Genomic DNA, 144179 nt, shown 5'->3' with positions numbered 1-144179 from the left:
TTCTGACTAAGTTATAAATTTTTTATGAACTTAATTGTTACTTAGCAAATACCTTAAACTACCTCAAGCTAAATCAGTTATTTATTTCAATAATTGTCAGATTATTCGATTGTAAAAATAGCCCTAATCTGCTGCAGCCTGAGAAGCTTAAAAATGAATAAAGGTTTTATTTTAATTGAAGTGTTTGTCATTACTAAACAGTATGACTATTACTCCACTGAGTGTCATTTTAGTAAGAGAAGGACATTAATATGTAATGTTTAATATCTCAAGCAAGTTTGTTTATGAACATTAAAGCACGTACATTTACTCATTTAACAAAATGAATAAATAGCCTTACTCTGCCTACAGGGCCAAATCATCTCCTTTCAGTCCAACTTGAGTGTCAAGTAAAATAATTAAAAACAAAGTTTTACTTTTACCACCGTTTACTTAAGTTTTTCAGATTCATGTCAATGTAAAATATATAAACAAATTCCTAAATAAAATAAAAAACTCAGATACAGACGAGCTCATTTGTGTTTATTTACATTTGTGTTTTAGGCTGTGGCCAATCTACTGTGGTGAGAAGCAGTTTGACCAATGGTTGCTGTAGACCCCTGTACATGTAGACTAATCGTGTCGGTGAGAAGGCGGGGCTTCAACAGGCGTGTTTAAAGCTGTACACTGGAAATCAAAATTAGAGAACAATGTATGAACACTTGATTTTTGCAGAAATAATGCAATCTTCATTGGTCAACATTTGAAGGATTTCAAATCCTTGTGAGTGTTTAACAAAACAGTGTTTAACAAAATAACCAAAGTATTCAACAACAAATCTTTATTTCACAAAAAACACAATAATCAAAATTAGAGAACAGCAATGACTGTAGCACAGAGAAAGATTACAACAAAATTTTCTGAAGGTTACAACAGTCACCAGTCAGTAGGAAGTGTACAGGCATGTGCTTTGAATGACTTCAGCACATCTGCGGCCACAGGACATCACTAGTCTCTCACACTGCTCTGGTGTGATTTTGGTCCACTCTTCATGCAGTTTCTTCCACAGTTTGGTTTCTTGGCCATAACTTTATCACCAAGGATTTTCCAGATGTTTTCTATTGGGTTTAGATCAGGATTCTGAGCTGGTCATTTCATTGTTTCAATGTTTTCAGTTTCAAGGAACTGCTTTACCCGTTTTGCTGTGTGACAGGGGGCATTGTCATGCATGAAAATTGCTGGCTGACTGAGTGACAAATGCAAGGAAGGAACCACGTGTTGTTGAAGAAGGTTCTGATACACACTTGCATTCACTCTGCTGTATGAGAGGCCCAACTCCTGCTGCTGAAAACATTCCCCAACCCATGACATTTCCTCCTCCACCTTTTACTGACTTCTTTACACACTTTGGGTTCAGTCTTTCCCCAGCTTGTCGACGGTTTCCTATCAGACCCAAATAAATGAAACTTGCTTTCATCACTTCTCCGCATGATCCTGTCCTCTCTTGTATTTGTCTTTCGTGGACGACCAGCCTTCTTGGGGGACTTGAATGAGTTTGTGGTGTTGTAAAGATGCAGTATTCTAGAAATCACAGACTTGGAACGACCAACTTCTCTTGCTATGGCTGATAGGGTCACCCTTTTGGCCTTCATCTTGACAACCTGCTGACGGAGGGTTTCAGTCACTTTGGAACGGCTTTCCATTTTGCAAAGTCAGTGAAAACAGGAAAGTTATGCTGCCAGTTAAATAGGGTTTGTCAGATAATTAAGGAAATTAGCACCACGTGCCAGATTAACACCAACAATTTGCAGGTGTCTGAGAGTGTTCTCTAATTTTGATCAGTGTTCTTTTTCCGTTTTTATACTGTGCATTAGAATATATGCAACTCATGAAGTATGTTTAAAATACTGCTCACTCCTGACCTTGACCTTTAGGAAATTGTGTGTTGTTCTCTAATATTAAACGCCAGTGTATAAATCCGCACACAGACTGAGTAGTGACTGTAGAAAGAGACACAGATGTGAAATAAATGCGCACACATTTTTCACATCCTAAAAAGAGAACATGTCCGGTAAAAAGAGGGCGTCTGGTCACCCTGCTTAACGAACCTCTTCGTCTGTCCTGATCATTTATATGATCATTAAATCAGGATTTCTACTGGAGCTTTCCAGCTGCTGGTCTTTTAACACAGGTTTAACTCAGTCTGATATTAAACTGGATATTTGCCATCTGCTGGTCACTTAACCACATTACATCAGCGCTGTATTTTCCCCTCACAGCGTTTATCATTTTTAACATTTTTAAATTATACTGATATTGAATTATTCAATCAATGATTTTACATGAATTTAAAAGTGTTAACAGTGGTGGCTTTTAACATATGTTTTTAAATTAAATTTAATTAAATGTAATTAAATTAAATTAAATTAAATTAAATTAAATTAAATTGGTGATTTTTTTCGTTGATTGTATCAGAAAAGTGCTGGACACCACCAGATAACATTATTAAATTATTAAATTATAATTATAAATTATTAAATGCTGGCACTGAATATACAGTTATAAATAACACGTTTACCAGAAACAGAGATGCTACGACAAACATATGTCTGCCCTTACTGGAGTAACACCCGTGTAATTGGCGCTTTGTCGCCGTCTAGCGGCCAGAATCTGTAACTGACTGTATCAATCATAAAAGAAATGACGAGGCTCGTTTCGTTTGACCCAGTGACTCTGCTGCTGCTGGAGGAACAAGAATTACCAGAGACCCAAAATTGTCATTTATAAATGATTCATCATTTTTATACAGATAACAGCTCTCACTGTAACACAGAACAGAGGAAAACAACTCAACACACTTTTAATCAACAATTATAAGACTTCAGTGGTTTCAGTGGTTAAAAATGTTTGAATGTTTTTTCTGGTCTTTCAGGCAGGAATCATCTTTAATCTTTAATTACTAAAGCAGAAGAAATCCTTACATAAATTAATAAGAAAAAAATGTAACAGCACACACGTCCTGCCCTACAGGAAACAGATGTAGAGCAGAAACCGCTCCCATTCTGGCTGCTGAGTGCTGATTGACTGGTGAACTGAACTGCTTATTGGCTGGTCAGACTCACTGACATCTTAAATGATGTCTTATAATTGATTAAAATGTGTGTTGAGTTGTTTTATGATGTATTGTGTGGAGAATGTGAGCAGTTATCTATATCAAAATCATTATTACTTTTGCACAAAAGCTCTGTATGGACCCATTCATTTTGGACTTGTGGTTGAGCGCCCTCTAGGGTCCGAACAAAACGGAAGGCATAATCAAGTGGTTCATCCATTTAGAATAATGTCTAATAGTATAGGTCATATAATGTCCTCAGTAGGGGGTCTCTGATATTTCTCGTCACTACAAGTTCTCTTGGATTGTATTAGCTAGCATGCTACTGCTTAGCCAGCCGAGTTGCCCCCCCTTCACAGTGTGTTTTATCTAGTGGTAGTTGTTTTTTATTGCTTTATTATTTTATTTGGATCCCAATTATCTGATGATCTTGCACAAGGTTAGCTCAATAGCAGATAGCAAGTGCACGATAACTAGTGTAAAATTATTGTGCATAAAAATGAGTAAAAATAAGACAGTGTCGTATTACAACCTCAAGTACCAATTATCCATTTAACTGGATATATAGGAAGTCAGGAGCACAACCATGAAACAAACACAATGAGATACAAGAACTTAAAGAGCGCAAATAAAATAAAATAAATTAATTAATTCAATAAATAAGTGAACACTACAAACTTCACTACAAAACCACCAAATTATAAATACATGTGAATTATACATTCCACAACGACCCAAAGCTTGTTACTCACTTCGATGTACGATGTTACAGTAAAGAAAAAAAGGAGTTACTACTTTTCATTTACTAATTGTTGTACATTGAAACAACTAATCTAAAGAGAACACTGGTCTAAAATATTGGCACTCAATAAAACAATGAGATTAAGACTCTTATTTATAAAAGCATGTAAAGGGGAAGGAAAGAGCAGTGATTCATTTAAACTAGCAGGGGATTCGACTCCTGTAAGGGGAAACACACTACATTAATGCTCTGCAGCTTCCACCAAAACCCCCAGTCAGTTACATACATTTACACACCTGTAACCAAAGGTTTAGTGCATCTGCCTTAGAGCTCTGCTCTCTGCTCACTAACCCAGACTCAGTCCCAAACCCCAGGCACTGCTACACGCTGCAGTCAGTAAGAGTTTGCTTTAAAGACAAGTGCATTAGCGAGCAGACTCTACATTTGCTACATGCTCACTTGGACACAAACAGTAGGGACCTGTATCTAGGCCTCACTGTTGCAGACCGGGTTCAATGCCACAAACACCATCCATTTTAAATGAAGCCCTCAAAGCCTCACTAAAACTGCAGTCCAAGCTGCTGCACACTAGAACCAACAGACACCTGCTTTCACACAAGCTGAACAGCAGCAGATACTGTGACTCCGTTACAGCATCAACTACTAAAACCAACACACAGCAAATACCTGCATCTGGCCTTCAGTGCTGCATACCGGACTCCCTGACCTGTACAGCAGTTCACTCCAAACCGTCCGAATGAAGAATTCCAAGCTGTGCTAAACTTTAAGGAGAGCTCTCCTCCTGCTACCTGCACATGTCCCTGGCAATGAACCAAATGATAACTGGAGCAAACAATTAGAAAGGTGTACTTGCTCTTCTCCTACTGTAATACCCTTAGTGTGGGTCACACTAGCTTTACCTGTTATTATCAGTTTTAAATGCCAGAGTAGCAACAACAGTATTACATCAGTTTAACATGCTAGTGTTTAACATTTGATTAATAAAGATAAATTTATATATAATATATACATATGTATGTATGTATATATATATAAAGATAAAAGCAAAACTTTATTCAGATAAAAACGTCTCAGTAATGATCAATAAATATCTTTCCATAAATTTTAATCTGGCATATAAGTATGACAACTGTGTGAAGATGTGCAATATTTTAACCAACGGGATAGTCGGGGGGGTAGATGTGTCACGGCACCGGCCTGTCTGACCTACTTACACCTAGAAGCGCTGAGTCTTTATACAAGGAAGCTGTTACTGACATAATAATAATCGCTACATGGTGCTTCTTCCACCTGTCATTCAGTTGGGTGTAGAGACTCTCGATATGTCAGGTAAGTATAGACTGTGCTTTAAAAATAATATTATAATTATGTTATATTACATAATGAAAATATATATTAGAATAATCCATTTATATTATAATACCAAAAGTATATTTAAATAATTGTTTACTGTTGACTACAGAATATTGGTTCCTCAAAATACCACTTCCCTTCTATTACCATAAAGGTAACACTAACAAGTGATTGTCATTTTAGTTCATTTAGACTTTCATTTATTGTATTTATTAATTATTATTGTATTTGGTGTATAAGAATGTACTGCTTGTTTTCTAGAAAGAATTCATAATCCTGTGTGAATAATTCATAAGAGTATTTTATGGACAATCAATTCTTTAACAGGCTTATTTACTATTTAAGTGGTGAAAAATGCACACAGACACATCAGTGGAACGCACCTTGCACCAGCAGGTGTTACAGTATAAGAGCATCACAAAGACTATAAACCTTTGAGAAACTGCCCTTCTAGAAAAAAACAGCATACCCCAGCAAACCAGACCAGCATAAACCAGTTTAAACCATTTTAGATGAAGATGTAATCCTCAGTTTGGAAAAGTAGAGATTTTTAACAGGTTTTGGGAGGCATCGTTGGCAGCTGATGATTAATAGCCTTTTATTAAAGATGAATGAAGATGACCTAGGCCCAAATATGTGATGTCCTCATACTTTATTAAAACTACTGTAATGAAAGAAGTTGGAATGTTACTTTTTACCTCTGGAAATAGATGAAAACAGACCACTTTACACAGTAAACCCCAAATTTCAGAATCTCTTTATTCCGCCAACTATGTTACAATTTTACTTGGTGAGAGCAACACAAGTATGACAAGTAACAAAAAAAACAGACCGTTAACAAGTATTATACTAAAAGAGAAAAATACACGAAACAATAAATCGAATAAATAATAAGTTAAAAAAAAGTAACAAAGAGCTGTAAAAAAATCTGTAGTCAGAAATCTGTACTTGTACAGGTATGAATACTGTACATCAATATGTAGCCCGAGTAGACATCTATATACAAACTATTATGTTCAGATATGATAAACATCTACAGAAACTTAACATATGTACAGCTGTGCAAATAATCATAGTGCAAATGGTAAGCATGTTATGTATCCATACTTTGTTGAAGTTAAATCCAGTTTGGTTCAGTGAAATTTAGAAGCTCAGTTCTAAAGAACTTTTCTTTAGAATAGGTTTATAGATTAGGGTGTGAACCCTAATGTAAAATTTACAGTTCTATTATTAAGCTTATATTTCACAATTGCACATTTCTGTGCCAAAGTTCATGACAGTACATCAGTTATGAGAGAAAAAAGTACATTTTAATAATAATAATAAGAAGAAGAAGAAGAAAAGTAGTTAAAATAGTAAAAATGAGTTAAAAGTCATGTTTGCTGCTTTTCCTGATCTCAGTGTCTTCGCCTCCTCCTTTTCCTCTTGGGATGCTTATGCAGTGGCTCTCTGCTTGTGTCCAGTTCAAAGTGAGGGGCGAAGCTTGTTCCAGTTGGTGAGCTGAAGACCTCTGCGATCTGGACCTCCATACTCCGAGCGGGACAGTGGCACTCCTCCCACAGGCGCTGCTTAATTTCTCTGTCTAGCTGCAGGCTGTAGGGATGGAGATGTCCTTATGGAGTTCTGAGCAGAGGGTCCACCACAGAACCAGAAGTGAGGTCTCTCTACCAGTGGAGCTCGTCACTGGGACTGAGTCAGGAGCAGTGGGTGGACTGACAACAGTCTGAATCAAGAAGCACAAAAAGAAAATTCAGATGGACAGAACCTTGTTGCCCAGAGCCACAATTACGAGGGGGGAGGGTCATGGGGTCCTATAAACCTGTAAGACATAAAAAAAGACAATACATATCTAGAAACTTTATGATCACCTATGTGTTACACAGAAGCAGACCGATATGAAGCAAAAAACACAGTTGCAGAAGGACAGACCCTTGTTGGCCATATCTACCATCAGGAAGGGGTCCTGAAAACCTATAAGACAAAAAAAGGAAAGCCGACAAGTTTTGAAATGGAATGGTCACTAACCTTTCACACTTGCAGAAAGATAGACAGTGAGCCATACACAGATGCAGATGGATGGACCCTTGATGGACAGATCCACCATCAGGCAGGGAGGGGATAAGGACATCCTCAGAACCTGTAAGACAACAAATAAAGTCAATACAGGTTTTGAAACTGAAAGATCACTTACCTTTAACACAGTTGCAAAACAATAGACAGCAAGCAAAGACAGCTATAGATGGACAGACTGTGGTGGCTGGATGCATGGTCAGGGAGGGAGGGGCTCATGGGGTCATGAACCTGTAAGACAAAAAAAGAAAATACATGTATAGAAACTGAATGATCACCTACCTCTTACACACTTGAAGACAGATAGATAGCGAGCCACACACAGGTGACTTGAAGGAAACATCCACCATCAGGAATGGGGGAGCATTGGGTCCTGAAAGCCTGTAAGACAACAAAAAGGCAATACATGTATATAAACTGAATGATCACTTACCTGTTACAGAGTTGCAAAATGATGGACAGCAAACCACATACAGTTGCAGATGAAAATATATTTGTTAGAAGGATACACCTTCAGGGAGAAGAAGAGGTTGATGGACTTCTTGAGATCCTGTAACACAAAAAAGAAGGCCAATACATGTATAGAAACTGAATGATCACCTACCTGTTACACACTTGCAGACAGAGATAGCGAGCCACACACACAGTTGCAATAGAAAGACCCTTGTTGGCAGTATGCACCATCAGGAAGGTGGGGAGCCATTGGTCCTTAAAGCCTGTAAGACAACAAAAAGGCAATACATGTATAGAAACTGAATGATCACCAACCTGTTACACACTTGCAGACAGATAGTAGCGAACCACACACAGTTGCAGATGAAAATATATTTGTCAGAAGGATATACCTTCAGGTAGAAGAAGAGGTTGATGGACTTCTTGAGAACCTGTAACACAAAAAAGAAAGTCAATACATTTATAGAAAGTGAATGAATCACTTACCTGTTACAGAATTGCAGAATGCGTCAGTGCTTCCCCTCAATGCTCTGTCCTCCACTTATGAACAACACTTGAAGCTCATCTGAAGACTCAATAGGACTCTTTTTAGGTCCTTGGAGGAATCACTGTCTCCGTGTTTAGCTTGTTCTTTCTACTTTCTATCACTTTCTAGCGCTTTTCGTCGTAACTGCTTTTAGATAGTGTTTACAGTCCACAGGTTTATCAAAAAGACAAAACAAAAAGCGGAGTACCCCTACAACAACCTTTATTTCGGTGCCTAAATCAGCTGAAAGCGGTAAGTTTGTATTTTATTATGGCTGTTGCTGGACTTTTTGAGTGTGAGAAGTGTGGCATGTTTAGTCTAGACTCTTTTCCCACCGCTACTGATAATGATAGTGTTTGTACTAAATGTGAGCTAGTTTGCTCTCTGGTGGAAAAGGTGGACCAGTTAGAGGTGTGCATTATGGGGTTACTGAAAGATAGAGAGCAAGAGTCACTGGTAGCAGGCCCTGTTGCCTCAGGGAGCCCCCGTTGCACCCCCCCCCACACTCTGGCGTTAGAGCCCTCACAGCGGGGCAAATGGGTGACGTCTCGGCGGCATAGCCGGAAATCTAAGGCTAAAGCTAGCGCTAAGGCCGAAGCTAGCCCACCGGAACACCACGCTCCCCCCGATTTGCGTGTCAAACAGGTTTGCCCCACTCAGCGAAACACCTGCTGAGGAGCCTGTTCAAAGTACTCTGGTCAGAGGAGACTCTACTGCTCCACACGTGAAGAGAGCTCGTCCTTAAGGGACTCCAGCAGTAACCGTTAGCTGTTTACCGGGAGCCAGAGCGCCGGTCATTAGTGGCAACCTTAAGCGGCTAGCAAACAGGAGATATTCGAGGATAGTGATTCATGTAGGGGCCAACGATATTCGTCTGCGGCAGTCAGAAGTTACGAAGGATAATATTAAAGAGGTGGTTAAACTGGCCCAGACGATGTCCGATGCCGTAATTTCCTCTGGTCCCATCCCAATGAGGCGCGGCGCTGAGTCCTACAGCCGGCTCAGAGCGCTGAACCGCTGGATGTCCAAGTGGTGTTCCGAAAATCATGTGGGCTTCATAGATAATTGGTTAAAGTTTGAGGGCAAGCCTGTTTTTTTAGGTAGGGATGGTGTCCACCCCACGCGGGAGGGTGCCGCTTTACTTTCGTGCAGCATAGCTCATAGTCTGCTAGTTAGTCGGCAGAAGAGTCTAAAAAACTGCTGACAATCCAGAGCTGGGACCAGGGCGCAGACAGACCGGGTAAACCGACCGTCTGCGAGCTGCTTTGAGGCGTCACCCAGGTTTCACTGTATTAAGACTGTGTCTGTGCCCCGAATTAAACCCAAATTCAGATCAGCCCGTTTTAATAATTTAATCAGTGTTAAAATCTCTCATTTCAACGATAACAGCAGCACCTCAGACCTAAAGCTTGGTCTACTTAACATTAGATCACTATCCTCAAAAGCAGTGATCGTAAATGAAATGATATGTGATCAGAAACTAGATGTTTTCTGCCTAACTGAAACCTGGATTAGACCTGATCAATATTTAGCACTAAATGAAGCCACCCCCCACAGGCTATAAATATGTACATATCCCTAGATTATCAGGCAGAGGAGGTGGAGTATGTATAATCTATCAGAATACACTAGAGATTATTCAAAAACACTGTAACACCTTCACTTCTTTTCAGCTTATCTACATTAATATATCAAATCCAGCCACAAATAAAAATGTTTTCTCACTGATTAATATTTATAGGCCTCCAGGGCCCTACTTTGAATTTTTAAAAGAATTTAGTGATTTTGCTGCAGACTTGGCAGTGTGCTGCAACAAAGTTATAATAGTAGGAGATTTTAATATTCACTTTGAAAAAGCAGACGATCCATTAACAAAGGCGTTTGTATCAATTTTACAATTAATTTTTGATTCTATTGGCATTATACAAAACGTAACTGGACCCACACATTACTGTAATCATACCCTAGATTTAGTCCTGACCCTGGGTGTCAGCATTGATCAGCTAAATATTCTACCTCAAAGCTCAGTAATATTGGATCATTATCTAATCTCCTTTGAGCTACATCTAAGGCAAAATGTTAATTTGTCTTCCCAACACTGTCTAAAGCGCACAATAACCACAATGACAGCTGTACAGTTTACTAAAAATCTCCCACCCCTATCCACCTTAGCTTACACTCCGTCAGATCAAACGAAGCTTGTTAAATTAACAAACGATCTAGAAAATACCCTTCGATCAACCTTAGACAAAGTAGCACCGTTTAAAAATAAAATGATGAAGCAAAAAAGGCTCGCACCGAGGTACAGTGATCATACTCGTACCTTAAAACAAACAGTGCGGAAACTAGAGCGTAAATGGCGGACGACCAAACTAGAGGTGTTCCACTCTGCGTGGAAGGACAGCCTTAGTCAATATAGAAAGGCACTCATTAAAGCTCGCTCAGTGTATTTGGCCTCGCTGATCGAGAAAAACAAAAACAATCCCAGAATTCTTTTTAATGAGATCTCTAAACTTACTAAAAGCCAGGCAGATTCTCAACCCCAGATCCCAACATCTTTAACCAGTCATTTATGGACTATTTTAATAATAAAATAGAAAATATTAGACAACAAATCCAACCCTGCTTATTAAATCAAACATGGCCGTCACCTGATGTAGTTGCTTTAGAACATAACTTAGTTGTAGAACAAAGGCTGGAAGCCTTCTACCCACTTCCACAGCCTGAACTAGAAAAAATTATTTCCTCAGCTAATTGTACAACCTGTACACTCGACCCAATTCCCTCTAAATTGCTAAAAGAAATTCTCCCAATTATAATCAGACCTCTTTTAACAATTGTAAATTCATCCCTTAGCCTTGGGCATGTACCCCAAACCCTTAAAATAGCAGTTATAAAACCTTTAATCAAAAAACCAAATCTTGATCCTCCTTATCTAATTATAGACCCATCTCAAACTTAACATTTGTATCTAAGATATTAGAAAAAGCTGTGGCCCAACAACTCTGCTTATACCTGAGTAAAAATTACATGTATGAGAAATTCCAGTCTGGATTTAGACCCAATCACAGCACAGAGACAGCCCTAGTGAAGATTACGAATTATCTCCTTCTTGCCTCTGATCAAGGCTATGTATCTTTATTAGTCCTACTAGACCTTAGTGCAGCCTTTGATACAATAGATCATACTATATTACTAGAAAGATTAGAGAAAATGGTTGGAATCACAGGGACAGCCCTATCATGGTTCCAATCATATCTAACAGGACGCTATCAATTTGTAAAGATAAAAGATTTATCTTCAAACTACGCAGAAGTAAGATATGGAGTTCCGCAAGGCTCAATTTTAGGGCCGCTATTATTTACATTATATATGTTACCACTGGGCTCAGTTATAAGCAGACATGGCGTTAATTTCCATTTCTATGCAGATGACACACAGCTCTATATATCAGCCAAACCTGACGATAAATTTAGACTACAGAAAATGGAGGACTGTGTAAAGGATATAAAACTCTGGATGTCACATAACTTCCTTCTCCTCAACAGTGACAAAACCGAAGTTCTCCTTTTAGGTCCAAAAGACTCTAGAAATAAACTATCAGACTTAATGTTAGACTTGGCCGATGCTTCCATCATTCCTGGTTTAGCAGCTAAAAATCTTGGCGTCACATTCGACTCAGATTTATCATTTGAGCAACATATAGCTAATATTAGTAGAACAGCCTTTATGCAGCTTAGGAACATCTCCAAACTAAGAAACTCCTTATCACTACAAGACACAGAAAAGCTAGTACATGCTTTTATTACCTCAAGGCTAGATTACTGTAATGCACTACTGTCAGGTTGTTCCAGCAGGAACCTCAATAAACTTCAGCTGGGGCAAAATGCTGCAGCCAGGGTCCTTACTAAAACTAGAAAATTTGACCATATCAGTCCAGTTCTATCAGCACTTCATTGGCTCCCAGTTAAATTCCGTATCGAATACAAAATTCTTCTATTAACATATAAGGCCCTACATGGCCTCGCTCCTGAGTACCTGCAGGATCTTATTGTATATTACAAACCATCAAGACTACTCAGGGTGCTGGCCTCTTACTCATTCCCAAAATTCAGAAAACCTCAGCAGGGGGAAGAGCCTTTTCTTATAAAACCCCCCAACTCTGAAATAACCTTCCAGATAATGTTTGTGACTCAGACACAGTCTCAATCTTTAAATCTAAGCTGAAAACTGAAAATATGTTTAGTTTAGCTTTTGGTAATTAATGTTTCTTAAATAAGGGCTGCAGGTCCAGGGGTTCGCGGACCCAGGGAATTGTAGTACACTGAGATGCTGGAGCTGTCGTCTCGCTGCTTACACGCGATCACTCAGGTTTGTTGAGGGTGGAGCAGATAGATGCTGGTGTTCTCAGGGTGCGTCCGTGTCCGTGTTACCTTTTGGCTCTCTCCTTTTAATTATGCTGTGATAATCAGACCTGCCGGAGTCGTCAGACATGCCCTGATGCTGATGCTCAACATATAATACATGTATAGAAACTGAATGATCACCTACCTGTTACACACTTGCAGACAGATAGATAGCGAGCCACACACACAGTTGCAATGGACAGACCCTTGTTGGCTGTATGCACCATCAGGAAGGGGGGAGCCATTGGTCCTGAAAGCCTGTAAGACAACAAAAAGGCAATACATGTATACAAACTGAATGATCACCTACCTGTTACACACTTGCAGAAAGATAGTAGAGAGTCACACACAGTTGCAGATGCACAGACCCTTGAAGGACAGATCCACCATCAGGAAGCGAGGGAGGGGATCATGCTGTCTGAAAAACCTGTAAGACAAAAAAAGAAAGTCAATACATGTATAGAAACTGAATGATCACCTACCTGTTACACACTTGCAAACAGATAGTAGCGAGTCACACACAGTTGCAGATGCACAGACCCTTGGTTCATGCGGTCCGAAAAACCTGTAAGACAAAAAAAGAAAGTCAAAACATGAATAGAAACTGAATGATCACCTACCTGTTACACACTTGCAGACAGATAGTAGTGAGTCACACACAGTTGCAGATGTGCAGACCCTTGGTTCATGTGGTCCCAAAGACCTTTTAGACAAAAAAATAAAGTCAATACATGTATAGAAACTGAATGATCACCTACCTGTTACACACTTGCAGACAGATAGTAGCGAGCCACACACAGTTGCAGATGCACAGACCCTTGGTTCATGCGGTCCGAAAAACCTGTAAGACAAAAAAAGAAAGTAAATACATGTATAGAAACCGAATGATCACCTACCTGTTACACACTTGCAGACAGATAGTAGCGAGTCACACACAGTTGCAGATGCAATGACCCTCGGTTCATGCGGTCCGAAAAACCTGTAAGACAAAAAAAAGAAAGTCAATACATGTATAGAAACTGAATGATCACCTACCTGTTACACACTTGCAGACAGAGAGTAGCGAGTCACACACAGTTGCAGATGCACAGACCCTTGGTTCATGCAGTCCGAAAAACCTGTAAGACAAAAAAAGAAAGTAAATACATGTATAGAAACTGAATGATCACCTACCTGTTACACACTTGCAGACAGATTGATAGCGAGCCACACACACAGTGTAAATAGAAAGACCCTTGTTGTCTGTATACACTATCAGGAAGGGGGGAGCCATTGGTCCTGAAAGCCTGTAAGACAACGAAAAGGCAATACATGTATAGAAACTGAATGATCACCTACCTGTTACACATTTGCAGACAGATAGTAGCGAGTCACACACACAGTGGCAACAGAAAGACCCTTGGTTCATGCGGTCCGAAAAACCTGTAAGACAAAAAAAAAGAAAGTCAATACATGTATAGAAACTGAATGACCACTTACCTGTTACACACTTGCAGACAGATAGTAGCGAGCCACACACACAGTGGAAATGGAAAGACCCTTGGTTCATGCGGTCCGAAAAACCTGTAAGACAAAAAAAAGAAAGTCAATACATGTATAGAAACTGAATGATCACTTGCCTGTTACACACTTGCAGACAGATAGTAGTGAGTCACACACAGTTGCAGATGCACAGACCCTTGGTTCATGTGGTCCGAAAAACCTGTAAGACAAAAAAAGAAAGTCAAAACATGAATAGAAACTGAATGATCACCTACCTGTTACACACTTGCAAACAGATAGTAGCGAGCCAAACACAGTTGCAGATGTGCAGACCCTTGGTTCATGTGGTTCGAAAGACCTGTAAGACAAAAAAAGAAAGTCAATACATGTACAGAAACTGAAAGATGACTTACCTATTACACACTTGCAGACAGATAGTAGCGAATCAAACACAGTTGCAGATGCAGAGACCCTTGGTTCATGTGGTCCGACAGACCTTTAAGATAAAAAAAGAAAGTCAATAAATGCATGGAAACTGAATGATCACCTACCCGTTACACACTTGCAAACAGATAGTAGCGAGTCACATACACAGTGGCAACAGAAAGACCCTTGGTTCATGCGGTCCGAAAAACCTGTAAGACAAAAAAAAGAAAGTCAATACATGTATAGAAACTGAATGATCACTTACCTGTTACTCACTTGCAGACAGATAGTAGCGAGTCACACACAGTTGCAGATGCACAGACCCTTGGTTCATGCAGTACGAAAAACCTGTAAGACAAAAAAAGAAAGTCAATACATGTATAGAAACTGAATGATCACCTACCTATTACACACTTGCAGACAGATAGTAGCAAGTCAAACACAGTTGCAGATGCACAGAACGTTGGTTCATGTGGTCCAAAAGACCTTTAAGACAAAAAAAGAAAGTAAATACATGTATAGAAACTGAATGATCACTTACCTGTTACACACTTGCAAACAGATAGTAGCGAGTCACATACAGTTGCAATGGACAGACCTTTGTTGGATTTATGCACCATCAGGAAGGGGGGAGCCATTGGTCCCAAAAGCCGGTAAGACAACAAAAAGGCAATACATGTATACAAACTGAATGATCACCTACCTGTTACAGACTTGCAAACAGATAGTAGCGAGTCAAACACAGTTGCAGATGCACAGACCCTTGGTTCATGTGGTTCGAAAGACCTTTAAGACAAAAAAAGAAAGTCAATACATGTATAGAAAATTAATGATCACCTACCTGTTACACACTTGCAGACAGATAGTAGCGAGTCACACACACAGTGGCAACAGAAAGACCCTTGGTTCATGCGGTCCGAAAAACCTGTAAGACAAAAAAAGAAAGTCAATACATGTATAGAAACTGAATGATCACCTACCTGTTACACACTTGCAGACAGAGAGTAGCGAGTCACACACAGTTGCAGATGCACAGAGCCTTGGTTCATGTGGTCCGAAAAACCTGTAAGACAAAAAAAGAAAGTCAATACATGTAAAGAAACTGAATGATCACCTACCTGTTACACACTTGCAGACAGATTAATAGCGAGCCACACACACAGTGGCAATGGAAAGACCCTTGGTTCATGCGGTCCGAAAAACCTGTAAGAGAAAAAAAAAGAAAGTCAATACATGTATAGAAACTGAATGATCACTTACCTGTTACACACTTGCAGACAGATAGTAGCGAGTCACACACAGTTGCAGATGCACAGACACTTGGTTCATGCGGTCCGAAAAACCTGTAAGACAAAAAAAGAAAGTCAATACATGTATAGAAACTGAATGATCACCTGCCTGTTACACACTTGCAGACAGATAGTAGCGAGTCACACACAGTTGCAGATGCACAGAGCCTTGGTTCATGTGGTCCGAAAAACCTGTAAGACAAAAAAAGAAAGTCAATACATGTAAAGAAACTGAATGATCACCTACCTGTTACACACTTGCAGACAGATTAATAGCGAGCCACACACACAGTGGCAATGGAAAGACCCTTGGTTCATGCGGTCCGAAAAACCTTTACGACAAAAAAAGAAAGTCAATACATGTATAGAAACTGAATGATCACCTGCCTGTTACACACTTGCAGACAGATAGTAGTGAGTCAAACACAGTTGCAGATGCACAGACCCTTGGTTCATGTGGTCCGACAGACCTTTAAGACAAAAAAAGAAAGTCAATACATGCATAGAAACTGAATGATCACCTACCTGTTACACACTTGCAAACAGATAGTAGCGAGCCAAACACAGTTGCAGATGCGCAGACCCTTGGTTCATGTGGTTCGAAAGACCTGAAAGACAAAAAAAGAAAGTCAATACATGTACAGAAACTGAAAGATCACTTACCTGTTACACACTTGCAGACAGATAGTAGTGAGTCACACACAATTGCAGATGCAGAGACCCTTGGTTCATGTGGTCCGAAAGACCTTTAAGACAAAAAAAGAAAGTCAATACATGTTTAGAAACTGAATGATCACCAACCTGTTACATACTTGCAGACAGAGAGTAGCAAGTCACACACAGTTGCAGATGCACAGAACCTTGGTTCATGTGCTCCGAAAGACCTTTAAGACAAAAAAATAAAGTCAATACATGTATAGAAAATGAATGATCACCAACCTGTCACACACTAGCAGACAGAAAGTAGTGAGTCACACACAGTTGCAGATGCAATGACCCTTGGTTCATGCGATCCGAAAAACCTGTAGGACAAAAAAAAGAAAGTCAAGACATGTATAGAAACTGAATTATCACCTACCTGTTACACACTTGCAGACAGATAGTAGCAAGTCAAACACAGTTGCAGATGCACAGAACCTTGGTTCATGCGGTCCAAAAGACCTTTAAGACAAAAAAAGAAAGTCAATACATGTATAGAAACTGAATGATCACCAACCTGTTACACACTTGCAGACAGATAGTAGCGAGTCACACACAGTTGCAGATGCAAAGACCCTTGGTTCATGTGGTCCGAAACACCTTTAAGACAAAAAAAAGAAAGTCGATACATGTATAGAAACTGAATGATCACCTACCTGTTACACACTTACAGACAGAAAGTAGTGAGTCACACACAGTTGCAGATGCAATGACCCTTGGTTCATGCGGTCCGAAAAACCTGTAAGACAAAAAAAAGAAAGTCAATACATGTATAGAAACTGAATGATCACCTACCTGTTACACACTTGCAGACAGAGAGTAGCGAGTCACACACAGTTGCAGATGCACAGACCCTTGGTTCATGCAGTACGAAAAACCTGTAAGACAAAAAAAGAAAGTCAATACATGTATAGAAACTGAATGATCACCTACCTGTTACACACTTGCAAACAGACAATAGCGAGTCACACACAGTTGCAGATGCACAGACCCTTGGTTCATGCGGTCCGAAAAACCTGTAACACAAAAAAAGAAATTCAAAACATGAAAAGAAACTGAATGATCACCTACCTGTTACACACTTGCAGACAGATAGTAGCGAGTCACACACAGTTGCAGATGCACAGACCCTTGGTTCATGCAGTACGAAAAACCTGTAAGACAAAAAAAGAAAGTCAAGACATTTATAGAAACTGAATGATCACCTACCTGTTACACACTTGCAGACAGATAGTAGCGAGTCACACACAGTTGCAGATGCAAAGACCCTTGGTTCATGTGGACCGAAAGACCTTTAAGACAAAAAAAAGAAAGTAAATACATGTATAGAAACTGAATGATCACTTACCTGTTACACACTTGCAGACAGATAGTAGCGAGTCACACACACAGTGGCAACAGAAAGACCCTTGGTTCATGCGGTCCGAAAAACCTGTAAGACAAAAAAAAAAAAAGTCAATACATGTATAGAAACTGAATGATCACTTACCTGTTACTCACTTGCAGACAGATAGTAGCGAGTCACACACAGTTGAAGATGCACAGACCCTTGGTTCATGTGGTCCGAAAGACCTGTAAGACAAAAAAAGAAAGTCAATACATGCATAGAAACTGAATGATCACCTACCTGTTACACACTTGCAAACAGATAGTAGCGAGCCAAACACAGTTGCAGATGCGCAGACCCTTGGTTCATGTGGTCCGACAGACCTTTAAGACAAAAAAAGAAAGTCAATAAATGCATGGAAACTGAATGATCACCTACCCGTTACACACTTGCAAACAGATAGTAGCTAGTCACATACAGTTGCAATGGAAAGACCTTTGTTGGATTTATGCACCATCAGGAAGGGGGGAGCCATTGGTCCCGAAAGCCTGTAAGACAACAAAAAGGCAATACATGTATACAAACTGAATGATCACCTACCTGTTACACACTTGCAAACAGATAGTAGCGAGTCACACGCACAGTGGCAATAGAAAGACCCTTGGTTCATGCGGTCCAAAAGACCTTTAAGACAAAAAAAGAAAGTCAATACATGTATAGAAACTGAATGATCACCAACCTGTTACACACTTGCAGACAGATAGTAGCGAGTCACACACAGTTGCAGATGCAAAGACCCTTGGTTCATGTGGTCCGACAGACCTTTAAGACAAAAAAAGAAAGTCAATACATGCATAGAAACTGAATGATCACCTACCTGTTACACACTTGCAGACAGATTAATAGCGAGCCACACACACAGTGGCAATGGAAAGACCCTTGGTTCATGCAGTCCGAAAAACCTTTAAGACAAAAAAAGAAAGTCAATACATGTATAGAAACTGAATGATCACCTACCTGTTACACACTTGCAAACAGACAGTAGCGAGTCACACACAGTTGCAGATGCACAGACCCTTGGTTCATGCGGTCCGAAAAACCTATAACACAAAAAAAGAAATTCAAAACATGAAAAGAAACTGAATGATCACCTACCTGTTACACACTTGCAGACAGATAGTAGCGAGTCACACACAGTTGCAGATGCACAGACCCTTGGTTCATGTTGTCCGAAAGACCTTTTAGACAAAAAAAGAAAGTCAATACATGTATAGAAACTGAATGATCACCAACCTGTCACACACTTGCAGACAGAAAGTAGTGAGTCACACACAGTTGCAGATGCAATGACCCTTGGTTCATGCGGTCCGAAGAACCTGTAAAACAAAAAAAGAAAGTCAATACATGTATAGAAACTGAATGATCACCTACCTGTTACACACTTGCAGACAGAGAGTAGCGAGTCACACACAGTTGCAGATGCACAGACCCTTGGTTAATGCAGTACGAAAAACCTGTAAGACAAAAAAGAAAGTCAAGACATTTATAGAAACTGAATGATCACCTACCTGTTACACACTTGCAAACAGATAGTAGCGAGTCACATACAGTTGCAATGGACAGACCTTTGTTGGATTTATGCACCATCAGGAAGGGGGGAGCCATTGGTCCCGAAAGCCTGTAAGACAACAAAAAGGCAATACATGTATACAAACTGAATGATCACCTACCTGTTACACACTTGCAGACAGAGTAGCGAGTCAAACACAGTTGCAGATGCACAGACCCTTGGTTCATGTGGTTCGAAAGACCTTTAAGACAAAAAAGAAAGTCAATACATGTATAGAAAATTAATGATCACCTACCTATTACACACTTGCAGACAGATAGTAGCGAGTCACACACACAGTGGCAACAGAAAGACCCTTGGTTCATGCGGTCCGAAAAACCTGTAAGACAAAAAAAAGAAAGTCAATACATGTAAAGAAACTGAATGATCACCTACCTGTTACACACTTGCAGACAGAGAGTAGCGAGTCACACACAGTTGCAGATGCACAGACCCTTGGTTCATGCAGTACGAAAAACCTGTAAGACAAAAAAAGAAAGTCAATACATGCATAGAAACTGAATGATCACCTACCTATTACACACTTGCAGACAGATAGTAGCAAGTCAAACACAGTTGCAGATGCACAGAACGTTGGTTCATGCAGTACGAAAAACCTGTAAGACAAAAAAAGAAAGTCAAGACATGTATAGAAACTGAATGATCACCTACCTATTACACACTTGCAGACAGATAGTAGCAAGTCAAACACAGTTGCAGATGCACAGAACGTTGGTTCATGCAGTCCAAAAGACCTTTAAGACAAAAAAAGAAAGTAAATACATGTATAGAAACTGAATGATCACTTACCTGTTACACACTTGCAGACAGATAGTAGCGAGTCACACACACAGTGGCAACAGAAAGACCCTTGGTTCATGCGGTCCGAAAAACCTGTAAGACAAAAAAAAGAAAGTCAATACATGTATAGAAACTGAATGATCACTTACCTGTTACACACTTGCAGACAGATAGTAGCGAGTCACACACAGTTGCAGATGCACAGACACTTGGTTCATGCGGTCCGAAAAACCTGTAAGACAAAAAAAGAAAGTCAATACATGTATAAAAACTGAATGATCACCAACCTGTTACATACTTGCAGACAGAGAGTAGCGAGTCACACACAGTTGCAGATGCACAGACCCTTGGTTCATGTGGTCCGAAAGACCTTTAAGACAAAAAAAGAAAGTCAATACATGTATAGAAACTGAATGATCACCTGCCTGTTACACACTTGCAGACAGATAGTAGCGAGTCACACACAGTTGCAGATGCACAGAGCCTTGGTTCATGTGGTCCGAAAAACCTGAAAGACAAAAAAAGAAAGTCAATACATGTAAAGAAACTGAATGATCACCTACCTGTTACACACTTGCAGACAGATTAATAGCGAGCCAAACACACAGTGGCAATGGAAAGACCCTTGGTTCATGCGGTCCGAAAAACCTTTAAGACAAAAAAAGAAAGTCAATACATGTATAGAAACTGAATGATCACCTGCCTGTTACACACTTGCAGACAGATAGTAGTGAGTCAAACACAGTTGCAGATGCACAGACCCTTGGATCATGCGGTCCGACAGACCTTTAAGACAAAAAAAGAAAGTCAATAAATGCATGGAAACTGAATGATCACCTACCCGTTACACACTTGCAAAAAGATAGTAGCGAGTCACATACAGTTGCAATGGACAGACCTTTGTTGGATTTATGCACCATCAGGAAGGGGGGAGCCATTGGTCCCGAAAGCCTGTAAGACAACAAAAAGGCAATACATGTATACAAACTGAATGATCACCTACCTGTTACACACTTGCAAACAGATAGTAGCGAGTCAAAAACAGTTGCAGATGCACAGACCCTTGGTTCATGTGGTTCGAAAGACCTGAAAGACAAAAAAAGAAAGTCAATACATGTACAGAAACTGAATGATCACCAACCTGTCACACACTTGCAGACAGAAAGTAGTGAGTCACACACAGTTGCAGATACACAGACTCTTGGTTCATGTGGTCCGAAAGACCTTTTAGACAAAAAAATAAAGTCAATACATGTATAGAAACTGAATGATCACCTACCTATTACACACTTGCAGACAGATAGTTGCGAGTCACACACACAGTGGCAACAGAAAGACCCTTGGTTCATGGGGTCCGAAAATCCTATAAGACAAAAAAAAAAAGAGTCAATACATGTATAGAAACTGAATGATCACCAACCTGTCACACACTTGCAGACAGAAAGTAGTGAGTCACACACAGTTGCAGATGCACAGACCCTTGGTTCATGTGGTCCGAAAGACCTTTTAGACAAAAAAATAAAGTCAATACATGTATAGAAACTGAATGATCACTTACCTGTTACACACTTGCAGACAGATAGTTGCGAGTCACACACACAGTGGCAACAGAAAGACCCTTGGTTCATGGGGTCCGAAAATCCTATAAGACAAAAAAAAAAAAAAAAGAGTCAATACATGTATAGAAACTGAATGACCACTTACCTGTTACTCACTTGCAGACAGAGAGTAGCGAGTCACACACAGTTGCAGATGCACAGACCCTTGGTTCATGTGGTCCGAAAGACCTTTAAGACAAAAAAAGAAAGTCAATACATGTATAGAAACTGAATGATCACCTGCCTGTTACACACTTGCAGACAGATAGTAGTGAGTCACACACAGTTGCAGATGCACAGAGCCTTGGTTCATGTGGTCCGAAAAACCTGTAAGACAAAAAAAGAAAGTCAATACATGTAAAGAAACTGAATGATCACCTACCTGTTACACACTTGCAGACAGATTAATAGCGAGCCACACACACAGTGGCAATGGAAAGACCCTTGGTTCATGCGGTCCGAAAAACCTTTAAGACAAAAAAAGAAAGTCAATACATGTATAGAAATTGAATGATCACCTACCTGTTACACACTTGCAGACAGATAGTAGTGAGTCACACACAGTTGCAGATACACAGACCCTTGGTTCATGCGGTCCGAAAAACCTGTAAGACAAAAAAAGAAAGTCAAAACATGAATAGAAACTGAATGATCACCTACCTGTTACACACTTGCAGACAGATAGTAGTGAGTCACACACAGTTGCAGATACACAGACCCTTGGTTCATGCGGTCCGAAAAACCTGTAAGACAAAAAAAGAAAGTCAATACATGTATAAAAACTGAATGCTCAACTGCCTGTTACACACTTGCAGACAGATAGTAGCGAGTCACACACAGTTGAAGATGCACAGACCCTTGGTTCATGTGGTCCGAAAGACTTGTAAGACAAAAAAAGAAAGTCAAAACATGAATAGAAACTGAATGATCACCTACCTGTTACACACTTGCAGACAGATAGTAGTGAGTCACACACAGTTGCAGATACACAGACCCTTGGTTCATGCGGTCCGAAAAACCTGTAAGACAAAAAAAGAAAGTCAATACATGTATAGAAACTGAATGATCACCTGCCTGTTACACACTTGCAGACAGATAGTAGCGAGTCACACACAGTTGCAGATGCACAGAGCCTTGGTTCATGTGGTCCGAAAAACCTGAAAGACAAAAAAAGAAAGTCAATACATGTAAAGAAACTGAATGATCACCTACCTGTTACACACTTGCAGACAGATTAATAGCGAGCCAAACACACAGTGGCAATGGAAAGACCCTTGGTTCATGCGGTCCGAAAAACCTTTAAGACAAAAAAAGAAAGTCAATACATGTATAGAAACTGAATGATCACCTGCCTGTTACACACTTGCAGACAGATAGTAGTGAGTCAAACACAGTTGCAGATGCACAGACCCTTGGATCATGCGGTCCGACAGACCTTTAAGACAAAAAAAGAAAGTCAATAAATGCATGGAAACTGAATGATCACCTACCCGTTACACACTTGCAAAAAGATAGTAGCGAGTCACATACAGTTGCAATGGACAGACCTTTGTTGGATTTATGCACCATCAGGAAGGGGGGAGCCATTGGTCCCGAAAGCCTGTAAGACAACAAAAAGGCAATACATGTATACAAACTGAATGATCACCTACCTGTTACACACTTGCAAACAGATAGTAGCGAGTCAAAAACAGTTGCAGATGCACAGACCCTTGGTTCATGTGGTTCGAAAGACCTGAAAGACAAAAAAAGAAAGTCAATACATGTACAGAAACTGAAAGATCACTTACCTGTTACACACTTGCAGACAGATAGTAGTGAGTCACACATAGTTGCAGATACACAGACCCTTGGTTCATGCGGTCCGGAAAACCTGTAAGACAAAAAAAGAAAGTCAATACATGTATAGAAACTGAATGATCACCAACCTGTCACACACTTGCAGACAGAAAGTAGTGAGTCACACACAGTTGCAGATGCACAGACTCTTGGTTCATGTGGTCCGAAAGACCTTTTAGACAAAAAAATAAAGTCAATACATGTATAGAAACTGAATGATCACCTACCTATTACACACTTGCAGACAGATAGTTGCGAGTCACACACACAGTGGCAACAGAAAGACCCTTGGTTCATGGGGTCCGAAAATCCTATAAGACAAAAAAAAAAAAGAGTCAATACATGTATAGAAACTGAATGACCACTTACCTGTTACTCACTTGCAGACAGAGAGTAGCGAGTCACACACAGTTGCAGATGCACAGACCCTTGGTTCATGTGGTCCGAAAGACCTTTAAGACAAAAAAAGAAAGTCAATACATGTATAGAAACTGAATGATCACCTGCCTGTTACACACTTGCAGACAGATAGTAGTGAGTCACACACAGTTGCAGATGCACAGAGCCTTGGTTCATGTGGTCCGAAAAACCTGTAAGACAAAAAAAGAAAGTCAATACATGTAAAGAAACTGAATGATCACCTACCTGTTACACACTTGCAGACAGATTAATAGCGAGCCACACACACAGTGGCAATGGAAAGACCCTTGGTTCATGCGGTCCGAAAAACCTTTAAGACAAAAAAAGAAAGTCAATACATGTATAGAAATTGAATGATCACCTACCTGTTACACACTTGCAGACAGATAGTAGTGAGTCACACACAGTTGCAGATACACAGACCCTTGGTTCATGCGGTCCGAAAAACCTGTAAGACAAAAAAAGAAAGTCAAAACATGAATAGAAACTGAATGATCACCTACCTGTTACACACTTGCAGACAGATAGTAGTGAGTCACACACAGTTGCAGATACACAGACCCTTGGTTCATGCGGTCCGAAAAACCTGTAAGACAAAAAAAGAAAGTCAATACATGTATAAAAACTGAATGCTCAACTGCCTGTTACACACTTGCAGACAGATAGTAGCGAGTCACACACAGTTGAAGATGCACAGACCCTTGGTTCATGTGGTCCGAAAGACTTGTAAGACAAAAAAAGAAAGTCAAAACATGAATAGAAACTGAATGATCACCTACCTGTTACACACTTGCAGACAGATAGTAGTGAGTCACACACAGTTGCAGATACACAGACCCTTGGTTCATGCGGTCCGAAAAACCTGTAAGACAAAAAAAGAAAGTCAATACATGTATAAAAACTGAATGCTCAACTGCCTGTTACACACTTGCAGACAGAAAGTAGCGAATCAAACACAGTTGCAGATGCAGAGACCCTTGGTTCATGTGGTCCGAAAGACCTTTAAGACAAAAAAAGAAAGTCAATACATGTATAGAAACTGAATGATCACCAACCTGTTACACACTTGCAGACAGATAGTAGTGAGTCACACACAGTTGCAGATACACAGACCCTTGGTTCATGCGGTCCGAAAAACCTGTAAGACAAAAAAAGAAAGTCAAAACATGAATAGAAACTGAAAGATCACTTATCTGTTACACACTTGCAGACAGAAAGTAGCGAATCAAACACAGTTGCAGATGCAGAGACCCTTGGTTCATGTGGTCCGAAAGACCTTTAAGACAAAAAAAGAAAGTCAATAAATGCATGGAAACTGAATGATCACCTACCCGTTACACACTTGCAAACAGGTAGTAGCGAGTCACATACAGTTGCAATGGACAGAACTTTGTTGGATTTATGCACCATCAGGAAGGGGGGAGCCATTGGTCCCGAAAGCCGGTAAGACAACAAAAAGGCAATACATGTATAGAAACTGAATAATCACCTACCTGTTACACACTTGCAGACAGATAGTAGTGAGTCACACACAGTTGCAGATACACAGACCCTTGGTTCATGCGGTCCGAAAAACCTGTAAGACAAAAAAAGAAAGTCAATACATGTATAGAAACTGAATAATCACCTACCTGTTACACACTTGCAGACAGAGAGTAGCGAGTCACACACAGTTGCAGATGCACAGAGCCTTGGTTCATGTGGTCCGAAAAACCTGTAAGACAAAAAAAGAAAGTCAATACATGTAAAGAAACTGAATGATCACCTTCTTGTTACACACTTGCAGACAGATAGTAGCGAGTCACACACAGTTGCAGATGCACAGACACTTGGTTCATGCGGTCCGAAAAACCTGTAAGACAAAAAAAGAAAGTCAATACATGTATAGAAACTGAATGATCACCTACCTGTTACACACTTGCAGACAGATAGTAGCGAATCACACACAGTTGAAGATGCACAGACCCTTGGTTCATGTGGTCCGACAGACCTTTAAGACAAAAAAAGAAAGTCAATACATGTACAGAAACTGAAAGATCACTTATCTGTTACACACTTGCAGACAGATAGTAGTGAGTCACACACAGTTGCAGATACACAGACCCTTGGTTCATGCGGTCCGAAAAACCTGTAAGACAAAAAAAGAAAGTCAAAACATGAATAGAAACTGAAAGATCACTTATCTGTTACACACTTGCAGACAGAAAGTAGCGAATCAAACACAGTTGCAGATGCAGAGACCCTTGGTTCATGTGGTCCGAAAGACCTTTAAGACAAAAAAAGAAAGTCAATACATGTATAGAAACTGAATGATCACCAACCTGTTACACACTTGCAGACAGATAGTAGTGAGTCACACACAGTTGCAGATACACAGACCCTTGGTTCATGCGGTCCGAAAAACCTGTAAGACAAAAAAAGAAAGTCAAAACATGAATAGAAACTGAAAGATCACTTATCTGTTACACACTTGCAGACAGAAAGTAGCGAATCAAACACAGTTGCAGATGCAGAGACCCTTGGTTCATGTGGTCCGAAAGACCTTTAAGACAAAAAAAGAAAGTCAATAAATGCATGGAAACTGAATGATCACCTACCCGTTACACACTTGCAAACAGGTAGTAGCGAGTCACATACAGTTGCAATGGACAGAACTTTGTTGGATTTATGCACCATCAGGAAGGGGGGAGCCATTGGTCCCGAAAGCCGGTAAGACAACAAAAAGGCAATACATGTATAGAAACTGAATAATCACCTACCTGTTACACACTTGCAGACAGATAGTAGTGAGTCACACACAGTTGCAGATACACAGACCCTTGGTTCATGCGGTCCGAAAAACCTGTAAGACAAAAAAAGAAAGTCAAAACATGAATAGAAACTGAAAGATCACTTATCTGTTACACACTTGCAGACAGAAAGTAGCGAATCAAACACAGTTGCAGATGCAGAGACCCTTGGTTCATGTGGTCCGAAAGACCTTTAAGACAAAAAAAGAAAGTCAATAAATGCATGGAAACTGAATGATCACCTACCTGTTACAGATTTGCAAACAGATAGAAGCGAGTCACACACAGTTGCAGATGCACAGACCCTTGGTTCATGTTGTCCGAAAGACAAAAAAAGAAAGTCAATACATGTATAGAAACTGAATGTTCACCTACCTGTTACACATTTGCAGATAGATAGTAGCGAGTCACACACAGTTGCAGATGCACAGACCCTTCAAGGAGAGATCCACCATCAGGAAGGGAGGGAGGGGATCATGCTGTCCAAAAAACCTGTAAGACAAAAAAAGAAAGTCAGTACATGTATAGAAACTGAATGGTCACATACAGATAGATAGATAGCAAGCCACACACAAATTTGCAATTGACAGACCCTTGTTGGCTGTATGCACCATCAGGAAGGGGGGAGCCATTGGTCCTGAAAGCCTGTAAGACAATGAAAAGGCAATACATGTATAGAAACTGAATGATCACCTACCTGTTACACACTTGCAGACAGAAAGTAGCGAGTCACACACAGTTGCAGATACACAGACCCTTGGTTCATTCGGTCCGAAAAACCTGTAAGACAAAAAAAGAAAGTCAAAACATGTATAGAAACTGAATGATCACTTACCTGTTACACACTTGCAAACAGATAGTAGCGAGTCACACACCGTTGCAGATGCAAAGACCCTTGGTTCATGCGGTCTGAAAAACCTGTAAGACAAAAAAAGAAAGTCAATACATGTATAGAAACTGAATAATCACCTACCTGTTACACACTTGCAGACAGACAGTAGCGAGTCACACACAGTTGCAGATTCAGAGACCCTTGGTTCATGAGGTCCGAAAAACCTGTAAGAGAAAAAAAAGGAAGTCAATACATGTATAGAAACTGAATGATCACCTACCTGTTACACACTTGCAGACAGAGAGTAGCGAGTCACACACAGTTGCAGATGCACAGACCCTTGGTTCATGTGGTCCGAAAGACCTTTAAGACAAAAAAAGAAAGTCAATCTACGTATAAAAACTGAATGATCACCTACCTGTTACACACTTGCAGACAGATAGATAGCGAGCCACACACAGTTGCAATGGACAGACCCTTGTTGGTTGTATGCACCATCAGGAAGGGGGGAGCCATTGGTCCTGAAAGCCTGTAAGACAATGAAGAGGCAATACATGTATAGAAACTGAATGATCACCTACCTGTTACACACTTGCAGACAGATAGTAGCGAGTCACACAGTTGCAGATGCACAGACCCTTGGTTCATGCGGACCGAAAAACCTGCAAGACAAAAAAAGAAAGTCAATACATGTATAGAAACTGAATGATCACCTACCTGTTACACACTTGCAAACAGATAGTAGCGAGCCACACACAGTTGCAGTTGCACAGACCCTTGGTTCATGCAGTCCGAAAAACCTGTAAGACAAAAAAAGAAAGTCAATACATGTATAGAAACTGAATGATCACCTACCTGTTACACACTTGAAGACAGATAGATAGCAAGCCACACACACAGTTGCAATGGACAGACCCTTGTTGGCTGTATGCACCATTAGGAAGGGGGGAGCCATTGGTCCTGAAAGTCTGTAAGACAACAAAATGGTAATACATGTATACAAACTGAATGATCACTTACCTGTCACACACTTGCAGACAGATAGAACAGAACGACACACAGTTGTAGATGAAAATATATTTGTTAGAAGGATACACCTTCAGGGAGAAGAAGAGGTTGATGGACGTCTTGAGAACCTGTAACACAAAAAGCAAAGTCAAGACATGTATAGAAACTGAATGATCACCTACCTGTTACACACTTGCAGACAGATTGATAGCGAGCCACACACACAGTGGCAATGGAAAGACGCTTGGTTCATGTGGTCCGAAAAACCTGTAAGACAAAAAAAGAAAGTCAAAACATGTATAGAAACTCAATGATCACCTACCTGTTACACACTTGCAGAGAGATAGATAGCGAGCCACACACACAGTTGCAATGGACAGACCCTTGTTGGCTGTATGCACCATCAGGAAGGGGGGAGCCATTGGTCCTGAAAGTCTGTAAGAGAACAAAAAGGCAATACATGTATAGAAACTGAATGATCACTTACCTGTTACAGAGTTGCAGAAGGATGGACAGCGAACCACACACAGTTGCAGATGAAAATATATTTGTTCGACGGATACACCTTCAGGGAGAAGAAGAGGTTGACGGATTTCTTGAGAACCTGTAACACAAAAAAGAAAGTCAATACATGTATAGAAACTGAATGATCACTTACATGTTACAGAGTTGCAGAACACACAGTTCAGACAGTGAGCCACACAGTTGCCGATGAAAATACATTTGTTGGGTTGATGGGGTTCCTGAGAACCTGTAACACAAAAAAGAAAGTCAATACATGTATAGAAACTGAATATAGTGAGGCCCATGGGGTAGTCTTGGAAAGGAGATGGTGGGGGCTAATGATGATTCCTTATGGATGAAATGCAGACATCCTGCATATGAGAACAGTCCAACAACATACATGTAACCGGTGGATGATGATACCACTGTCACCAACAGACAAAGGGACTCTGCGTTGTTTCGTTGTGTGGCTTTTATTCTGATAACAGAAATAATATAGCTGTTTTAGTGTTGGGCAGCCCGTGCATCACTCTCTCCTCGCTCCTCATACAGACCGAAGTCAAAAGGGCGGAGGCAGGGGCTTAACAAATATAACAATACCACGTAATGTGTATGTAGAAAAAGCAGCACAGGAACAGCAGCTCATGAATGATATATCACAGCTTCTTTACAGACTAGACACTAGCATATAGCAACAACGTCGCCCTACGGTGCTACACAGTGCTAGCATAACCGTAACGCTTATGAAAATATCTCTAACTTGAATAACTTAATACATGAAATAGTCATACCTGATAACAGAAATAATATAGCTGTTTTAGTGTTGGGCAGCCCGTGCATCACTCTCTCCTCGCTCCTCATAGGAAAAGAATATAAAACCAATTAGCTCAGCCGACTGGTATACTGCATAGGCCATGCTGCACGATGCTAGCAATATGTGCAGCAGTATAACTCACTCTAACATTGACCATCAGCAAAATACAATACAATACAAGTGTTGATTATGAGCCCAGGAATATATATATACTTATGTTGAGATATTTATGAACTAAGAAAATTAAGATTAATAAGGATTAACCCTGAGGCACTCAGAGATACCTACCTCCTCATACAGACCGAAGTCAAAAGGGAGGAGGCAGGGGAAGAGGAGGAGAAGGGAAGGGGAGGTCCTAATTTAAACTGCCCAGCACCAATACGAGCCACCTTATAGAGAGGAATTTTGTGTAATTATAACATTAAAACCATATATAGCTTTTTTAACTTGGTTACACTCACCCCCCTAGAATTACACAAAATTTAGAACCATTTGGGGAACAATAATAAACATGGAAAGTCAAACAAGCAGATGCAAAAAAATAAATAAATAAAAAAAATAAACAAGAAAAACATCCAAACCAGCCAGCACCATACCCACTGAAAAACTGGTATGTTCAACAGCTTAGAAGCTACCTAGTTAAAGGTTATGAAGAGACAGAGAATGATCAGCTCTCTAGTCAGTCCACAAATACACAAGGTGCCTTTTACACCCATACAACAGCTGACTATACATGGAACTTAGAAAGAAAAGTGCTTACTCTGTAATCAGCTTAGACCTGAATAACTTTAGGGATAGGTACAGCTACACCAAATATAGCTTCCAGCTGGACCATCGACTCTATCAACCTGCGGACTGGCTTTATAGCTCTGCCAAATCTAGAAGTGAGATGGTCATGGCTTTGATCGGAACAATCTGTTGCTCTGGATAGTCTAGGGCTTGGGCTGGACAAATGGGAAATGTTGTCATGAGGGAGCTCTTCAGTAAGAATGCCCATCCGCGATTCACTGTGGCTCTGAATGTCAAATTCTTCCTCTGCCAGACCAGCGGCTCTGCTCGGTTCTGTAGAGTGCTCCTGAACCCAAGAGAGTGTCCAGCTGTCATCTAGGCTATCAACTGTGGACAAGGCCCTGGCCATGGAAGGTGAAGCTGTTGCATTGGGAAACACTGAATCGTAATCCCGTTCAGAACCCCCTGTACATAGAGATCGGCTTTCCACACTATCATTGACAAAACCAGAGACTTCACTCTGTGTCTTGTCTATGGGAAGAAAGTTGACTGGAAGAAGGAGATTTCTGTGCAGCACTCGTTCGTTTCCATCCCGACCCCGAACTTTGTAAATGTGTAGCGATGGCTTGGAAGACACAATTGTGTAGATACATGGCTCCCACTTGTCAGCAAGCTTGCGTTTCCCTTTGCACCCTTTGTTAGCTACTAGGACTTGGTCACCAACTGACAGAGAGAGACCTTTGACCTTCTTGTTGTATTGCTGGGCCTGGTGATCCTGTTTCGCAGCTGAATTTTTCTGTGCTAACAGCATGGCTGATTGAAGGTCACTCACCAGCGATTTGACATATGTGTGATAATCACAGACCCTCTCATCCTGAAGCACATTCCTAAACATCAGGTCGACAGGAAGTCTCGGCACCCTGCCAAACATCAAATAAAAGGGAGCAAAGCCAGAGGTCTCATGTACAGTACAGTTGTACACAAATGTTAATGTTTGAATCATCTGGGGCCACTTCTGCTTTGATTTTGGGGGCAAGGACCTTAACATGTTCCCCAGCGTCCTATTAAACCTCTCTGTGCCTCCATTACCCATAGGGTGGTAAGGAGAGGTCCTGGATTTCACAACGCCAGCCAACTCCAGAAGCTCAGCGATGAGCTCACTTTCGAAATTTGCTCCCTGGTCAGAATGGATACGTGCTGGGAATCCATATACACAGAAGAAGTTGTCCCAGAGCTTTTTTGCTACCTTCTTAGCTGTTTGATCTTGACAGGGAAAAGCATGTGCTAACTTAGTGAAGTGGTCTGTTAGTACCAAAACATCTACTGATTTGTTGTTGTTGTCTTCAGCCGACCAAAAATCTATACAGACCAGGTCCAGTGGAGCAGTAGTTTTAATGCTCTCCAGTGGGGCTCTAGCTGAAGGTTCTGGAGTCTTGCCGAAAACACACCTCTGACAGGACTTGACATAGTTCCTAATGTCTTTCTCCATGTTACACCAGAAAAAACGCTGTCGGGCAAGAGAAAGTGTACGTGGCTGACCCTGGTGTCCAGCCAGATCATGAATACCAGTCAGGGCATCCTTTTTCAGCGACTCAGGCAAAACAAACTGAAATCTCTTGTGCTTGGTCGCTGGATCTTTGGAAACTCTGTACAGAATGCCATTTATCAGTGTCAGCTTCTCCCAATGTTTTAGTACTTTTAAAGACTCTGGTGTTTCATTGAAGCGCTCACGTCTGGTTGGCCTACGCTTCCTTTCAACATAGAACAGTGCTCTTGCTATTGAAGTGTCTTGTAGTTGATGTGACCTCAGTTCCTCAATGGACCATGTTGGGAAAGTGTCTTGGCTACTAGGAATCAGTTCCTCTACATGGTCAACCATGGAAGCAGCTCTCTGCCTAGGCCCATCATCCCAAGAGTCATGAGATGTGAGGAGACAAGAGACATCATCCTTCGACATAGACACTGACTGCGGATCACAGGCAGGAAGGGTAGCCATCATTTGTGGCTGACATGACAGACGAAAAACTTCCTGAACACATTCGTCCTCCACTTTGCTTGTCTGCTCCACTAGTGCACTGTAAGATTCTGACAAGAGTCTCTCACTTATAGGCTTCACAAAAGGGTCTCGGCTCAGGGCATCAGCCACAATATTCTGTTTACCTGGAACATGCTTGATTTCAAAACTGTATGGAGCGAGTTTGGAAATCCACCGCTGCTCACATGCATCTAACTTTGGTTTGGTCATGATGTAAGTGAGAGGATTGTTGTCTGTCCAAACTGTGAATCTGTGACCTTTGAGCCAGTGACTAAACTTGTCACACACAGACCACTTAAGTGCCAAGAACTCAAGCCTATGCGCTGGATAATTGGCCTGACTTCTACTAAGAGATTTGCTAGCAAAGGCTATTGGCCTAGCTCTGTCTTCTCCATCTGGGACTTGTGATAAAACCGCACCAAGGCCATCAAGAGATGCATCAGTGGAAAGGAGAAAAGGCTTTTCAAAATTGGGGTGGGCCAGTACTACACTGTCTATAAGTGCTTTCTTCAGTCCCCCAAACGCTGCCTCACAAGCTGGTGTCCAATCCTCAGGTTTAAGCTCACGGAAGGTGCCAGGTCTCTTGCAGCCTCTGTCGCCTCTAACTTTCCGCTTTTGGCCAGCAGTTAGGGCAAACAAAGGTTTTGCAATAGATGAACAGCCAGGAATGAAATTCTGGTAGTACAACACCATTCCTAAAAAGGATCTGATCCGTTTCTGAGATGGGGTGATGCTGTCCTCCATCATTAGATCTCTAGTTGTGAAGTCAGAGATGACCTTCACTTTCTCTTGGTCAGCAGACACCCCTTCGCTGTTAATGATATGGCCAAGAAATCGCACAGACTGGCGCAGAAAATGACATTTCTTTGGAGAGAGCTTCAGGTTGTTTGCTCTAAGCCTACTCAGTACCACTTCAAGGCGTTTCAGTGCCTCCTCCTCTGAAGGTGCCATCAAAAGCAAGTCGTCCAAGTAGCACAAAATAGTAGAAAAATTCAGGTCCCCAAAGATGGAGAGCATCATTCTCATAAATGAAGCCGGGCTATTCGAAAGCCCTTGTGGGAGGCGATTGTACTCGTATAATCCTAAGGGCGTGGTAAAAGCGGTGTATTTCCTATCAGCCCCATGAAGAGGGATGTTGTAGAATCCTGATGTTAAATCCATGGTGCTGAAATATGTGTTTCCACCCAGTGCAGCAAGACAGTCTTCTTGATGTGGCAAGGGATGAGCATCTTTAACAGTTTTGGCATTGAGCCAACGAAAATCAGTGCAGATTCGTAGATCCCCATTCTTCTTCCAGACCATGACGAGTGGCGAGGCATATTCACTCACTGATTTGCTAATGATGTTTTTCTCCTCCATCTCACTCAGAACTTCCCTCAACTTGTGGTAGTGAGCAGGTGGAACCCTGCGGTATGGAAGCCTAAAGGGGCGTTCATCAGCCAGATGAATCCGATGTACAAAATCTTTCACCTCACCACAGTCCAGCTTGCCTTTAGAAAACACATCTTGGAATCTCACCAACAGCTCAGCCAGCTTAGCTTTCCATTTTTCTGAAACTTCACATGCATCAATGTCGATATCACCCAATCCACAATCTTTAAGCAGCTGCTTAGTGTCAGGTGATGACATCACTCTTGGAGATACAAGGTTACAATTGTCAGATTGACTTTGAGATAAGCCTTGAGTGACAGGTAGGTCTTCAACAGCAAGACAGTGGGATACGTCGGCTAGCTTGGTGTTGCGCCTCAGTGTAACAGGGCACAGGGATGCATTCATAACTCTCAGCGGCACCCAGCGATCTCCCCACATCGGTGTTATGATTCTTCCAACCAGAACATTCCTGGGACCTGCTCTAGAAGATGTAGGCTCAACTATGACAGTGGCTCCTGGTGAAACAGTAACATTGTTTGGAAGCTTTCCCCACACCAGATGCTCCTTTTGTGGGAGGAGAGTAACTGCTTGTCGTAGTTTTACTGTACCAACTTTGCTTGCCGTCTCTAGGCCTGTCCCCCGTGAAACACAGCTCAGTAACTCAAGCAGCTGCTCACATTCTGGATCTCTGGTTCTGGACGATATCAGTTGCCAGTACTTCTCATCAGACTTCATTGTTTGTATAACTGGTTTGATCACATTTGTACCAATGATGAACTCATCACGCTGGCCGGGAATGACAAGAGCTGGCACAATGAACCTGGCCTGACACACTTCAATGTTCAATTCATATATGCACTTTGGATGAGTAGTTAAACCCCCACAGCCAATGAGCACAATGTTACTGGGTGCTGGCTGTGAGCGAGGAAGAACGCCGGCATTTTTCAGTTTCCGTTCACCCTCTTCACTAATTGTACATGACATAGAACCTGAATCGAGCAGTCCTTTTAATGTAACTTGGCTACTGACTATCACTGGGGTATAGAACAGGTCACTGGCTCCTTCAAGTTTCTGTGAGCCCACAAAAATCGCAGTCTTCTCTGCTGGTAAGAATGCACAGCTGTTAACATAAACTGCCTCAAAGTCTGACTCAATGAGGGTAGCATCAACACTGCCCATGTTTCCCCTCTCACCACATGGGCTAGCTAGTTTAAAGGACTGCTAGAGGTCTGCACATTGCTCACTTGTGGTTTGGCAGTGTTTGGACATTCACTCTTGAAATGGCCAGGCTTTAGGCAGTGGCGACACAGCCGATGAAGTTTACAGTGATCATATGTGGAGTGTTCATGTTTCCCACACACTCTGCACGTCTGCCGTGTTTGTCCCTGGGAGCTATAGGCTTGCTTGTGCTGCTCTTGACATGGAGAGAGTGACGTTGTGCAAAGGGAAAGGACTTTGTCAAGCATACTGACCACCTCTTTAAAGCTAGGCTCAGCTGCTGTAGGGTTAGAAGATGGGGTTGATTGTATAGGTGAAGCACTGCTGTGCTGCAGATGACTAGGGGCTTGGACTGGTTGGTGAGACTCATCCTTTTTGATAACAGCTTGGGTGATGGGTGCAAAACCCATCCTGCGTGTTGTTACTGTTGCCTGTGGAGCATGCACTGTACCTTTTCTCATATCTCTCTGGTGGGCATCCAGTTTCTCTTGTACCTCAGCTGCAGTCCATTTTTCAGCGGACTTGAAAGAAAAAGACAAAGCGAGACCAGGATCTGGGCAGTGAGAGATAAACATCATGACAACTTCAGCACTTGGGTCCTCCACACTTTTACCTCGTCTCCTTAAACACTCATCTGCTACATCTATGGCTTTGTTGAGACGAATCCAATAATCCATAACACCCTCACCAACCATAGGAACAGTGTTATAGAAATCTCTCATTGGCATATTGGAGTATGTTAGCTCACTGAAATGCCTCTTCAGAATGTCGAACACAGAAGTAGGACTGCAGGAGCTTAGCTGTGAGTTGCTGCGCAGAGAAACTTTCACCATATCTCTTGCTTTACCTGTCAGTCTGCTGATAATGAAACTACCAATTTTTTCTTCTTCAAGGTTTACACGGTGGAGATAACTCATCATCATATCCTCCCACTCATGGACTGTAATGCTGTCTGTGCCATCCCCTCGAAAGAAGGGTGGAGGTTTAACATCTGACTGGACGGTTATGTTTAGTTTTGAAGCATCAATGGCAGACTGTGACTGATGGCTGTGATACTGCACTTGGGAATTGCTTTGCTGGTGTATGGTGTGGATACTGGCAGTAATGTTTTCACTTATCTGTTTAGCTAGATTAGCCATGACCTCACTTAAAACTTCAGTGCTAACCACTTGAGGTTGGGTCTGTGGAACTTCATGAGCAACAGGGGTAGAAACTGCTGCTGGGCCTCTATGACAGTCTAACACAAACTGATTAACTGTGTCATCCTGATTTACTATAAAGGTAGGTGCTACTGCTCTGCCCCTCCCATAACCTGGAACTGGCTGACCCCTCCCAAACGTAAGTCTCGTATCATGTGAAACAGGACTGTCACTACTTGCACCATCAAACTGTGACATACTGAACTCTTATTAAACCAATGTGCAAGATGATACACAAAAAGCTATCAACATATGATTGTCTTCACCACTGTAAACAGATGTAGCCTGCTCTGAAACATTGCTTAGTGAATAACCAAGCTATTGATATTAAGAGAACGTCAGATTCTGGTCACTTTAAGAAAAAAAACAACAACACATCACTATATAAATTCTAACTTTCACAAAGTGCTGTTTATACTAATATAAATATAAAACGTGGCTACTCGAATTAACTGCCCTGTTAACACGGAGCATAGGAGAGAGTGTCCGTCACCAGTGCAGATTCACGGGTGCACACGCTCACACACACAGCGCGCGAGCCGGGAGGGGAGGGGGTACGTTGTCTCCGTAGCGGGCGGGGGAAGGAGGCGCGAGGCGAGCGGGAGGAGAAACCCACGGCGACCAAACGAGCGATGGTCTCAGAATCCAGGACGGTCACGGCACCAAGTGTAACCGGTGGATGATGATACCACTGTCACCAACAGACAAAGGGACTCTGCGTTGTTTCGTTGTGTGGCTTTTATTCTGATAACAGAAATAATATAGCTGTTTTAGTGTTGGGCAGCCCGTGCATCACTCTCTCCTCGCTCCTCATACAGACCGAAGTCAAAAGGGCGGAGGCAGGGGCTTAACAAATATAACAATACCACGTAATGTGTATGTAGAAAAAGCAGCACAGGAACAGCAGCTCATGAATGATATATCACAGCTTCTTTACAGACTAGACACTAGCATATAGCAACAACGTCGCCCTACGGTGCTACACAGTGCTAGCATAACCGTAACGCTTATGAAAATATCTCTAACTTGAATAACTTAATACATGAAATAGTCATACCTGATAACAGAAATAATATAGCTGTTTTAGTGTTGGGCAGCCCGTGCATCACTCTCTCCTCGCTCCTCATAGGAAAAGAATATAAAACCAATTAGCTCAGCCGACTGGTATACTGCATAGGCCATGCTGCACGATGCTAGCAATATGTGCAGCAGTATAACTCACTCTAACATTGACCATCAGCAAAATACAATACAATACAAGTGTTGATTATGAGCCCAGGAATATATATATACTTATGTTGAGATATTTATGAACTAAGAAAATTAAGATTAATAAGGATTAACCCTGAGGCACTCAGAGATACCTACCTCCTCATACAGACCGAAGTCAAAAGGGAGGAGGCAGGGGAAGAGGAGGAGAAGGGAAGGGGAGGTCCTAATTTAAACTGCCCAGCACCAATACGAGCCACCTTATAGAGAGGAATTTTGTGTAATTATAACATTAAAACCATATATAGCTTTTTTAACTTGGTTACATACACACAGTCCTAAATTTTCTTTAATCTAGAGTTACTATCAGGTTTGGCTGATATATAGAGCATTGTCATCTGCATCTGTAAGTTAACTTAGTTATAAGCAGACAAGTTAACTTGTCTGCTTATAACTGCCCTGTGGTAACATCTATAATGAAAATAATAGATACCCTTAAATAGAGCATTGTGGAACTCCATATCGGACTTCTGTGTAATTTAGAAATACGGACTGATAGGGTTCGTTTAGATATGATTTGAACCACAATAGGGCTGTTTCTGTGATTCCAACCATGTTCTCTAATCTTTCAAAGAGAATAGTGTTATCTATAGTGTCAAAGGCTAAACTGAGGGCGAGTAGGGCTATGTAGCCTTGATCAGAGGCAAGAAAGAGATCGTTTGTAATCTTCACTTGGGCTGTCTGAATCCAGATTGGAATTTCTCATACATTTCATTTTTACTCTGGTATAAGCAGAGTTGTTGAAGCACAGCATTTTCTAATATCTTGGACAGAAATGTCAGGCTTGAGATGGGTCTGTAATTGACAGTACACCAGGACCAAGATTTAGTTTCTTAATTAAAGGTTTTATAACTGCAAATTAAAGGGATTTGGGTACATGGCCTTAGGTAAGGGATGAATTTACTATTGTTAAAAGAGGTCTGATTATAATTGGGAGTAATTCTGTCAGTATTTTAAAGGGAATTGGGTCGAGTGTACAGGCTGTATTATAGAAAATTTATAAAAAAATATTACTGGTTAAGGTAGTAGGGATCTGGGGTTGAGAATCTGCCTGGCATACCTGACTTAGGTTGTATATTTAACAGTCTAAATTTAAATTTATTTGTGGAAGTTACTGGTACTGGTAAAAATTGATACGTAGGTTTCCTTTTTTCCCCCCCCAAGACTGTTAAAACCAATTTTCTGTTCTCAATATATGCTCGATACTGCAGGGTTTGTTTAAATGTGAGCAAGTGATACTAATATTACTTTTTTAATACAAACAGAGAAAGGGAAGAACAAATGGTTTGAATATAGTAAATCATCACTTACCTGACAGATCTCAGGCAGCACAGGTGTAGCCTTTCTCGGTGGTAGAGGACAGAATGTCAAACCTGCAGTCAGCAGTGGAGCGCGAAGAGTCAGCTGAATGGCTTGCTTCCTCGATCCTGCCGTCTGTTTTCTTCCAAACGGTGTCTGGAATTTAGTGTACTAGAGGTCTTCCAGGCCACAGGTACCGCAGTATTACTCTTTGGGCCCGATATTTAATAGGGTCTTACAATAAAATCTCCAACAATAAGAACACCATCTGGAGTAGTTGCCCTCTCTGCTGGAGCATGCAGAGCCATAGACAATGTTTTTCTTTTTTCTGTCCTAGGGAGAAAAAGGAAATTGCGCAATATGCAGAGGTGGTCAGAGTTAGGGGACCGGTCAATAATAGGTGCCTTTCTCACACTTTTCTACATCTGTTGAAGGAAAAATTAAGAAAAATCTCATTAACTTGTTTACTGTAAATGCAGTGTCTTGTCTGCTAATGATACTGAACATGTATACATGACTCTGTATTTAAAAGTAAAAATTAATTAGAACATTTTTGTGTACGATGTAAGCTAATTACAAAAAATGCTAATGGGTACAATACACACAGTGCAGCATACGGAATGATGAAGCATCTGGTGCTAAGGTAGTGGTATGGGGGCCCAAATGAAAATCTGCTTAGGGCCCCATAAAGTCTTGGGCTGGCCCTGGTCACGCTGATGCTCCCAGTGCCTCTCCATGGCCACCATATTCCTCGAAAGTAAACACAGAAGTTAGTTAGTGAGATAATGTCTTAAAAGCTGTGAGGGAGAAAGGAGGTGTAGTGTGGAGTGGAAGCAACATTTCCTTGTTTCCATACATGTCGAAGAAGCTGGTTGAGAGGAGGAAAACGTTCTGATTGGCGAAACAGCTGCTGCGTGACAAGAAAGTGAGGTTTCCTTTAGTCTTTCCTGCAGCGCTCCAGTTTGCGTGGAAGAGGAGAAACAAAGTTTGACGTCACAACAGAAGCTGTCAAGTTCATCAAGAAGCAAGTTACTGATGAAGAATAAACTATAAAACATCCACTAGCACAAGGAGACTGAGAGGTATGATTGGTCTGGATAGCTTTGTGTAGCTTTTGTTTAGGCTATAACCTAGTAGACGTCTCAGACATTCCACTGACCTAAGTTAAGTTCTCTTCTTTTTTTTCTTCCTTGTTAGTTTTGTGGACATGAATTTAACAAGAAGAGAATCCTCAGCTGGCTACTGGAGACATTTTTCTGTTCATGTTCTCTCCTCTGCTGTGGAGAAAAGATTTTTGTTGGCCTGTTTGGCTATGCTGGTTCTATTTAGAATTACAGGTATCCTAATAATGTTCACTGGTACAAAAGCAGTAGCCTATATTTTGAAATTAGGAAGGTCAGATGGCATGGAACGATTGCTATGCCAATCTTTTATTTCAGTTTTGTTATCTTATCATATGAATGGCAAATAGTGCTAATGTTAATGTTCCTGGAATATTAATAGTTCTTATGGAGTTCTTATTTTGGGGGGGGGGGTTGGGGGTAAATAACACTGTGTAATATCTATGCTCCTAACATGGAGGACCCATCTTTCTTTCATGGAGTTAATAAATTGGGAAATGCCCAAGGACAAAGGCTTTTGGCAGGAGACTTCAATTAGGTCTTAAATGGGATATTAGATAAAAGTAAATAATCAGGTACCTCAACGCCGAAGGATAGAGCTGCCATTCACATGCTGATGGCGGACAATGACCTGATTCAATCCTAGAAACCAGAAATGCACATTTTACTACCACTGCCATAATTCCTACCCAAGACTTGACCTTGATTTTAATCTCCCAGAGTCTAACCAATAATATCACTGATAGCACTATCAACGCTATTTCCCTGTCGGACCATGCACCTGTTTAGCTTTGTGTGAATATACATTCAGACAGGCTTAGAAGAGGTAGATGGAGAATGAAGATTTAGTCTAGATTTAGTCCTGACCCTGGGTGTTAGCATTAAGCTTAGTAACATCAGACCATTATCTAATCTCCTATGAGCTACATCTTAGGCAAAATGTTAATTTGGCCCCTTGCCACTTTTTAAAGCATGCAATAACCCAATGACCACTGTACAGTTTACTGAAAACCTCCCAGACCTACCGACCTTAGCTTACACTCCGTTAGATTAAACATAGCTAGATAGATTAACAAACAGTCTTTAAAATACCCTTCAATTAACCGTAGACAAGGTGGCTCCACCCGCACAGTGGTACAGTGATCAAACTCGTACCTTAAAACAAACAGCGCAGAAACTAGAGCAAAAATGGCGGACGACCCAAGTGTCCCAAGATTCCAGCTTCTTTAACCAGTAATGTTTTTATGGACTATTTTAATAATAAAATAGAAAGCATTAAACAACAAATCCAACACTCCTTATTAAATCAAACATTTGACCTTAAATCAAAATTGCCTGGTACAGCTGCTTTAGAACATAACTTGGTTGTAGAATAAAGGCTGGAAGCCTTCTACCCACTTCCACAGCCAGAACTAAAAAAAGATTTCCTCAGCAAATTGCACAACCTGTACACTTGACCCAATTCCCTCTAAAATACTATACGAAATACTCCCAATTTTAATCAGACCTCTTTTAACAACAGTAAATTCATCCCTTAGCTTAGGGCATGTACCCAAAACCCTTAAATTAGCAGTCATGAAACCTTTAATTAAGAAACCAAATCTCCTAGTCCATCCATGAATAAGAAATTCCTATCTGGATTCAGACCCCATCATAGCACAGAGACAGCCCTAGTGAAGATTACAAAGATCTCTTTCTTCCCTTTGATCAAGGCTATGTATCTTTATTAGCCCTATTAGACCGCAGTGCAGTCTTTGATACAATAGTTCACACTATTCTACTAGAAAGATTAGAGAAAATGGTTGGAATCACAGGAACAGCCCTACCATGGTTCAAATCATATCTAACTGAACACCATCAGTTTATAAAGATAAAAGATTTATCATCAAATTACACAAGTAAGATATGGAGTTCCACAATACTCTATTTTAGGACTGCTATTATTTACATTATACATGTTACCACTGGGCAGTTATAATTTCCATTGCCATTGCAGATGACACACAGCTCTATATATCAGCCCAACATGTTGATACATTTAGATTAAAGAAAATGGAGGACTGTGTAAAGGATATAAAACTCTGGATGTCACATAACTTCTTTCTTCTTAACAGTAACAAAACAAAACTTCTCCTTTTAGGTCCAAAAGACACTAGAAATAAACTATTTTTATTTAGACTTAATGTTAGATCAGCTGATTTTTCCATTATCCCTGGTCCAGCAACTAAAAATCATTTGACTGAATAAAGATTTGAATAAAGTAAACCATCACTTACCTGACTGGTGTGACTGGGTAAGGCCTTGGTGTAGCACCTTCTCAATGTTTCCGGAGAGCACAACAGATTCCAGGCAGCAGAGGTGAAGCCTTTCTCTGTGATAGAGGACCGGACATCATACCCAATTTCATCACTTTAACTGGTGGTACTATTTCCACATATTTCTCAGACTAGGAGAAGCTGCATTTTCAAACACTAGTAAATGAAACTTCACAGAAATTAATCGGGCTTTCTTTCTAATGAGCTAAAAAAACACAGTCACTTAAAATCCAAGCACATTTGAGTTTGAGAACCTTGAGTTTGGAAAGCTCAGTCAACTTAGTTTGATATTGGATCATTAGATATTCACTTTGCCCCTCCTCTCACTCACAAACAAATCCCTTAAAACCTCAAACATGACTTAAAAAAAACGATGGAGAACAGAGAAACTACACTCATTATATTTCCTCAACATTTCCAGTCTTTCCATTTGGACAAGGATATTTAATCAGAATAGCCAGAATTCCTGCAACAGGTGCTGTTGATGGTAAAAGACAAAATGTGCGGAAATCAAAAACTCTCAGAGATAAAGAGCTGCTGGTGTTACTTTAAGACAAACAAACCTACTGAAGAACATAGAAGAAATTAAAATCAATGACAAACCTTAACTTCTTCAACAAACAGATTTTTTTTTGCACTTTAGAGGTTCTAAACATGCATGTAGCGCATTTTCATAATGAATAAATCACTACTGTGACACTGCCTATTTTAACCATTTTTAATGTAATATAGTTCCAGTTAAACATCCATAAAGCATATAAATCCAAAATCAGCTGTAGTGTAGATTGACATCTGAAATATACTACTACCCTTAGAATAGCCAGATCACAATTTACAAAACAAGTACTTAAGAGAGCCTGCAGATTTCTTGTGAACTGCTCACTAGTGCTTGAAGGTAGGTAAAATTTTGTCTGTACTCACCCTCTTATTAACGGTACTTACTTGAAGTCCATAGAACCAACCCAAAACATAGGAGTTGGAAAGCTCTCACAAAGTGGTTTGTATTCCAGACATCCTTCTTTCTGTTAACAGTTTATAATCCTGGATGTTTCCTTGTGAAAGGAAAGTCTGAACCATGGAAATCCCTGGTTTGAGTTACTGAGAGTCAATTCAGGAGTGATACATTTGTCTTCTGTGTGTAAGTTTATCCCAATGTCCATAAGAAGAGCAAGTTAGTTGTAAGGACTGCAAATAGAGAAACAAACAAACAGAAAACAAGACAAAAGTGAAGCTTTCTGCAAAAGCACAACAGAACAAAACCTCATGAAGCCACATCTAAACCACCTTGCTGCTTCATAGTTCCCTCCCTTTTGGCTTGTAACCTGACCTACTTCCAATATACTGCCACATAGTGGATGGAGTAGGAATTACCATGAAAAAAGGTCACAACACTGGAGTCAAACGAGTGTCAGCTATGGCTTCAAGTAGGCCTAAGTTTTAGGATTTTTTTTTATGCCAATATAGAAAATAGACAATAGGCAAGTGGTTTAAAGATCCAACCACAACAGGCCCAATGATACCTAAAGAACCAGCACAAGAGACCCAATGATAATGATAATTACAAATCAACACACATAACCAATCATCAAAATTATTGCATTTTCAACTAAAAAAAAAAAAACATTCTGTTAATAGACATCTCATATGAAGACTTTTGTATCCTTTGAAAAGAACAAAATCTGGCATGTGTGACTGTCTCCTATAAATAAATGAACACATTGTAAGGTGAATGCTGTGCCAAGCTCTCACAAAGTGGTTTGTATTCCAGACATCCTTCTTTCTGATAACAGTTTATAATCCTGGGTGTTTCCTTGTGAAAGGAAAGTCTAAACCATGGAAATCCCTGGTTTGAGTTGCTGAGAGTCAATTCAGGAGTGATACATTTGTCTTCTGTGTGTAAAGTTTATCCCAATGTCCATAAGAAGAGCAAGTTAGTTGTAAGGACTGCAAATAGAGAAACAAACAAACAGAAAACAAGACAAAAGTGAAGCTTTCTGCAAAAACAGAACAGCACAAAACCTCATGAATAAAACATACACAAAGCTTGACTGAATATAGAAAGAATTAAATGATAGCAAACTTACAGTGAGTGTTAGAACCTGTAGTTCCACCAGTAAGGATCTTCATTACAGTGAGGCCTGAAGTGAGCCACATCTAAACCACCTTGCTGCTTCATAGTTCCCTCCCTTTTGGCTTGTAACCTGGCCTACTTCCAATATACTGCCACATAGTGGATGGAGTAGGAATTACCATGAAAAAAAAGTCACAACACTGGAGTCACACGAGTGTCAGCTATGGCTTCAAGTAGGCCTAAGTTTTAGGATTTTTTTTTATGTTTTTAAGTTCCAACCACAACAGGCCCAATGAGACCTAAAGAACCAGCACAACAGGCCCAATGATAATGATAATTACAAATCAATACACATAACCAATCATCAAAATTATTGCATTTTCAACTAAAAAAACATTCTGTTAATAGTCATATCTCATATGAAGACTTTTGTATCCTTTGAAAATAACTAAATCTGGCATGTGATAGTGAGATAATGCTTACATCAATCCTGATGCTTTAAATCTCTCCCACATGGTGAGGTATACGGTTTATTTATTTAACAATGGTATCGGATCGGTACTGTGTATCGATCAGTAAGTTTATGTATTGGTATCGATTATGTATGGTGTATCTGTAAATGTAACATATAGGAAACAGCATATGACAGCATTATTGTAAGGCATTTCTGGCAACTTCACTGGTTAATAGAATATGCCTACATTGATAAATCCCCTTAAGTTGCACCCTGATTGGTGAATGTTTATCATGTCAAATGTATGCTTGAATGTGATTGGCTAATACCAACCACAATAATTGACATATCAAGTCCTCTGGTCAGACTATTATAGAACAGGCTAAAGATGCAGCATGTAAAATTGCAGGTTGACTGGATGAATGGTTTCTAAGAATTATGTACTATTGGCCTCGCTTTCTTGTGACAAATGTCCACCTAACTTGACATACCCCCTCAAAATAATGTGCTGAACAGATTTTGTTAAAATGGGCTTGTTCAAAGTCAAAGTGTTCAAAAGGTACAAGTTGACATTATTCATTATAATTATTATTAATTATAAATATTGCAGGTATTTTGCTACCAGATATGTGAGGATTCGTAAAAAAAAAAATCTTGAAGTAGGAAGGATCAAGAAATTACCAAAAAAAAAGAAGAATTTTGTGTGTAGGACACAGATGCTACAGACCAGATGCTTTTGAATAAAAACGCTTAATGCTTTCCTGTAACGCCACCATCAAACCAGTGAATGTCATTTGTCTTGAAGCTGCTGTAACTTCTTTAATGTTTCTGGGATTTACGGCTCTTTATGGCAGGAGTAAACAGACCCAAAGTGTCATTCACAGTGCTGAGGCAAGACTTTCGTAATATGGTATGTGGCAGTGGATGGCATTTTCAGATGATGCAGTGGCCACTTCCTAGTGCCAGATGTTGATTAGGAACTGAACCCCCTTACAAAATGTGCCTCAGCTCTTTACGTATTGGATAGGCTTGACTCTGGGCTTAAGTTTTCTCGCTAATCGGAGGAATCCTGCTTTGTGAAATGCCCCCCATTAGATGAACAGAATTACTGGATACATTTGATTCATTTTGTTGCTCTTGATGTGCAGGTATCCCACCAATGCAGAGTATGTCCAAGTTACCAAAGCTTTAATGGCGAAGAGCTCTTTTCTGAGGGATGATGAGGAGTTATGAACAGTTATGGAAGTTTGTTTAAGAACGATTTTATTATGGTTGATCACAGAAGAGTAGTTGGTGTAATATTGGTATTGGAGAGATTTGAGTAATTCTCTTTTTATGGTTGGGACTGATATTTTGCGTCTTTGATGAGGAAATCATGCGTTGTTGGAGAGGATACTATGTCTGAGGCCCACAATAAGGTGTTGCCTGAAAAACCTGATTTGATGATCGTGAAGGACCTTATGAAAGCCTTTGCATTGGCAGCATGGAGAACTAGCTGAGGGAATGACTATTGAAAAGCTCTTGGAAGATTCTTGGGGGTAAGTGGAATAATGTAATGGGGAAAAACAGCAGAGCCATCAAATGTGATGAACCAACTTTTATAGTCTATTATAAGATATTTCTGACTGTTCTAGGTTCTTTACTCTCCACTACTGCCTTCATCACTACACTTTTTTGCAACATCATAATGAAGCTTATGTGTATTTTAAGGTTAATGCCATCCATCCTGTGATGGTGTACATTGTCACCGCTTCATCTGAAACAGTGCTTGGAGTTTTCCTCTGAAGGACTCCTAGGTGATCTTCAGGAGATGCTCAGCAAAAGTGTAAGCACACCACTTTCATTTCCACCAGCAGACCTACAGAAGACTCTTAAATTCAGTGCTGCTCTCAGAGGTGTACAGGGTCAAGGGGAGGTGCATCAGTGTGTATCTAATATTACACTAAATTATTAAGTATTCCCTTGATGCTATTGGTGTGTGGCAGATGAAGGTGGTGAGAAATTCCCAGCACCTATTTCTCATTTCTATCCAATAGAAATGAGAAATTTATTTCAGTGGACTTTGTTTACCTTACAATTCATAAAGTAATGTGAAGGAAAGGACACTCTCCCTCTCTATGGAGTTCACTTTTTCTGTACTCAAGAGTCTAATACAATGTCTTTAATATTCAGCCTCTAATTCACTCACTATTAAGGGCACAGAAGCCATTCACTTGAATAGAAAAGTGCACACCTATAAAGAGAGAAGGAATCCGTTTGGAAGAAAAACAGACATCTTCACCTCTGGTGTGTAAAGGAGTGATACAGGAGGTCATTCCTGCTGGTACTATTATATTTTTTAGTTCATCTGCTTTTGCCAGGCCTGCTGGCAACTGAACTGTCAGTCAGTGTCCCCGCTGAACCAGGGGGGGACTGGTCCTAAGCTTGAAAGGCATGAAGACATATGCCTTCTTCTGCAGACATGGAAGGCCTGGCTGCTCACAACCATTGGAATGCTAATAAACCTGGCATGAGACGATGGGGAGAATACAGAGATAGAAAATGTCATGACATGAATGTAATAATGGAAATAATGCCATGAAACAAATACCACTGAAATCCTTCACTCGGTAGGGGTCATATCAGTGTCTGTAAAAAACATACAAAGCATGACATCCTGCCCTTCTATTACACAGAAATGAGGACAAATTTAGTTCAAATGAGAGCTGTCTTATGTTCAAACTGGGGCCAGGTTCTGTGCAGTAACTGCATCCATACGTTTGCATTCCTGAATTGACAGTCCTTCGTAGTGCTCATGTCAGTCATTTTTACACAAATAACACGTATGTGACAGAAGAGATTCAAAATAATCTTATTAGTTTAAATTAAAACCTATGTCTAGCTTAGACCTCAGCCTAGACAAGCCACTGACCATTGTAATAAATCGAATAAAATAGGACTATAATAAATGTAAAACAGAAGAGGCAGCGAGCTAGATGATGGGGGCTGTTAATGTTTTAATAGAACTAATTACACTCATTTATCCAGACATTACATGCTGCAAAATGCATTTTACATGAGACACCCACACATTGCTGGACCCCCTGACAGATATCTCCATTATGCGCACATGCACTCTTTCTCTAATGTTGTTGAACTGTGCAGGTTTAGGGTGAAGTGGTGTAAGGTGATTGAGTTTGGAAAAAAGTTGAGTCTACTGGCCTCCAAGTGGGTTGTCCTCACAACTGCACAACTATACGCTTTGACTTTGGCTATGTTTTATACTTTAGTTGGAGAAGCGGGCAGGGAAGAGGAGGAGTACTCAGTACAGCTGGTTATTCTAGTGGTCTACAGCTTTGTCTGACGTCACCACACCAAGGACTGGTACAGAGATATTCAGTTTCCCTGAATGGCTTTGTAGCATATTTCTGTTATAGAGGACCCTAACCCTCATATATAGGTATTGCAGTTACAGTTATTGCCACAGTCATAGCCACAGTTACTGTCACAGTTAATGTTACTGTGTGATGGTAACAGTAATCCACGGATGAGGTCGTTTACAGTTGCAGTATTACTGCATAGTACTAAGTACTTAATGCAGAACTGCTGTAACACACAGTATTGTGCAAAAGATGACTAGAGCAGAACAGGCAGTGATGGAAATGCAGTGCAGGTGATATACAGATATCCAATGATGCTGAGTAACAGATTAATTTGATGGATTGGAGTGTAGATTTGTACAATCTGATGGCTATAGGAAGAAATTACCTGTCAAAGTGTTTTTCCTGCAGCGAGGTCTGCTGCCCATTGTGTGCTCTCTGTCCCTGTAGTGTTTTGTGGACTGGGTGAGAGTTCTTCATGATCACGGACACCTTTGCAAACATCCCATTACCCTCTCCAGCACCATCTCCACTGTGTCCAGTTTAGCCCCCAGGACTGAGTCGATCAGTCTAATGATCTTGTTCAGTCTGTTTGGGTCTTTTGTTGTAGTACTGCTGCCCAGCACACAATGGCACAGAAAAATGTTACTTGGCACCACAGATTTGTAGAAAGTTCATAGCAGCTAGGTTGTCACACCAAAGAACCTCAGTCTTCAAAAAGTAGCGCTGGCTTTGGCCCTTCTTGTACAGCTTGTCCATGTTCACTTCCCATTCCAACTTGTCCCACAGATGAACACCCAAATATAATCCAAGATTAAGCTTAATCCCTGAGCAGGAAATCGGCCCCTGTAGTTTTATGGTTCTTTCATAAGAGTCTGGAATTTCATCTTCATACTGGATTTATAATCACTGTATGCTTTTTATCATCACCTACATTTGTATAAAACTAATTATAACTATAATGATTCTGATCTGTTTTTTGGGGGGTATTTTCATCTTGGTAAATTTCTTAAGCTTTCTTAGAAGAGTATTAATTGGCACTGTTTTTCTCTTTGCATTTTGTTGTACCGTAGACTAAATGTTTGTGTTAGATTATCTGTCATTCAGTCTTCTGTTTTCACATTTTATATTAAATCATTTACAAAATTCAGGCAAGTGACATGCAGTGATTTGGCACAGTGGCACTCAGATTTATGTGGCCACTTTTGTAAATGTTGTAAAACACCTTTATATTAGATTGCTACATAATGATTACAGATTGTTTATTATTGTTTATATATGTTTTGTGAGAAGACCTGAATTGTGGGTGATTTTGGGTGAAACTAGAGAAAATGGAATCAGATAGAGTGGTCATTCAGAATACAGACGCTCAACAAAGAAGCCACTTATGAGCAGCACTAAGCCTCAGGCTTCACCTTTTGGAAGATCACTCAATGGTGTTGGTTGCTTTACTACGGACGACTCAACTGATGACTTGCCTAACTGTGCAGAGGCAAAGGAGGCCGGAGGTATATTAAGTATGTGTAAGCTTTTACCTGAGACACTGAAATGATTTACACTGGGAGACATGAACAGCAAGCAAGCTTTGAGCAGAAACTTAATTAATCCACATTATTTCCTGTTAATGAAGTTTTTCTAGAAAAGTCCAACTGTGTATCTAATTCCAACATTTCTTTCTGTGTTATTTTTGCAGATTCTGCAGATGTATGTTTTAAAATGGTGGATATTCTACTATAACCAAATTACAGAGGAGTAAAGGAGGTCAGATGTTGAAACTGAGGATGTTCAGTAGTTCTGCATTTATCTGGGGTTGCTGAAATGACTAACACTCGTTTCTGTCTGTGTTTGTGTGTAGGGAAAAGGGAAAAAGGGAAGATGGCACTTCAGTCAGGTTTGGCTGTTTTGATATGTGCTTAATAACAACATTCACTTCCTTTCTCGCTAGTTTATTACCAGGCTTCTGCAAAACACACCCTAATTACTATTATTTTATGATATGATAATATTATTTTACCTCATTCACATCAAATCCTTTTTTTTTTTTTTTTTTTAGAATATGCAATGATATTACAGTCATTTGCATCAATGTTGTTTTTTAAGTAGGAATAGTAGTATTTAAATACCAAGTAGTTAACTTGGTATTTACAGTATCATGCATAAGCATTAGGCACTTGAAAATATAACACATAATTTAACAAAACAATCAAGCACCTCACCTCACTAAAAACTATCTGATATTCTGGATGCATCATATATAAATCACCCTGTAAAACACAACTAGCACAAATAAATCCTAGTTAAGGGCTTTTAAAAGTAGGATCCAGTATAGAATCAGGTGAATATGTTATTCATTAAGTATGCATTATTATGGCCCTTTTAGGGAGGATCGTCTGTAGATCGGTTCAGGAATTGATCCTATATAAAGTGAAGTGCATTACAATAGAGTCTTAGGTTCTCACTCTGTGTGGCCAGGCCACACAGAGTACACCAGCCTGGTCCCTCAAAGCCCTGCAGGTTCTTGTAAGATGTTTCCACTGTTGTCTCATTTCTTCCACAAGGAACAAGCCTCTTCCTTGATAAGTCTCTCCAGCTGCATCACCTTGTCAAAAACATTCTTCTTCATGTCTAAGTGTTTCAGAGGATATAGGTAGGACTAGCTCGTATTGGGTTTCACAGTAAACAGGATGGTGCATCGGTAAGGACACAGGAATAAAGACGAGGGAACATAATTTCTTCTTATTAAACTGTATTGTAATCCAATAGTACTTTGCAGTACAACTTGACATTCAGCATTGCTCACAGTCTGAAATAACAAATAAAAAAAAAACATCAAATCATATTCGAACAAATATTCTAAACTGCTGAATCAGACAAGAAATGATCACTTAATAAATAATAAGTATTAACATTCAGTTCTAGCAGGAACAGTATTTAAGGGACATTATGTTCTAGAGAATATGCACACGGTTACATATAGAGCTTCCCTATATGTTTGGCGAACATGAGAAGTGCACTACTATGTCCTCAGGCGGAAGCCATTTTCTGCACAGAACAAGAACTTTACTGCAGCTCGAACGACTTTCTTTCTCTCTTTATTCTTTAACATGGAGTTAATTCTCACAAGAAACAAACTTGAACAGCCAACTAGCTGGCACTTACTTGTCATCAACTCAGTGCATGGATATCCCCAGCTGAACTGAATTGGTTGGCAGGGGAGTGTAATTGAACTGAAAGGTGATGCACACAGCATCAGAGCTTCTGCTTCTCTCTCTCACTCCACACGTCATTTCCAGTTCTCCTGCAGTGTGAGTGTTAATAATTTGACATCTGATGTTAGTGCTGCAGCTTTCTGTCCTGACTACACAGGCAACGCGTGACTGGTTTTACATTGTGGAGGAAGGAAAGGAGAAGCACTGTGACAGTTAATCAGAGAAGTCGGGCATTCAGTCACTTCTCCTGACTCTGTGGAACAGGGTCACTCTGTGAGGTTGAAAGCACAATTTAGTGCAAGTGGGCAAAAAAGGGGGTAAAAATGTCTGGTCTAATGATCTTCATGGTCAGAATCTGCACATTTCTATGGTCTGAAACTAATGAAAAGCAGAGACCTCTTTCCTTTGAAAGTCTGAGTTTAATGAGTTCAAATGAAGAGTCACGAAAATGGTCCATGTCAAAATTAACATACCAGAATCCCAAGTCATAACGTCAGCGAATACAAAAGTAATCGTAGCATACATCAGACACAGCAGTGCTGCTAGAGTTTTTAAACATTGTGTCCACTCACTGTCCACTCGTTTAGACACTCCTTGGTTGGTAGGTGTGTACAATTACAAGCAAACGTCTCCAAAGCAGAATGACAAGCTCGGTTTGTCTACAGAGTGAACAGTGAAAACTCCAACAGCATTTCTGTGTCTGATTCAGTCACACCAGTGCAATAAACTGGTACTATCTGGGTGGTGGATTATTCTCAGCACTGCAGTAACACTGACAGGGTGGTGGCATGTTAGTGTGTGTTGCACCAGTGCGAGTGAGTCAGACACACAGCAGTGCTGCTGGAGTTTTTTTAACAGCTCAGTGTCACTGAAAATAGTCCACCAATCACAAATATCCAGCCAACAGCGTCCTGTGACCAACTAACTCTCTTAGCTTACATTACAAATCAGACTTGCTCATGCTAGTTTCTTCAGTACAACTTCTGGAAATTATAGTCTTGTGGAGGTCCTGAATACTAAAGAAAAAGGTAAAGGTGTGCTGGCAAAGTACACAGGGAAAAAGATGGATTACAGTATGTAACTGTACAACAACCAAGACCTATATGGTCAGTGGAACTGATCAAATGGAAAACATGCAGAAACAATGAGGTGGTTTTATTGAACATGCTCACTAGAGTATAAACACAGTATAAAAATTTTGTAAGGGTTTAAGTGTACGATGTGGAAGGGGCACTTTGCTCCATGTAAAAATGTATTTGAACTGGAAATTACCTAAATTACCTACAACTTAATGTTATTGTCACAGATTTCACATTTAAAAATTAATTCCACAAGTTCATGATGTCTGGGAGGCAACCTGAACATGGCTACTTACCAGTTACTCGATATAGATTCCCCCCTTTTTTGCTGCATGCCCAAGAATAGGCCTTCAATCACATGTTGCAACCCCACTGGATCATCTGATCTGGGGTCATGTGGAGCTGTAAAGAATATTTGTCAGGTTAAGGTGGTTGACATTAAAAGTAAATCTAACATATTGAGATAAAGACAAAACAGTAAATGACTAAACAACATGGGATGTAAAATTAAAAGACGACACCCATAAATGTTTTGCCAAGAAAATCTGAGAATCTATCTACAGTTTGCTCTTTTTTAGTTTTATGGTGACTTATAAGTATTCCAACATTTTGATAGAGAAAGTCACATCACTTATGCAATGAGAAAGCAATTATACAAATAATTTTAAGTTTAGTATAAGTATAAGTTTGTTTGCCATGGTCACTCTATCAGTTAAAAGGGCAGGTGTTAAAATATACTTGTAAAAAACAGCAAGATGATCCCCCCCTCCTGACATGCAATGTGATCCCCGTAATGATGAAGGAACTGATAAATGTGCTGTTTCACCAGGGCTTAGTCAACAAATATGATCAATGAAAAGTAGGGTAAAAAAGCACAATACATGAGCACTGTAAGTAAAGGTTCACTTCCCAGCCTTACTCATGTATTTTGTAGTTAGAGCCACTCGTGACAAAAAGCTGTTAAATATGGTAGTGCCTGGCCCTGTTTGGTTTCTGCCACCCCGCTGCACCTACAGCATTTATATCAGATGTCAAGAATACAAATTTGAAGTTTAAAAACACCACCAATATGGTAAAATACTTAACTGTGTGTTCGACAACACACAATTACCTCACATTTTGTAGAACGCCCCTTTGCATGCAGAAAAGTCTAAGTCAAGTTTTGTATTTCTGGGAATGTCTGAGCCGGCTTCTGCAGATAGGGCCAATATCCACACATTATATCAGTGCAGAAGAACTTTCCATTTGTTTTTGTGGCCAGTTCTTCTTGCAAAAATGGAGGATTGGCAAATATCTCCCCAATATATGTTCAGACCCTTAAGCAAACTGCCACCTCCAGGACCTCTTCATTACATATGATGTGTGTCTTTTTAGAGGTCTCTCTGGCTGCAGCCCATGTTGATGTCCCTCAGATTTCTTTTCCATGTACCTGTAACACAATGTCACTGTCAAATATATACAAAAAGTAAATCCTGCTTCACTATGTACAGTCTAAAGTGTTTTGACAAATATCTTACTGGCTTGGCCTTCTTACGAATACACTCAACAAATGTTGCTACATCTTTATCACTGGCCAAAAAAATGCCATCAAAAAATGTCTGTTCCTCTAAAGAAAACATTAAAGATAATAGAGATACTCCCTAGAGATTCTGACAGTTTACAGTTATCAATAATAACATAACTCTTTGTTTTGCTGAAAAGATGTAGTTTTCGGTTTCCATCGACAGACACAGCATCTGTATCTAGGGTGATAACTGGGCAAGAGAAGTGGTCAATGCTACAGAATTTTTCTTTTTCATGATGACAATATGTTCATTCAAGGAAAGCTTTTTGGAAGATACACAAATCGCCACAAATGTTCCCATTCTGGAATTAGGAAAATACTGAATAACAGTGGCATTCTAATTACAGGCCTGCAGAAATAAGGACAAGTGGCTTTTCAACAGCCTCACCCTTCCAAATTGTTGTAAACAACATTTTAGGTGTGAAAAATACATACCAATAACTTGGTGTGCATTACATCTGCAAAGCATTGTTCATTCGCTGAAGCTTCAGATGTTCTTGCTGGAATTTCAGATGTTCTTGCTGGAATTTCTGGAATTATTTTTTTAAAAATACATTTTCATACATACACAGAACATGCAAATCAACATGACGTATGTTTCCTCATAGAGGATTGGAAGCTGAACCATTTTTTGTTATTGTTCAGCAACTCATGAAAATGTATTTTACAAAATGACCTGTAAAGGAGGGACAAGGCACTGGTGACCCCTGTGTCCATCAGGGGGGTCAATGTGGACACTGTGGAGAACTACAAATATCTAGGAGTTGACATTGACAACTAACTAGACTGGGCTAAGAAGACTGACGCCCTCTACAGGAAGGACCAAAGTCGTCTCTATTTTCTAAGGTCCTTCAATAACTGCCAGACTATGCTCAGGATCTTCTATGAGTCTGTGGTGGCAAGTGCAAGTGCATGCTGGGACAGGCTGAGAGTGGCAGACACCAACAGACTAAACAAACTGATCCAAAAGGCCAGTGATGATGTGGGTGTGGAGGTAGACTCACTGAGGCAGTGTCAGAGGGGAGGATGCTGTATAAGCTGCATGCCATTACGGATAATGGCTCCCACTCACAGGAGCACATTCAGTGCAAGACTCATCACCAAAATGCACCAAAGAGCACCACAGGTCATTCCTACCTGTGACCATCAAACTCTAACTCCTCCCTCAATGTGTGACACTGTGGTTCATCAGAAAAATACTCAAATTATACTGTACATATGTGCAATAATACTGGTAATGCAATTCATTGAAATATGTGCATTAAATCAGTGGTACAATCATTTCAACACATTACACATTATTTCACACATGGTGATTTAGATCAGAAAGGGCTGATTACCCAGACATGGATTGATCATAATCCCAGACACTAACTAGCTTTTTTCCAGTGGTGATCTTCTTTTAGTCAAGGACTAGGTTTAATGCAAGTCTGGGAAACCAGCTCAGATAGTTCTAACATTCAGATGATTAACCTCAAATAATCAAATTAGCCCATTTTCACAAAACCCATCATTAACTCACCTGTCCACGTGTCGACCTGGTCCCTGCAAGAGGCAGAGAAAGATAATGAGAATCAATGATGAATAGATGTTCAAAGCTGTAAAAAAGAGAAAGATCATAATTACACACAATTAGATCCAGTATGAAATCAGTTAGTACAGCATACGAGATCTCTAGCCAGCACATCGTGACAACCACAAAAAAACACCAGCTGCTTTATCTAGCAAGCGCTCCTCATTAGCCACCTAGCGCTAGCTAGCTAATGTACGAGCTCAGCTGACACCTCACTCTACACTAATGAATGAGCAGACAGTGTCTCCCGTTCCCTTATCTTCATATAAGCTTTTGGTCAGAGATATGTTAGAAGAACCTCTGATTTAACCACCAAACTATATGAGAATGTCCACAACTACAGCTCGCTGTGTACCTGATGCTATGTTAGAGGCTGCATTAGCCTAGCCACCTAGCTAGCTGTTACCTACTAGCTAGATAAATCACCCTTAATCAGTAGAAAGTACCCAGTTCCCCTATATCTTAAACCTAAAAAGTGGTCAGAGGTACGTATATCCCATGAGACCAGGCTGATTATTTCACTTATCAATTAAAAACAATAAAGAGTAGATATATACAGGCAGACAGATATATAGATCTATAGATAGATATATTGGCATAACATAAAATCATGAAATGTAATATATAGCAACAGTAAATTACTATTAGGCCCATATTTGAAGACAGATTTTGGATTACTGAAAGAACCCTGTTGATGACAGGAGTGATTTTAATGTGTTCAGGTGTTGGTGCAGGTGTGTATACATGAGTAAACTCAGGTGAGCACCAGTTCACAAATGCATCTTTCAAAAGTCAGAGAAACAGCTGCTGCTGGAACTTTAGAACTGTGTCTTTATGATGTAAGAATGTTCTATTATCAATCATTCCATTAAACTCCCAGTCGCTCCTCTGATCCTCCAGCTGCAGACATGTAACCAGCACCCTCTCCACACATCAGGACAGCAAATGTAGGACAAACAGTCTTTTCATTATTCCTGCCCGCCGTGGCAGTGTGCTTTAGCCTTGAGGTTGCTGAACTGACTGGGTTTTTAAAGTCTGCTGCTGATGTGTGTTTTAATTTTAACTGGGTAAAAGTTGTAATGTTGAGAAGCTGATGATGTTTTTGGGATGGTGGACAGACTATTAAGGTTTGCAAGTGGTGAAGAATTTAATCTATTGATCTATGTAGGATTAGACAGGTAGAAAAATGGATAAGTAAAAAACAGTTACAAATAAAGATAAGACAGACAGAAGAAGTAAACATACAGACTAAAATGTACATAGATAGATAAAAAAAGAGAGAGAGAGACAGCTGAACTACAGATGGACTAAAGATGCTTGAAATAAAAAAGAGAAACATCCTGACTGTTCTACAATTCATTTAATACAGTAATTTATCTAACTGTCCTAAAAATTCTCCAAATGGATAAAAAAAAATGACGAGTTAACAGATACATAGCTAGCTAGATAGATAAATAGACAGATAAATAGTTAGAAAGATGAATGTTTCAGAGTTTTCTACTCTCAGTATAAGAGGTAAGGGCTAATTTAATTTTAAAAATTCTTAATATTTTTCCATTTACATGATAAACAGCATTATCTGATTTCTTTTTTTTTCATTACAGGAACCTGTGTTTGAAATCAAACAAAGAAAAATAACCTGTCCTACAAATTCTCCAAATGGATAAAAAAAAAGAAAAAAAAACAAATGACAGGTTTATAGACACATAGCTAGCTAAATTGACAGACAAATAGTTAGATAGATGAATTTCTCTGAGTTTTCTACTCTCAGTATAAGAGGTAAGGGGTCATTTAATTATATTAATTCTTTATATTTTTCCATTTACATGATATACAGCATTATCTGATTTCTTTTTTCTTTACAGGAACCTGTGTTTGAAATGAAACAAAGACAAACAACCTGACTGTCCTACAAATTCTACAAATGGATAAAAAAAAAGAAAAAAAAAAGAAAAAAAAAACAAATGACGGGTTTATAGACACATAGCTAGCTAGCTAGATAAATGGACAGATAAATAGTTAGATAGATGAATTTCTCCGAGTTTTCTACTCTCAGTATAAGAGGTAAGGGGTAATTTAATTTAAATAACCCTTAATATTTTTCTATTTACATGATAAACAGCATTAACTGATTCCCTCTTTTTTATTACAGGAACCTGTGTTTGAAATGAAACAACAACAAACACCCTAACCGTCCTACAACTTCACCAACTGGATAAAAACAACGACGGGTTAATTGAAACATAGCTAGCTAGATAAACAGTCAGATAGATGAATTTCTTCGAGTTTTGTGCTCTCAGTATAAGAGGTAAGTGATCATTCAATTTAAATAATCCTTATTATTTTTCTATTTGCATGATAAACAGCATTATCTGATTTCTGTTGTTCATTACAGGAACCTGTGTTTGAAATGAAACAAAGACAAACACCCTGTTTGTCCAATAATTTCACCAACTAGATAAAAACAATGACTGGTTAAAATACACATAGCTAGCTAGCTAGATAAATTGACAGATAGTCAGCCGAATTTTGTGCTCTCAGTATAAGAGGTAAGACATCATTCAATTTAAATAATCCTTATTATTTTTCTATTTACATGATAAACAGCATTATCTGATTTCTTTTTTCTTTACAGGAACCTGTGTTTGAAATGAAACAAAGACAAACAACCTGACTGTTCTACAAATTCTCCAAATGGATAAAAAAAAAAAAATGACGGGTTTATAGACACATAGCTAGCTAGCTAGATAAATTGACAGATAAATAGTTAGATAGATGAATTTCTCCAGATTTTGTGCTCTCAGTATAAGAGGTAAGGGGTCATTTAATTCAAGTTATTCTTTATATTTTTCAATTTGCATAATAAACAACATTATCTCATCTCCTTTTTTCATTACAGGAACCTGTGTTTGAAATGAAACAAAGACAAACACCCTAATTGTCCTACAAATTCTCCAACTGGATAAAAAAATTGACGGGTTAAAAGACACATAGCTAGCTAGCTAGACAAATTATCAGATAAATAGTTCGATAGATGAATTTCTCTGAATTCTGATTCCTTTATTCTGAATTCCCGAATTCTGATTCCTGAATTTCTCTGAATTCTGACTGTCCAATATTTGATTCCTTTATTTTTCATTACAGGAACCGGTGTTTGAAATGAAACAAAGACAAACACCCTGACTGCCCAATAATTTCACCAACTAGATAAAAACAATGATGGGTTAATTGAAACATAGCTAGCTTGATAAATACACAGATAAATAGTTAAAATAGATGAAATTCTCTGAGTTTTCTGCTCTCAGTATAAGAGGTAAGAGGTAACTGAATTAAATAAATTCTCATTTTCTTTCTATTTACATGATAAACAGCATTATCTGATTTCTTTTTTTCATTATAGGAACCCGTGTTTGAAATGAAGACAAACACCCTAATTGTCCTACAAATTCTCCAAATGGATAAAAATTAAAAAGCTGTGTTAAAAGACACAGCTAGCTAGCTAGATAAATAGACAGATAAACAGTTAGATGAAATTTTCTGAGTTTTCTGCTCTCAGTATAAGAGACCAGGTCAATTGGGTCAGGCTAAAACACACAGCAGATTTGCAAGTCAATTTTACTGGCCAAGTCAGCTGCTAGATATAGCTGAATTTTGTAATGTCTGTCCAGAGTGTCAGTTAACAGCATCTGAGAAAAAGTCAGACAGGGTGCCATTAATAAGTCTGACAGTTATTGACATGCCATTTTCACGGATTGCCATGGATATAATACGCCCTTTACCAAGAGGCCGGGGAGGAAATCGACATATTTTAGTAATCTGGGTCTATGCTACCCGGAAGCATTTGCTCTGAGAAAGACTGAAAAGCTAAACATCCTGTCCTACGTTCTCAAGATGAGGGACAAGCTGAGGGAGCTGAAGGAAAGGATACCAGCTGGGCTGTTTAAAGAACAACCAGCACATTATCTGGTACTGGTATCTGGTATCGGTCACTGGTAGCTGACTCATCACCAGCCCATACACAGTAGAGACTTGTGACTATGTGACATGTTAACTACCTGGTGATTCTGGGGGAATGAGGGCGCTGCAATTTCACCAACTGGATAAAAACAATGACGGGTGGATAGACACATAGCTAGCTAGCTAGATTAATAGATAGATAGTTGGATAGATGAATTCCTCTGAATTTTCTGCTCTTAGTATAAGAGGCAAGGGGTCATTTAATTCAAATAATTCTTTACATTTTTCTATTTAAACAATAAACAGCATTTTCTGCTTTTCTCTTTCATTACAGAAACCTGTTTCTGAAATAAAACAAAGAGAAATGTCCTGACTGTCCTACAATTTCTTCAATTGGATCAAATCTGTCTAGTTAGGTAGATAGACAGATACGTAGCACGCGTAAATGTAACACAGGAGCTACGTTAGCTAACTCAGTGTCTACACCAACCGTTACACCACAACAGGCATTTCTATTGAGGGACAGATCAACCATAGGTTGGGATTCTTCAGGGGTTTGGACCAGTGTTGATATCTCACTAGGTTCTCTAAGGAGAGCTTGGACAGAGATGTGACGGACCAGTGAGTACAGGGTTAAAGATATAATCATATATTTATTCACAGAAATGATGTGACCTTCTTCTTATGTGTGTGTGTGAATAGTTGTGAGTGGCTAATAGGAAAGAAAAAAACATATAAAAATGGAGTAGGAGGTATAAATGAGTTATAAGAGGAAACTGTAGATCAATGAGGCTCTATAAAAAATAAATTAACGGTACTGGAAAAATGCACAAGTTCAGATTTAACAACAAAATCCAACACACATAAGGCCCTCAACAAAAGCTTAAATGGTAGTAAAATAATAAACTTCAGAGGCAAGAATTCGTGAGATATTTTACTCAACTTTAACAATATAACAGTCCTTTAAGTCTGAAATGTGAACCAACAGTTTTTTCCTTTTGTTATAATCAAAGTTCCTTTCTGGAGTAATATCGTCTCAAAGTGTCAGAAAAGTGTGTTTAAATCTTCACTACCCGGATAGACTAAGACTGTGTGTGTGTGTGTGTGTGTGTGTGTGTGTGTGTGTGTGTGTGTGTTCCCGCTACTGACGTCACACGCGCAGTACTCTGGGAAGTGTAGTCTCGCCATCTTGGACAAATTCGCTCGCTTTTCCCGTCAACAAAACAACCTGTACGATACAGCACTAAGTTCAGCAAGACTGTACGACAAGCATATTCATCTCAGCATGTCTCTGAGTCCGTAAACAGCAGGATTTAACACTTAACATCGTAGATTTACACTTAAACAAGATGCTAATCCCGCTAGCCTCTGCCTGTTAGCCTACAGCTTAGCAGCTGAAACGAACTAGCCGAGGTCTGTCTCCCACATTTATACTCCGGCTGTTTAATAATCTTTTAACTCCCTTATCAACACTTTCAACATCTTATCACTTGGAAATCTACACTTACTAACTCATAATCCCTCCTTAAACAGCCCTGTCTGAACTCACCGGTGTTTCTCTTCACAACTGAACAGAAACTGATGAGAGTTTATCAAACTCAGGACTAAAGAACACTGAAAAAACGAGGAATGGGGGATTTTATATCCCCTCTGGAGCCTTAATCAGCTTTTAACTTCAATAACTGCTCACAAAAAATAGCACCACAGCATCAGCTCTGGACACAACACACACTCACACTTGAAGAGAGCAAGAAGTGAAGAGGGGGAGAGAAGGTGGGCGGGGCAAATGAACAGCCTCTGTAGAAGAGCTCAGAAAGAGGCTCCTAATTTTAACAGGGTTACAGACAGACAGACAGACAGACAGATAGAGAGACAGATAGATAGACAGACAGACAGAGAGACAGACAGACAGACAGACAGATAGATAGACAGACAGACAGACAGATAGAGAGACAGATAGACAGATAGAGAGATAGACAGACAGATAGATTCATTTTTATCAGAGGTTTCTGCTCTCAGTATAAGAAGTAAGAGGTAATTTACTTATTTATATTTTTCTATTTACATGATAAACAGTAGTGTTGTCACGATACCAAACTTATGACTTTAGATACAATACCTGCCTAAATATCTCAATACCGATACTGAAACGATACCACAGCAAAAACTAAAATATTAGGAAAAGTAAAGGAATAATAGATGATTGAAAATAGTTTTATTAATAAACAGAAAGGTCTGTGTGTGTGTGTGTGTGTGTGTGTGTGTGTGTCTGGTAGAGGGGAGAACAGAAAAGCTCGCCTGGTTAAAGGTCTTAAAAACACGCAAATAAACAAAACTTCATTATTGATTCCTCCAAAATGATGGAGGTCATAATCATTGATCATACGATCAGTTTCTAACGTAATTACTGCGACAGGTCTGTTTATAACTGCTGCTGATCTACTTGTGAACGCCTGATATTTAGCAGCATGGAGGTTCAGGTAAACATAACGCTACCAGTTCTCCACATTGGTAGTTATCAATAAAGAAAAGCCAGTTCACTTCAACAGCTCTCACTGCCCTAAACTCCTCCTGAAAAAACTCCCCCTCCTCTGACTGGAGCTTGGTGTGATTGTTAGAGCTGTATCACTCTTCACTGATCTGACCTTCTCTGACCTCTTTAAACTCTGCAGGTCTGTCAGAAAGAGGCTGTGCTCAGTTGGAGGTGTTGGCTCCTTTGGTCTGTACAGGTTTAAAGCATAGTCTGCAGACCGGGTTTGATGTTTCTCGGGGTTGCTCTGACTGTCGGTTGTTTATGAAAAATAATTCCATATTTCACTTCACGTTTTTAATGAGGAAGTATCCAGATACTAAGATAAGATAAGATCCAGATAAGAATCGGTGAACCGAGCAACACTGATGAACAGCATGATCTGATTTCCCCTTTCATTACAGGAACCTCTGTTTGAAATACGAGAGTAAATGCAAGCTATATTAATGTGACGTATCTCTTATAGCAATCTGGCAGCTGGAGTGCGGGAATCCATGTACCCTAAAAGACCAAGGTAAGCATCATACTAACCTATTAACGCCAATCAGGCAATTGGTCACAGAGTTATTTTATTATTTTTCTCTGGAGCCTTTCCTGAATGATCACAAGGCAAGAATACTCCCTGGAAAGGGTGCTACTGCACCTAGAGACACACACCTACAGGCAAGTAAGCACAGCCAATTCACCTACCATGTGGAGGTGGGAGGAAGCTCACTTGGACACAGGATGAACACACCAAACTTCTCACAATGACCAGAGCCAGGGTTAAAGCCACAACCTGGAGCCCCTGGAGCTGTGCCACCCACACCCTGCACCACTGCCATGCTGCACTAATGCTAAAGCACATTAGATTCAGATGAGTTAAACCAGACATCCAGGGAAAGGAAAACTGCCTCTCACAAAGATGAGTCTATCCCAGAACTTTCCAGTCATCAGACACACTCTGATACTGCTCAACATTCTCTGCTCTCCATAAAATCCTCTCAGAACTAACTCTGTCTTTTTACCTTCTCTGAGTAAATGGCCACGCAGCCCAACCTGCTGGAAGATTCCCACTGAGGTCCCCTCTACCTGTGTCAGACCAGCTGCCACCTACCAGTCCGACCAGCAGGCCCCCCACCACCACCACCCATACCAGACCAGCTGCACACCCTCCTACCACTGCTACCTGTCTAATGACCATGTTAAAACCTAAATGGACTATTAACTATCTGCCACTATTAATAACACCACTATTTAGTCTAGACCCTTTTTCCTCCACTAGTGATGATGATAGTGTTTGTACTGAATGTGAGCTCGTAGCTCTGTGGAGGAGAAAGTGGAGCAGTTAGAGGTGGAGCATCATGGCTTTACTAAAGGATAGAGAGCAGGAGTCACTGCTAGCAGCCCCGGATGCCTTAGGGAGAGCCAGCACCCCCCACTCCGGCGTTAGAGCCCTCACAGCGGGGCGAATGGGGGACGTCTCGGCGGCATAGCCAGAAAGCTAAGGCTAATGCTAGCGCTAAGGCCGAAGCTAGTCCACCGGAACACCACGCTGACCCTGGGTGTTAGCATTGATCAGCTAAATATTCTACCTCAAAGCTCAGTAATATCAGACCATTATCTAATTTCCTTTGAGCTACATCTAAGGCAAAATGTAAATTCGCCCCCCAACACTGTCTAAAGCGCACAATAACCACAATGACAGCTGTACAGTTTACTAAAAACCTCCCACCCCTATCCACCTTAGCTTACACTCCATCAGACCAAACGGAGCTCGTTAAATTAACAAACAATCTAGAAAATACCCTTCGATCAACCTTAGACAAAGTAGCACCGTTTAAAAATAAAATGATGAGGCAAAAAAGGCTCGCACCGAGGTACAGTGATCATACTCGTACCTTAAAACAAACAGTGCGGGAACTAGAGCGTAAATGGCGGACAACCAAACTAGAGGTGTTCCACTCTGCGTGGAAGGACAGCCTTAGTCAATATAGAAAGGCACTCATTAAAGCTCGCTCAGTGTATTTGGCATCGCTGATCGAGAAAAACAAAAACAATCCCAGAGTTCTTTTTACTGAGATCTCTAAACTTAGTAAAAGCCAGGCAGATACTCAACCCCAGATTCCAACATCTTTAACCAGTCATGTTTTTATGGACTATTTTAAAAATAAAATAGAAAATATTAGACAACAAATCCAACCCTGCTTATTAAATCAAACATGGCCATCACCTGATGTAGTTGCTTTAGAACATAACTTAGTTGTAGAACAAAGGCTGGAAGCCTTCTACCCACTTCCACAAAAATTATTTCCTCAGCTAATTGTACAACCTGTACACTCGACCCAATTCCCTCTAAATTGCTAAAAGAAATACTCCCAATTATAATCACACCTCTTTTAACTATTGTAAATTCATCCCTTTGCCTTGGGCATGTACCCCAAACCCTTAAAATAGCAGTTATAAAACCTTTAATCAAGAAACCAAATCTTGATCCTAGCGTATTATAGTATATATAGACCCATCTCCAACTTAACATTCGTATCTAAGATATTAGAAAAAGCTGTGGCCCAACAACTCTGCTTATACCTGAGTAAAAATTACATGTATGAGAAATTCCAATCTGGATTTAGACCAAATCACAGCACAGAGACAGCCCTAGTGAAGATTACAAATGATCTCCTTCTTGCCTCTGATCAAGGCTACATATCTTTATTAGTCCTACTAGACCTTAGTGCAGCCTTTGATACAATAGATCATACTATATTACTAGAAAGATTAGAGAAAATGGTTGGAATCACAGGGACAGCCCTATCATGGTTCCAATCATATCTAACGGGACGCTATCAATTCGTAAAGATAAAATATTTATCTTCAAATTACACAGAAGTAAGATATGGAGTTCCGCAAGGCTCAATTTTAGGACCACTATTATTTACATTATACATGTTACCACTGGGCTCAGTTATAAGCAGACATGGCGTTAATTTCCATTTCTATGCAGATGACACACAGCTCTATATATCAGCCAAACCTGACGATAATTTAGACTACAGAAAATGGAGGACTGTGTAAAGGATATAAAACTGGATGTCACATAACTTCCTTTTTCTTAACAGTGACAAAACCGAGGTTCTCCTTTTAGGTCCAAAGGACACTAGACATAAACTATCTGACTTAATGTTAGACTTGGCCGATGCTTCCATCATTCCTGGTTTAGCAGCTAAAAATCTTGGTGTCACATTTGACTCAGATTTATCATTTGAGCAACATATAGCTAATATTAGTAGAACAGCCTTTATGCAGCTTAGGAACATCTCCAAACTAAGAAACTCCTTATCACTAGATTAGACGCAGAAAAGCTAGTACATGCTTTTATTACCTCAAGGCTAGATTACTGTAATGCATTACTGTCAGGTTGTTCCAGCAGGAACCTCAATAAACTTCAGCTGGTGCAAAATGCTGCAGCCAGGGTCCTTACTAAAACTAGAAAATTTGACCATATCAGTCCAGTTCTATCAGCACTTCATTGGCTCCCAGTTAAATTCCGTATCGAATACAAAATTCTTCTATTAACATGTAAGGCCCTACATGGCCTCGCTCCTGAATACCTGCGGGATCTTATTGTATATTACGAACCATCAAGACTACTTAGATCTCAGGGTGCTGGCCTCTTACTCGTGCCCAAAATTCAGAAAACCTCAGCAGGGGGAAGAGCCTTTTCTTATAAAGCCCCCCAACTCTGGAATAACCTTCCAGATAATGTTCGGGACTCAGACACAGTCTCAATCTTTAAATCTAAGCTGAAAACGTTTAGTTTAGCTTTTGGTAATTAATGTTTCTTAGATAAGGGTTGCAGGTCCAGGGAATTGTAGGGAATTGTAGGGAATTGTAGTACACTGAGATGCTGGAGCTGTTGTCTCGCTGCTTACACGCGATCACTCAGGTTTGTTGGAGCAGATAGATGCTGGTGTTTTCAGGGTGCTCCCGTGTCCATGTTACCTTCTGGCTCTCTCCTTTTAAGTAGGCTGTTATAATCAGTCCTGCCGGAGTCGTCAGACATACTCTGATGCGGATGCTCAACATTCTCCGCCCTCCATTAAATTCCTCTCAGAACTAACTTTCTCTTTCTCTTTTTACCTTCTCAGAGTAAATGGCCACCCAGCCCGACCTGCTGGAAGATTGCCCGCTGAGGTCCCCAGCGTCAAACCAGCTGCCACCTACCAGTCCGGCCAGCGACCCATGGCGGACCGGCGGCTCTTCTGCCTGCCGCTGCTGCCTGTTTGGTGGCCGTATTGAAACCTAGATGGACTCGTGTCTGTCTGCCACTATTAATATCACCACTATTAACTTTCTGTTGTATCTGGTTTGGTAATTTTTATCATTAATGTTTAAATAGTTCTGACCAAAGGAGGATGGGTCCCCCTTGTGAGTCTTGGTTCCTCCCAAGGTTTCCTTCTCCAGCTCTGAGGGAGTTTTTCCTTGCCGCTGTCGCCGTTGGCTTGCTCACAGGGGTCTTTGATCCTTCATGTTATTTCTTCTTTCTTCTCTGTCTCTGTCCTTTATTAAGTACTAATTATGTAAAGCTGCTTTGTGACAACAACAGTTGTAAAAAGCGCTGTACAAATAAATCTGACTTGACTTGACAGTGACTGAATGTGTGTAATTTAGCTTCATTACACCACCTCAGGGGATCTGAAATCAAGTAGTCACACAAATGAGCGGGGCCTTGGCATCGCCTTCCACACTTTCAGCTTACTCTGGTTTTTCTGTTCTTTCTGTCATTAGCAGTGCAAGCTGTTGTAGGAACCCGTGTGATGAGTATCACAGATCTGCTCCTCAAGGGTTGTTTTAACAACAGCAAGATTTATTTCCTACAGAAATGGTACATTTATCTTCTGAGGTGTATTTTTATTACATTAGACTAATTATTGTAACTGTGCATAATTATTAAATATACATATTTTAGTTTCAGGATTCGAGGAATCGTTCCTCTGCCGGTCAGTACAGCCTCAGGAGGAAACTAGTACTTACTAGACGGCTGAGAGAGTACTTGGAGGAAGCGTCTGCAGCTAAAAGTAGACCTTCTAAGCCCAAAGCTCCAGACATCTCAATACAGGTGTTGACATGTCCCTGGCAATGAACCACATGATAATTGGAGCAAACAATTAGAAAGGTGTACTTGCTCTTCTCCTACTGTAATACCCTTAGTATGGGTTACACTAGCTTTACCTGTTAGTATCAGTTAGTTAGTTTAAATGCCAGAGTAGCAACAGTATTACATCAGTTTAACATGCTAGTGTTTAACATTTAATTAATAAAGATACATTTATATTAAGATAAAAGCAAAACTTTATTGAGAGAAAAACGTCTCAGTAATGATCAATAAATATCTTTCCATAAATTTTAATCTGGCATATAAGTATGAAGATGGGCAATTAATCATGTGGGGGGGGGGGGGGGGGGATAAAGGTGTCACGGCACCGGCCCGTCTCACCTACTTACACCTAGAGTCTTTATACAAGGAAGCTGTTACTGACATAATAATCGCTACATGGCGCTTCTTTCACCTGTCATTCAGTTGGGTGTAGAGACTCTCGATATGTCAGGTAAGTATAGACTGTGCTTATAAAAATAATATTATAATTATGTTATATTACATAATGAAAATATATATTACAATAATCCATTGATAATATAATACCAAACGTATATTTAAATAATTGTTTACTGTTGACTACAGAATATTGGTTCCTCAAAATACCACTTCTCTTCTATTACCATAAAGGTAACACTAACAAGTGATTGTCATTTTAGTTCATTTAGACTTTAATTTATTGTATTTATTCATTATTATTGTATTTGGTGTATTAGAATGTATTGCTTGTTTTCTAGAAAGAATTCATAATCCTGTGTGAATAATTCATAAGAGTATTTTATGGACAATCAATTCTTTAACAGGCTTATTTACTATTTAAGTGGTGAAAAATGCACAGACACATCAGTGGAATGCACCTCGCACCAGCAGGTGTTACAGTATAAGAGCATCACAAAGACTATAAACCTTTGAGAAACTGCCCTTCTAGGAAGAAAAACAGCATACCCCAGCAAACCAGACCAGCATAAACCAGTTTAAACCATTTTAGATGAAGATGTAATCCTCAGTTTGGAAAAGTAGAGATTTTTTAACAGGTTTTGGGAGGCATCGTTGGCAGCTGATGATTAATAGCCTTTTATTAAAGATGAATGAAGATGACCTAGGCCCAAATATGTGATGTCCTCATACTTTATTAAAACTACTGTAATAAAAGAAGTGGGAATGTTACTTTTTACCTCTGGAAATAGATGAAAACAGACCACTTTACACAGTAAGCCCCAAATCTCAAAATCTCTTTATTTAACCAACTATGTTACAATTTTACTTGGTGAGAGCAACACAACTATGACATGTAACAAAAAAACAGGCCGTTAACAAGTATTATACTAAAAGAGAAAAATACACGAAACAATAAATAGAATAAATAATAAGTTAAAAAAGTAACAAAGAGCTGTAAAAATCTGTAGTCAGAAATCTGTACTTGTACAGGTATGAATACTGTACATAAATATGTAGCCCGAGTAGACATCTATATACAAACTATTATGTACAGATATGATAAACATCTACAGAAACTTAACATCTGTGCAAATAATCATAGTGCAAATGGTAAGCATGTTGTGTATCCGTACTTTGTTGAAGTTAAAATCAGTTTGGTTCAGTGAAATTTAGAAGCTCAGTTCTAAAGAACTTTTCTTTAGAATAGGTTTATAGATTAGTGTGAACCCTAATGTAAAATTTGCAGTTCTATTATTAAGCTTATATTTCACAATTGCACATTTCTGTTCCAAAGTTCATGACAGTACATCAGTTATGAGAGAAAAAAAGTACATTTTAATAACAATAATAATAATAATAATAATAATAAGAATAAGAAGAAGAAGAAGAAGAAGAAAAGTAGTTAAAATAGTAAAAAAAAGATTAAAAGTCATGTTTGCTGCTTTTCCTGATCTCAGTGTCTTCGCCTCCTCCTTTTCCTCTTGGGTTGCTTAGGCAGTGGCTCTCTGCTTGTGTCCAGTTTAAAGTGAGGGGCGAAGCTTGTCCCAGTTGGTGAGCTGAAGACCTCTGCGATCTGGACCTCCATACTCCGAGCAGGACAGCGGCACTTCTCCCACAGGCGCTGCTTAATTTCTCGGCCTAGCTGCAGGCTGTAGGGATGGAGATGTCCTGATGGAGTTCTGAGCAGAGGGTCCACCACAGAACCAGAAGTGAGGTCTCTCTACCAGTGGAGCTCATCACTGGGACTGAGTCAGGAGCAGTGGGTGGACTGACAACAGTCTGAATCAAGAAGCACAAAAAGAAGATTCAGATGGACAGAACCTTGTTGCCCGGGGGGCGTCCTATGAACCTGTAAGACAAAACAAATGACAATACATATATAGAAAATTTATGATCACCTATGTGTTACACAGAAGCAGACCAATTTAAAGCAAAAAACACACAGTTGCAGAAGGACAGACCCTCGTTGGCCACATCTACCATCACAAGTTTTGAAATGGAATGGTCACTAACCTTTCACACTTGCAGAAAGATAGATAGCAAGTCACACACACAGTTGCACATGGACAGACCCTTGTCCACCACATCCACCATCAGAACCTGTAGGACAAAAAAAGAAAGTCAATACATGTATAGAAACTGAATGATCACCTACCTGTTAGACAGTTGCAGACAGATAGACAGTGAGCCATACACAGATGCAGATGGAGGGAGGGGATAATGACATCCTCAGAACCTGTAAGACAACAAATAAAGTCAATACAGGTTTTAAAACTGAAAGATCACTTACCTTTAACACAGTTGCAGAACATTAGACAGCGAGCAAGACAGCTACAGATGGACAGACTGTGGTGGCTGGATGCATGGTCAGGGAGGGAGGGGCTCATGGGGTCATGAACCTATAAGACAAAAAAAGAAAATACATGTATAGAAACTGAATGATCACCTACCTCTTACACACTTGCAGACAGATAGATAGCGAGCCACACACAGGTGACTTGAAGGAAAGATCCACCATCAGGAATGGGGGGAGCATTGGGTCCTGAAAGCATGTAAGACAACAGAAAGGCAATACATGTATAGAAACTGAACGATCACTTACCTGTTACAGAGTTGCAGAATGATGGACAGCGAACCACACACAGTTGCAGATGAAAATATATTTGTTAAAAGGATACACCTTCAGGGAGAAGAAGAGGTTGATGAACTTCTTGAGAATCTGTCACACAAAAAAGAAAGTCAATACATGTATAGAAACTGAATGATCATCCACCTGTTACACACTTCCACATGGATAGTAGAGAGTCACACACAGTTGCAGATGCACAGACCCTTGAAGGACAGATCCACCATCAGGAAGGGGGGAGCCATTGGTCCTGAAAGCCTGTAAGACAACAAAAAGGTGTAGTGTATTTATTGGCTATACAGATGTCCATAGGAATGTGAATGATGTCCTGAAGGAATGGTATGGAGTTGAGGAATGATATGGTAAGCCACACGGGGTAGATGTGGAAAAGAAAGGGGGTCCTGTTTCCTGACCAAATGTGAAAACTATACATGAATCAACAAACATAAGATGCTGTTTAGATTTGGACATCCCTTTGGGTGTACATGACATAGATTTAAACGTGGTCCAGATGTGTCTGTGGACAATGTATGTAATGGTGGGGGCTGATGAGTGTTCCTTATGGATGAAATGCAAAGATTCTGCATATGGGAACAATCCAACAGAATATGACGTGTAGTAGGGTATACACACTCAAGGTATTCCTATGTCGAGGAGAGAGATCGAGGAGCACTCAGAATTGGCAGACTCTCTCCACACTTACTGTACTTTTGATTGGAATAAAATATTTCATTGTTACAACTAAAGACGGTGGTTACAGACTCTCCTTTTTAAATAAGAAGTCCATCTCCAGAGTGTTAGAAATCCGGCGTCCAGGAGACAGATTCAGGAGTCAGGAGACTGGATCTTCAGTGTTGATGAGTTTATTGGTACACACAGAGATGTACAACTCGATCGGTCACGGTCAATCCAGTCTGATTAGGGGTATTTTGAGAGGGCCTTATATACATTGGAAATTGTGGGAGGAGAAAGGTTGATGAAGAGGAGTTTAAGGAGGGGTAGGAGGGGGATGAAGGATAGGTCACTTGGAGTATCAACAATAGGGGGTGATAGTTATCACTTTAAAGAGGGGTAGGAGGTGGGTGAAGTTGAGGGGGGGTTGATGGTATACAAAGAGAAAGAGTGACCACTTTAGGCCGGCAGACGAAGGGTAACAAAAGGTGAGACAAAGGATTAAGATAACCATTTGATAACAAGTTGAAACCACATGAAAGTAATGTTAGAAAATACCATATTTTCTCTCAATTCCCCCTTTGATTCTCCCTCATGGAGAATCACAAAACAATATTAAGACTACTAAGTACAATACAAATGTACAATAAGAAGTCAAAAACAAAAACAAACAAAATAAACAATGTAAAAGGCAATAACTATACAAAAACAGGGCAGTGCCTATTTCTATATTATTATGCTAAAGAATGTCACATTGAAGTTGTCCACGGCTGCAACTTCCTGAAAAACACCATAGAGAGTTTTCTTCTGTGTCTGTGAGCAGTCACAGTGTGTGTCCAAGTTATGTTTGTGAACATCAGCCAATGGTAGATCATCCAAGTAGTCCAGTGGTCAGTTGGTTCTTCGAGTCTGAAGCTTGGGTGCAATGTGTCAAAAACTATTCTTGCCATTCTCAATGAACAGGAGCACTGTCTGGCTCCAACTGATCTGTAACACAGAAGTAACATTGCGCAGTAAACTGTTCATTGTTGTTGGGAATTTTTCACCATTAGTTTACCTGCTCATCCCCACTATCTGTCCCTCAGAGGAGGCTGCTATGGTAATGCATAGTGTGTTGAAAGTCTTCACCAAAGGGTTGGCCCCTATGGCATAAAAACCATAGTTCTTCCCTGAGGCTCTGTGCATTACCCACCTCTTCTCTTTACTGACCCTATTATTTCGTTCGGATGAGCAGATACAACCTTACAGTAAGAAACATGAATAACTGTTTCCTTTACATTTCACTGCTGAATCAGGGATTAGCATAACCTGAAATGGGCCACCCCATCTAAGTTCTAAGGACTGTTCATCACTGTTTCCTCACCAAGATCCATTGACCTTTCAGCAAGTAGCACAGTTTTGGCCAGCTAATCTTGTTAGTTCTGAAAACATTTCTGAAACACTAGTGTAACCAGGTAGTGTAATGCTAGTGTCACATCATCTGGAGAAATTTTCACACCATTATTTAGCCATATCTATTATTCCACAGATCAGTGGTTCACTCTAGTGTTCACTCTAAATCTACAATAGGGCCATGTTGCCCAGGGTTATCTTTAAGCAGATCGTATAGTGGTTTTTAAAAATGTAGCATTACTTACAAGGCCTAAGAAAGCTTGGCAATTAGTGCACTGTGCTTGGCAGTGACATTGCGATAACTGCAGCTTCTCTACAAGGCACAATTCCTCTAGAACCCTGGGTAACATTGTCCAGAATATGTACACCAGCACAACACAACTGAACTGCATCAGGACTGACCTTATGTCCCTTGCTTACATAAAAAACAGTAAAAAAGAATAAAATATGATATGCATTTTCTCATTCACACTACTTGGGTGTCATTAACATGCTACAGTAAGTATGGTGAGTTCAATTCTGTGGACAGTTTAGTTTAAACCACAGCAGGAGGAACTGTTGATGTCCCTATGACTCTCTGTATTCCATTGAATATCAGAAACAACTGCTCTGTGACTCCCTGCAAGGTCCTTGACGTCAAAGACAATTGCTCTTGTGAAATTCCTGCTGGGCTTCCCTGTGAAAACCCCCCAGAAGAATTTCCCACTAGGTTGTCTCTCAACCTTGCACCCATATTGTGGCTATCTGCCCGCTTTTTGCGACATACTCTAGAAAAGTGACCAATTTGATGACAGAAATGACACTGTTTCTTCTGATTAGAGAACCTCTTGCTTGCATCTGAGTTAGAGCTAGTCTCTGTGAGGACATGGATTGATGCTGGAACATGGCATGGTTCTAGATCAATGTCCAATCGGTCAAGTTCATTCTTAAGGTCACTCCACTTAGTTTGCCGCCAATTTGGAACAGCAGTCACCAGAGCTTGTTTTAGATCTGTCCGTAGTGACTCAACCAGCTGTCCAAAATGGGGACCATCAGTTGTACTGTCAATGTTATCACCATTGTATTGATGAATACCTGAGTGACGCAAAAAGACTCTTTCAAACCTCTCACAGAAGTCTGCTGCAGATTCTCCCTTTCTTTGTCTACATTTGGTTATCTGTGTCCAGTCAGTTGTTTTATGGCATTGACAGCTAATCCAATCATTGAAAGCTTTCCATCCCCCTTCAAGGTTCTGGCCATTGTTACCCATAGCATTTAACACCTTTTTAGCAAGCTGTCTACTGTCTGCAACGTTAAGTACCTGGCTTGCTATAGCTACAGCATCATTGGGGTGCAAAGAGTAGAGATTCCTTTTCTTATGCATGAGGTCAATGAAATCAAGCCCCATTTTCCTTGGATGCTTAAACTCCTTGGACAACTTGTCCAAAGTATCTGCATCTAAAGGAACATGACCAATTTCTACACTGGTTTCAGTACCTCGGCATTTTGCGTGATTAAGTACTTCAGAAGATACAATGGTTACAGGTCTCATCTGAACTCGCCTTGCACTAGCATGTTCAGAACCCTCGTCAGAAGATGAAGATTCTGATCCATCAGAATGAACAGTCTCATTGCCTTTGTCGTTTACAGATAATTCAGGATACAGCCTTACTGTTACTTGAGAATCTCCATCCTCTGTGTAACATGGCTGACCTGCTGGAGGGGCAACAGAAGGACACTGGCACCTTGATTTAGTTTTACAACTAGCATGCTGCTGTTCAACTTCTGTCAGGTTTTGCTGAAGTGTCTTACATGTTCTATTGGCATTTATGGTAGCTGTTTTATGCCGTCTGCATTCACTAATTAGTTCTAAGATCTTTCCCTGAGCTTCCTTTAACTCATCTTCCATAGACTTTAACTTGCATTTCCAATATTGCTTAATTACAAAAAGACACTTCTTCACTGAGTCATGCTTAAGGCCATAACCTAAAGCTACCTTACACTCAGCAAAAGTCCATTCTCTATCAGCAGAGAAACCTTTGGAGGAAAAGTACTGAGTTATCTTTTGCTCATTAATATGTTTCTTCACTATGCCATTGATTACCTTTTCAAAATCAGAATCAGTCCACTGAAGCATTTCAGTCCCTCCCTTAACTAAGGTGCTGCTTTTATAGTTAAGAGGCTTCCATGAGTCTTTACCAAGATTCTGAGTATGTTGGCCTTTTCTGGACATGGTGAGGGAACAGGAGAACAAAACAAAGTTTTCTTCTTATTAACTATAGAAGAACAAAAACACTACTCATCAGTAACAAACAGACCTCTCTCTGTTCAGAGAGGATTCCGGTTAAAAACGTTACGTTTAACAGTAACAAAACAAACTTCTCTCCTTTAGAGAGGATAACAGCCACAAAACACTAGGTTTTTGTCAGTGACAAACAACAAAACTATCCTCAAAAACAGAGGATAACAGCCACAAACACTAGGTTTCTATCAGTGACAAACAACCAAACTTCCCTCAAACAGAGAGGATAACAGCCACAAAACACTAGGTTTTTATCAGTGACAAACAACCAAACTTCCCTCAAACAGAGAGGATAACAGCCACAAAACACTAGGTTTTTATCAGTGACAAACAACCAAACTTCCCTCAAACAGAGAGGATAACAGCCACAAAACACTAAGTTTCTATCAGTGACAAACAACAAAACTTCTCTTCTTTCAGAGAGGCTAACAATTACTGACTCCTCTGTCTTAGGAAACCAGAATTTCTCTTTGATTCGAAATGGCGTTTACTCACCAAGAAGGTTTCAGTAGGCCATCCGGGCCACGGCACCAAATTGTTAGAAATCCGGCGTCCAGGAGACAGATTCAGGAGTCAGGAGACTGGATCTTCAGTGTTGATGAGTTTATTGGTACACACAGAGATGTACAACTCGATCGGTCACGGTCAACCCAGTCTGATTAGGGGTATTTTGAGAGGGCCTTATATACATTGGAAATTGTGGGAGGAGAAAGGTTGATGAAGAGGAGTTTAAGGAGGGGTGGGGGGGGGATGAAGGATAGGTCACTTGGAGTATCAACAATAGGGGGTCATAGTTATCACTTTAAAGAGGGGTAGGAGGTGGGTGAAGTTGAGGGCACTTGGAGTGTCAACAATAGGGGGTGATAGTTATCACTTAAAGAGGGGTAGAAGGTGGGTGAAGTTGAGGGGGGGTTGATGGTATACAAAGAGAGAGAGTGACCACTTTAGGCCGGCAGACGAAGGGTAACAAAAGGTGAGACAAAGGATTAAGATAACCATTTAATAACAAGTTGAAACCACATGAAAGTAATGTTAGAAAAGACCATATTTTCTCTCAAGAGGAAGACGAACCGAGACGACAAAGGCAATACATGTATAGAAAATGAATGATCACCCACCTGTTACAAAATTGCAGACAGATAGATAGCGAGCCACACACAGTTGCAATGAACAGACCCTTGTTGGCGTTATGCACCATCAGGAAGGGGGGAGCCATTGGTCCTGAAAGCCTAAAAGACAACAAAAAGGCAATACATGTATAGAAACTGAATGATCACTTACCTGTTACAGAGTTGCAGAATGATGGACAGCGAACCAAACACAGTTGCAGATGAAAATATATTTCTTAGAAGGATACACCTTCAAGGACAAGAAGAGGTTGATGGACTTCTTGAGAACCTGTACACAAAAAAGAAAGTCAATACATGTATAGAAACTGAAAGATCACCAACCTGTTACACACTTGCAGACAGATAGTAGCAAGTCACACACAGTTGCAGATGCACAGACCCTTGGTTCATGCGGTCCGAAAAACCTGTAAGACAAAAAAAGAAAGTCAATACATGTATAGAAACTGAATGATCACCTACCTGTTACACACTTGCAGACAGATTGATAGCGAGCCACACACACAGTTGCAGTGGACAGACCCTTGTTGGCTGTATGCACCATCAGGAAGGGGGGAGCCATTGGTCCTGAAAGCTTGTAAGACAACAAAAAGTCAATTCATGTATAGAAACTGAATGATCATCTATCTGTTACACATTTACAGACAGATAGATAGCGAGCCACACACACAGTTGCAATGGACAGACCCTTGCTGGCTGTATGCACCATCAGGAAGGGAGGGGGTCATTCGGTCCAAAAGACCTTTAAGACAAATAAAGAAAGTCAATACATGTACAGACACTGAATGATCACCAACCTATTACACACTTGCAGACAGAGAGTAGCGAGTCACACACAGTTGCAGATGCACAGACCCTTGGTTCATGCGGTCAAAAAAACCTGTAAGACAAAAAAAGAAAGTCAATACATGTATAGAAACTGAATGATCACCAACCTCTTATACACATGCAGACAGATAGCAGCGAGTCACACACAGTTGCAGATGCACAGACACTTGGTTCATGTGGTCCGAAAAACCTGGAAGACAAAAAAAGAAAGTCAATACATGTATAGAAACTGAAAGATCACCTACCTGTTACACACTTCCAGACAGATAGTAGCGAGTCACACACAGTTGCAGATGCACAGACCCTTGGTTCATGCGGTCCAAAAAACCTGTAAGACAAGAAAAGAAAGTCAAAACATGTATAGAAACTGAATGATCACCTACCTGTTACACACTTGCAAACAGATAGTAGCAAGTCACACACAGTTGCAGATGCAAAGACCCTTGGTTCATGTGGTCCGAAAAACCTGTAAGACAAAAAAAGAAAGTCAAAACATGTATAGAAACTGAATGATAACCTACCTATTACACACTTGCAGACAGATAGTAGCAAGTCAAACAGAGTTGCAGATGCACAGACCCTTGGTTCATGTGGTCCGAAAGACCTTTAAGACAAAAAAAGAAAGTCAATGCATGTATAGAAACTGAATGATCACCTACCTGTTACACACTTGCAGACAGATAGTAGACAGTCACACACAGTTGCAGATGCACAGACTCTTGGTTCATGCGGTCCGAAAAACCTGTAAGACAAAAAAAAGAAAGTCAATACATGTATAGAAACTGAATGATCACCTACCTGTTACACACTTCCAGACAGATAGTAGCGAGTCACACACAGTTGCAGATGCAAAGACCCTTGGTTCATGAGGTCCGAAAAACCTTTAAGACAAAAAGAGAAAGTAAATACATGTATAGAAACTGAATGATCACTAACCTGTTACACACTTGCAGACAGATAGTAGCGAATCACACACAGTTGCAGATGCACAGACCCTTGGTTCATGCGGTCCGAAAAACCTGTAAGACAAAAAAAGAAAGTCAATACATGTATAGAAACTGAATGATCACCTACCTGTTACACACTTGCAGACAGATAGTAGCGAGTCAAATACAGTTGCAGATGCACGGACCCTTGGTTCATGTGGTCCGAAAGACCTTTAAGACAAAAAGAGAAAGTAAATACATGTATAGAAACTGAATGATTACTAACCTATTACACACTTGCAGACAGATAGTAGCGAATCACACACAGTTGCAGATGCACAGACCGTTGGTTCATGCGGTCCGAAAAACCTGTAAGACAAAAAAAGAAAGTCAATACATGTATAGAAACTGAATGATCACCTACCTGTTACACACTTGCAAACAGATAGTAACGAGTCACACAGTTGCAGATGCACAGACCCTTGGTTCATGTGGTCCGAAAAACCTGTAAGACAAAAAAGAAAGTCAAAACATGTATAGAAACTGAAGGATCACCTACCTATTACACACATGCAGACAGATAGTAGCGAGTCAAACACAGTTGCAGATGCACAGACCCTTGGTTCATGTGGTATGAAAGACCTTTAAGACAAAAAAAGAAAGTCAATACATGTATAGAAACTGAATGATCACCTACCTGTTACACACTTGCAAACAGATAGTAGATTGTCACACACAGTTGCAGATGCACAGACCCTTGGTTCATGCGGTCCGAAAAACGTGTAAGACAAAAAAAGAAAGTCAAAACATGTATAGAAACTGAATGATGACCTACCTGTCACACACTTGCAGAAGGATAGTAGAGAGTCAAACACAGTTGCAGATGAGCAGACCCTTGGTTCATGCGGTCCGAAAAACCTGTAAGACAAAAAAAGAAAGTCCAAACATGTATAGAAACTGAATGATAACCTACCTATTACACACTTGCAGACAGATAGTAGCAAGTCAAACAGAGTTGCAGATGCACAGACCCTTGGTTCATGTGGTCCGAAAGACCTTTAAGACAAAAAAAGAAAGTCAATACATGTATAGAAACTGAATGATCACCTACCTGTTACACACTTGCAGACAGATAGTAGCGAGTCACACACAGTTGCAGATGCAAAGACCCTTGGTTCATGAGGTCCGAAAAACCTTTAAGACAAAAAAAGAAAGTCAATACATGTATAGAAACTGAATGATCACCTACCTGTTACACACTTGTAGACAGATAGTAGCGAGTCACACACAGTTGCAAATGCACAGACCCTTGGTTCATGTGGTCCGTAAAACCTGTAAGACAAAAAAAGAAAGTCAAAACATGTATAGAAACTGAAGACATGTATAGAAACGGCAGACAGATAGTAGCGAGTCACACACAGTTGCAGACGCACAGACCCTTGGTTCATGCGGTCCTAAAAACCTGTAAGACAAAAAAAGAAAGTGAAGACATGTATAGAAACTGAATGATCACCTACCTGTTACACACTTGCAGACAGATTGATAGCAAGCCACACACAAAGTGGCAATGGAAAGACCCTTGGTTCATGCGGTCCAAAAAACCTGTAAGACAAAAAAAGAAAGTCAATACATGTATAGAAACTGAATGATCACCAACCTATTACACACTTGCAGACAGAGAGTAGCGAGTCACACACCGTTGCAGATGCACAGACCCTTGGTTCATGCGGTCCAAAAAACATGAAAGACAAAAAAAAGAAAGTCAATACATGTATAGAAACTGAATGATCACCTACCTGTTACACACTTGTAGACAGATAGTAGCGAGTCACACACAGTTGCAGATGTAAAGATCCTTGGTTCATGAGGTCCGAAAAACCTTTAAGACAAAAAGAGAAAGTCAATACATGTATAGAAACTGAATGATCACCTACCTGTTACACACTTGCAGACAGATTGATAGCGAGCCACACACACAGTGGCAATGGAAAGACCCTTGGTTCATGCGGTCCAAAAAACCTGTAAGACAAAAAAAGAAAGTCAATACATGTATAGAAACTGAATGATCACTTACCTGTTACACACTTGCAGACAGATTGATAGCGAGCCACACACACAGTGGCAATGGAAAGACCCTTGGTTCATGTGGTCCGATAGACCTTTAAGACAAAAAAAGAAAGTCAATACATGTATAGAAACTGAATGATCACTTACCTGTTACACACTTGCAGACAGATTGATAGCGAGTCACACACAGTCGCAGATGCACAGACCCTTGGTTCATGTGGTCCGAAAGACCTTTAAGACAAAAAAAGAAAGTCAATACATGTATAGAAACTGAATGATCACCTACCTGTTACACACTTGCAGACAGATAGTAGCGAGTCACACACAGTTGCAGATGCACAGACCCTTGGTTTATGAGGTCCGAAAAACCTTTAAGACAAAAAAAGAAAGTCAATACATGTATAGAAACTGAATGATCACCTACCTGTTACACACTTGCAGACAGATTGATAGCAAGCCACACACACAGTGGCAATGGAAAGACCCTTGGTTCATGTGGTCCGAAAAATCTGTAAGACAAAAAAAGAAAGTCAATACATGTATAGAATTTGAATGATCACCTACCTATTACAAACTTGCAGACAGATAGTACCAAGTCAACCAGAGTTGCAGATGCACAGACCCTTGGTTCATGTGGTCCGAAAGACCTTTAAGAGAAAAAAAGAAAGTCAATGCATGTATAGAAACTGAATGATCACCTACCTGTTACACACTTGTAGAAGGATAGTAGCGAGTCAAACACAGTTGCAGATGCACAGACCCTTGGTTCATGTGGTCCGAAAGACCTTTAAGACAAAAAAAGAAAGTCAATACATGTATAGAAACTGAATGATCACCTACCTGTTACACACTTGCAGACAGATAGTAGCGAGTCACACACAGTTGCAGATCCAAAGACCCTTGGTTCATGAGGTCCGAAAAACCTTTAAGACAAAAAGAGAAAGTAAATACATGTATAGAAACTGAATGATCACTAACCTGTTACACACTTGCAGACAGATAGTAGCGAATCACACACAGTTGCAGATGCACAGACCGTTGGTTCATGCGGTCCGAAAAACCTGTAAGACAAAAAAAGAAAGTCAATACATGTATAGAAACTGAATGATCACCTACCTGTTACACACTTGCAAACAGATAGTAACGAGTTACACAGTTGCAGATGCACAGACCCTTGGTTCATGTGGTCCGAAAAACCTGTAAGACAAAAAAGAAAGTCAAAACATGTATAGAAACTGAAGGATCACCTACCTATTACACACATGCAGACAGATAGTAGCGAGTCAAACACAGTTGCAGATGCACAGACCCTTGGTTCATGTGGTATGAAAGACCTTTAAGACAAAAAAAGAAAGTCAATACATGTATAGAAACTGAATGATCACCTACCTGTTACACACTTGCAAACAGATAGTAGATTGTCACACACAGTTGCAGATGCACAGACCCTTGGTTCATGCGGTCCGAAAAACGTGTAAGACAAAAAAAGAAAGTCAAAACATGTATAGAAACTGAATGATGACCTACCTGTCACACACTTGCAGAAGGATAGTAGAGAGTCAAACACAGTTGCAGATGAGCAGACCCTTGGTTCATGCGGTCCGAAAAACCTGTAAGACAAAAAAAGAAAGTCCAAACATGTATAGAAACTGAATGATAACCTACCTATTACACACTTGCAGACAGATAGTAGCAAGTCAAACAGAGTTGCAGATGCACAGACCCTTGGTTCATGTGGTCCGAAAGACCTTTAAGACAAAAAAAGAAAGTCAATACATGTATAGAAACTGAATGATCACCTACCTGTTACACACTTGCAGACAGATAGTAGCGAGTCACACACAGTTGCAAATGCAAAGACCCTTGGTTCATGAGGTCCGAAAAACCTTTAAGACAAAAAAAGAAAGTCAATACATGTATAGAAACTGAATGATCACCTACCTGTTACACACTTGCAGACAGATTGATAGCGAGCCACACACACAGTGGCAATGGAAAGACCCTTGGTTCATGTGGTCCGATAGACCTTTAAGACAAAAAAAGAAAGTCAATACATGTATAGAAACTGAATGATCACTTACCTGTTACACACTTGCAGACAGATTGATAGCGAGTCACACACAGTCGCAGATGCACAGACCCTTGGTTCATGTGGTCCGAAAGACCTTTAAGACAAAAAAAGAAAGTCAATACATGTATAGAAACTGAATGATCACCTACCTGTTACACACTTGCAGACAGATAGTAGCGAGTCACACACAGTTGCAGATGCACAGACCCTTGGTTTATGAGGTCTGAAAAACCTTTAAGACAAAAAAAGAAAGTCAATACATGTATAGAAACTGAATGATCACCTACCTGTTACACACTTGCAGACAGATTGATAGCAAGCCAGACACACAGTGGCAATGGAAAGACCCTTGGTTCATGTGGTCCGAAAAATCTGTAAGACAAAAAAAGAAAGTCAATACATGTATAGAATTTGAATGATCACCTACCTGTTACACACTTGCAGACAGATAGATAGCGAGCCACACACAAAGTTGCAATAGATAGACCCTTGTTGGCTGTATTCACCATCAGGAAGGGGGGAGCAATTGGTCCTGAAAGCCTGTAAGACAACAAAAAGGCAATACATGTATACAACCTCAATGATCACTTACCTGTTACACACTTGCAGACAGATAGTAGCGAGTCACACACAGTTGCAGATGCACAGACCCTTGGTTTATGCGGTCTGAAAAACGTGTAAGACAAAAAAAGAAAGTCAATACATGTATAGAAACTGAATGATCACTTACCTCTTACACACTTGCAAAAAGATAGTAGCGAGTCACACACAGTTGCAGATGCACAGACCCTTGGTTCATGTGGTCCGAAAAACCTGTAAGACAAAAAAAGAAAGTCAAAACATGTATAGAAACTGAATGATCACCTACCTATTACCTATTACCTTGCAGACAGATAGTAGCGAGTCACACACAGTTGCAGATGCACAGACCCTTGGTTCATTCAGTCCGAAAAACCTGTAAGACAAAAAAAGAAAGTCAATACATGTATAGAAACTGAATGATCACCTACCTGTTACACACTTGCAGACAGATTGTTAGTGCATACAGCCAACAAGGGTCTTTCCATTGCCACTGTGTGTGTGGCTCGCTATCAGGAAGGGGGGAGCCATTGGTCCTGAAAGCCTGTAAGACAACGAAAAGGCAATACATGAATACAAACTGAATGATCACTTACCTGTTACAGAGATGCAGAATGATGGACAGCGAACCACAAACAGTTGCAGATGAAAATATATTTGTCAGAAGGATACACCTTCAGGGAGAAGAAGAGGTTGATGGACTTCTTGAGAACCTGTAACACAAAAAAAGAAAGTCAAGTCATGTATAGAAACTGAATGATCACCTACCTGTTACACACTTGCAGACAGATTGATAGCGAGCCACACACACAGTGGCAATGGAAAGACGCTTGGTTCATGCGGTCCAAAAAACCTGTAAGACAAAAAAAGAAAGTCAATACATGTATAGAAACTGAATGATCACCTACCTGTTACACACTTGCAGACAGATTGATAGCAAGCCACACACACAGTGGAAATGGAAAGACCCTTGGTTCATGTGGTCCGATAGACCTTTAAGACAAAAAAAGAAAGTCAATACATGTATAGAAACTGAATGATCACTTACCTGTTACACACTTGCAGACAGATTGATAGCGAGTCACACACAGTCGCAGATGCACAGACCCTTGGTTCATGTGGTCCGAAAGACCTTTAAGACAAAACAAGAAAGTCAATACATGTATAGAAACTGAATGATCACCTACCTGTTACACACTTGCAGACAGATTGATAGCAAGCCACACACACAGTAGCAATGGAAAGACCCTTGGTTCATGTGGTCCGAAAAATCTGTAAGACAAAAAAAGAAAGTCAATACATGTATAGAATTTGAATGATCACCTACCTGTTACACACTTGCAGACAGATAGATAGCGAGCCACACACAAAGTTGCAATAGATAGACCCTTGTTGGCTGTATTCACCATCAGGAAGGGGGGAGCCATTGGTCCTGAAAGCCTGTAAGACAACAAAAAGGCAATACATGTATACAACCTCAATGATCACTTACCTGTTACACACATGCAGACAGATAGTAGCGAGTCACACACAGTTGCAGATGCACAGACCCTTGGTTCATGTGGTCTGAAAGACCTTTAAGACAAAAAAAGAAAGTCAATACATGTATAGAAACTGAATGATCACCTACCTGTTACACACTTGCAAACAGATAGTAGATTGTCACACACAGTTGCAGATGCACAGACCATTGGTTCATGCGGTCCGAAAAACCTGTAAGACAAAAAAAGAAAGTCAAAACATGTATAGAAACTGAATGATCACCTACCTGTTACACACTTGCAGAAGGATAGTAGCGAGTCAAACACAGTTGCAGATGCACAGACCCTTGGTTCGTGTGGTCCGAAAAACCTATAAGACAAAAAAAGAAAGTCAAAACATGTATAGAAACTGAATGATCACCTACCTGTTACACACTTGCAGACAGATAGTAGCAAGTCACACACAGTTGCAGATGCACAGACCCTTGGTTCATGCGGTCCGAAAAACCTGTAAGACAAAAAAAAAAAGTCAATACATGTATAGAAACTGAATGATCACCTACCTGTTACACACTTGCAGACAGATTGATAGCGAGCCACACACACAGTTGCAGTGGACAGACCCTTGTTGGCTGTATGCACCATCAGGAAGGGGGGAGCCATTGGTCCTGAAAGCTTGTAAGACAACAAAAAGTCAATTCATGTATAGAAACTGAATGATCACCTATCTGTTACACATTTACAGACAGATAGATAGCGAGCCACACACACAGTTGCAATGGACAGACCCTTGCTGGCTGTATGCACCATCAGGAAGGGAGGGGGTCATTCGGTCCAAAAGACCTTTAAGACAAATAAAGAAAGTCAATACATGTACAGACACTGAATGATCACCAACCTATTACACACTTGCAGACAGAGAGTAGCGAGTCACACACAGTTGCAGATGCACAGACCCTTGGTTCATGCGGTCAAAAAAACCTGTAAGACAAAAAAAGAAAGTCAATACATGTATAGAAACTGAATGATCACCAACCTCTTATACACATGCAGACAGATAGCAGCGAGTCACACACAGTTGCAGATGCACAGACACTTGGTTCATGTGGTCCGAAAAACCTGGAAGACAAAAAAAGAAAGTCAATACATGTATAGAAACTGAAAGATCACCTACCTGTTACACACTTCCAGACAGATAGTAGCGAGTCACACACAGTTGCAGATGCACAGACCCTTGGTTCATGCGGTCCAAAAAACCTGTAAGACAAGAAAAGAAAGTCAAAACATGTATAGAAACTGAATGATCACCTACCTGTTACACACTTGCAAACAGATAGTAGCAAGTCACACACAGTTGCAGATGCAAAGACCCTTGGTTCATGTGGTCCGAAAAACCTGTAAGACAAAAAAAGAAAGTCAAAACATGTATAGAAACTGAATGATAACCTACCTATTACACACTTGCAGACAGATAGTAGCAAGTCAAACAGAGTTGCAGATGCACAGACCCTTGGTTCATGTGGTCCGAAAGACCTTTAAGACAAAAAAAGAAAGTCAATGCATGTATAGAAACTGAATGATCACCTACCTGTTACACACTTGCAGACAGATAGTAGACAGTCACACACAGTTGCAGATGCACAGACTCTTGGTTCATGCGGTCCGAAAAACCTGTAAGACAAAAAAAAGAAAGTCAATACATGTATAGAAACTGAATGATCACCTACCTGTTACACACTTGCAGACAGATAGTAGCGAGTCACACACAGTTGCAGATGCAAAGACCCTTGGTTCATGAGGTCCGAAAAACCTTTAAGACAAAAAGAGAAAGTAAATACATGTATAGAAACTGAATGATCACTAACCTGTTACACACTTGCAGACAGATAGTAGCGAATCACACACAGTTGCAGATGCACAGACCCTTGGTTCATGCGGTCCGAAAAACCTGTAAGACAAAAAAAGAAAGTCAATACATGTATAGAAACTGAATGATCACCTACCTGTTACACATTTGCAGACAGATAGTAGCGAGTCAAATACAGTTGCAGATGCACGGACCCTTGGTTCATGTGGTCCGAAAGACCTTTAAGACAAAAAGAGAAAGTAAATACATGTATAGAAACTGAATGATTACTAACCTATTACACACTTGCAGACAGATAGTAGCGAATCACACACAGTTGCAGATGCACAGACCGTTGGTTCATGCGGTCCGAAAAACCTGTAAGACAAAAAAAGAAAGTCAATACATGTATAGAAACTGAATGATCACCTACCTGTTACACACTTGCAAACAGATAGTAACGAGTCACACAGTTGCAGATGCACAGACCCTTGGTTCATGTGGTCCGAAAAACCTGTAAGACAAAAAAGAAAGTCAAAACATGTATAGAAACTGAAGGATCACCTACCTATTACACACATGCAGACAGATAGTAGCGAGTCAAACACAGTTGCAGATGCACAGACCCTTGGTTCATGTGGTATGAAAGACCTTTAAGACAAAAAAAGAAAGTCAATACATGTATAGAAACTGAATGATCACCTACCTGTTACACACTTGCAAACAGATAGTAGATTGTCACACACAGTTGCAGATGCACAGACCCTTGGTTCATGCGGTCCGAAAAACGTGTAAGACAAAAAAAGAAAGTCAAAACATGTATAGAAACTGAATGATGACCTACCTGTCACACACTTGCAGAAGGATAGTAGAGAGTCAAACACAGTTGCAGATGAGCAGACCCTTGGTTCATGCGGTCCGAAAAACCTGTAAGACAAAAAAAGAAAGTCCAAACATGTATAGAAACTGAATGATAACCTACCTATTACACACTTGCAGACAGATAGTAGCAAGTCAAACAGAGTTGCAGATGCACAGACCCTTGGTTCATGTGGTCCGAAAGACCTTTAAGACAAAAAAAGAAAGTCAATACATGTATAGAAACTGAATGATCACCTACCTGTTACACACTTGCAGACAGATAGTAGCGAGTCACACACAGTTGCAGATGCAAAGACCCTTGGTTCATGAGGTCCGAAAAACCTTTAAGACAAAAAAAGAAAGTCAATACATGTATAGAAACTGAATGATCACCTACCTGTTACACACTTGTAGACAGATAGTAGCGAGTCACACACAGTTGCAAATGCACAGACCCTTGGTTCATGTGGTCCGTAAAACCTGTAAGACAAAAAAAGAAAGTCAAAACATGTATAGAAACTGAAGACATGTATAGAAACGGCAGACAGATAGTAGCGAGTCACACACAGTTGCAGACGCACAGACCCTTGGTTCATGCGGTCCTAAAAACCTGTAAGACAAAAAAAGAAAGTGAAGACATGTATAGAAACTGAATGATCACCTACCTGTTACACACTTGCAGACAGATTGATAGCAAGCCACACACAAAGTGGCAATGGAAAGACCCTTGGTTCATGCGGTCCAAAAAACCTGTAAGACAAAAAAAGAAAGTCAATACATGTATAGAAACTGAATGATCACCAACCTATTACACACTTGCAGACAGAGAGTAGCGAGTCACACACCGTTGCAGATGCACAGACCCTTGGTTCATGCGGTCCAAAAAACATGAAAGACAAAAAAAAGAAAGTCAATACATGTATAGAAACTGAATGATCACCTACCTGTTACACACTTGTAGACAGATAGTAGCGAGTCACACACAGTTGCAGATGTAAAGATCCTTGGTTCATGAGGTCCGAAAAACCTTTAAGACAAAAAGAGAAAGTCAATACATGTATAGAAACTGAATGATCACCTACCTGTTACACACTTGCAGACAGATTGATAGCGAGCCACACACACAGTGGCAATGGAAAGACCCTTGGTTCATGCGGTCCAAAAAACCTGTAAGACAAAAAAAGAAAGTCAATACATGTATAGAAACTGAATGATCACTTACCTGTTACACACTTGCAGACAGATTGATAGCGAGCCACACACACAGTGGCAATGGAAAGACCCTTGGTTCATGTGGTCCGATAGACCTTTAAGACAAAAAAAGAAAGTCAATACATGTATAGAAACTGAATGATCACTTACCTGTTACACACTTGCAGACAGATTGATAGCGAGTCACACACAGTCGCAGATGCACAGACCCTTGGTTCATGTGGTCCGAAAGACCTTTAAGACAAAAAAAGAAAGTCAATACATGTATAGAAACTGAATGATCACCTACCTGTTACACACTTGCAGACAGATAGTAGCGAGTCACACACAGTTGCAGATGCACAGACCCTTGGTTTATGAGGTCCGAAAAACCTTTAAGACAAAAAAAGAAAGTCAATACATGTATAGAAACTGAATGATCACCTACCTGTTACACACTTGCAGACAGATTGATAGCAAGCCACACACACAGTGGCAATGGAAAGACCCTTGGTTCATGTGGTCCGAAAAATCTTTAAGACAAAAAAAGAAAGTCAATACATGTATAGAATTTGAATGATCACCTACCTATTACACACTTGCAGACAGATAGTAGCAAGTCAACCAGAGTTGCAGATGCACAGACCCTTGGTTCATGTGGTCCGAAAGACCTTTAAGAGAAAAAAAGAAAGTCAATGCATGTATAGAAACTGAATGATCACCTACCTGTTACACACTTGTAGAAGGATAGTAGCGAGTCAAACACAGTTGCAGATGCACAGACCCTTGGTTCATGTGGTCCGAAAGACCTTTAAGACAAAAAAAGAAAGTCAATACATGTATAGAAACTGAATGATCACCTACCTGTTACACACTTGCAGACAGATAGTAGCGAGTCACACACAGTTGCAGATCCAAAGACCCTTGGTTCATGAGGTCCGAAAAACCTTTAAGACAAAAAGAGAAAGTAAATACATGTATAGAAACTGAATGATCACTAACCTGTTACACACTTGCAGACAGATAGTAGCGAATCACACACAGTTGCAGATGCACAGACCGTTGGTTCATGCGGTCCGAAAAACCTGTAAGACAAAAAAAGAAAGTCAATACATGTATAGAAACTGAATGATCACCTACCTGTTACACACTTGCAAACAGATAGTAACGAGTTACACAGTTGCAGATGCACAGACCCTTGGTTCATGTGGTCCGAAAAACCTGTAAGACAAAAAAGAAAGTCAAAACATGTATAGAAACTGAAGGATCACCTACCTATTACACACATGCAGACAGATAGTAGCGAGTCAAACACAGTTGCAGATGCACAGACCCTTGGTTCATGTGGTATGAAAGACCTTTAAGACAAAAAAAGAAAGTCAATACATGTATAGAAACTGAATGATCACCTACCTGTTACACACTTGCAAACAGATAGTAGATTGTCACACACAGTTGCAGATGCACAGACCCTTGGTTCATGCGGTCCGAAAAACGTGTAAGACAAAAAAAGAAAGTCAAAACATGTATAGAAACTGAATGATGACCTACCTGTCACACACTTGCAGAAGGATAGTAGAGAGTCAAACACAGTTGCAGATGAGCAGACCCTTGGTTCATGCGGTCCGAAAAACCTGTAAGACAAAAAAAGAAAGTCCAAACATGTATAGAAACTGAATGATAACCTACCTATTACACACTTGCAGACAGATAGTAGCAAGTCAAACAGAGTTGCAGATGCACAGACCCTTGGTTCATGTGGTCCGAAAGACCTTTAAGACAAAAAAAGAAAGTCAATACATGTATAGAAACTGAATGATCACCTACCTGTTACACACTTGCAGACAGATAGTAGCGAGTCACACACAGTTGCAGATGCAAAGACCCTTGGTTCATGAGGTCCGAAAAACCTTTAAGACAAAAAGAGAAAGTCAATACATGTATAGAAACTGAATGATCACCTACCTGTTACACACTTGCAGACAGATTGATAGCGAGCCACACACACAGTGGCAATGGAAAGACCCTTGGTTCATGCGGTCCAAAAAACCTGTAAGACAAAAAAAGAAAGTCAATACATGTATAGAAACTGAATGATCACCTACCTGTTACACACTTGCAGACAGATTGATAGCGAGCCACACACACAGTGGCAATGGAAAGACCCTTGGTTCATGTGGTCCGATAGACCTTTAAGACAAAAAAAGAAAGTCAATACATGTATAGAAACTGAATGATAACTTACCTGTTACACACATGCAGACAGATAGTAGCGAGTCAAACACAGTTGCAGATGCACAGACCCTTGGTTCATGTGGTATGAAAGACCTTTAAGACAAAAAAAGAAAGTCAATACATGTATAGAAACTGAATGATCACCTACCTGTTACACACTTGCAAACAGATAGTAGATTGTCACACACAGTTGCAGATGCACAGACCCTTGGTTCATGCGGTCCGAAAAACGTGTAAGACAAAAAAAGAAAGTCAAAACATGTATAGAAACTGAATGATGACCTACCTGTCACACACTTGCAGAAGGATAGTAGAGAGTCAAACACAGTTGCAGATGAGCAGACCCTTGGTTCATGCGGTCCGAAAAACCTGTAAGACAAAAAAAGAAAGTCCAAACATGTATAGAAACTGAATGATAACCTACCTATTACACACTTGCAGACAGATAGTAGCAAGTCAAACAGAGTTGCAGATGCACAGACCCTTGGTTCATGTGGTCCGAAAGACCTTTAAGACAAAAAAAGAAAGTCAATACATGTATAGAAACTGAATGATCACCTACCTGTTACACACTTGCAGACAGATAGTAGCGAGTCACACACAGTTGCAGATGCAAAGACCCTTGGTTCATGAGGTCCGAAAAACCTTTAAGACAAAAAAAGAAAGTCAATACATGTATAGAAACTGAATGATCACCTACCTGTTACACACTTGTAGACAGATAGTAGCGAGTCACACACAGTTGCAGATGCACAGACCCTTGGTTCATGTGGTCCGTAAAACCTGTAAGACAAAAAAAGAAAGTCAAAACATGTATAGAAACTGAAGACATGTATAGAAACGGCAGACAGATAGTAGCGAGTCACACACAGTTGCAGACGCACAGACCCTTGGTTCATGCGGTCCTAAAAACCTGTAAGACAAAAAAAGAAAGTGAAGACATGTATAGAAACTGAATGATCACCTACCTGTTACACACTTGCAGACAGATTGATAGCAAGCCACACACAAAGTGGCAATGGAAAGACCCTTGGTTCATGCAGCCCAAAAAACCTGTAAGACAAAAAAAGAAAGTCAATACATGTATAGAAACTGAATGATCACCAACCTATTACACACTTGCAGACAGAGAGTAGCGAGTCACACACAGTTGCAGATGCACAGACCCTTGGTTCATGCGGTCCAAAAAACATGAAAGACAAAAAAAAGAAAGTCAATACATGTATAGAAACTGAATGATCACCTACCTGTTACACACTTGTAGACAGATAGTAGCGAGTCACACACAGTTGCAGATGTAAAGACCCTTGGTTCATGAGGTCCGAAAAACCTTTAAGACAAAAAGAGAAAGTCAATACATGTATAGAAACTGAATGATCACCTACCTGTTACACACTTGCAGACAGATTGATAGCGAGCCACACACACAGTGGCAATGGAAAGACCCTTGGTTCATGCGGTCCAAAAAACCTGTAAGACAAAAAAAGAAAGTCAATACATGTATAGAAACTGAATGATCACCTACCTGTTACACACTTGCAGACAGATTGATAGCGAGCCACACACACAGTGGCAATGGAAAGACCCTTGGTTCATGTGGTCCGATAGACCTTTAAGACAAAAAAAGAAAGTCAATACATGTATAGAAACTGAATGATAACTTACCTGTTACACACTTGCAGACAGATTGATAGCGAGTCACACACAGTCGCAGATGCACAGACCCTTGGTTCATGTGGTCCGAAAGACCTTTAAGACAAAAAAAGAAAGTCAATACATGTATAGAAACTGAATGATCACCTACCTGTTACACACTTGCAGACAGATAGTAGCGAGTCACACACAGTTGCAGATGCACAGACCCTAGGTTTATGAGGTCTGAAAAACCTTTAAGACAAAAAAAGAAAGTCAATACATGTATAGAAACTGAATGATCACCTACCTGTTACACACTTGCAGACAGATTGATAGCAAGCCACACACACAGTGGCAATGGAAAGACCCTTGGTTCATGTGGTCCGAAAAATCTGTAAGACAAAAAAAGAAAGTCAATACATGTATAGAATTTGAATGATCACCTACCTGTTACACACTTGCAGACAGATAGATAGCGAGCCACACACAAAGTTGCAATAGATAGACCCTTGTTGGCTGTATTCACCATCAGGAAGGGGGGAGCAATTGGTCCTGAAAGCCTGTAAGACAACAAAAAGGCAATACATGTATACAACCTCAATGATCACTTACCTGTTACACACTTGCAGACAGATAGTAGCGAGTCACACACAGTTGCAGATGCACAGACCCTTGGTTTATGCGGTCTGAAAAACGTGTAAGACAAAAAAAGAAAGTCAATACATGTATAGAAACTGAATGATCACTTACCTCTTACACACTTGCAAAAAGATAATAGCGAGTCACACACAGTTGCAGATGCACAGACCCTTGGTTCATGCAGTCCGAAAAACCTGTAAGACAAAAAAAGAAAGTCAATACATGTATAGAAACTGAATGATCACCTACCTGTTACACACTTGCAGACAGATTGTTAGTGCATACAGCCAACAAGGGTCTTTCCATTGCCACTGTGTGTGTGGCTCGCTATCAGGAAGGGGGGAGCCATTGGTCCTGAAAGCCTGTAAGACAACGAAAAGGCAATACATGAATACAAACTGAATGATCACTTACCTGTTACAGAGTTGCAGAATGATGGACAGCGAACCACAAACAGTTGCAGATGAAAATATATTTGTCAGAAGGATACACCTTCAGGGAGAAGAAGAGGTTGATGGACTTCTTGAGAACCTGTAACACAAAAAAAGAAAGTCAAGTCATGTATAGAAACTGAATGATCACCTACCTGTTACACACTTGCAGACAGATTGATAGCGAGCCACACACACAGTGGCAATGGAAAGACGCTTGGTTCATGCGGTCCAAAAAACCTGTAAGACAAAAAAAGAAAGTCAATACATGTATAGAAACTGAATGATCACCTACCTGTTACACACTTGCAGACAGATTGATAGCAAGCCACACACACAGTGGAAATGGAAAGACCCTTGGTTCATGTGGTCCGATAGACCTTTAAGACAAAAAAAGAAAGTCAATACATGTATAGAAACTGAATGATCACTTACCTGTTACACACTTGCAGACAGATTGATAGCGAGTCACACACAGTCGCAGATGCACAGACCCTTGGTTCATGTGGTCCGAAAGACCTTTAAGACAAAAAAAGAAAGTCAATATATGTATAGAAACTGAATGATCACCTACCTGTTACACACTTGCAGACAGATTGATAGCAAGCCACACACACAGTAGCAATGGAAAGACCCTTGGTTCATGTGGTCCGAAAAATCTGTAAGACAAAAAAAGAAAGTCAATACATGTATAGAATTTGAATGATCACCTACCTGTTACACACTTGCAGACAGATAGATAGCGAGCCACACACAAAGTTGCAATAGATAGACCCTTGTTGGCTGTATTCACCATCAGGAAGGGGGGAGCCATTGGTCCTGAAAGCCTGAAAGACAACAAAAAGGCAATACATGTATACAACCTCAATGATCACTTACCTGTTACACACATGCAGACAGATAGTAGCGAGTCACACACAGTTGCAGATGCACAGACCCTTGGTTCATGTGGTCTGAAAGACCTTTAAGACAAAAAAAGAAAGTCAATACATGTATAGAAACTGAATGATCACCTACCTGTTACACACTTGCAAACAGATAGTAGATTGTCACACACAGTTGCAGATGCACAGACCATTGGTTCATGCGGTCCGAAAAACCTGTAAGACAAAAAAAGAAAGTCAAAACATGTATAGAAACTGAATGATCACCTACCTGTTACACACTTGCAGAAGGATAGTAGCGAGTCAAACACAGTTGCAGATGCACAGACCCTTGGTTCGTGTGGTCCGAAAAACCTATAAGACAAAAAAAGAAAGTCAAAACATGTATAGAAACTGAATGATCACCTACCTGTTACACACTTGCAAACAGATAGTAGCAAGTCACACACAGTTGCAGATGCACAGACCCTTGGTTTATGTGGTCCGAAAAACCTGTAAGACAAAAAAAGAAAGTCAATACATGTATAGAAACTGAATGATCACTTACCTGTTACACACTTGCAAAAAGATAGTAGCGAGTCACACACAGTTGCAGATGCACAGACCCTTGGTTCATGTGGTCCGAAAAACCTGTAAGACAAAAAAAGAAAGTCAAAACATGTATAGAAACTGAATGATCACCTACCTATTACCTATTACCTTGCAGACAGATAGTAGCGAGTCACACACAGTTGCAGATGCAAAGACCCTTGGTTCATGCAGTCCGAAAAACCTGTAAGACAAAAAAAGAAAGTCAATACATGTATAGAAACTGAATGATCACCTACCTGTTACACACTTGCAGACAGATTGATAGTGCATACAGCCAACAAGGGTCTTTCCATTGCCACTGTGTGTGTGGCTCGCTATCAGGAAGGGGGGAGCCATTGGTCCTGAAAGCCTGTAAGACAACGAAAAGGCAATACATGAATACAAACTGAATGATCACTTACCTGTTACAGAGTTGCAGAATGATGGACAGCGAACCACAAACAGTTGCAGATGAAAATATATTTGTCAGAAGGATACACCTTCAGGGAGAAGAAGAGGTTGATGGACTTCTTGAGAACCTGTAACACAAAAAAAGAAAGTCAAGTCATGTATAGAAACTGAATGATCACCTACCTGTTACACACTTGCAGACAGATTGATAGCGAGCCACACACACAGTGGCAATGGAAAGACGCTTGGTTCATGCGGTCCAAAAAACCTGTAAGACAAAAAAAGAAAGTCAATACATGTATAGAAACTGAATGATCACCTACCTGTTACACACTTGCAGACAGATTGATAGCGAGCCACACACACAGTGGAAATGGAAAGACCCTTGGTTCATGTGGTCCGATAGACCTTTAAGACAAAAAAAGAAAGTCAATACATGTATAGAAACTGAATGATCACTTACCTGTTACACACTTGCAGACAGATTGATAGCGAGTCACACACAGTCGCAGATGCACAGACCCTTGGTTCATGTGGTCCGAAAGACCTTTAAGACAAAAAAAGAAAGTCAATACATGTATAGAAACTGAATGATCACCTACCTGTTACACACTTGCAGACAGATTGATAGCAAGCCACACACACAGTAGCAACGGAAAGACCCTTGGTTCATGTGGTCCGAAAAATCTGTAAGACAAAAAAAGAAAGTCAATACATGTATAGAATTTGAATGATCACCTACCTGTTACACACTTGCAGACAGATAGATAGCGAGCCACACACAAAGTTGCAATAGATAGACCCTTGTTGGCTGTATTCACCATCAGGAAGGGGGGAGCCATTGGTCCTGAACGCCTGTAAGACAACAAAAAGGCAATACATGTATACAACCTCAATGATCACTTACCTGTTACACACATGCAGACAGATAGTAGCGAGTCACACACAGTTGCAGATGCACAGACCCTTGGTTCATGTGGTCTGAAAAACCTGTAAGACAAAAAAAGAAAGTCAATACATGTATAGAAACTGAATGATCACCTACCTGTTACACACTTGCAAACAGATAGTAGATTGTCACACACAGTTGCAGATGCACAGACCATTGGTTCATGCGGTCCGAAAAACCTGTAAGACAAAAAAAGAAAGTCAAAACATGTATAGAAACTGAATGATCACCTACCTGTTACACACTTGCAGAAGGATAGTAGCGAGTCAAACACAGTTGCAGATGCACAGACCCTTGGTTCGTGTGGTCCGAAAAACCTATAAGACAAAAAAAGAAAGTCAAAACATGTATAGAAACTGAATGATCACCTACCTGTTACACACTTGCAAACAGATATTAGCAAGTCACACACAGTTGCAGATGCACAGACCCTTGGTTCATGTGGTCCGAAAAACCTGTAAGACAAAAAAAGAAAGTAAAAACATATATAGAAACTGAATGATAACCTACCTATTACACACTTGCAGACAGATAGTAGCAAGTCAAACAGAGTTGCAGATGCACAGACCCTTGGTTCATGTGGTCCGAAAGACCTTTAAGAGAAAAAAAGAAAGTCAATGCATGTATAGAAACTGAATGATCACATACCTGTTACACACTTGCAGAAGAATAGTAGCGAGTCAAACACAGTTGCAGATGCACAGACCCTTGGTTCATGTGGTCCGAAAGACCTTTAAGACAAAAAAAGAAAGTCAATACATGTATAGAAACTGAATGATCACCTACGTGTTACACACTTGCAGACAGATAGTAGCAAGTCACACACAGTTGCAGATGCACAGACCCTTGGTTCATGCGGTCCGAAAAACTTGTAAGACAAAAAAAGAAAGTCAATACATGTATAGAAACTGAATGATCACCTACCTGTTACACACTTGCAGACAGATGGTAGCGAGTCACAGACAGTTGCAGATGCACAGACCCTTGGTTCATGCGGTCCGAAAAATCTGTAAGACAAAAAAAGAAAAAGTCAATACATGTATAGAAACTGAATGATCACCTACCTGTTACACACTTGCAGACAGATAGTAGCGAGTCACACACAGTTGCACATGCACAGACCCTTGGTTCATGCGGTCCGAAAAACCTGTAAAAATAAAAAAGAAAGTCAATACATGTATAGAAACTGAATGATCACCTACCTGTTACACACTTGCAAACAGATAGTAGCGAGCCACACACCGTTGCAGATGCACAGACCCTTGGTTCATGCGGTCCGAAAAACCTGTAAGACAAAAAAAGAAAGTCACTACATGTATAGAAACTGAATGATCACCTACCTGTTACACACTTGCAAACAGATAGTAGCGAGCAACACACCGTTGCAGATGCACAGACCATTGGTTCATGCGGTCCGAAAAACCTGTAAGACAAAAAAAGAAAGTCAATACATGTATAGAAACTGAATGATCACCTACCTGTTACACACTTGCAGACAGATAGTAGCGAGTCACACACAGTTGCAGATGCACAGAGCCTTGGTTCATGCGGTCCGAAAAACCTGTAAGACAAAAAAAGAAAAAGTCAATACATGTATAGAAACTGAATGATCACCCACCTGTTACACACTTGCAGACAGATAGTAGCGAACCACACACAGTTGCAGATGCACAGACCCTTGGTTCATGTGGTCCGAAAAATCTGTAAGACAAAAAAAGAAAGTCAATACATGTATAGAATTTGAATGATCACCTACCTGTTACACACTTGCAGACAGATAGATAGCGAGCCACACACAAAGTTGCAATAGATAGACCCTTGTTGGCTGTATTCACCATCAGGAAGGGGGGAGCCATTGGTCCTGAACGCCTGTAAGACAACAAAAAGGCAATACATGTATACAACCTCAATGATCACTTACCTGTTACACACATGCAGACAGATAGTAGCGAGTCACACACAGTTGCAGATGCACAGACCCTTGGTTCATGTGGTCTGAAAAACCTGTAAGACAAAAAAAGAAAGTCAATACATGTATAGAAACTGAATGATCACCTACCTGTTACACACTTGCAAACAGATAGTAGATTGTCACACACAGTTGCAGATGCACAGACCATTGGTTCATGCGGTCCGAAAAACCTGTAAGACAAAAAAAGAAAGTCAAAACATGTATAGAAACTGAATGATCACCTACCTGTTACACACTTGCAGAAGGATAGTAGCGAGTCAAACACAGTTGCAGATGCACAGACCCTTGGTTCGTGTGGTCCGAAAAACCTATAAGACAAAAAAAGAAAGTCAAAACATGTATAGAAACTGAATGATCACCTACCTGTTACACACTTGCAAACAGATATTAGCAAGTCACACACAGTTGCAGATGCACAGACCCTTGGTTCATGTGGTCCGAAAAACCTGTAAGACAAAAAAAGAAAGTAAAAACATATATAGAAACTGAATGATAACCTACCTATTACACACTTGCAGACAGATAGTAGCAAGTCAAACAGAGTTGCAGATGCACAGACCCTTGGTTCATGTGGTCCGAAAGACCTTTAAGAGAAAAAAAGAAAGTCAATGCATGTATAGAAACTGAATGATCACATACCTGTTACACACTTGCAGAAGAATAGTAGCGAGTCAAACACAGTTGCAGATGCACAGACCCTTGGTTCATGTGGTCCGAAAGACCTTTAAGACAAAAAAAGAAAGTCAATACATGTATAGAAACTGAATGATCACCTACGTGTTACACACTTGCAGACAGATAGTAGCAAGTCACACACAGTTGCAGATGCACAGACCCTTGGTTCATGCGGTCCGAAAAACTTGTAAGACAAAAAAAGAAAGTCAATACATGTATAGAAACTGAATGATCACCTACCTGTTACACACTTGCAGACAGATGGTAGCGAGTCACAGACAGTTGCAGATGCACAGACCCTTGGTTCATGCGGTCCGAAAAATCTGTAAGACAAAAAAAGAAAAAGTCAATACATGTATAGAAACTGAATGATCACCTACCTGTTACACACTTGCAGACAGATAGTAGCGAGTCACACACAGTTGCACATGCACAGACCCTTGGTTCATGCGGTCCGAAAAACCTGTAAAAATAAAAAAGAAAGTCAATACATGTATAGAAACTGAATGATCACCTACCTGTTACACACTTGCAAACAGATAGTAGCGAGCCACACACCGTTGCAGATGCACAGACCCTTGGTTCATGCGGTCCGAAAAACCTGTAAGACAAAAAAAGAAAGTCACTACATGTATAGAAACTGAATGATCACCTACCTGTTACACACTTGCAAACAGATAGTAGCGAGCAACACACCGTTGCAGATGCACAGACCCTTGGTTCATGCGGTCCGAAAAACCTGTAAGACAAAAAAAGAAAGTCAATACATGTATAGAAACTGAATGATCACCTACCTGTTACACACTTGCAGACAGATAGTAGCGAGTCACACACAGTTGCAGATGCACAGAGCCTTGGTTCATGCGGTCCGAAAAACCTGTAAGACAAAAAAAGAAAAAGTCAATACATGTATAGAAACTGAATGATCACCCACCTGTTACACACTTGCAGACAGATAGTAGCGAACCACACACAGTTGCAGATGCACAGACCCTTGGTTCATGTGGTCCGAAAAACCTGTAAGAATAAAAAAGAAAGTCAATACATGTATAGAAACTGAATGATCACCTACCTGTTATACACTTGCAGACAGATTGATGGCGAGCCACACACACAGTGGAAATAGAAAGACCCTTGTTGGCTGTATACACTATCAGGAAGGGGGGAGCCATTGGTCATGAAAGCCTGTAAGACAACGAAAAGGCAACACATGTATAGAAACTGAATGATCACCAACCTGTTACACACTTGCAAACAGATAGTAGCGAGCCACACACCGTTGCAGATGCACAGACCCTTGGTTCATGCGGTCCGAAAAACCTGTAAGACAAAAAAGAAAGTCAATACATGTATAGAAACTGAATGATCACCTACCTGTTACACACTTGCAGACAGATTGATAGCGACCCACACAGTGGAAATAGAAAGACCCTTGTTGGCTGTATACACTATCAGGAAGGGGGGAGCCATTGGTCCTGATAGCCTGTAAGACAACGAAAAGGCAATACATGTGTAGAAACTGAATGATCACCTACCTGTTACACACTTGCAGACAGATAGCGAGTCACACACATTTGCAGATGAACAGACCCTTGAAGGACAGATCCACCATCAGGAAGGGAGGACGGGGGTCATGCTGTCCAAAAAACCTGCAAGACAAAAAAAGAAAGTCAATACATGTATAGAAACTGAATGATTACCTACCCGTTACACACTTGCAAACAGATAGTAGCGAGTCACACACAGTTGCAGATGCACAGACCCTTGGTTCATGCAGTCCGAAAAACCTGTAAGACAAAAAAAGAAAGTCAATACATGTATAGAAACTGAATGATCACCTACCTGTTACACACTTGCAGACAGATTGATAGTGCATACAGCCAACAAGGGTCTTTCCATTGCCACTGTGTGTGTGGCTCGCTATCAGGAAGGGGGGAGCCATTGGTCCTGAAAGCCTGTAAGACAACGAAAAGGCAATACATGAATACAAACTGAATGATCACTTACCTGTTACAGAGTTGCAGAATGATGGACAGCGAACCACAAACAGTTGCAGATGAAAATATATTTGTCAGAAGGATACACCTTCAGGGAGAAGAAGAGGTTGATGGACTTCTTGAGAACCTGTATCACAAAAAAAGAAAGTCAAGTCATGTATAGAAACTGAATGATCACCTACCTGTTACACACTTGCAGACAGATTGATAGCGAGCCACACACACAGTGGCAATGGAAAGACGCTTGGTTCATGCGGTCCGAAAAACCTGTAAGACAAAAAAAGAAGGTCAATACATGTTTAGAAACTGAATGATCACCTACCTGTTACACACTTGCAGACAGATAGTAGAGAGTCACAAACAGTTGCAGATGCACAGACGCTTGGTTCATGCGGTACGAAAAACCTGTAAGACAAAAAAAGAAGGTCAATACATGTATAGAAACTGAATGATCACTTACCTGTTACACACTTGCAAACAGATTGATAGTGCATACAGCCAACAAGGGTCTTTCCATTGCTACTGTGTGTGTGGCTCGCTATCAGGAAGGGGGGAGCCATTGGTCCTGAAAGCCTGTAAGACAATGAAAAGGCAATACATGAATAGAAACTGAATGATCACTTACCTGTTACACACTTGCAGACAGATAGTAGCGAGTCACACACAGTTGCAATGGACAGACCCTTGTTGGCTGTTTCACCACCAGGAAGGGGGGAGCCCTTGGTCCTGAAAGCCTGTAAGACAACAACAAGTCAATACATGTTTAGAAACTGAATGATCACCAACCTGTTACACACTCTCAGAGAGATCGCAGCGAGTCATACACAGTTGCAGATGCACAGACCCTTGGTTCATGCGGTCAGAAAAACCTGTAAGACAAAAAAAGAAAGTCAATACATGTATAGAACATGAAATGATCACAAAACCTGTTACACACTTGCAGACAGATAGTAGCGAGTCACACACCGTTGCAGATGCACAGACCCTTGGTTCATGCGGTCCGAAAGACCTTTAAGACAAAAAAAGGTCAATACATGTATAGAAACTGAATGATCACCTACCTGTTACACACTTGCAGACAGATAGCGAGTCACACACAGTTGCAGATGAACAGACCCTTGAAGAACAGATCCACCATCAGGAAGGGAGGGAGGGGGTCATGCTGTCCAAAAAACCTGCAAGACAAAAAAAAAAGTCAATACATGTATAGAAACTGAATGATCACCTACCTGTTACACACTTGCAGACAGATAGATAGCAAGCCACACAAACAGTTGCAATGGACAGACCCTTGTTGGCTGTATGCACCATCAGGAAGGGGGGGGGGCATTGGTCCTGAAAGCCTGTAAGACAACAAAAAGGCAATACATGTATAGAAACTGAATGATCACTTACCTGTTACAGAGTTGCAGAAGGATGGACAGCGAACCACACACAGTTGCAGATGAAAATATATTTGTTCGAAGGATACACCTTCAGGGAGAAGAAGAGGTTGACAGATTTCTTGAGAACCTGTAACACAAAAAAGAAAATCAATACATGTATAGAAACTGAATGATCACTTACATGTTACAGAGTTGCAGAACACACAGTTCAGACAGTGAGCCACACAGTTGCCGATGAAAATACATTTGTTGGGTTGATTGGGTTCCTGAGAACCTGTAACACAAAAAAGAAAGTCAATACATGTATAGAAACTGAATATAGTGAGGCCCATGGGGTAGTCTTGGAAAGGAGATGGTGGGGGCTAATGATGATTCCTTATGGATGAAATGCAGACATCCTGCATATGAGAACAGTCCAACAACATACACACAGTCCTAAATTTTCTTTAATCTAGAGTTACTATCAGGTTTGTCTGATATATAGAGCAGTGTCATCTGCATCTGTAAGTTAACATCCTGTCTGCTTATAACTGCCCTGTGGTAACATCTATAATGAAAATAATAGATACCCTTAAATAGAGCATTGTGGAACTCCATATCGGACTTCTGTGTAATTTAGAAATACGGACTGATAGGGTTCGTTTAGATATGATTTGAACCACAATAGGGCTGTTTCTGTGATTCCAACCATGTTCTCTAATCTTTCAAAGAGAATAGTGTTATCTATAGTGTCAAAGGCTAAACTGAGGGCGAGTAGGGCTACGTAGCCTTGATCAGAGGCAAGAAAGAGATCGTTTGTAATCTTCACTTGGGCTGTCTGAATCCAGATTGGAATTTCTCATACATTTCATTTTTACTCTGGTATAAGCAGAGTTGTTGAGGCACAGCATTTTCTAATATCTTGGACAGAAATGTCAGGCTTGAGATGGGTCTGTAATTGACAGTACACCAGGACCAAGATTTAGTTTCTTAATTAAAGGTTTTATAACTGCAAATTAAAGGGATTTGGGTACATGGCCTTAGGTAAGGGATGAATTTACTATTGTTAAAAGATGTAAAACAATTGGGAGTAATTCTGTCAGTATTTTAAAGGGAATTGGGTCGAGTGTACAGGCTGTATTATAAAAAAATTATAAAAAAATATTACTGGTTAAGGTAGTAGGGATCTGGGATTGAGAATCTGCCTGGCATACCTGACTTAGGTTGTATATTTAACAGTCTAAATTTAAATTTATTTGTGGAAGTTACTGGTACTGGTAAGAATTGATACGTAGGTTTCCTTTTTTCCCCTAAGACTGTTAAAACCAATTTTCTGTTCTCAATATATGCTCGATACTGCAGGGTTTGTTTAAATGTGAGCAAGTGATACTAATATTACTTTTTTAATACAAGCAGAGAAAGGGAAGAACAAATGGTTTGAATATAGTAAATCATCACTTACCTGACAGATCTCAGGCAGCACAGGTGTAGCCTTTCTCGGTGGTAGAGGACAGAATGTCAAACCTGCAGTCAGCAGTGGAGCGCGAAGAGTCAGCTGAATGGCTTGCTTCCTCGATCCTGCCGTCTGTTTTCTTCCAAACGGTGTCTGGAATTTAGTGTACTAGAGGTCTTCCAGGCCACAGGTACCGCAGTATTACTCTTTGGGCCCGATATTTAATAGGGTCTTACAATAAAATCTCCAACAATGAGAACACCATCTGGAGTAGTTGCCCTCTCTGCTGGAGCATGCAGCGCCATAGACAATGTTTTTCTTTTTTCTGTCCTAGGGAGAAAAAGGAAATTGTGCAATATGCAGAGGTGGTCAGAGTTAGGGGACCGGTCAATAATAGGTGCCTTTCTCATACTTTTCTACATCTGTAGAAGGAAAAATTAAGAAAAATCTCATTAACTTGTTTACTGTAAATGCAGTGTCTTGTCTGCTAATGATACTGAACATGTATACATCACTCTGTATTTAAAAGTAAAAATTAATTAGAACATTTTTGTGTACGATGTAAGCTAATTACAAATAATGCTAATGGGTACAATACACACAGTGCAGCATACGGAATGATGAAGCATCTGGTGCTAAGGTAGTGGTATGGGGGCCCCAAATGAAAATCTGCTTAGGGCCCCATAAAGTCTTGGGCTGGCCCTGGTCACGCTGATGCTCCCAGTGTCTCTCCATGGCCACCATATTCCTCGAAAGTAAACACAGAAGTTAGTTAGTGAGATAATGTCTTAAAAGCTGTGAGGGAGAAAGGAGGTGTAGTGCGGAGTGGAAGCAACATTTCCTTGTTTCCATACATGTCGAAGAAGCTGGTTGAGAGGAGGAAAACGTTCTGATTGGCGAAACAGCTGCTGCGTGACAAGAAAGTGAGGTTTCCTTTAGTCTTTCCTGCAGCGCTCCAGTTTGCGTGGAAGAGGAGAAACAAAGTTTGACGTCACAACAGAAGCTGTCAAGTTCATCAAGAAGCAAGTTACTGATGGAGAATAAACTATAAAACATCCACTAGCACAAGGAGACTGAGAGGTATGATTGGTCTGGATAGCTTTGTGTAGCTGTTTAGGCTATAACCTAGTAGACGTCTCAGACATTCCACTGACCTAAGTTAAGTTCTCTTCTTTTTTTTCTTCCTTTTTTCTCTTTGTTGTTAGTTTTGTGGACATGAATTTAACAAGAAGAGAATCCTCAGCTGGCTACTGGAGACATTTTTCTGTTCATGTTCTCTCCTCTGCTGTGGAGAAAAGATTTTTGTTGGCCTGTTTGGCTATGCTGGTTCTATTTAGAATTACAGGTATCCTAATAATGTTCACTGGTACAAAAGCAGTAGCCTATATTTTGAAATTAGGAAGGTCAGATGGCATGGAACGATTGCTATGCCAATCTTTTATTTCAGTTTTGTTATCTTATCATATGAATGGCAAATAGTGCTAATGTTAATGTTCCTGGAATATTAATAGTTCTTATGGAGTTCTTATTTTGGTCCATAGGAGGTTGAACTTTGCTGAGAGAGTATAAGGATAGTAATGGTAGAGTTATTTATATAGAAGCCAATATAAATTGGGGGGGGGGGGGGGGTAAATAACACTGTGTAATATCTATGCTCCTAACATGGAGGACCCATCTTTCTTTCATGGAGTTAATAAATTGGGAAATGCCCAAGGACAAATGCTTTTGGCAGGAGACTTCAATTAGGTCTTAAATGGGATATTAGATAAAAGTAAATAATCAGGTACCTCAACGCCGAAGGATAGAGCTGCCATTCACATGCTGATGGTGGACAATGACCTGATTCAATCCTAGAAACCAGAAATGCACATTTTACTACCACTGCCATAATTCCTACCCAAGACTTGACCTTGATTTTAATCTCCCAGAGTCTAACCAATAATATCACTGATAGCACTATCAACGCTATTTCCCTGTCGGACCATGCACCTGTTTAGCTTTGTGTGAATATACATTCAGACAGGCTTAGAAGAGGTAGATGGAGAATGAATACATCTCTACTACAGATATCTGAAAACCTGTATTAGACCTAAACAATATTTAGCACTAAATGAAGCCACCCCCGCAGATTATAAATATGTACATAGCCCTAGATTATCAGGCAGAGGAGGTGGAGTATGCATAATCTACCAGAAAACGCTTGATATTCGAAAACACTATCAAATTCACTTTGTTTGAGATTCTCTACGTTAATATATCAAATCCAGCCACAAATAAAAATGCATTCACACTATTATTTGTAGGCCTTCAGCACCACACTCTGAATTTTTAAAAGAATTGAGTGATTTTGCTGCAGACTTGGCAGTGTGCAACAACAAAGTTATAATAGTAGGAGACTTTAATATTCATTTTGAAAAAGCAGACAATCCATTAACAAAGGCCCTTGCATCGATATTAGATAACTGTAACTGGACCCACACATTACTGTAATCATACCCTAGATTTAGTCCTGACCCTGGGTGTTAGCATTAAGCTTAGTAACATCAGACCATTATCTAATCTCCTATGAGCTACATCTTAGGCAAAATGTTAATTTGGCCCCTTGCAACACTAGTAAATGAAACTTCACAGAAATTAATCGGGCTTTCTTACTAATGAGCTAAAAAAACACAGTCACTTAAAATCCAAGCACATTTGAGTTTGAGAACCTTGAGTTTGGAAAGCTCAGTCAACTTAGTTTGATATTGGATCATTAGATATTCACTTTGCCCCTCCTCTCACTCACAAACAAATCCCTTAAAACCACAAACATGACTAAAAAAACGATGGAGAACAGAGAAACTACACTCATTATATTTCCTCAACATTTCCAGTCTTTCCATTTGGACAAGGATATTTAATCAGAATAGCCAGAATTCTTACAACAGGTGCTGTTGATTGTAAAAGACAAAATGTGCGGAAATCAAAAACTCTCAGAGATAAAGAGCTGCTGGTGTTACTTAAAGACAAACAAACCTACTGAAGAACAGAGAAGAAATTAAAATCAATGACAAACCTTAACTTCAACAAACAGATTTTTTTTGCACTTTAGAGGTTCTAAACTGTGACACTGCCTATTTTAACCATTTTTAATGTAATATAGTTCCAGTTAAACATCCATAAAGCATATAAATCCAAAATCAGCTGTAGTGTAGAGAGACATCTGAAATATACTACTACCCTTAGAATAGCCAGATCACAACTTACAAAACAAGTACTTAAGAGAGCCTGCAGATTTCTTGTGGACTGCTCACTAGTGCTTGAAGGTACAGTGCTTGTGAAAGGAAAGTCTGAACCATGGAAATCCCTGGTTTGAGTTACTGAGAGTCAATTCAGGAGTGATACATTTGTCTTCTGTGTGTAAAGTCTATCCCAATGTCCATATGAAGAGCAAGTTAGTTGTAAGGACTGCAAATAGAGAACCAAACAAACAGAAAACAAGACAAAAGTGAAGCTTTCTGCAAAAGCACAACAGAACAAAACCTCATGAAGCCACATCTAAACCACCATGCTGCTTCATAGTTCCCTCCCTTTTGGCTTGTAACCTGGCCTACTTCCAATATACTGCCACATAGTGGATGGAGTAGGAATTACCATGAAAAAAGGTCACAACACTGGAGTCACACGAGTGTCAGCTATGGCTTCAAGTAGGCCTAAGTTTTAGGATTTTTTTTTTATGCCAATATAGAAAATAGACAATAGGCAAGTGGTTTAAAGATCCAACCACAACAGGCCCAATGAGACCTAAAGAACCAGCACAACAGGCCCAATGATAATGATAATTACAAATCAATACACATAACCAATCATCAAAATTATTGCATTTTCAACTAAAAAAAAACATTCTGTTAATAGACATCTCATATGAAGACATTTGTATCCTTTGAAAAGAACAAAATCTGGCATGTGTGACTGTCTCCTATAAATACTTATAAATAAATGAACACATTGTAAGGTGAATGCTGTGCCAAGCTCTCACAAAGTGGTTTGTATTCCAGACATCCTTCTTTCTGATAAAAGTTTATAATCCTGGATGTTTCCTTGTGAAAGGAAAGTCTGAACCATGGAAATCCCTGGTTTGAGTTGCTGAGAGTCAATTCAGGAGTGATACATTTGTCTTCTGTGTGTAAAGTTTATCCCAATGTCCATAAGAAGAGCAAGTTAGTTGTAAGGACTGCAAATAGAGAAACAAACAAACAGAAAACAAGACAAAAGTGAAGCTTTCTGCAAAAACAGAACAGCACAAAACCTCATGAATAAAATATACACAAAGCTTGACTGAATATAGAAAGAATTAAATGATAGCAAACTTACAGTGAGTGTTAGAACCTGTAGTTCCACCAGTAAGGATCTTCATTACAGTGAGGCCTGAAGTGAGCCACATCTAAACCACCTTGCTGCTTCATAGTTCCCTCCCTTTTGGCTTGTAACCTGGCCTACTTCCAATATACTGCCACATAGTGGATGGAGTAGGAATTACCATGAAAAAAAACAGTCACAACACTGGAGTCACACGAGTGTCAGCTATGGCTTCAAGTAGGCCTAAGTTTTAGGATTTTTTTTATGCCAATATAGAAAAAAGACAATAGGCAAGTGGCTTAAAGTTCCAACCACAACAGGCCCAATGAGACCTAAAGAACCAGCACAACAGGCCCAATGATAATGATAATTACAAATCAATACACATAACCAATCATCAAAATTATTGCATTTTCAACTAAAAAAACATTCTGTTAATAGTCATATCTCATATGAAGACTTTTGTATCCTTTGAAAAGAACTAAATCTGGCATGTGTGACTGTCTCCTATAAATACTTATAAATAAATGAACACATTGTAAGGTAAATGCTGTGCCAAGGTCCTGCACAATTGTTTCTTATTTTAGTGACAAATAAATAGCAATTTAATACATTTCTAACTATTTTACAAAGTTAGTGAGATAATGTTTACATCAATCCTGATGCTTTAAATCTCTCCCACATGGTGAGGTATACGGTTTATTTATTTAACAATGGTATCGGATCGGTACTGTGTATCGATCAATAAGTTTATGTATTGGTATCGATTATGTATGGTGTATCTGTAAATGTAACATATAGGAAACAGCATATGAAAGCATTATTGTAAGGCATTTCTGGCAACTTCACTGGTTAATAGAATATGCCTACATTGATAAATCCCCTTAAGTTGCACCCTGATTGGTGAATGTTTAGCATGTCAAATGTATGCTTGAATGTGATTGGCTAATACCAACCACAATAATTGACATATCAAGTCCTCTGGTCAGACTATTATAGAACAGGCTAAAGATGCAGCATGTAAAATTGCAGGTTGACTGGATGAATGGTTTCTAAGAGTTATGTACTATTGGCCTCGCTTTCTTGTGACAAATGTCCACCAAACTTGACATACCCCCTCAAAATAAAGTGCTAAACAGATTTTGTTAAAATGGGCTTGTTCAAAGTCAAAGTGTTCAAAAGGTACAAGTTGACATTATTCATTATAATTATTATTAATTATGAATATTGCAGGTATTTTGCTACCAGATATGTGAGGATTGGTAAAAAAAAAATCTTGAAGTAGGAAGGATCAAGAAATTACCAAAAAAAATAAGAATTTTGTGTGTAGGACACAATGCTACAGACCAGATGCTTTTAAATAAAAACGCTTAATGCTTTCCTGTAACGCCACCATCAAACCAGTGAATGTCATTTTTCTTGAAGCTGCTGTAACTTGTTTGATGTTTCTGGGATTTACGGCTCTTTATGGCAGGAGTAAACAGACCCAAAGTGTCATTCACACTGCTGAGGCAAGACTTTCGTAATATGGTATGTGGCAGTGGATGGCATTTTCAGATGATGCAGTGGCCACTTCCTAGTGCCAGATGTTGATTAGGAACTGAACCCCCTTACAAAATGTGCCTCAGCTCTTTACGTATTGGATAGGCTTGACTCTGGGCTTAAGTTTTCTCGCTAATCGGAGGAATCCTGCTTTGTGAAATGCCCCCCATTAGATGAGCAGAATTACTGGATACATTTGATTCATTTTGTTGCTCTTGATGTGCAGGTATCCCACCAATGCAGAGTATGTCCAAGTTACCAAAGCTTTAATGGCGAAGAGCTCTTTTCTGAGGGATGATGAGGAGAACAGTTATGGAAGTTTGTTTAAGAACGATTTTATTATGGTTGATCACAGAAGAGTAGTTGGTGTAATATTGGTATTGGAGAGATTTGAGTAATTCTCTTTTTATGGTTGGGACTGATATTTTGTGTCTTTGATGAGGAAATCATGCGTTGTTGGAGAGGATACTATGTCTGAGGCCCACAATAAGGTGTTGCCTGAAAAACCTGATTTGATGATCGTGAAGGACCTTATGAAAGCCTTTGCATTGGCAGCATGGAGAACTAGCTGAGGGAATGACTATTGAAAAGCTCTTGGAAGATTCTTGGGGGTAAGTGAAATAATGTAATGGGGAAAAACAGCAGAGCCATCAAATGTGATGTGATGAACCAACTTCATATGAATAGTTGTGTCTTTTATAGTCTATTATAAGATATTTCTGACTGTTCTAGGTTCTTTACTCTCCACTACTGCCTTCATCACTACACTTTTTTGCAACATCATAATAAAGCTTATGTGTATTTTGAGGTTAATGCCATCCATCCTGTGATGGTGTACATTGTCACTGCTTCATCTGAAACAGTGCTTGGAGTTTTCCTCTGAAGGACTCCTAGGTGATCTTCAGGAGATGCTCAGCAAAAGTGTAAGCACACCACTTTCATTTCCACCAGCAGACCTACAGAAGACTCTTAAATTCAGTGCTGCTCTCAGAGGTGTACAGGGTCAAAGGGAGGTGCATCAGTGTGTATCTAATATTACACTAAATTATTAAGTATTCCCTTGATGCTATTGGTGTGTGGCAGATGAAGGTGGTGAGAAATTCCCAGCACCTATTTCTCATTTCTATCCAATAGAAATGAGAAATTTATTTCAGTGGACTTTGTTTACCTTACAATTCATAAAGTAATGTGAAGGAAAGGACACTCTCCCTCTCTATGGAGTTCACTTTTTCTGTACTCAAGAGTCTAATACAATGTCTTTAATATTCAGCCTCTAATTCACTCACTATTAAGGGCACAGAAGCCATTCACTTGAATAGAAAAGTGCACACCTATAAAGAGAGAAGGAATCCGTTTGGAAGAAACAGACATCTTCACCTCTGGTGTGTAAAGGAGTGATACAGGAGGTCATTCCTGCTGGTACTATTATATTTTTTAGTTCATCTGCTTTTGCCAGGCCTGCTGGCAACTGAACTGTCAGTCAGTGTCCCCACTCATCCATTCATGAGTCTTTCTGCTCATTCATCTCAGCCGCTGTACCTGTTGACATTTGTACATTAATGTATGTGGCTGCTATGATGATTTAAGTATAAATCAGTTTGCGAGTGCGGACCAAGCTAGCTAAGGCAAGGAGGCAACTCGAGAAATTTGGGCTGGAGTTCTGAGGGGCTTCAAGCAGATGGAATTCGAAACCAGACCCCCCTTGCCAGGTAGAGGTTGAGTAAAATTGGATCAGGAGGAGCAGGGGTGGTGGTGGGATGCAAGTTTCGGCACGAGAACGAGAAGGGAGAGGAACGGTTTTATAGCGCGTAGTAATTGAGGGGAAGAGTTTGGGCGTGGTGCTTCTCCCGAACTTTCAGTTATTACAGAACTCCATTTTGAGGATGAGGTGTGATTTCACTTCTCTGCAATTCTCTCCATAACAGTACATTTTATGTAAATGTGCCACATTCTAATCGGGGGAGGAGTGCAGGCAATGGAAAACAGTTGGGGTCTACCTGGGGGGGGGGGGGGACTGGTCCTAAGCTTGAAAGGCATGAAGGCATATGCCTTCTTCTGCAGACATGGAAGGCCTGTCTGCTCACAACCATTGGAATGCTAATAAACCTGTCATGAGACGATGGGGAGAATACAGAGATAGAAAATGTCATGACATGAATGTAATAATGGAATTAATGCCATGAAACAAATACCACTGAAATCCTTCACTGGGTAGGGGTCATATCAGTGTCTGTAAAAAACATACAAAGCATGACATCCTGCCATTCTATTACACAGAAATGAGGACAAATTTAGTTCAAATGAGAGCTGTCTTATGTTCAAACTGGGGCCAGGTTCTGTGCAGTAACTGCATCCATACGTTTGCATCCATGAATTGACAGTCCTTCGTAGTGCTCATGTCAGTCATTTTTACACAAATAACACGTATGTGACAGAAGAGACTCAAAATAATCTTATTAGTTTAAATTAAAACCTATGTCTAGCTTAGACCTCAGCCTAGACAAGCCACTGACCATTGTAATAAATCGAATAAAATAGGACTATAATAAATGTAAAACAGAAGAGGCAGCGAGCTAGATGATGGAGGCTGTTAATGTTTTAATAGAACTAATTACACTCATTTATCCAGACATTACATGCTGCAAAATGCATTTTACATGAGACACCCACACATTGCTGGACCCCCTGACAGATATCTCCATTATGCGCACATGCACTCAGTCTCTAATGTTGTTGAACTGTGCAGGTTTAGTGTGAAGTGGTGTAAGGTGATTGAGTTTGGAAAAAAGTCGAGTCTACTGGCCTCCAAGTGGGTTGTCCTCACAACTGCACAACTATACGCTTTGACTTTGGCTATGTTTTATACTTTAGTTGGAGAAGCGGGCAGGGAAGAGGAGGAGTACTCAGTACAGCTGGTTATTCTAGTGGTCTACAGCTTTGTCTGACGTTACCACACCAAGGACTGGTACAGAGATATTCAGTTTCCCTGAATGGCTTTGTAGCATATTTCTGTTATAGAGGACCCTAACCCTCATATATAGGTATTGCAGTTACAGTTATTGCCACAGTCATAGCCACAGTTACTGTCACAGTTAATGTTACTGTGTGATGGTAACAGTAATCCACGGATGAGGTTGTTTACAGTTGCAGTATTACTGCATAGTACTAAGTACTTAATGCAGAACTGCTGTAACACACAGTATTGTGCAAAAGATGACTAGAGCAGAACAGGCAGTGATGGAAATGCAGTGCAGGTGATATACAGATATCCAATGATGCTGAGTAACAGATTAATTTGATGGATTGGAGTGTAGATTTGTACAATCCGATGGCTGTAGGAAGAAATTACCTGTCAAAGTGTTTTTCCTGCAGCGAGGTCTGCTGCCCATTGTGTGCTCTCTGTCCCTGTAGTGTTTTGTGGACTGGGTGAGAGTTCTTCATGATCACGGACAACTTTGCCAACATCCCATTACCCTCTCCAGCACCATCTCCACTTTGTCCAGTTTAGCCCCCAGGACTGAGTCGGTCAGTCTAATGATCTTGTTCAGTCTGTTTGGGTCTTTTGTTGTAGTACTGCTGCCCAGCACACAATGGCACAGAAAAATGTTACTTGGCACCACAGATTTGTAGAAAGTTCATAGCAGCTAGGTTGTCACACCAAAGAACCTCAGTCTTCAAAAAGTAGCGCTGGCTTTGACCTTTCTTGTACAGCTTGTCCATGTTCACTTCTCATTCCAACTTGTCCCACAGATGAACACCCAAATATAGTCCAAGACTAAGCTTAATCCCTGAGCAGGAAATCGGCCCCTGTAGTTTTATGGTTCTTTCATAAGAGTCTGGAATTTCATCTTCATACTGGGTTTATAATCACTGTATGCTTTTTATCATCTACATTTGTATAAAACTAATTATAACTATAATGATTCTGATCTGTTTTTTGGGGGGTATTTTCATCTTGGTAAATTTCTTAAGCTTTCTTAGAAGAGTATTAATTGGCACTGTTTTTCTCTTTGCATTTTGTTGTACCGTAGACTAAATGTTTGTGTTAGATTATCTGTCATTCAGTCTTCTGTTGTCACATTTTATATTAAATCATTTACAAAATTCAGGCAAGTGACATGCAGTGATTTGGCAAAGTGGCACTCAGATTTATGTGGCCACTTTTGTAAATGTTGTAAAACACCTTTATATTAGATTGCTACATAATGATTACAGATTGTTTATTATTGTTTATATATGTTTTGTGAGAAGATCTGAATTGTTGGTGATTTTGGGTGAAACTAGAGAAAATGGAATCAGATAGAGTGGTCATCCAGAATACAGACGCTCAACAAAGAAGCCACTTATGAGCAGCACTAAGCCTCAGGCTTCACCTTTTGGAAGATCACTCAATGGTGTTGGTTGCTTTACTACGGACGACTCAACTGATGACTTGCCTAACTGTGCAGAGGCAAAGGAGGCCGGTGGTATATTAAGTATGTGTAAGCTTTTACCTGAGACACTGAAATGATTTACACTGGGAGACATGAACAGCAAGCAAGCTTTGAGCAGAAACGTAATTAATCCACATTATTTCCTGTTAATGAAGTTTTTCTAGAAAAGTCTAACTGTGTATCTAATACCAACATTTCTTTCTGTGTTATTTTTGGCTGCAGATGTATGTTTTAAAATGGTGGATATTCTACTATAACCAAATTACAGAGGAGTAAAGGAGGTCAGATGTTGAAACTGAGGATGTTCAGTAGTTCTGCATTTATCTGGGGTTGCTGAAATGACTAACACTCGTTTCTGTCTGTGTTTGTGTGTAGGGAAAAGGGAAAAAGGGAAGATGGCACTTCAGTCAGGTTTGGCTGTTTTGATATGTGCTTAATAACAACATTCACTTCCTTTCTCGCTAGTTTATTACCAGGCTTCTGCAAAACACACCCTAATTACTATTATTTTCTGATATGATAATATTATTTTACCTCATTCACATCAAATCCTTTTTTTTTTTTTTTTTAGAATATGCAATGATATTACAGTCATTTGCATCAATGTAGTTTTTTAAGTAGGAATAGTAGTATTTAAATACCAAGTAGTTAACTTGGTATTTACAGTATCATGCATAAGCATTAGGCACTTGAAAATATAACATAATTTAACAAAACAATCAAGCACCTCACTAAAAACTATCTGATATTCTGGATGCATCATATATAAATCACCCTGTAAAACACAACTAGCACAAATAAATCCTAGTTAAGGGCTTTGAAAAGTAGGATCCAGTATAGAATCAGGTGAATATGTTATTCATTAAGTATGCATTATTATGGCCCTTTTAGGGAGGATCGTCTGTAGATCGGTTCAGGAATTGATCCTATATAAAGTGAAGTGCATTACAATAGAGTCTTAGGTTCTGGTCCCTCAAAGCCCTGCAGGTTCTTGTAAGATGTTTCCACTGTTGTCTCATTTCTTCCACAAGGAACAAGCCTCTTCCTTGATAAGTCTCTCCAGCTGCATCACCTTGTCGAAAAAACATTCTTCTTCATGTCTAAGTGTTTCAGAGGATATAGGTAGGACTAGCTCATATTGGGTTTCACAGTAAACAGGATGGTGCATCGGTAAGGACACAGGAATAAAGACGAGGGAACATCATTTCTTCTTATTAAACTGTATTATAATCCAATAGTACTTTGCAGTACAACTTGACATTCAGCATTGCTCACAGTCTGAAATAACAAATAAAAAAAAAAAAAAACATCAAATCATATTCGAACAAATATTCTAAACTGTTGAATCAGACAAGAAATGATCACTTAATAAATAATAAGTATTAACATTCAGTTCTAGCAGGAATAGTATTTAAGGGACATTACGTTCTAGAGAATATGCACACGGTTACATATAGAGCTTCCCTATATGTTTGGCGACCATTAGAAGTGCACTACTATGTCCTCAGGCGGAAGCCATTTTCCGCACAGAACAAGAACTTTACTGCAGCTCGAACGACTTTCTTTCTCTCTCTATTCTTTAACATGGAGTTAATTCTCACAAGAAACAAACTTGAACAGCCAACTAGCTGGCACTTACTTGTCATCAACTCAGTGCATGGATATCCCCAGCTGAACGGAATTGGTTGGCAGGGGAGTGTAACTGAACTGAAAAGCGATGCACACAGCATCAGAGCTCCTGCTTCTCTCTCTCACTCCACACGTCATTTCCAGTTCTCCTGCAGTGTGAGTGTTAATAATTTGACATCTGATGTTAGTGCTGCAGCTTTCTGTCCTGACTACACAGGCAACGCGTGGCTGGTTTTACATTGTGGAGGAAGAAAAGCAGAAGCACTGTGACAGTTAATCAGAGAAGTCGGGCATTCAGTCACTTCTCCTGACTCTTTGGAACATGGTCACTCTGTGAGGTTGAAAGCACAGTTTAGTGCAAGTGGGCAAAAAAGGGGGTAAAAATGTCTGGTCTAATGGTCTTCATGGTAAAAATCCGCACATTTCTATGGTCTGAAACAAATGAAAAGCACATAGACCTCTTTCCTTTGAAAGTCTGAGTTTAATGAGTTCAAATGAAGAGTCATGAAAATGGTCCATGTCAAAATTAACATACCAGAATCCCAAGTCATAACGTCAGCGAATACAAAAGTAATCGTAGCATACATCAGACACAGCAGTGCTGCTACAGTTTTTAAACATTGTGTCCACTCACTGTCCACTCATTTAGACACTCCTTGGTTGGTAGGTGTGTACAATTACAAGCAAACGTCTCCAAAGCAGAATGACAAGCTCGGTTTGTCTACAGAGTGAACAGTGAAAACTCCAACAGCATTTCTGTGTCTGATTCAGTCACACCAGCGCAATAAGCTGGTACTATCTGGGTGGTGGATTATTCTCAGCACTGCAGTAACACTGACAGGGTGGTGGCATGTTAGTGTGTGTTGCACCAGTGCGAGTGAGTCAGACACACAGCAGTGCTGCTGGAGTTTTTTTAACAGCTCAGTGTCACTGAAAATAACAAATATCACAAATATCCAGCCAACAGCGTCCTGTGACCAACTAACTCTCTTAGCTTACATTACAAATCAGACTTGCTAATGCTAGTTTCTTCAGTACAACTTCTGGAAATTATAGTCTTGTGGAGGTCCTGAATACTAAAGAAAAAGGTAAAGGTGTGCTGGCAAAGTACACAGGGAAAAAGATGGATTACAGTATGTAACTGTACAACAACCAAGACCTATATGGTCAGTGGAACTGATCAAATGGAAAACATGCAGAAACAATGAGGTGGTTTTATTGAACATGCTCACTAGAGTATAAACACAGTATAAAAATTTTGTAAGGGTTTAAGTGTACGATGTGGAAGGGGCACTTTGCTCCATGTAAAAATGTATTTGAACTGGAAATTACCTAAATGACCTACAACTTAATGTTATTGTCACAGATTTCACATTTAAAAATTAATTCCACAAGTTCATGATGTCTGGGAGGCAACCTGAACATGGCTACTTACCAGTTACTCGATATACATTCCCCCTTTTCTGCTGCATGCCCAAGAATAGGCCTTCAATCACATGTTGCAACCCCACTGGATCATCTGATCTGGGGTCATGTGGAGCTGTAAAGAATATTTGTCAGGTTAAGGTGGTTGACATTAAAAGTAAATCTAACATATTGAGATAAAGACAAAACAGTAAATGACTAAACAACATGGGATGTAAAATTAAAAGACGACACCCATAAATGTTTTGCCAAGAAAATCTGAGAATCTATCTATAGTTTGACTTATTTTTAGTTTTATGGTGACTAATAAGTATTCCAACATTTTGACAGAGAAAGTCACATCACTTATGCAATGAGAACGCAATTATACAAATAATTTTAAAAAGTTTGTTTGCCATGGTCACTCTATCAGTTAAAAGGGCAGGTATTAAAATATACTTGTAAAAAAACAGCAAGATTGTCCAACCTCCTGACATGCAATGTGATCATATCCACTCGAGCTGTAATGATGAAGGAACTGATAAAGGTGCTGTTTCACCAGGGCTTAGTCAACAAATATGATCAATAAAAAGTAGGGTAAAAAAGCACAATACATGAGCACTGTAAGTAAAGGTTCACTTCCCAGCCTTACTCATGTATTTTGTAGTTAGAGCCACTCGTGGCAAAAAGCTGTTAAATATGGTAGTGCCTACCCCTGTTTGGTTTCTGTCACCCTGCTGCACCTACAGCATTTATATCAGATGTCAAGAATACAAATTTGAAGTTTAAAAACACCACCAATATGGTAAAATACTTAACTGTGTGTTCGACAATACACAATTACCTCACATTTTGTAGAACGCCCCTTTGCATGCAGAAAAGTCTAAGTCATCTAAGTCAAGTTTTGTATTTCTGGAAATGTCTGAGTGGGCTTCTGCAGATAGGGCCAATATCCACACATTACATCAGTGCAGAAGAACTTTCCATTTGTTTTTGTGGCCAGTTCTTCTTGCAAAAATGGAGGATTGGCAAATATCTCCCCCAGTACATGTTCAGACCTTTAAGCAAACTGCCACCTCCAGGACGACTTCATCACATATGATGTTTGTCTTTTTAGAGGTCTCTCTGGCTGCAGCCCATGTTGATGTCCCACAGATTCATTTTCCATGTACCTGCAGCACAATGTCACTATCAAATATATACAAAAAGTAAATCCTGCTTCACTATGTACAGTCTAAAGTGTTTTGACAAATATCTTACTGGTACGAATGCACTCAACAAATGTTGCTATATCTTTATCACTGGCCAAAAAAATGCCATCAAAAAATGTCTGTTCCTCTAAAGAAAACATAAAGATGACAGTTTACAGTTATCAATAATAACACAACTCTTTGTTTTGCTAAAATGATGTAGTTTTCGGTTTCCATCGACAGACACAGCAACTGTATCTAGGGTGCAAACTGGGCAAGAGAAGTGGTCAATGCTACAGAATTTTTCTTTTTCATGATGACAATATGTTCATTCAAGGAAAGCTTTTTGGAAGATACACAAATCGCCACAAATGTTCCCATTCTGGAATTAGGAAAATACTGAATAACAGTGGCATGCTAATTACAGACCTGCACAAATAAGGACAAGTGGCTTTTTAACAGCCTTACCCTTCCAAATTGTTGTGAACAACATTTTAGGTGTGAAAAATACATACCAATAACTTGGTGTGCATTTACATTCGCAAAGCATTGTTCACTAGCTGAAGCTTCAGATGTTCTTGCATTTTCTGGAATTATTATTTTTTTAATAAATTTTCATACATACACAGAACATGCAAATCAACATGACATATGTTTCCTCATAGAGGATTGGAAGCTGAACCATTTTTTGTTATTGTTCAGAAACTCATGAAAATGTATTTAACAAAATGACCTGTTAAGGAGGGACAAGGCACTGGTGACCCCTGTGTCCATCAGGGGGGTCAATGTGGACACTGTGGAGAACTACAAATATCTAAGAGTTTACATTGACAATTAACTAGACTGGGCTAAGAACACTGACGCCCTCTACAGGAAGGACCAAAGTCGTCTCTATTTTCTAAGGTCCTTCAATAACTGCCAGACTATGCTCAGGATCTTCTATGAGTCTGTGGCAGCAAGTGCAAGTGCATTCTGGGACAGGCTGAGAGTGGCAGACACCAACAGACTGAACAAACTGATCCAAAGGCCATGTGGGTATGGAGGTGGACTCACTGAGGCAGTGTCAGAGGGGAGGGTGCTGTATAAGCTGCATGCCATTACGGATAATGGCTCCAACCCACAAGAACACATTCAGTGCAAGACTCATCACCAAAATGCACCACAGAGCACCACAGGTCATAAAAACTAACCAGAAAACCAGCTAACATAAACTCTACCATTAACTCACCTGTCCCCGTGTCTACCTGGTCCCTGCAAGAGGCAGAGAAAGATAATGAGAATCAATGATGAATAGATGTTCAAAGCTGTAAAAAAGAGAAAGATCATAATTACACACAATTAGATGCAGTATGAAATCAGTTAGTACAGCATACGAGATCTCAACCACAGTGAAAACACCAGCTGCTTTATCTAGCAAGCGCTCCTCATTAGCCACCTAGCGCTAGCTAGCTAATGTACGAGCTCAGCTGACACCTCACTCTACGCTAATGAATGAGCAGACAGTGTCTCCCGTTCCCTTATCTTCGTATAAGCTTTTGGTAAAAGATATGTTAGAAGAACCTCTGATTTAACCACCAAACTATATGAGAATGGCCACAACTACAGCTCGCTGTGTACCTGATGCTATGTTAGAGGCTGCATTAGCCTAGCCACCTAGCTAGCTGTTCCCTACTAGCTAGATAAATCACCCTTAATCAGTAGAAAGGACCCAGTTCCCCTATATCTTAAACCTAAAAAGTGGTCAGAGGTACGTATATCCCATGAGACCAGGCTGATTATTTCACTAATCAATTAAAAACAATAAAGATAGATATATATACAGGCAGATTGATATATATACAGTGCCCTCCATAATTATCTAATAAAAACAGGGTTTTTTTCTAAATAATATAGGACCACGATGGAAAAAAAGAGTAAAATCCAACCTTTAACTTTAAGTGAATTTATTCAGTAGGAAAAAAATCCCACATTAAGAAATAATTGTTTAACATCAAATCATGTGTGCCACAATTATTGGCACCCCTGATGTTAATACTTTGTACAATCCCCTTTTGCCAACAAAACAGCACCTAATCTTCTCTTATAATGTTTCACAAGATGGGAGAATACAGATAGAGGGATCTTTGACCATTCCTCTTTACACAATCTCTCTAAATTATCCAGCGACCTGGGTCCTCTTCTCTGCACTGTCCTCTTCAGCTCACCCCACAGGTTTTCAATGGGGTTGAGGTCTGGGGACTGAGATGGCAATGGGAGGAGCTTGATTCTGTGTGTGGTGAACCATTTCTGTGTAGATTTGGCCATATGTTTTGGGTCATTATCTTGCTGAAAGACCCAGTGACGACCCATCTTCAGCTTTTGGGCAGAAGGCACCAGATTTTGCTTTAAAATGTCCTGGTATTTCAAAGCATTCATGATGCCATGCACCCTAACAAGGTTCCCAGGGCCTTTGGAAGAGAAACAGGCCCACAGCATCACTGATCCTCCCCCATATTTCACAGTGGGCATGAGGTGCTTTTCTGCATACTCAGCTCTTGTGTTACGCCAGACCCACTTAGAGCATTTGTTGCCAAAAAGCTCTATCTTAGTTTCATCTGACCAAAGCACACAGTCCCAGTTGAAGTTCCAGTACTGCTTAGCAAACTCCAAATGTTTGCGTTTATGATTGAGAGTGAGAAGTTTTTTTCCGTGCATGCCTTCCAAACAGCTTGTTGGCATGCAGATAGCGCCTGATGGTTGTTTTGGAGACTTTGTGACCCCAAGAAGCTACCATTTGTTGCACTTCTGTAACAGTGAGCTTTGGAGACCTTTTATTTATACCCCAGGGAAACTGGAAGTTGTGAATTACTAATTAAATGTTCCTACATACTCTGATCAACTTCGTAAACTACTGTAGAATTGACAGAAATACTTTAATTACATTTATTTCCTAAGAAATGTTAGGGGTGCCAATAATTGTGGAACAGGTGATTTTATAAAGAATAATTATTTCTTAGTCAGGGATTTTTTTCCCCCTTAAAATTCACTTGAAATAAAGGTTGGATTTTACTCTTTTTTTCTATCGTGGTCCTATATTATTTAGAAAAAAACTCTAAAAAAGAAGCTAAAGAACACATCTTAACCAGTGGTGCCAATAATTATGGAGGGCACTGTAGATAGCGAGCCACACACACAGCTGCAATGGAAAGACCCTTGTTGGCTGTATGCACCATCAGAAAGGGGGGAGCTATTGGTCCTGAAAGCCTGTAAGACAACAAAAAGTCAACCACACAAAGCGAACCACACACAGTTGCAGATAAAAATATATTTGCTAGAAGGATACACCTTCAGGGAGAAGATGAGGTTGATGGACTTCTTGAGAACCTGTAACACAAAAAAGAATACATGTCAATACATGTATAGAAACTGAATGATCAACTACCTGTTACACACTTACAAAAAGATAGATAGCGAGCCACACATACAATTGCAATGGACATACCCTTGTTGGCTGTATGCACCATCAGAAAGGGGGGAGCCATTGGTCCTGACAGCCTGTAAGACAACAAAAAGTCAATACATGTATAGAAACTGAATGATCACCTACCTGTTACACTCTTGCAAAAAGATAGTAGCGAGTCACACACAGTTGCAGATGCACAGACGCTTGGTTCATGTGGTCCGAAAGACCTTTAAGACAAAAAAAGAAAGGCAATACATGTGTACAAACTGAATGATCACCTACCTGTTACACACTTGCAGACAGATAGTAGCGAGTCACACACAGTTGCAGATGCATAGACCCACCATCAGGAAGGGAGGGAGGGGATCACGCTGTCTGAAAAACATGTAAGACAAAAAAAAAGAAAGTCAATACATGTATAGAAACTGAATGATCACCTACCTGTTACACACTTGCAGACAGAGAGATAGCAAGCCACACACACAGTTGCAGTGGACAGACCCTTGGTTCATGTGGTCCGAAAAACCTGTAAGACAAAAAAAAGAAAGTCAATAAATGTATAAAAATTAATGATCACCATCCTGTTACACACTTGCAGACAGATAGTAGCGAGTCACACACACAGTTGCAGATGCACAGACCCTTGGTTCATGCGGTCCGAAAAACCTGTAAGACAAAAAAAGAAAGTCAAGACATGTATAGAAACTGAATGATCGCCTACCTGTTACACACTTGCAGACAGATAGATAGCGAGTCACACACACAGTTGCAGATGCACAGACCCTTGGTTCATGTGGTCCGAAAAACCTGTAAGACAAAAAAAAGAAAGTCAATAAATGTATAAAAATTAATGATCACCATCCTGTTACACACTTGCAGACAGATAGTAGCGAGTCACACACACAGTTGCAGATGCACAGACCCTTGGTTCATGCGGTCCGAAAAACCTGTAAGACAAAAAAAGAAAGTCAAGACATGTATAGAAACTGAATGATCGCCTACCTGTTACACACTTGCAGACAGATTGATAGCGAGTCACACACACAGTTGAAATGGACAGACCCTTGTTGGCTGTATGCACCATCAGGAAGGGGGGAGCCATTGGTCCTGAAAGTCTTTAAGACAACAAAAAAGCCAATACATTTATAGAAAATGAATGATCACTTACCTGTTACAGAGTTGCAGAATGATGGACAGCAAACCACACACAGTTGCAGACGAAAATATATTTGTTAGAAGGATACACCTTCAGGGAGAAGAGGTTGATGGACTTCTTGAGATCCTGTAACACAAAAAAGAAAGTCAATACATGTATAGAAACTGAATGATCACCTGCCTGTTACACACTTGCAGGCAGATTGATAGGAAGCAACAAACAAAGTTGCAATGGACAGACCCTTGTTGGCTGTATGCACCATCAAGAAGGGGGGAGCCATTGGTCCTGAAAGCCTGTAAGACAACAAAAAGGCAATACATCTATAGAAACTGAATGATCACCTACCTTTTACACACTTGCAGACAGAAAGTAGCGAGTCACACGCATAGTTGCAATGGACAGACCCTTGTTGGCTGTATGCACCATCAGGAAGGGGGGAGCCATTGGTCCTGAAAGCCTGTAAGACAACAAAAAAACAATACATGTATATAAACTGAACGTTCACCAACCTGTTACACACTTGCAGACAGATAATACCGAACCACACACAGTTGCAGATGAAAATATATTTGTTAGAAGGATACACCTTCAGGGAGAAGAAGAGGTTGATTGACTTCTTGAGAACCTGTAACACAAAAAAGAAAGTCAATACATGTATAGAAACTGAATGATCACCTACCTGTTACACACTTACAGACAGATTGATAGCGAGCCACACACAAATTTGCAATGGACAGACCCTTGTTGGCTGTATGCACCATCAGGAAGGGGGGAGCCATTGGTCCCGAAAGCCTGTAAGACAACGAAAAGGCAATACATGTATAGAAACTGAATGATCACCTACCTGTTACACACTTGCAGACAGATTGATAGCGAGCCACACACACAGTGGCAATAGAAAGACGCTTGGTTCATGCGGTCCGAAAGACCTTTAAGACAAAAAAAGAAAGTCAATACATGTATAAAAACTGAATTATCACCTACCTGTTACACACTTGCAGACAGATAGCGAGTCACACACAGTTGCAGATGAACAGACCCTTGAAGGACAGATCCAACATCAGGAAGGGAGGAAGGGCATCTTGCTGTCCAAAAAACCTGCAAGACAAAAACAGAAAGTCAATACATGTATAGAAACTGAATGATCACCTACCTGTTACACACTTGCAGACAGATTGATAGTGCATACAGCCAACAAGGGTCTTTCCATTGCCACTGTGTGTGTGGCTCGCTATCAGGAAGGGGGGAGCCATTGGTCCTGAAAGCCTGTAAGACAACAAAAAGGCAATACATGAATACAAACTGAATGATCACTTACCTGTTACAGAGTTGCAGAATGATGGACAGCGAACCACACACAGTTGCAGATGAAAATATATTTGTTAGAAGGATACACCTTCAGGGAGATGAAGAGGTTGATGGACTTCTTGAGAACCTGTAACACAAAAAAAGAAAGTCAATTCATGTATAGAAACTGAATGATCACCAACCTGTTACACACTTGCAGACAGATAGTAGCGAGTCACACACAGTTGCAGATGCTCAGACCCTTGGTTCATGTGGTCCGAAAGACCTTTAAGACAAAAAAAGAAAGTCAATACATGTATAGAAACTGAATGATCACCTACCTGTTACACACTTGCAGACAGATTGATAGCGAGCCACACACACAGTGGCAATAGAAAGACGCTTGGTTCATGCGGTCCGAAAAACCTGTAAGACAAAAAAAGAAGGTCAATACATGTATAGACACTGAATGATCACCTACCTGTTACACACTTGCAGACAGATAGTAGAGAGTCACAAACAGTTGCAGATGCACAGACGCTTGGTTCATGCGGTACGAAAAACCTGCAAGACAAAAAAAGAAAGTCAATACATGTATAGAAACTGAATGATCACCTACCTGTTATACACTTGCAGACAGATAGTAGCGAGTCACACACACAGTTGCAGATGCACAGTCCCTTGGTTCATGCGGTACAAAAAACCTGTAAGACAAAAAAAGAAGGTCAAAACATGTATAGAAACTGAATGATCACCTACCTGTTACACACCTGCAGACAGATAATAGCGAGTCACACACAGTTGCAGATGCACAGACCCTTGGTTCATTCGGTCCGAAAAACCTGTAAGACAAAAAAAGAAAGTCAAAACATGTATAGAAACTGAATGATCACCTACCTGTTACACACTTGCAGACAGATAGTAGCGAGTCACACACACAGTTGCAGATGCACAGTCCCTTGGTTCATGCGGTCCAAAAAACCTGTAAGACAAAAAAAGAAGGTCAAAACATGTATAGAAACTGAATTATTACTTACCTGTTACACATTTGCAGACAGATAGTAGTGAGTCACACACAGTTGCAGATGCACAGACCCTTAGTTCATGCGGTCCGAAAAACCTGTAAGACAAAAAAAGAAAGTCAATACATGTATAGAAACTGAATGATCACCTACTTGTTACACACTTGCAGACAGATTGATAGTGCATACAGCCAACAAGGGTCTTTCCATTGCTACTGTGTGTGTGGCTCGCTATCAGGAAGGGGGGAGCCATTGGTCCTGAAAGCCTGTAAGACAACAAAAAGGCAATACATGTATAGAAACTGAATGATCACCTACCTGTTACACACTTGAAGACAGATAGTAGCGAGTCACACACAGTTGCAGATGCACAGACCCTTGGTTCATGCGGTCCGACAAACCTGTAAGACAAAAAAAGAAAGTCAATACATGTATAGAAACTGAATGATCACCTACCTGTTACACACTTGCAGACAGATAGTAGCGAGTCACACAGTTGGAGATGCACAGACCCTTGGTTCATGCGGTCCGAAAAACCTGTAAGACAAAAAAAGACAGACAATACATGTATAGAAACTGAATGATCACCTACCTATTACACACTTGCAGACAGATAGTAGCGAGTCACACACAGTTGGAGATGCACAGACCCTTAGTTCATGTGGTCCGAAAGACCTTTAAGACAAAAAAAGAAAGTCAATATATGTATAGAAACTGAATGATCACCTACCTGTTACACACTTGCAGACAGATAGATAGGGAGCCACACACACAGTTGCAATGGACAGACCCTTGTTGGCTGTATGCACCATCAGGAAGGGGGAGCCATTGGTCCTGAAAGCCTGTAAGACAACTAAAAGGCAATACATGTATACAAACTGAATGATCACCTACCTGTTACACACTTGCAGATAGATAGTAGCGAGTCACACACAGTTGCAGATGCACAGAACATTGAAGGACAGATCCACCATCAGGAAGGGAGGGAGGGGATCATGCTGTCCGAAAAACCTGTAAGACAAAAAAAGAAAGTCAATACATGTATAGAAACTGAATGATCACCTACCTGTTATACACTTGCAGACAGATAGTAGCGAGTCACACACACAGTTGCAGATGCACAGTCCCTTGGTTCATGCGGTACAAAAAACCTGTAAGACAAAAAAAGAAGGTCAAAACATGTATAGAAACTGAATGATCACCTACCTGTTACACACTTGCAGACAGATAATAGCGAGTCACACACAGTTGCAGATGCACAGACCCTTGGTTCATTCGGTCCGAAAAACCTGTAAGACAAAAAAAGAAAGTCAAAACATGTATAGAAACTGAATGATCACCTACCTGTTACACACTTGCAGACAGATAGTAGCGAGTCACACACACAGTTGCAGATGCACAGTCCCTTGGTTCATGCGGTCCAAAAAACCTGTAAGACAAAAAAAGAAAGTCAATACATGTATAGAAACTGAATGATCACCTACTTGTTACACACTTGCAGACAGATTGATAGTGCATACAGCCAACAAGGGTCTTTCCATTGCTACTGTGTGTGTGGCTCGCTATCAGGAAGGGGGGAGCCATTGGTCCTGAAAGCCTGTAAGACAACAAAAAGGCAATACATGTATAGAAACTGAATGATCACCTACCTGTTACACACTTGAAGACAGATAGTAGCGAGTCACACACAGTTGCAGATGCACAGACCCTTGGTTCATGCGGTCCGAAAAACCTGTAAGACAAAAAAAGAAAGTCAATACATGTATAGAAACTGAATGATCACCTACCTGTTACACACTTGCAGACAGATAGTAGCGAGTCACACAGTTGGAGATGCACAGACCCTTGGTTCATGCGGTCCGAAAAACCTGTAAGACAAAAAAAGAAAGACAATACATGTATAGAAACTGAATGATCACCTACCTATTACACACTTGCAGACAGATAGTAGCGAGTCACACACAGTTGGAGATGCACAGACCCTTAGTTCATGTGGTCCGAAAGACCTTTAAGACAAAAAAAGAAAGTCAATATATGTATAGAAACTGAATGATCACCTACCTGTTACACACTTGCAGACAGATAGATAGGGAGCCACACACACAGTTGCAATGGACAGACCCTTGTTGGCTGTATGCACCATCAGGAAGGGGGAGCCATTGGTCCTGAAAGCCTGTAAGACAACTAAAAGGCAATACATGTATACAAACTGAATGATCACCTACCTGTTACACACTTGCAGATAGATAGTAGCGAGTCACACACAGTTGCAGATGCACAGAACATTGAAGGACAGATCCACCATCAGGAAGGGAGGGAGGGGATCATGCTGTCCGAAAAACCTGTAAGACAAAAAAAGAAAGTCAATACATGTATAGAGACTGAATGATCACCTACCTGTTACACACTTGCAGACAGATAATAGCGAGTCACACACAGTTGCAGATGCACAGACCCTTGGTTCATTCGGTCCGAAAAACCTGTAAGACAAAAAAAGAAAGTCAAAACATGTATAGAAACTGAATGATCACCTACCTGTTACACACTTGCAGACAGATAGTAGCGAGTCACACACAGTTGCAGATGCACAGACCCTTGGTTCATGTGGTCCGAAAAACCTGTAAGACAAAAAAAGAAAGTTAATACATGTATAGAAACTGAATGATCACCTACCGGTTACACACTTGCAGACAGATAGTAGTGAGTCACACACAGTTGCAGATGCACAGACCCTTAGTTCATGCGGTCCGAAAAACCTGTAAGACAAAAAAAGAAAGTCAATACATGTATAGAAACTGAATGATCACCTACTTGTTACACACTTGCAGACAGATTGATAGTGCATACAGCCAACAAGGGTCTTTCCCTTGCTACTGTGTGTGTGGCTCGCTATCAGGAAGGGGGGAGCCATTGGTCCTGAAAGCCTGTAAGACAACAAAAAGGCAATACATGTATAGAAACTGAATGATCACCTACCTGTTACACACTTGAAGACAGATAGTAGCGAGTCACACACAGTTGCAGATGCACAGACCCTTGGTTCATGTGGTCCGACAAACCTGTAAGACAAAAAAAGAAAGTCAATACATGTATAGAAACTGAATGATCACCTACCTGTTACACACTTGCAGACAGATAGTAGCGAGTCACACAGTTGGAGATGCACAGACCCTTGGTTCATGCGGTCCGAAAAACCTGTAAGACAAAAAAAGAAAGACAATACATGTATAGAAACTGAATGATCACCTACCTATTACACACTTGCAGACAGATAGTAGCGAGTCACACACAGTTGGAGATGCACAGACCCTTAGTTCATGTGGTCCGAAAGACCTTTAAGACAAAAAAAGAAAGTCAATATATGTATAGAAACTGAATGATCACCTACCTGTTACACACTTGCAGACAGATAGATAGGGAGCCACACACACAGTTGCAATGGACAGACCCTTGTTGGCTGTATGCACCATCAGGAAGGGGGAGCCATTGGTCCTGAAAGCCTGTAAGACAACTAAAAGGCAATACATGTATACAAACTGAATGATCACCTACCTGTTACACACTTGCAGATAGATAGTAGCGAGTCACACACAGTTGCAGATGCACAGAACATTGAAGGACAGATCCACCATCAGGAAGGGAGGGAGGGGATCATGCTGTCCGAAAAACCTGTAAGACAAAAAAAGAAAGTCAATACATGTATAGAGACTGAATGATCACCTACCTGTTACACACTTGCAGACAGATAATAGCGAGTCACACACAGTTGCAGATGCACAGACCCTTGGTTCATGCGGTCCGAAAAACCTGTAAGACAAAAAAAGAAAGTCAAAACATGTATAGAAACTGAATGATCACCTACCTGTTACACACTTGCAAACAGATAGTAGCGAGTCACACACCGTTGCAGATGCACAGACCCTTGGTTCATGCGGTCCGAAAAACCTATAAGACAAAAAAAGAAAGTCAAAACATGTATAGAAACTGAATGATCACCTACCTGTTACACACTTGCAGACAGATAGTAGCGAGTCACACACAGTTGCAGATGCACAGACCCTTGGTTCATGTGGTCCGAAAAACCTGTAAGACAAAAAAAGAAAGTTAATACATGTATAGAAACTGAATGATCACCTACCGGTTACACACTTGCAGACAGATAGTAGCGAGTCACACACAGTTGCAGATGCACAGACCCTTGGTTCATGCAGTCCGAAAAACCTATAAGACAAAAAAAGAAAGTCAATACATGTATAGAAACTGAATGATCACCTACCTGTTACACACTTGCAGACAGATTGATAGCGAGCCACACCCACAGTGGAAATAGAAAGACCCTTGTTGGCTGTATACACTATCAGGAAGGGGGGAGCCATTGGGCCTGAAAGCCTTTAAGAAAACGAAAATGCATTACATATATAGAAACTGAATGATCACCTACCTGTTACACACTTGTAGATAGATAGTAGCGAGTCACACACAGTTGCAGATGCATAGACCCTTGGTTCATGCGGTCCGAAAAACCTGTAAGACAAAAAAAAGAAAGTCAATAAATGTATAAAAATTAATGATCACCATCCTGTTACACACTTGCAGACAGATAGTAGCGAGTCACACACACAGTTGCAGATGCACAGACCCTTGGTTCATGCGGTCCGAAAAACCTGTAAGACAAAAAAAGAAAGTCAAGACATGTATAGAAACTGAATGATCACTTACCTGTTACAGAGTTGCAGAATGATGGACAGCGAACCACACACAGTTGCAGACGAAAATATATTTGTTAGAAGGATACACCTTCAGGGAGAAGAGGTTGATGGACTTCTTGAGATCCTGTAACACAAAAAAGAAAGTCAATACATGTATAGAAACTGAATGATCACCTGCCTGTTACACACTTGCAGGCAGATTGATAGGAAGCAACAAACAAAGTTGCAATGGACAGACCCTTGTTGGCTGTATGCACCATCAAGAAGGGGGGAGCCATTGGTCTTGAAAGCCTGTAAGACAACAAAAAGGCAATACATCTATAGAAACTGAATGATCACCTACCTTTTACACACTTGCAGATAGAAAGTAGCGAGTCACACACATAGTTGCAATGGACAGACCCTTGTTGGCTGTATGCACCATCAGGAAGGGGGGAGCCATTGGTCCTGAAAGCCTGTAAGACAACAAAAAAACAATACATGTATATAAACTGAATGTTCACCAACCTGTTACACACTTGCAGACAGATAGTACCGAACCACACACAGTTGCAGATGAAAATATATTTGTTAGAAGGATACACCTTCAGGGAGAAGAAGAGTTTGATGGACTTCTTGAGAACCTGTAACACAAAAAAGAAAGTCAATACATGTATAGAAACTGAATGATCACCTACCTGTTACACACTTACAGACAGATTGATAGCGAGCAACACACAAATTTGCAATGGACAGACCCTTGTTGGCTGTATGCACCATCAGGAAGGGGGGAGCCATTGGTCCTGAAAGCCTGTAAGACAACGAAAAGGCAATACATGTATAGAAACTGAATGATCACCTACCTGTTACACACTTGCTAACAGATAGTAGCGAGCCACACACAGTTGCACAGACCCTTGGTTCATGCGGTCCGAAAAACCTGTAAGGCAAAACAAGAAAGTCAATACATGTATAGAAACTGAATGATCACCTACCTGTTACACACTTGCAGACAGATAGTAGCGAGTCACACACAGTTGCAGATGCACAGACCCTTAGTTCATGCAGTCCGAAAAACCTGCAAGACAAAAAATACAAAGTAAATACATGTATAGAAACTGAATGATCACCAACCTATTACACACTTGCTAACAGATAGTAGCGAGCCACACACAGTTGCACAGACCCTTGGTTCATGCAGTCTGAAAAACCTGTAAGACAAAAAAAGAAAGTCAATACATGTATAGAAACTGAATGATCACCTACCTGTTACACACTTGCAGACAGATAGATAGCAAGCCACACAAACAGTTGCAATGGACAGACCCTTGTTGGCTGTATGCACCATCAGGAAGGGGGGGGGGGCATTGGTCCTGAAAGCCTGTAAGACAACAAAAAGGCAATACATGTATAGAAACTGAATGATCACCTACCTGTTACACACTTGCAGACAGATTGATAGTGCATAAAGCCAACAAGGGTCTTTCCATTGCCACTGTGTGTGTGGCTCGCTATCAGGAAGGGGGGAGCCATTGGTCCTGAAAGCCTGTAAGACAACAAAAAGGCAATACATGAATACAAACTGAATGATCACTTACCTGTTACAGAGTTGCAGAATGATGGACAGCGAACCACACACAGTTGCAGATGAAAATATATTTGTTAGAAGGATACACCTTCAGGGAGATGAAGAGGTTGATGGACTTCTTGAGAACCTGTAACACAAAAAAAGAAAGTCAATTCATGTATAGAAACTGAATGATCACCTGCCTGTTACACACTTGCAGACAGATAGTAGCGAGTCACACACAGTTGCAGATGCATAGACCCTTGGTTCATGTGGTCCGAAAGACCTTTAAGACAAAAAAAGAAAGTCAATACATGTGTACAAACTGAATGATCACCTACCTGTTACACACTTGCAGACAGATAGTAGCGAGTCACACACAGTTGCAGATGCATAGACCCACCATCAGGAAGGGAGGGAGGGGATCACGCTGTCTGAAAAACATGTAAGACAAAAAAAAGAAAGTCAATACATGTATAGAAACTGAATGATCACCTACCTGTTACACACTTGCAGACAGAGAGATAGCAAGCCACACACAAATTTGCAATGGACAGACCCTTGTTGGCTGTATGCACCATCAGGAAGGGGGGAGCCATTGGTCCTGAAAGCCTGTAAGACAACGAAAAGGCAATACATGTATAGAAACTGAATGATCACCTACCTGTTACACACTTGCAGACAGATAGAAGCGAGTCACACACAGTTGCAGATGCACAGACCCTTGGTTCATGCGGTCCGAAAGACCTTTAAGACAAAAAAAGAAAGTCAATACATGTATAGAAACTGAATGATCACCTACCTGTTACACACTTGCAGACAGATTGATAGCGAGCCACACACACAGTGGCAATGGAAAGACGATTGGTTCATGCGGTCCGAACAACCTGTAAGACAAAAAAAGAAGGTCAATACATATATAGAAACTGAATGCATCTGCAACTGTGTGTGTGACTCGCTACTATCTGTCTGCAAGTGTGTAACAGGTAGGTGATCACAGTCCCTTGGTTCATGCGGTCCAAAAAACCTGTAAGACAAAAAAAGAAGGTCAAAACATGAATAGAAACTGAATGATTACTTACCTGTTACACACTTGCAGACAGATAGTAGCGAGTCACACACAGTTGCAGATGCACAGACCCTTGGTTCATGAGGTCCAAAAAACCTGTAAGACAAAAAAAGAAAGTCAATACATGTATAGAAACTGAATGATCACCTACCTGTTACACACTTGCAGACAGATTGATAGTGCATACAGCCAACAAGGGTCTTTCCATTGCTACTGTGTGTGTGGCTCGCTATCAGGAAGGGGGAGCCATTGGTCCTGAAAGCCTGTAAGACAATGAAAAGGCAATACATGAATACAAACTGAATGATCACTTACCTGTTACACACCTGCAGACAGATAGTAGCGAGTCACACACAGTTGCAATGGACAGACCCTTGTTGTCTGTTTCACCATCAGGAAGGGGGGAGCCCTTAGTCCTGAAAGCCTGTAAGACAACAAGTCAATACATGTTTAGAAACTGAATGATTACCAAGCTGTTACACACTTGCAGACAGATAGTAGCGAGTCACACACAGTTGCAGATGCACAGACCCTTGGTTCATGCGGTCCGAAAGACCTTTAAGACAAAAAAAAGAAGGTCAATACATGTATAGAAACTGAATGATCACCTACCTGTTACACACTTGCAGACAGATAGCGAGTCACACACAGTTGCAGATGAACAGACCCTTGAAGAACAGATCCACCATCAGGAAGGGAGGGAGGGGGTCATGCTGTCCAAAAAACCTGCAAGACAAAAAAAGAAAGTCAATACATGTATAGAAACTGAATGATCACCTACCTGTTACACACTTGCAGACAGATAGATAGCAAGCCACACAAACAGTTGCAATGGACAGACCCTTGTTGGCTGTATGCACCATCAGGAAGGGGGGGGGCATTGGTCCTGAAAGCCTGTAAGAGAACAAAAAGGCAATACATGTATAGAAACTGAATGATCACTTACCTGTTACAGAGTTGCAGAAGGATGGACAGCGAACCACACACAGTTGCAGATGAAAATATATTTGTTCGACGGATACACCTTCAGGGAGAAGAAGAGGTTGACGGATTTCTTGAGAACCTGTAACACAAAAAAGAATATCAATACATGTATAGAAACTGAATATAGTGAGGCCCATGGGGTAGTCTTGGAAAGGAGATGGTGGGGGCTAATGATGATTCCTTATGGATGAAATGCAGACATCCTGCATATGAGAACAGTCCAACAACATACACACAGTCCTAAATTTTCTTTAATCTAGAGTTACTATCACGTTTGGCTGATATATAGAGAAGTGTCATCTGCATCTGTAAGTTAACATCCTGTCTGCTTATAACTGCCCTGCGGTAACATCTATAATGAAAATTATGTAATATGCAGAGGTGGTCAGAGTTAGGGGACCGGTCAATAATAGGTGCCTTTCTGTTGAATCTGTTGAAGGAAAAATTAAGAAAAATCTCATTAACTTGTTTACTGTAAATGCAGTGTCTTGTCTGCTAATGATACTGAACATGTATACATCACTCTGTATTTAAATGTAAAAATTAATTAGAACATTTTTGTGTACGATGTAAGCTAATTACAAAAAATGCTAATGGGTACAATACACACAGTGCAGCATACGGAATGATGAAGCATCTGGTGCTAAGGTAGTGGTATGGGGGCCCCAAATGAAAATCTGCTTAGGGCCCCATAAAGTCTTGGGCTGGCCCTGGTCACATTGATGCTCCCAGTGCCTCTCCATGGCCACCATATTCCTCGAAAGTAAACACAGAAGTTAGTTAGTGAGATAATATCTTAAAAGCTGTGAGGGAGAAAGGAGTGGAAGCAACATTTCCTTGTTTCCATACATGTCGAAGAAGCTGGTTGAGAGGAGGAAAACGTTCTGATTGGCGAAACAGCTGCTGCGTGACAAGAAAGTGAGGTTTCCTTTAGTCTTTCCTGCAGCGCTCCAGTTTGCGTGGAAGAGGAGAAACAAAGTTTGACGTCACAACAGAAGCTGTCAAGTTCATCAAGAAGCAAGTTACTGATGGAGAATAAACTATAAAACATCCACTAGCACAAGGAGACTGAGAGGTATGATTGGTCTGGATAGCTTTGTATAGCTGTTTAGGCTATAAGCTAGTAGACGTCTCAGACATTCCACTGACCTAAGTTAAGTTCTCTTCTTTTTTTTCTTCCTTTTTTCTCTTTGTTGTTAGTTTTGTGGACATGAATTTAACAAGAAGAGAATCCTCAGCTGGCTACTGGAGACATTTTTCTGTTCATGTTCTCTCCTCTGCTGTGGAGAAAAGATTTGTGTTGGCCTGTTTAGCTATGCTGGTTCTATTTAGAATTACAGGTATCCTAATAATGTTCACTGGTACAAAAGCAGTAGCCTATATTTTGAAATTAGGAAGGTCAGATGGCATGGAATGATTGCTATGCCAATCTTTTATTTCAGTTTTGTTATCTTATCATATGAATGGCAAATAGTGCTAATGTTAATGTTCCTGGAATATTAATAGTTCTTATGGAGTTCTTAATTTGGTCCATAGGAGATGGAATTTTGCTGAGAGAGTATAAGGATAGGAATGGTAGAGTTATTTATATAGTAGCCAATATAAATGGGGGGGGGGGGGGGGTAAATAACACTGTGTAATATCTATGCTCCTAACATGGAGGACCCATCTTTCTTTCATGGAGTTAATAAATTGGGAAATGCCCAAGGACAAATGCTTTTGGCAGGAGACTTCAATTAGATCTTAAATGGGATATTAGATAAAAGTAAATAATCAGGTACCTCAACGCCGAAGGATAGAGCTGCCATTCACATGCTGATGGTGGACAATGACCTGATTCAATCCTAGAAACCAGAAATGCACATTTTACTACCACTGCCATAATTCCTACCCAAGACTTGACCTTGATTTTAATCTCCCAGAGTCTAACCAATAATATCACTGATAGCACTATCAACGCTATTTCCCTGTCGGACCATGCACCTGTTTAGCTTTGTGTGAATATACATTCAGACAGGCTTAGAAGAGGTAGATGGAGAATGAAGATTTAGTCTAGATTTAGTCCTGACCCTGGGTGTTAGCATTAAGCTTAGTAACATCAGACCATTATCTAATCTCCTATGAGCTACATCTTAGGCAAAATGTTAATTTGGCCCCTTGCCACTTTTTAAAGCATGCAATAATCCAATGACCACTGTACAGTTTACTGAAAACTTCCCAGACCTACCGACCTTAGCTTACACTCCGTCAGTCTTTAAAATACCCTTCAATTAACCGTAGACAAGGTGGCTCCACCCGCACAGTGGTACAGTGATCAAACTCAAACCTGTACACTTAACCCAATTCCCTCTAAAATACTATACGAAATACTCCCAATTATAATCAGACCTCTTTTAACAATAGTAAATTCATCCCTTAGCTTAGGGCATGTACCCAAAACCCTTAAATTAGCAGTCATGAAACCTTTAATTAAGAAACCAAATCTCCTAGTCCATCCATGAATAAGAAATTCCTATCTGGATTCAGACCCCATCATAGCACAGAGACAGCCCTAGTGAAGATTACAAAGATCTCTTTCTTGCCTCTGATCAAGGCTACGTATTCTTTATTAGCCCTACTAGACCGCAGTGCAGCCTTTGATACAATAGGTCACACTATTCTACTAGAAAGATTAGAGAAAATGGTTGGAATCACAGGAACAGCCCTACCGTGGTTCAAATCATATCTAACTGAACACTATCAGTTTATAAAGATAAAAGATTTATCATCAAATTACACAAGTAAGATATGGAGTTCCACAATACTCTATTTTAGGACTGCTATTATTTACATTATACATGTTACCACTGGGCAGTTATAATTTCCATTGCCATTGCAGATGACACACAGCTCTATATATCAGCCCAACATGTTGATAAATTTAGATTAAAGAAAATGGAGGACTGTGTAAAGGATATAAAACTCTGGATGTCACATAACTTCTTTCTTCTTAACAGTAACAAAACAAAACTTCTCCTTTTAGGTCCAAAAGACACTAGAAATAAACTATTTTTATTTAGACTTAATGTTAGATCAGCTGATTTTTCCATTATCCCTGGTCCAGCAACTAAAAATCATTTGACCGAATAAAGATTTGAATAAAGTAAACCATCACTTACCTGACTGGTGTGACTGGGTAAGGTCTTGGTGTAGCACCTTCTCAATGTTTCCGGAGAGCACAACAGATTCCAGGCAGCAGAGGTGAAGCCTTTCTCTGTGATAGAGGACCGGACATCATACCCAATTTCATCACTTTAACTGGTGGTACTATTTCCACATATTTCTCAGACTAGGAGAAGCTGCATTTTCAAACACTAGTAAATGAAACTTCACAGAAATTAATCGGGCTGTCTTACTAATGAGCTAAAAAAACACAGTCACTTAAAATCCAAGCACATTTGAGTTTGAGAACCTTGAGTTTGGAAAGCTCAGTCAACTTAGTTTGATATTGGATCATTAGATATTCACTTTGCCCCTCCTCTCACTCACAAACAAATCCCTTAAAACCTCAAACATGACTAAAAAAAAAACGATGGAGAACAGAGAAACTACACTCATTATATTTCCTCAACATTTCCAGTCTTTCCATTTGGACAAGGATATTTAATCAGAATAGCCAGAATTCCTGCAACAGGTGCTGTTGATGGTAAAAGACAAAATGTGCAGAAATCAAAAACTCTCAGAGATAAAGAGCTGCTGGTGTTACTTAAAGACAAACAAACCTACTGAAGAACAGAGAAGAAATCAATCACAATAAAATCAATGACAAACCTTAACTTCTTCAACAAACAGATTTTTTTTTGCACTTTAGAGGTTCTAAACATGCATGTAGCGCATTTTCATAATGAATAAATCACTACTGTGACACTGCCTATTTTAACCATTTTTAATGTAATATAGTTCCAGTTAAACATCCATAAAGCATATAAATCCAAAATCAGCTGTAGTGTAGAGAGACATCTGAAATATACTACTACCCTTAGAATAGCCAGATCACAATTTACAAAACAAGTACTTAAGAGAGCCTGCAGATTTCTTGTGGACTGCTCACTAGTGCTTGAAGGTGGGTAAAATTTTGTCTGTACTCACCCTCTTATTAACGGTACTTACTTGAAGTCCATAGAACCAATCCAAAACATAGAAGTTGGAAAGCTCTCACAAAGTGGTTTGTATTTCAGACATCCTTCTTTCTGATAACAGTTTATAATCCTGGATGTTTCCTTGTGAAAGGAAAGTCTGAACCATGGAAATCCCTGGTTTGAGTTACTGAGAGTCAATTCAGGAGTTACATTTGTCTTCTGTGTGTAAAGTCTATCCCAATGTCCATAAGAAGAGCAAGTTAGTTGTAAGGACTGCAAATAGAGAAACAAACAAACAGAAAACAAGACAAAAGTGAAGCTTTCTGCAAAAGCACAACAGAACAAAACCTCATGAAGCCACATCTAAACCACCTTGCTGCTTCATAGTTCCCTCCCTTTTGGCTTGTAACCTGGCCTACTTCCAATATACTGCCACATAGTGGATGGAGTAGGAATTACCATGAAAAAAGGTCACAACACTGGAGTCAAACGAGTGTCAGCTATGGCTTCAAGTAGGCCTAAGTTTTAGGATTTTTTTTATGCCAATATAGAAAATAGACAATAGGCAAGTGGTTTAAAGATCCAACCACAACAGGCCCAATGAGACCTAAAGAACCAGCACAACAGGCCCAATGATAATGATAATTACAAATCAATACACATAACCAATCATCAAATTTATTGCATTTTCAACTAAAAAAAAAAACATTCTGTTAATAGACATCTCATATGAAGACTTTTGTATCCTTTGAAAAGAACAAAATCTGGCATGTGTGACTGTCTCCTATAAATACTTATAAATAAATGAACACATTGTAAGGTGAATGCTGTGCCAAGCTCTCACAAAGTGGTTTGTATTCCAGACATCCTTCTTTCTGATAACAGTTTATAATCCTGGGTGTTTCCTTGTGAAAGGAAAGTCTAAACCATGGAAATCCCTGGTTTGAGTTGCTGAGAGTCAATTCAGGAGTGATACATTTGTCTTCTGTGTGTAAAGTTTATCCCAATGTCCATAAGAAGAGCAAGTTAGTTGTAAGGACTGCAAATAGAGAAACAAACAAACAAACAGAAAACAAGACAAAAGTGAAGCTTTCTGCAAAAACAGAACAGCACAAAACCTCATGAATAAAACATACACAAAGCTTGACTGAATATAGAAAGAATTAAATGATAGTAAACTTACAGTGAGTGTTAGAACCTATAGTTCCACCAGTAAGGATCTTCATTACAGTGAGGCCTGAAGTGAGCCACATCTAAACCACCTTGCTGCTTCATAGTTCCCTCCCTTTTGGCTTGTAACCTGGCCTACTTCCAATATACTGCCACATAGTGGATGGAGTAGGAATTACCATGAAAAATAAGCAGTCACAACACTGGAGTCACACGAGTGTCAGCTATGGCTTCAAGTAGGCCTAAGTTTTAGGTCCTGCACAATTGTTTCTTATTTTAGTGACAAATAAATAGCAATTTAATACATTTATAACTATTTTACAAAGTTAGTGAGATAATGTTTACATCAATCCTGATGCTTTAAATCTCTCCCACATGGTGAGGTATACGGTTTATTTATTTAACAATGGTATCGGATCGGTACTGTGTATTGATCAATAAGTTTATGTATTGGTATCGATTATGTATGGTGTGATCTGTAAATGTAACATATAGGAAACAGCATATGACAGCATTATTGTAAGGCATTTCTGGCAACTTCACTGGTAAATAGAATATGCCTACATTGATAAATCCCCTTAAGTTGCACCCTGATTGGTGAATGTTTAGCATGTCAAATGTATGCTTGAATGTGATTGGCTAATACCAACCACAATAATTGACATATCAAGTCCTCTGGTCAGACTATTATAGAACAGGCTAAAGATGCAGCATGTAAAATTGTAGGTTGACTGGATGAATGGTTTCTAAGAGTTATGTACTATTGGCCTCGCTTTCTTGTGACAAATGTCCACCAAACTTGACATACCCCCTCAAAATAATGTGCTGAACATTTTGTTCAAAAGGTACAAGTTGACATTATTCCTTATAATTATTATTAATTATAAATATTGCAGGTATTTTGCTACCAGATGTGTGAGGATTGGCAAAAAAATTCTTGAAGTAGAAAGGATCAAGAAATTACCCCCCCCCCCCCCCCCCCAAAAAAAAAAAAAGAATTTTGTGTGTAGGACACAGATGCTACAGACCAGATGCTATTGAATAAAAACGCTTAATGCTTTGTTGTAACGCCACCATCAGGCCAGTGAATGTCATTTTTCTTGAAGCTGCTGTAACTTTGTTGTGTCCATATGCAATGTGTTTAATGCATATATTAAACAAATTCGTTGTCACGGATTTAGGACACTGGGGGGCACTAGTGGACTGTTTGAGGTAAGAGAAAGAAGAGAGGAAAGGAGGAGAAGAATAAACAAAATAGTAAGCTCTCTGTTCCATAATCGTGTGTGGTTAATGTCTGACTCTGAACGACAAGTCAACACAACAAAGTGGCGACGAGAGAAGGAGTGAAGATACAGACATGGCTCTGCTCTCCTTGCAACCTCCTGCTGTGTTCCTGGACTGCCCAGGCAACCCGACAATTCCATTTGCTACTTGGAAAATGCTATTCGATAACTATCTGCTTGCTGTCGGGGGAGGCGAGTTTCCTGCCGAGAGGAAGAGAGCCTTGCTTATTCACTGCTTGGGAACGGAGGGTAACCGAATCTACAGCACCTTACCACTCGAAAAAGATGACTATGAGGGCTCAGTAAAGGCTTTGGAGAAGCACTTCAGTCCAAAACTAAACATTGTCGCAGAAAGATACCGCTTTAGGCAAAGAGCACAAGCTGTAGGTGAGTCAATTGATCACTATGTCGCAGCATTGCGTGAACTGGTAAAAAAATGTCAGTTTGGAGCTATGGAGGATGAGATGCTTCGGGATCAAATTGTAGAGAAAACAAACAGTTCCCGCATCCGTGAAAGACTTTTAATGGAAGAAGGTTTGACACTGGATAAAACTCTGGATGTAGCCAGGCGTACTGAAGCCGCTATAGCTGTTAGCGATTTCTGTGACTGATACAAAGCCCGTTGCTGCTGTGCAAGTGCAAAAGAAGGCACGTAACCCAAAAAAAACCTGCTCGTAAAACTGATGGTGCGACGTCATGCTACCGGTGTGGTGCTGCTGAGCACAAAGCAAATGACAAGTCGTGCCCTGCAACAAACTCTAAATGCAAGTCATGTGGAAAATTGGGACACTTCTCAAGAGTATGCAAGTCCTCTCGAAAGCCAGTTAATGAAGTGACTGTGCCTGAAATGTGTGTTTTAAGTGTTGAAAATAATTTCACTGTTGATGCAATTAAACTAATGTGCCCTGTTACCATCACTCTACCAAATACTACTGCTGCATGTAATGTAAAATTGCTAGTTGATACAGGATCTGGCGTTTCTATACTGCCTAATAGTATTTACAATGCTAATTTTAGCTCAGTTAAACTGCATAATCCAAAAGTGCAGCTTGTGACGTATTCTAAGGAAAAACTGAATGTGATAGGATGTCTTAGAGCTGACGTTACTCACAATGGTAGTACTGCCTCTACTGACTTTTACATAGTGAAGACAGGGACACCTGAACTGGGCATGGACCTGGTTACTGCTCTCCAGCTGCAGATTAAAGGAGGACAGTTACTAACACAGGCGTCGGAAATCTGTGCAACGCTCCACCAAGCCAAAGCTCCATCTACTCACTTTGAACATGATGGTGGGTCACCTGCCACGTTCGGATGTGCGAGAAACTTCGTGCACAAAGTGAAGCTCCGGCCTGATGTGAAGCCTGTACGACAGAACCTCCGACACTTACCTCTCTCAGTTCGCGATGCTGTCTCCGAGGAACTCAAGGACCTGGAAAAACACGGCATAATTGAGAAAATTGATGCGTCTGAATGGGTCTCTCCAATTGTGGTCACCAAAAAAGAGAACTGGTGGCATACGCATGTGTGTTGACCTGAGGGAACTTAACAAGGCTGTGATTAGGGATAGCCATCCATTGCCACTGATTGAGGACATTCTGTCAGAACTGCGTGGCGCCGTGATGTTCTCAACTCTGGATTTGAAATCTGCTTACCATCAACTGACGCTGCATGAAGAGAGTAGGGGGCTCACTGCTTTCATTACACATGAAGGACTGTACCGGTACTGCAGAGTCCCATATGGACTGTGTTCAGCCCCAGCAGCTTTCCAAAAGATGATGATGCAGATTCTCAGTGGCATGAAGGGGGTGCAATGCTACCTTGATGACGTCATTACATATGGATCGTCAGAGGCGGAGCATGACGCCAACCTGAGTGCGGTGTTGCGCAAAATCAACGATGCTGGACTGAAGCTCAATGTTAACAAATGCCAACTCCGGCAAACCACACTAAGCTTCCTTGGTCAAAAGATTGGACCAGAGGGTCTGCTGCCAGATGACTCTCACGTTGCTGCTATTCTGAATGCACCGTCCCCTTCCGATCCTGCAACCTTGCGCTCTTTCCTTGGCCTGAGTGCATGGTACAGCAAGTTTGTGCCAAATTACGCAACTGTCGTTGAGCCCATGAGAGCTCTTCTTTGAAAAGATTGTTCATTTCACTGGAACAAGACAGCTCAAGCAGCATTTAAGCAAGTCAAGCAGTTGATTGTGCATAGCACTGCACTGGTGATGTTTGACCCCAGTAAGTCAACCATTGTTTCAACAGATGCCTCAGACTATGGGGTAGGTGCAGTCTTGACTCAGATGGACAGTAACAGGGCAGAGGAGACTGTTGCTTTTGCATCTCGCAGTCTTTCTGAGGCAGAGAGAAAATACTCTATAGTCGAGAAGGAAGCGCTAGCTTGCATCTGGGCTGCCGAGAAATGGCGGACATGGCTGTGGGGAAGGAGATTCCTGTTACGCACTGATCACCAAGCACTTACCACGCTGCTGACTACCAAAGGCAATAACCGTGCTGGTCTCCGCATTACCCGATGGTCTGCTCGTCTCCTAGAGTTTGACTACGACGTTGAATACAGAACAGGGTCCCTGAACCATGTTGCTGACTGCCTGTCGAGACTCCCACTGCCTGAAACTGACACTGCATACGCAGAAGAGATTGAGTCAGTGGCTGCCATACTCACTGACCTGAGTGCTGTGTCTGAGGAAGACTTCCGTTCAGAATGTAATGACTGTCCAGTGCTCACTAAACTCCGTGCACAGATACAGAGAGGCTGGCCATCACGGAAGTCTACACTCGATCTTAACATACAGCCATACTTTCCAATTCGCCATGAACTTGCTGTCATGAATGAATGCATAGTCAGAGGGTCTCACAGATTACTTGTGCCAGAGTCATTGCAGAAAAGACTCATTGTGCTAGCCCATGAAACCCACCAGGGTATTGTGCGTACCAAACAACGCCTTAGAGAGTTGTACTGGTGGCCCAAAATGGACTCTCAGATAGAAATATGCATTAAGAACTGCTCAACCTGCCAACAGAATGACAAGACAACTGTCACCCATGATGCTCCACTGCAACCAGTTCCCCTACCAGCTGCTGCTTGGGAAAAGGTGTCCGTAGACATCATAGGCCCATTTGAGAAAGCTCCTCCTGATTGTAGATTTGCCATATCACTGGTAGATTACTTTAGTAAATGGCCTGAAGTAGCGTTTGCTCACCGCGTTGACACAGCTACTATTATACAGTTCCTGACTGCCCTTTTCTCTCGAGAAGGAATCCCAAAGACGCTGATAAGTGACAATGGTCCTCAATTTCTCTTGTTTGCTGACTTTCTCAAAGAGAGTGGAATACAACACCTGAGATCTTCAGTGTACTACCCAAGAGCTAATGGAGAAGTTGAGAGATTCAACAGAAGTGTTAAGGACTGCTTACAGACTGCATCCATTCAAGGAGAACCCTGGAAGTCATTCCTGAGAACTTACCTGAGGGACTACAGAGCAACTCCTCATTCAACCACTGGAGTATCCCCATCAGAACTGCTCCATGGCCGGCGAATGAGAACAAAGCTACAGGTGATCGATATGCCTGCCCCACTAACAGAGAAGAAAGCGATGCGAGAAAGAGTGGGGAGTAAACAACAGAAAATGAAAGCGTACACCGATCAGCAAAGACATGCCAAGTCTTCCAACTTCCGGCCTGGTGACAAAGTGAGGGTGAGGAAACCATGGAAAGTGAAGAAAGGAGAACTGAAGTTTTCTAAACCTAGAACTATCGTGACAAAGAAAGGACCGGATACATACTTGTTGGATGATGGAAGAACCTGGAACTCCTCACATCTGTCCGTACTTCCCAACTTGAGCACAGATGTGGATTCTGATAGGGCAATGGACTGTACTGATACAGGGACTGACCAAATAACTAACTCTGACTCGGTTAGCCAGTCCAGACCTGTCAGAATTAGAAATGCACCTAGCTGGACTAAAGATTTTGTTATGGAATGATCATAAAATGTGATTTACAATATTCAGGTTTTAGTTAAAGCATTACTGTTACATTAATAATACTGTCAGGTTCTTCTGAGTTACAAGAAGGTATTCTTTGTTCAAGAGGGAAGATGTTGTGTCCATATGCAATGTGTTTAATGCATATATTAAACAAATTCGTTGTTACAGATTTAGGACACTGGGGAACACTAGTGGACTGTTTGAGGTAAGAGAAAGAAGAGAGGAAAGGAGGGGAAGAATAAACAAAATAGTAAGCTCTCTGTTCCATAATCGTGTGTGGTTAATGTCTGACTCTGAACGACAAGTCAACACAACAAGCGCCTGTCTAGTAAACAGGAGATCCTGGCTTGGAATCCCAGCGGTGCCTTTTCCTTTGGTAATCTTTAATCAGTAACTGCTACAATGAGTAAATCAACCCAATCAAACAATTTTTTATTGGTGTCAGACTATGACTAACAGTATGCAGAGCTTTGGTGTGTGCTTTGACTTGCAGATAATCATCAGACCACTGGGATTTACATATGCATAGTAAATTTATTATTTGCCTCAAATATTAGCAGCACTACTGTTATTTTATAGGAAGGTTGGCCAAGGAACCAACTTCTTCGCCTGGGCTCTGTGGCGCAATGGATAGCGCATTGGACTTCTAGATAAATAGCTG

This window comes from Salminus brasiliensis, chromosome 4, assembly GCF_030463535.1.
Source record: "Salminus brasiliensis chromosome 4, fSalBra1.hap2, whole genome shotgun sequence".
Taxonomy (NCBI): Eukaryota; Metazoa; Chordata; class Actinopteri; order Characiformes; family Bryconidae; genus Salminus; species Salminus brasiliensis.
Note: the sequence above shows the minus strand (reverse complement) of the source record.